This window comes from Sarcophilus harrisii, chromosome 4, assembly GCF_902635505.1.
Source record: "Sarcophilus harrisii chromosome 4, mSarHar1.11, whole genome shotgun sequence".
Lineage (NCBI taxonomy): Eukaryota > Metazoa > Chordata > Mammalia > Dasyuromorphia > Dasyuridae > Sarcophilus > Sarcophilus harrisii.
In genome coordinates, this window is record NC_045429.1 from 388,821,860 (window position 1) to 388,966,038 (window position 144,179).

Genomic DNA, 144,179 nt, shown 5'->3' on the forward strand with positions numbered 1-144,179 from the left:
CTACACTTTGAGAACTAGCAGTTGCAGAACAGTTACCTAGGCAATGAGAGTCAAAAATTTACCCTCATTAAAAGGTCACACACAGTTTCCTCTCCCCAAAGTGTCATCCCTCAGAGACTACCATTTATTTACAATATATATATCTTGTATGAGGGGTTAACAGCATATAATCTCTTCCACTGGAATATTTGCTTTTTGAAGGCAGAGATCATATTTTTGCCTTTCTTAGTATCCCCAGCATTTAACAGTCCTTAGTAAACATAATAAATATTTGTTGACTGAAAAAAATATAAGAAAAGTATTAAGCACTTTCCCTATGAAGATAACAAACTAAGTAGGAAAATACTGGGGACAGAAAAAAAGTCCTTACATTAATCCTGAACAAATTCAAAATCCTTACAAATAGTAAATCACATATTTCTGAAATTTTAAGTCTAAACAAATCTGATCTGGGTGATTACCAATTTTCATTTAAAAAAAAAAAAAAAGATAAAATATAAGATTTATAGTCTGAAATTCCCAAGGAATGCCAGAATTTCTATAACAAAAAAAAAAAAAAAAATGATTATGTGATAAAAAAAGTAATGGAATGATACTTATATCTAATTCTTAATTTTAACCCCTAAATTGAGTTTCAAATAAAAGTGACCTAACATTTTAAAATTATGAAAATAAAGCAAAAAACTCAATTAAAATAATCATCGAACCCCCAAGCTCAATGCTTTTTTGACAACACTTTTTTTTTTTCAGAGGGGAAGGGGAGGAGGCAATCAGGTTAAGTGACTTGCAATGGGTCACACAGCTTGTAACTGTCTGAGGCCACATTTGAATACAGGTCCTCAACTCCAATTCTGGTGCTCCATTCATTGCATTACCTAGTTGACCCCAAAATATGTTTTTTTAAATGAGCTAAGATTAAGATAAATGACCCTGACCAAGTCTTTTAGCTCTATAAACCTATTTCTTCTTTTTAAATTCAAATGAGATAACTTCTAGCTGAAACAAGTCCAGGAGAGCCAATATCAATATTAGCTAACATTTATATAACTTATTAAGTGCCAGGCATTGGCTAAGTGCTTTAAAAATGTTATTTCATTTGATTCTCACAACTACCCTGGGAGGTAGGCACCATAGATCTTATTTTTCAGATGAGGAAACTGAGGCAAACAGAAGTTACCTGACTTGCTCAGGATTGCATAGCTAGTAAGTGTCTGAGGCTGTATTTAAAATTAGGTCTTCTGGCTTCAGATCTGTTACCCTATCTATGTTCTCTTATTTGTGTGGTAGATCAGAAAATTCCTAGGTGGTCTGCTATATTAACTAGGAGAGAGAAAACAGGTAGGGTAGGAAATTTAGAATCCGTGTTGGTATCATTGCATTTGGTGACAATTAACACTGAAAGAATGTTAATTCTACCTAAACTAGACCAAATTTCCATCATACACAAGGTCTGTTAAGTTACAAGAAAACTCAGAAACTTTCAATTCAAAATGTGTTGAGCTGTTCTAGTTCAACCATAAAGAAAAAAAAAGAATTCATTTCACCCATTAGGAAAGAGGAAACAAAAATACAAAGCTGAAAGCCTGGCACTACACATTTGCTATTCAGACTTGCACATGGCTATAATAACAGAGTAGCTGCATAATGGTGTTAGATTACACCACAACTGCTTGGCTGTTTTTAAATTTTACCAGTGGTAAAGTCCATAGCCTCTAAAAACAAAACAAACCCTGCCATAATTACTCATCCTAATGATAGAAATTCCCTAGTGTCTTTAATGCAAGGGAATCTATTAGGAAGAAAATAAGTCACTCTAGAAAGAAAGAAGAAAATGCGCTAGGTCCTACCACACTGAGACAAATACTTAAGTTGTTTCCAGGGAACTCAGTTATGGAGGACAGCCCCCCTTTCTCCATAAAGACAGATTGGTTAGATAGAAAAGAGGATAAAACGAAGTAACATTTGGCTCATCTAGACATTACATTTCTGAATTGTCTAATCTTTCCCAAGAAAGTTTGGCATAGAGGAGTAGTTTCTTTAAATGTTCTAAATATTAACACAGGGATTTCCCTGTGGTTAGGGGACAATTTTTGGGATTCTGCCTGGAGAACTCAGAACTCAAAAGCTTTTTGTTTGCATGTCATCTTTAGGGCTATAATGATGGCTTCTCAGAGTTCTACCAGCTGCCTAAATCTAGATAGAAGTGGTGATGATTAGTAGAGCCTAAGAATTTCTCAATCACCTCTGGCCACATAGAAGCAGCAAAGAGGTGGGTGTGCAGGGAGAAAAGTGACATGTGGAGCCAATGGCCTGAGGGTTCAAATCACAGTTGTGTGACCTTGGGCAAGTCAACTTTGTGCAACTCTGCCTCACTCAAATCCAATTCATGCAGTAATCAAGATAGCCTTAAACCTCTTCAAGTCACTTACTTTTGAGCCTCAATTTCCTTATCTGTAAAAGGAGGAAACTGGGCTCCATGATCAATAGTACTTTAAGAAAGGAAAATGCTGGCTTGTCAAAATTGTTCAGGAAGACTGTACAGTCTTGCCAAAATGTTCCTCCAGTGAAAGTACTCTCTTGCAAAGGCTTTTTCTATCTTACTCATAGATAGATTCTCATAGAGAAAAAGCTGAAGACTCAGCAACTGCATAAACCAAAATGGAAAGATAGAAATTTATTCCTCAATGACCTTGGTAAAGTGAACTCTTCTCATCAATACAATTGGAGATTTAAAAAAAATGAGTAGCTAAGATTATATCCTGCCCAAATTAGGTATATTAGGAGTTATCAATGAAGTGAATTCTTCTCATCAATACAATTGGAGATTTTAAAAAAATAAGTAGCTAAGATTATATTCCTGCCCAAATTAGGTAAATTAGGAGTTATTATTCTAAAATCTCTTTTTAACAAATGAGAAAAATACTCACCAATGGAAGATTCTTTCCAGGTATATTGGGAAAGTCATGATGTTCATTATGATAACCTACATTGAAAGTTATTAAATTAAGAGGTCCATAATAAGAAAAAGTTTCATGTCCTTTTAAAAACATGTAATGTTCAGCTATGAAATGTCCAGAAATTGGGTGTAAACCTAGGCCAAGTACTGATCCTGCAAATACATACACAAGAGATTTGATTCCAAAAAAATAGTAAATAAAAACGTCAAAACTCAGCTGAATTGTCAGATTGATAATTTCCAAGTAGGTAATTGGCTTGGGGTTGATACACATTGGTCGAAAAGCATAAATGAGTGGCTGAAGAATAACCCATATAAACTTTCTGAAACGGGTACAGAAAAACCAGCCCTCAAAATTGGTGGGAATATCCACATCGATACCTTCTCCTCCTAGGTAGCGATGATGATCCATGTGGTACCTCTTGAAGGAAACAGAATATGGAATGCCAAAAGGAAGATTTGCAAATATTCCAAAATACCGGTTCCAAAGAGCTTTGCCATTGCCAAATGCAAGATTGTGAGAGATTTCATGAATAGCCAAAGTCATTGAATGACTAATGCAGCTGCCAAAGGCGTAAGACCAGAACAAAACCCATTTCCAGTCCAAGTCTTTTACTAAGTAAAATGCAACCAACTGTGCAATAACCATCAAAATCACAATCCATATCAAGTTGTAATCTGGTTTCATCAAAGATTTTATTTCTGGATACTTGGCTGTGAAGAGAAGAAAAAAATAGGAATAAGAAAATAAATACTAAAACACAGTTAAGCAAACTAAATGAGCTTAGTTCTAAACTAAATGAACTTTTACACCTGAATTTTCATATTACATATAATTCTGACTTTTGTCAGAAACAAACTTTAGCCTCAATGTAGTATACACAGCCCAGCCTGGTGTCAGGAAATCTCTGTTCTATAATACTAATCACAGAGATAAATAAAATAATGCTTGATATTTACATAGTGCTTTATTATACTTCAACACTCTGGATTTTGATCCTGATAGAATTTACATAGTGTTTAAGGTTTGCCATATGCCTACAAATATCATTTGATCTTCACAACACTGGGAGATAAGTGCTATTATAATCTCCATTTTACCAGACAGCAAACTGAAGAAGGCAGGGTAAGTAACCTGCCCAGAGTCACACAGATCTCAAATATCTGCCTTTTATAAGCATAGTTGTAATGAGTTACAGAGGAGGAAACTGGGGTAGTGGCTGTTGGAGATGGGATTTGAACCTAGGTTTCTCTGATTCAGTGTTCTTTTCACTACATGGAATTCACTATTAAATGGTGGTACAATTTAAAGCAAATCAAATTTTCTCAATCTTAGCTTCCTTACCTATAAAATGAATGGAATCGGAATAGTTGTTTTTTATTTTTAAAAATAACTACAACTCTAAAATTCTGATTTTAAAATTGTGATTATTTATTATTTCAAGATGACACTCTAATTTGATCTGATTCTTATCTTCTGTATTTAACATATCAGTAGTGAATTTTGAAATGAAAATAGTTAAAATAAAATTAAAAAATCTTGTATTTCAAGATAGGTATACTACTACTAAAAGGCAACTTCTGTAGATGAGAAGAGAATTGCAAAATCTATGACAAACTCTGTACTACTACTCAAATTTCACTTTCCAGTCCCACACCATGGACCCCATCATCCCTAATTGTTATCTCCTCTGATTCTACTCATGTATGATCCACACTTTTCCCAAGTCACCAAAATGTACAAAAGAGAGTACATCTAATCACTAACAGAAAAACATCCACATTCATCTGGATCTAGCTGTATGATGGGACATGGAGCCAGAGTAAGTTCAACACCTGTAACATTCTACCTATTACCCAGGACAAGTTCTTTCAACTTGGGAGTGAAGGGATGGCTTTAATGACCTCCAAGGTCCCTTCTAAATTCTAAATTATGATCTTATTTTTTTCTATGTACAGAAGCATACTTCTACACAAAGAAAACTGCTTCAAGGTTGAAACCAGTGGATGTCCTGGTCATCTTGGGATGTCAATAGGGTTTTCTCAAGAGATTGGACCTTTTTGACAAAACAAGTTTTTTTAAAAGTGTTCTAGATAATCCAGACGGAAAAACTAGCTTCTCTCCACACCCCCACTCCCCACCCCCGAACAGGGAAGGTGATTGTAGTGGAACATTAAAAATATTATTTGGATATAATGGAGAGGTAAAGACTAGAGGCCAGGAAATCAAAAGGCAAATAACACAATAGTCAAAAAGATAATAGATTACTAGATCTGTATCCCAAAAAGATCATAAAAAAGGGAAAAGTATCCACATGTGCAAAAATGTTTGTAGCAGCCCTTTTTGCAGTGTCAAGGAAATGGAAACTGAGTGGATGCCCATCAGTTGGAGAATGGCTGAATAAGTTATGGTACATGAATGTTATGGAATATTATTGTTCTATAAAAACGATCAGGAGGATGATTTCAAAGAGGCCTTATAGAGACTTACATGAACTGATGCTAAGTGAAGTGAATAGAACCAAAAGAACATTATATACAGCAACAACAAGATTATGTGGTGATCAACTCTGATGGACTTGGTTCTTTTCAACAGTGCAGTGAATGACACCAATTCCAATGGATTTGTGATCAAGAGAGCCATCTCTATCCAGAAAGAAGACTGTGAGGAATGAATGTGGATCACAATATAGTATTTGCACCTTTTTTGTTGTTGCTGTTGTTTGCTTGCTTTTTTTTTTCTTTCTCATTTTCCCCTTTTTAATTTGATTTTTCTTGTGCAACATGATAAATGGGAAATATGTATAGAAGAATTGCACATGTTTAACATGTATTGGATGCTGTTTAGAGGAGAGGGTGGGGAAAGGGAGTAAGAAAAACTTGGAAAATAGTTTTGCAAGGATAAATGTTGAAAACTATCTTTGCGTGTATTTTGAAAATAAAAAGCCATTTGTTTAATCATAGATTTAGTGTTCAAAGGTCTACCTTAGAAAATATCCAGTTTAACACCATAATTTGAAGTTGAAGAAACTGAGATTTGGAGGGAAGCTTAAAGTTATACAGAAAACACCTGGAAGAACTCGGGCAAGAAGTGATGAGACTTGACCCAGGGTGGTTTTGGTAGGAGTAGAGAGGGAATCTTGAACCTTTAGAGAGATTTAACTGAGGGGAACACTTGGCAACTGCTTAATGGTAATGCAGTTAAGGGGAGGGAAGAGATGACTCTTTAACCATAATCCCCAAAAGAGAAAACAAGAATGGCAGATGATGGGAAGGAAAGGAGTATGAAGAGTTCTGTTTTATACATATTAAGTGACAAAGAAAACAACAATTTAGATTTTGCAGCTTTATTGTATTATCTTATTTTGATTGTTCACTTTTGCTAACATTAAATTTATACAATTAAAAATTATATTATGTCTTATCTTTTTAGCTACACATTTCAGATTCTTTGAAGGTAAAAACCATGCCTTATTCATCTTAATTTGACAAACACATGTCTTTGCACGTGTTCTCTAAGTGTTATAACTATTAAACAGGTAGCTAATTCCTACTATTTGGAAAATCCTTTTTGTAAAAAAGATGTCAATTCTTAATCATATATGTCCATAATTACAAAGCTTTTGATGACTATCTCTTCTATAACAGCATCTAAATAGATACTTAACCTACTACATTTATTTACTTGAACAAGGTGATATAAAAACAAAAGATATCATTAAAATGTTTTAAAAACCATGCAGAATACATTCTAAATGAAGGTTTAACATCTCCAAACTGTATTTAATGAAGAATAAACTTCAACCTCAACACTTATAACCCTAAGTAGGATTCTTAGTGAATCTAAGACACTTAAGGTTGGATATGCTATATGCCCTTCCATAAAGACTGAATGGAAATAGCATGACAAATATAAAAATACATTAAAAATAATTGTACACGTATAACCTATATTGTATTGCTTGCTGTCTTGGGGAGGAAAAGGAAAGGAAAGGAAGAAGAAAAAGAAGTTGGAACTAAAAATCTTACAAAAATGAAACATAGAAGCCTATCTGTTCATATAATTGGAAAAATAAATTACTATTAAAATTTTGTTTTTAATTGAAGGGAAAGGCCAAGGGAGAAAAAAAAAAACTATTGTCAGAAACAAAAATTGTCCATTTCAATTTCTCATCCATTAATTATTTTAATACATTTAACTTAAAAAAAAAAAAAAAAAAAACCATGGACAAAAAATGCTCTCTACATCATAATGGCTACCCTAGCCAAACAACACATACAGAGCAATTTGGAATTGGAAGGAACTGCAGAGGCCACTGTGTCCAGCCCCACCATTTTTATAGAGCATGAAACTGAGGAGCAGAGAAATGAAATGATTTTCCCAAGATGGCATCACAAGAGAGTGGCAAAGCTGGAATTTGAATAGAGGTCCTTTAATGACTCCAAACACAGCTAATGTCCCAATTAAGTCATGCTGCGTTTTATTCTACTCTTGAGAATCAAGTAAGACATAGCGAAGAGCACTCTTAATCATAGAGAAACTGGCTTTTATGCAATTATCTAGCACATAGTAAGTGCTAAATAAATACTTGATGACTTATTTAATCCTTCCTTGCCTAGGAAGCCTCTTCCTACCCCCTTAATTCCAGTGCTTTCCCTCTTTTATTTATTTATTTATGCTGAGCTGAGTTTGCTTTGCCTAATTGTTAGCTGTTCTTCCCCGTTAGATCGTAAACTCCTAAAGGGCAGCGATTGTCTTATGTCTTTTTTTATGCCTAGCACCGGGACATAATTAACGTTTATTGGCTGAGTGATTGATTCCCTCTCTGGGGTTCCAGTTTCTTTCCTATGTAGAGTTAAGACTCGGGCTCGGTGGAGTCCACATCACCTATCCCTGACATGCAGTAATGGAGTGGGAGAGCCCACTGAGTTATTTGGAAAGTTCCACACCAAGACGGGTGTCTCCACGTTACTCCGTCAGTGAATGAGAGGAAGACAACCCAAATTCAGGTTCTAGCACGTCTGCGCGATATAGATAAAGGCAGAAGGTAGCAAAAGCCGCGGCCCTCCCCGCAGCCCGCCCCGCTCGGATGACTAATAGGTCTCGGGCAGCGGGATCGCCCCGGCGCCCCGCTCCAGAGTCCGGCTCCATCGCCGCGTCCCACCGCCTCCACCCGGGCCCCGTCAGTCGCGTCTGGGGCAGCGCGGAAAAGGGATGTGGGGGTGGGGGAAGCAGCAGCCGGGCGGAGGGGGAAGGGAGGGGACGGGATGAAGCGGAGCCCCCGCCCCTCGCCCTGACTGCTCCGAGCGAAGCCCGAGGGGCCCGCGGTGGCCAGGCCCCGGAAGCCGCCTCTTCCCTCCCCTCCCCGGGCAGGCAGAATGGGGACGGCCGGGGAGTGGGGAAGGCCCTGCCCGGGGCCCGCTAACGGGCCCCACACCGGAGAGAAGCACTCGGTCCCTGCCCCCACTCCGGGTCCGAGGGCGGAGGCGTCCCGGTCCAAAAAACGCCGAGGAGGAAGGGCACATAACGGGCGCAGGGCTACCGGTCTGCTCACCCAGGATCTCCTTGCGGCGATCTGTGTGCGGCTGGTCCGTGTAGACCCATTCGAAGTCCTGCCGCGACACCCGGGCTCCCATCGCGGCGGCGGCGGCGCGCGGCCTCTCCCGAGGGGCTGCTCACTCGCCCGCACGCGTCCTGCGGATGTCAGTCGTCCGCGCGCCGGAGAGGGACGCGGCACCTCCGAGCAGCGGCCGGGCTCGTGTCTGATGGCGGCAGGAGGCGGAGGATAAGGGCCCGGCCAAGGAAGAGGGGGCGAAGGAGGGGCCGCAGTCCGCGCACGCAGCACCGCCCGGCGTCTGGGCCGACTGACGGGCGCTCGGACGCGCCCTGGGAGGAGCGCGCGCCTTGCTCCGCCCCCGCTCGGTTCTTTCACTTTCCTGCCCCGCCCCTCCTCGCCACCACCACCTTCCAGCCCCGACTCGCCCCGCTCAGCCCCCCCCCCGACCCCGCCCTGCCCCTCCCTCACTCCATTTCCCTTGTTCCCACCCCCCCCCGATTCTCCCCTCCATGGCTCCGCCCCCTTACTTACCCGCCCCTCCTCGCCCCCCGCCTCTGCCCTCCATGGCTCCGCCCCCTTACTTCCCCGCCTCTCCTCGCCCCCCGCCTCTGCCCTCCATGGCTCCGCCCCCTTACTTCCCCGCCTCTCCTCGCCCCCCGCCTCCCGAGCGCAGCCCCATTTCTCCCTCCTAGTCCAGCTAAGATGAACCTTTACTCCGGGAGCCGCAACTGCGACCTTTCCCCTTTCTGGCCTGTCGCCTCTGCCCTAGACCGCTTTGATGTCCTTTTTTGGTCATAGCCTCCCGCCTTACCTCATATTTAGCCTTCCAGGATCGCTTTATGAGTATTGCCTCATTTGATTCCCCACCACTATCTTGGGATGTAGGTGCTATTATCCCTATTTTACAGATGAGGAGACCGAGGCAGGCCAAGGCGAATGGGGGAGGGGGTGGAGAGGCCAGATCCAGAGCTTTAACCACCGAACCCCCGAGCGGCCCCGCCCAAGGAGGATCGCTGTTCCTTAAGGGCAGACTCGTCTTTTTTTTTTAGCTCACTCAGCATTTAGTACGAGGGCTTAATCAATGCTTTTTGACTTTATCCGCGCTTGACCCGTAGTAAACATTTAAACGCTTGCTGATGATAATCCCGGACTTGTCCTCTTCACACACACACACCCCCCCCCCCCCCCCCCCCCCCCCCCCCCCCCCCCCCCCCCCCCCCCCCCCCCCCCTCCTCCTCTTCCTCAAGCCCATTTTCATTTTGAGTCATTTTGCGTCAGCCCCAAAGATGAGCCCGCCTTCCTTTTCCAGACGCGCTCCCCTGGGAGCCTTCCCGCAGGAAAGGGGGAAGGGCACCTGGGCCCTCCGCACACACACCGCTCAGCCCTCAGCACCTGGGGAGCCCAGCCGGAGATAGGCTGAAGAAGGAATGGAAAGCATGAATGGTTCGGGGCATTTTGATAACTGGCTACTGTATCTAAAGAATTATCCACACACACCCCGCCGTGGTTTCCTTACAAGAACTTTCCTGAGCCACCCGGGCTATTTACCAATAAAATAGAATAAAAACGGGAGCCGCTAGGTGGCGCGGTGGGGAGAGCTCCAGCCCTGAAGTCGGGAGGACACGAGTTCAAATCTGCCCTCAGACACTTAATCCTTCCTAGCTGCGTGACCCCGGCAAGTCTCTTAATCCCAATTGCTTTAGCAAAAAAAAAAAAAAAAAAACTCACGAGGAAGGCAGGTTGGTTGCTGACGTCACTATGCTAGAGCCAATTACACCGTGTCCCAATTATGGTTCATCAGACCAACAGGAGCCCGCAAGGCTCTGCTATAGATCAGACTATAGATGCCACGAGCATTCGCAGTGGCTTCTCTAACTCTGAGCCAATTCAGTTCTGCTTCTCAAGTGAGGCACCTTCTCTGATGAGGGCACTTCATACTGTCCGTCATACAACTGATCCTAAACTTCTTGGTGAGAGTATCCTTGTATTGCTGTTTTCTGCCCACCTGGCAAGGGCTTGCCCTGGGTGAATCCTCCATAAAGTATTACTATTATTATTATTATTATTTTTGGCAAACTCAGACTGGATCAACTCGGGAAAAAAAATAGAGAATTAAGACATTTCAGGAAACTGAGGCAAAAAAGAAACTCTGATATTCTGGGGAAACCAGCCCATTTTGTGTTCTTTTTTCTATTTCCAGTTCCCCTGAGTTATAAAGATTGACTTTTTTAATTTCCTTTTTTATTTCTTTTCACTCTCTCTCCATCACTCCCTTCCTCTCTCCCTTTTTTCCCTCCCTCCTTTCTTTCTTTCCTCCTTCCCTCCTTTCTTCCCTCCTTCCTTTCCTCCCTCATTCCTTCTTTCCCTCCTTCCCTTCCCGCTTTCCTTTCTTCCCTCCTTCCTTCTTCCCTTCCCTCCTACTTTCCCCCCTTCCTTCCTCTCTTCCCTCCTTCTCTACTTCCTTCTTTCCTTCCTTTCTTCCATCTCTTTTTTCCTTTTTTCCTGCCTTCTTTCCATCCCTCCTTCCTTTTTTCCTTTTCTTTTCTCTTGAGAAAGGCTTCCTCACAGACTTCTAAAAGTAAACATGTTATTTATTCTTTGAGTTATGAGATTGTTACAGAAGTCTATAAACATTTTAATGACAGTGCTAGAGAGATGACTGCATTGTATTAAATTTAGACTTTTAAAGGTACCTAATGCAGCTAGGTGGTGAAGAGGATAAAGAGTGCTGTCCCTGGAGTCAAAAAGGCCTATCTTCCAGAATTCAAATTGGGTCTTAGATGCTAAATAGCTGTGGGAGCCTGGACCAGTCGATTAAACCTGTTTGTCTTAGTTTCCACATCTATAAAAATGAACTGGAGAAGGAAACGAGAAACCATTGCAGTGTCTTTGCTAAGAAAACTACAAATGGAGTCCTGAAGAGGGAGACAACTGAAAAAAACTGAATAAAATGACTCAATGTTACCAGATTGCTCTCTCTATTCCTTTATTTGCATTGTCCAGTAATTTGATCTGAGGTAATCATACTGGTTATTCTAGAAAAACCTCAATCAATTTGGTGACAAATCCTTGGAACATTTCCTAAGGATATTTGAGGATTATTTATTATATTGAAGTATTGGAATTGTTCTATGTAAGAGGCAAGGGCAAGATTATTGACATCAAGATATTGTTTTCATTTGGCATTGGGGCAAGGCCTGGACTTGGAATTTCATTAATGTAAGACATTCCTAAATGAGGAATTACTTGTTACTAATAAATGCAAGTCAGCACTGCCTTAATAACTCATTCTTATAGGAATTCTTAACTTGGAGCTGGTGAACTTGTTTTTAAAAAGTATTTTGATAACTAGATTTCAACATAATTGGTTTCTTTTTTATAATCCTGTGTATTTATTTTATGTGTTTAAAAAAATTAATTCTGAAAAGTTTCTTTGGTTTCAACAGACTGCTAAAGGGTTTCCTCTTTCCTCCCTCCCTTCTCTCTTTCTGGTTTTTTTTTTTTTGTCTCCCTCAGTGTCTGTCTTTTTCTCTGTCTCTATGTCTCTGTCTCTGTCTATCTCCTCCTCTATATGTCTTTGTCTCTGTCTGTCTCTGGTTCTCTGTGTCTCTTTCTCTGTCTTTGTCTTTCTCTGCCCTTGACTATCTCTGTCTTTCTCTGTATCTCTCTCTGTTTCTCTGGTTGTCTCTGGCTCTTTCTCTGTCTCTCTATCTCTGAATTTCTCTGTCTCTATCTGTCTCTGTCTGTATCTCTGTGTGTGTCTCTTTCTCTGTCTCTGTCTCCATCTCTCTCTCTGTTTCAGTCTGTCTCTCTGTCTCTGTCCCCTTGTCTCTGTTTGTTGCCTAGAGCATTGAAGGGTTAGATGACTTGCTGAGGGTCATACAGTCAATATGTAACGGAGGCAGGATTTGAATCTGGTTTTCCTTTCTTTTAATCTTGCTCTCTATGCAATATTTGTTGTTATTCAAATGTCATTTTTCAGTCTTGTCTGATTCTTCCTCGGACCCTATTTGGGGTTTTCTTGGCAGAGGTATTGAAGTGATCTGCCATTTCCTTCCTCCAGCTGAGGAAACTGAGGCAGGCAGACTTAAGTGACTTGCCCTGGCTCACGCAGCTTTTAGCATCCAAACCCCAGATTTGAACTCAACAAATGGAGTCTTTCTGACTCCAGGCCCAGGTGCATGATGGCACTCCCTAACAGCCTTATGGGCTGTACAACAGTGCCTCCCCCACTTCCCCAGCCTTTTTTTTGTAAAGGTTGTCTCATAGTACTTTTCATAGCAATCTCAGGATTTAAACAGGAAGAGCTCTTGGAGGCCATCTAACCCCTTTTGTTTATAGATGAAAAAATTGAGGTGCAGCGAAGCTAAGCTAGCTCAGCTGAGGGCATGCAAGTGCAGAATGCACAGCACAACCCAGCAGTGGGTCCACCTATTCTTTGGACTCCAAATCCAGGATTTAGTTTAGTTTTTTTTTTTTTTTTTTTTATTCCAGATTTCAATTTACACAATAGGAACCTCATAAAATTTTCTTTGGCATTATTGTTATTATTATCCTAAAATGTTATTGTAGAAAAAGCCCAGGATTTAGAGTCAGAGGATTTATCTGTTGTCTTGCACAGCTCAATGTCACACAAATCATTCTATGTTCCTTGGGAATTGTTTTCCTCGTAAAATAATCGTTTTGTTTTGTTTTTTGATGGTGAACCCTGTCTTAAAACTCTGGTCCTGGGGTCAAGAAGACTCATCTTTTTAGTTTAACTCTTCCCTCAAATATTCAATAGCTATGTAAGCAAGTCACTTAACCTTGTTTGCCTCAGTTTACTCATCTGTAAAATGAGCTGGGGAAGGAAATGGCAAATACCTTCAGTATCTTTGCCAAGAAGATCCCATATGGGGTCCAAAGAATCAGAACTGATGGAAATGATCAAACCACAAAAGGCTTACCCAAAAAAAGTGTTGTATTTACATTATCTTATTGTATCCTCCCCATGCCCTTGTGAATTAGCTACTACCAGTTCTCATTTTACAGATGAAGAATCTGATGGTTATAAAACTTGTAAGTAGTTCTGTAAGCCTAGATTCAAAGCTATGTCATCTTTAACTCAAGAGATCACTTCTGACTCAAAGTCCCATGCTCTTTTATCTTCAGGTCTGAATTCTCTACCACCCCCCTTTCCCAATCACCTTCCTCCTCCATGTTCTCCCAGCTTACAACCCTGTCACTCAAATTAAGTGGGTGCATCTGTAATAAATCATTTCTAAATGAACTTTAATTACACAAACACAAATCTTTGTTATTGTCTAGTCAATTAGTCTTGCCTAACTCTTCATGATTACATTTGGGACTTTCTTGGCAAAGATCCTGGAGTGATTTGACATTTCCTTCTCTAGCTCATTTTACAGATGAGGAAACAGAGGTAAACTGAGTGAAGTGACTTGCCCAGGGTCACACAGCTATCAAGTGAATAGGTTATTTATTTCCAAATAGTAAATAGCATAGAAAGGAAATGGTAACTCTTTGGACAATCAAAATAATCACCCATACACCCATCATTGTTTCATTACAAGATAATATTTGGAATTTATTCAAGCTATGCAATTGTGGGTCACTAAAAGTTGCCCCAAAAGAAACATTTTTTCTCTTTGATTTTCCTATCGAATAGATTTCAAATGACTCTCTAGTCACAAAGGTAGCTAATCATAAAAATGAAGAATATTAATGATCTTTTTTTTTTCATGAGAAATCCTTCACAGAACAAATGGAATTTGCATCATATATTTCCCGCTTATACCTGGAATCTTTCCAATTACCAGGGAAAGGGAATTTTAAAGCCCTAATTCACTCTATGAAGTCATTGTTCTGTGCTAATTAAACAACCTGAAGTATTCCCATGAGACTATGAACCAGTTTCATTTTTATAATATTGTTTGTTTTTTTATGCTCCTGAGGATAGAGACTATTCCATCCATACTGTATAAAATTTGATAAAGGCATCTAGATAGAACATTTTCTCTAATAATGATTAAGTGATGATGGATGATAGACCAGATTGCTTTGAAATATTTCTTTTTCTCTTATAAAGAGTTAATTCTCTCCTCTTCCCTATAAATTACTCACATTAAATATAAGAAGAATAAGAATGAATAATTAGCATTTTTGTGGTGCTTCAAGGTTTGCAGAATTTTATAGGTATTAGCTTGTTTAATCCTCACTATAGCCCTAGAAAGAAGCTGTTTTTATTGTCTGTATTTTACATATGAAAAAAGTTGAGAGGCTCAGTGATTTGCCAAGTGCCATCTAGCTAGGAAGTATCTGAGGCAGAACTGAACTGCAATTTTCCTGCTGCCAAGTCCTTCTCTATCCATTGAGCTCCCTAGCTGCTTAACTAAGCTTCAGTTTTTGTATGTCTCTGTTTATATACATGTGTGTATATATATACATATATATGCATAAATAACATATTATACATTCAACTATATACATACTTGTTAAGCTTCAACAATCACCATATCTTACTGCTTTTCCAGTTGTGTGATTCGGGCCTCAGTGAGAAATGACAAGGTGGATCTAAGTAACCACTGAGTTCCCTTCCTACTCTGAATCTACAATCCTAGCAGATATCTGTGACTCTGATGCTTTATGGATATTGAGGATCTAAACAACAGTTGGGTATTTTTTTTTTTTCAGTTGCATCCAATTCTTTACAACTCCATTTGGGGTTTTCTTTTTTGTTTTTTTTTTTGTTTTTGTTTTTGTTTTTATCTGTTTATTATCCTCCGTCCATTTTCATTCTTTTTTATTTGGGGTTTTCTTAGCAAAGATGATGCCGTTTCCCTCTTCAGATCATTTTACAGATGAGGAACTGAGGCAAACAGGATCACACAGCTAGTAAGTGTCTGGGGCCAGATTTAAACTCAGAAAGATGAATCTTCCAGGATCTAAGCCAGTGCTTTATTCGTTGCATTACTTAGGACATAAACAGAGAATCCAAGATCATAGATTTAACCCTGGAAGGAAAATTAAGAGTCTCCCAAAAGTGAAATTACACAGGAAGCAAGTACCAGAGCTAGAATTTGAACCCAGGTCTACATTATAATTTAGATTATATTATTAAGAAATATTTACTAAATTTCTAGAATAGGAAGTGGTGAGCAACAAGAGTGGGTACATGCCAGATTCACTTTTTTTATTAACAGACTTTCTAGACTGGTAATTAGGGGAATCTCAGAAACAATAGCATCCCTAGATTTTTACATAACATTTGACAAATTCCTCAGTTTTGGACAAATTCTCCATATTCATATGTGCAACATAAAGAAATGTGGGCTAGGCAACAGTGAAAGATTGAATCAGAATTATTTAAATGCTTTGACCCAAAGAGTAGACGTTAGTGTTTCATTTTTAACTTGAAAAAATTATCTATTGGGGTGCTATTCTGGGGGGTTCAGTTTGTACTTGGCTCTGGCTGGTTTAACATTTTTTATCAATGACTTGGATTGATGGTGCATTTATTAAATTGGCAGGAAATAGAAAATTAGGATGAATAACACATTGAATGAAAGAATCAAGATTCAAAAAGTAACCTATGTAACTGGGATGATTGAATAAGATGAAATATAACAGGCACAGTGGTGGAGAGCCAGGCCTGGACTCAGGAAGACTGGAGCTCAAATGTGGTCTCAAGTAGTTTCTAGTTGTATGACTGTGGAAAACTCACCCTCCTCTGCCTCAGTTTCCTCATCTGTAAAATGAGCTGGAGGAGGAAATAACCAAACCATTCTGGTATCTTTGTCAAGAAAACCCCAAAGGGATCATAAAGAGATGAATGTGACTGAAAAAAACAACTCAAAACCAGATTTTACAGGAGGATTAAAACAAATCAGTTTCACAAATATAAGACAAGGGAGGTATGGCTAGATGGCAATTCACAGGAAAAAGACTCGTGGACTTTATGAGCTCAATGTGATTCAGCATTGTGACATGACAGCCCAGATTAATTTATAATTAGGCTGTATTATATATTTACATTGTTCCTAGGAACAAGAAGGTGATAATCTTATTATCCTACACCTTTGTTACAACATTTCTAGAGTATTATTTTCAATTCTGGGCACTATTTTTGGAAGGACGGTTATAAACCGGGCAGTGTTCTACAAAAATGTTTCCCAGCTAGTGAAGGGCTTCAAATGATAGAATCATCAGAGAAGAGCCTCAGAAATCATCTGATCTAAACTCCCTCAAGTCATACCAGAACTAGTTGAGGGAAATGGAAAAGACTCATGTGGTCCTTTTAATCTCTGGCTTCCAAACTCACCATTCAAATGAAACTATCCAAAGTTAAGGATCCCCTAATTAGTGAATCTAATGGCCTTTACTCAGTCCTCATCCTTCTTGATTTCTCTGTAGCCTTTGTCCTTGTAAGTCACTTTTCTTCTTGGGACTTTCTTCTCTCCAGGTTTTCCTCCTTCCTATCTGACCAATATCTGAGACAATTCTGTCTCCTTTACAGTATCTTTATCTAGATTATTCCCCCTAATCTTTGGGGTTCTCTGAAGCTCTCTGCATCTCTACTATTTTAGTTATTGATCTCATCAGTTTTTACGATTTCTGTAGAGATAAAGTTCATAATTCACCATCTCTGAGGAGATGGATCATCTTTTGACCCATCTGCTAACCCCCAGTCGCACGTCCCTAATTCCCTATTAGAAATCTCCAACAAGATGGCTTATAGGAGTTTGAATTATTCATCTCCAAAGCAGAACTCATTATCCTTCTCCACAAACTCTCTTCCTAACTTTTCTATTACTGGTAGGATACCACTAGCCTCCCAGATGCCCAAATTTGAGACCTGGAGGCTATCCTAGACACCTCAGGCTCACCCTTTGTATCAAAGTAATTGTCAATCCTGTCATTTCTATCTTTGTAATATTTTTCCTTATATGTCCCTTTCTGTCCTTTGACATTGCCAGTATTCTCAGGTGTAGGTTTTACTCACCTCCTCTTGCCTAGATCATCGCCATAGCCTATTGATTATTTTCAAGAGGGAAAAGGACGCACTGCAAAAATGTTTGTAGCAGCCCTTTTTGTGGTAGCAAGGAATTGGAAAATAAGTAGATGCCCATCAATTGAGGGATGGCTGAAAGTAATGGAATATTATTGTTCTATTAAAAAAATGATGACAGGTTGATTTTTAGAAAAGCCTGGAAAGGTTTACACGAACTGATGCTGAGGGAAGCAAGCAGAATTAGGAAAACATTGTACACAGCAACAAAACTGTGCCAATCACTATGATAGATCTGGGGTTCTTTTCAGCAATTTAGTGATCCAAGGCAAACCCAATAAACTTTGGATGGAAAATGCCACCCGCATCCAGAGGGAGATCTATGGAGACTGAATATGGATCAATGCACATTATTTTCACCTTTTTTTTCTTTCTCATGGTTTTTTACTTTTGCTCTGATTTTTCTCTCCCAACCTGACTCATGGGAATATGTAAAAAATGAATGTACTTGAATAACCTAAAATAAAAATTTTTTAAAGGGTTAAAAAAAAATAAATATAAAGACTCAAAAGAAAAAAAAAGAAAAGAAAAACAAAGTCCATCTCTCATACCTGTCTCTTCCTCCTCATCTTTCTCTCCTGGTTTCCTTACCTTCCTTCAAGTCCCAACTAAAGGCCTACCTTCTTTTTTTTTTTTTTTTTTTTTTTATTTAATAGCCTTTTATTTACAGGATATATACATGGGTAACTTTACAGCATTAACAATTGCCAAACCTCTTGTTCCAATTTTTCACCTCTTACCTTCCCACCCCCTCCCCTAGATGGCAGGATGACCAGTAGATGTTAAATATATTAAAATATAAATTAGATACACAATAAGTATACATGACCAAAACGTTATTTTGCTGTACAAAAAGAATCAGACTCTGAAATATAAAGGTCTACCTTCTGCAAGAAGCCATTTCTGATCCTTTGAAAAAAATCTGTCATTTTTTCAGTTATCAAAAATCTACTCTTTTCTTCTCTATCCCACCTTAATTGAGAATGAAAGAAAAATTAAACCCTTGTTACAAACATATACAGTTAAGAAAACAGACATCCATATTGATAATGTTTAAAGCCCATAAACCCCAGGGTATCTGCCTCGGCCCATGAGGCAGAGTGTGTGGACCCTGGAAGAAAAGAGATAAGGGCAAGAGAGAGGGGAACGTGCAAAATGGAGGTAAGTCAAATCATTCTGATCAAGCCTCATTTTAATGGGTGCAATAGTACAGATATATATAGCAGTAGGAAAGAAGGCAGGGTTATACAAACACAGTACAGGGTGGGGGTCCTAGACAAAGGGTTGGTATCCCGGCCAAGGATGAGCTGCTCAGATGTTTCTGGTGGCAGGAAGCTCTATGATGTGATTAGGGGATGCCTAGATATCTGCCTATTCAAAGTTAGGATGTGATTAGGAGATTCCTATTCAGGAAGTCTTTGGTATAATGTGATTAGGAGATTCAACCTATTCAAGGTTGGCCTTATGTGGCTGTAGATTAGTGCTGGCTCCCCACAGGTATCTTGCCAAAAGATACATTCCTTTGGGCAGAGCACCTGCAGGTAAAGATATACCTCATGTGAACAGAGGAAGATGAAGGAGAAATGAAATCAAAGGAGAAAAGAGAAAGGGAAAGGGAAAAGTCATTGTTCTAGGCCCAAGTGACTCAGAGTTAATGTAAATAGCAATTATTTCTGTTTTAGCCAGAAATCCTAAGGGTTTTCCCCTACCAGATTGACCTTTTTTTTTTTTTTTTTTGACTAGGTAAAAGAGGCCATTCTTTGCTTTATTTCTTATCTAAGCTTTAATCACTGAATGGGTGTTATAACAGTCAAACTGAGACCTGGGAAACACCTTAACTTGAAAAAGCCAAAGTCCAGTTTTCCAGTTTTCCAGTTCTGTATCTGACCACTGGACCCAGATGGTTCTGGAGGGGAAAGTGAGGCTGGTGATCTTGCACAACCATCCCTCTCTTAAATCCAGTTCATTTGCAAGTCATGACATCACCTTCTGGACATCCTGGTCCTCTTCCAGAATGAATGACAAACAATAAATTTCCACACCATTATTTGAGATGATTTTCTCCAATCTTAGCTTTCCCTCCTTCCCCACTTATCAATGTATCTTATATCAATGTAACTTTTTCTTTCTAATTTTTCTTTCAAGATCAACACATAACAAAAACTCTTAGGCATTCTTGCTGATTAGATATGATCTCTTATGATGATGGTGATGAGGTCCTAGGTAGGTTAGGTGGGGTTAGTGGAGAAAGCCTGAAGTAATAATAAGATTATAATACAACTGGAGGAGAGCAGAGAAGGGCCCTGATGAGATTAGCTCAGTCTTACAGTCCTACTTCAGCTGGAAGTCTTGGAAAATCTCACCTTACTGTACCCAATCAGAAAACCAAGTTATAATGTCAAACTCTGGAGGCTAAATTTCCACTATAAATCTGCCCAAGGCTTTTCTCATCTTTGCTGAGTCCCTTTTTGGTTTAGCCCACCATGGTGTTCTGCCATGGCTTCTGCAATCTGGTGCCTTTCTTCTTATTCCCTCCATCCATGGTTCCTGGTATCTTTCTCCTTATTATAGCTTTTTTTAGGGTGGATTTAGCCTGCTAGTCACGGGCATATTCCCACCTTATGACATATCCCCTTTTTCCTGGTTAGTTGTGAATTCTACTAGATAACTTTTTTTTTTCTCCTTGTTAATTGTTAAAATACCTTTCCTTGCTAACTATGTGCTCTCCCAAATCTATTCCAAATTTTCATTTCTAGTGTCTATTTTACTTCATTTTGTCTGTGGCATCTTCTCATAAAGTACCTTTTGGTAGAGAGAATGTTGTGAATTCTTCACATGTGCCTTGCACATCGGGCCTTGTATTTCGAATTAGAAACTGCTATCCTGAGCTCATCAATAGGGCTCAGAAGGCACATAAGAATCATCTCTCCATATTAAAATGTAAGCAATTTTTCCTTATTTAGTCCTTTATCATTCTTCATTCATGTTTACTTTTTTTTTGTTTCTTTTAATAAGTTGTGTTTGAATTTCATAGTTCTTATATAGCTACAGCCATTTATTTCATCAAGAATACTTAGAAATTCTTTATTATGGTTAAGTTCCTCTTGGCTAGAATTCTATATTCTTTGATTTCTGGAATATCATTTGCCAAATTCTTCATTCCTTTATTTTGGTGGCTACTAAGTTGCATGTGATTCTGACTGTACTTCCTCAATACTTGAATTTTTTTTTTTTCTGGATATTTACAGTATATATACTGTATATATCTGAAAACTCTGGATTTTGGCTATAGTGTTCCTAAGAGTTTTCATTTGGGGTTTTCTTTCAGGGGTTAACTAGTGGATAAGAATCCACTAAAAGATCTGGATGGTTTTCTTTGAAGATTTCTTGAAAATAAAATCTAGGGTTTTTGTTTTGTTTTTTTGGTCATGACTTTTAAATTGTTCAATGATTTTTTACATCCCCTCCCCCCATCTATTTTTCATGTGATTTGTTTTTACTCTAAGATATCTTACATACATTTTTGTTAGAATCCTTACAAAGTGTCAACCTTTGGGTTCACACCTTTAAGAGATCATATATAAGAAGCTCTTAGAGATTCAGTCAGGCAGTCAGTTAAAGAGATTGACAATTGTACAGCAAAATAACGTTTTGGTCAGGTATACTTATTGTGTATCTAATTTATATTTTAATATATTTAACATCTACTGGTCATCCTGCCATCTAGGGGAGGGGGTGGGGGGGGGGAAGAGGTGAAAAATTGGAACAAGAGGTTTGGCAATTGTTAATGCTGTAAAGTTACCCATGTATATATCCTGTAAATAAAAGGCTATTAAATTAAAAAAAAAATAAAGAGATTGACAAGCTAGAGACTGCAGTTGGGCAGAACTGGGGATTTGGGAGAGGAGAACCAAGATTCAGAGAGAGCTGGAGGCTGAAGCTGGCAGACAAGCTGCAAGAGCTCTTGGAACCAAAGAAGGAGATAGGCTTCTAAGAAAACTAACTAGGCTATTTTGGAAGAGACAATAAAAGACTGTACTTTAATCCCTAGCTGCATTTGAGGTGATTATTACTCTGAACCAAAACTAAGGCCAACTCCAGAAAACCTCCCCAAGAAACCTGCTCCCAGAGAACCATCATATATTTTAGAAAAGAAGAACACTCCATTTTGGTGCCCAACGTGGGCCAAATACACATAATTTAATATAACTGGCTTTAGGAAATTATATAAGTGTTAGAATAAGGAAAATATATAGGGAATGATAATTCTATGTAATGGTTCATAGTCATCTCCCAGAGTTCTTTCGCTGGGCGTAGCTGGTTCAATTATTACTGCTCTATTGGAACTGATTTGGTTCATCTCATTGCTGGAGATGGCCAGGTCCATCAGAATTGATCATCATATAGTATTGTTGTTGAAGTATATATGAATGATCTCCTGGTCCTGCTCATTTCATTCAGCATCAGTTCATGTAAATCTCTTCAAGCCTCTCTAAAATCATCTTGCTGGTCATTTCTTACAGAACAATAATATTCCATAACATTCATATATGATAATGTATTCAGCCATTCTCCAATTAATGGGCATCCACTCAGTTTCCAGTTTCTAGCCACTACAAAGAGGGCTGCCACAAACATTCGTGCACATACAGGTCCCTTTCCCTTCTTTATGATCTCTTTGGGATATAAGCCCAGTAGTAACACTGCTGGATCAAAAGGTATGCACAGTTTGATAACTTTTTGAGCATAATTCCAAACTACTCTCCAGAATGGCTGGATGTATTCACAGTTCCACCAACAATGTATCAGTGTCCTTGTTTTCCCACATCCCCTCCAACATTCTGCATTATCTTTCCCCGTCATTCTAGTCAGTCTGACAGGTGTGTAGTGGTATCTTAGAGTTGTCTTAATTTGCATTTCTCTGACTAATAATGACTTGGAGCATCTTTTCATATGGCTAGAAATAGTTTCAATTTCTTCATCTGAGAATTGTCTGTTCATATTCTTTGACCATTTATCAATTGGAGAATGGCTTGATTTTTTATAAATTAGAGTTAGTTCTCTATATATTTTGGAAATGAGGCCTTTATCAGAACCTTTGACTGTAAAAATGTTTTCCCAGTTTATTGCTTCCCTTCTAATCTTGTCTGCATTAGTTTTGTTTGTACAAAAACTTTTCAATTTGATATAATCAAAATTTTCTATTTTGTGATCTATAATGATCTCTAGTTCTTCTTTGGTCATAAATTCCTTCCTCTTCCACAGGTCTGAGAGGTAAACTATCCTATGTTCCTCTAATTTATTTATAATCTCATTCTTTATGCCTAGGTCATGAACCCATTTTGACCTTATCTTGGTGTATGGTATTAAGTATGGTGGGTCAATGCCTAGTTTCTGCCATATTAATTTCCAATTCTCCCAGCAGTTTTTGTCAAACAGTGAATTCTTATCCCAAAAGCTGGGTCTTCTAGTTTATCAAACACTAGATTGTTAAAGTTATTGGCTGTTTTGTCCTTTGAAACTAACCTAGATGAACCAGTCTATTTCTTAGCCAATATCAAATGATTTTGGTAACCACTGCTTTATAATATAATTTTAGTTCTTATACAGCTAGGGCACCTTCATTTGATTTTTTTTTTCATTAATTTTCTTGAAATTTTGACCTTTTGTTCTTCCACACGAATTTTGTTGTTTCTTGGCGGTTTGATTGGTATAGCACTGAATAAGTAGACCAATTTAGGTAGAATTGTCATTTTTATTCTATTAGTTGGCCTACCCATGAACATTTGATATTCTTCCAGTTTTTTAGATCTAACTTTATTTGAGTGAAAAATGTTTTGTAATTGTGTTCATGTAGTTCCTGACTTTATTTTAGCATGTAGGCTTCCAAATATTTTATATTATTTACAGTTATTTTAAAAGGAATGTCTCTTTCAATCTCTTGCTGCTGGACTTTGTTGGTAACATATAAAAATGCTGATGATTTAAGCGAGTTTATTTTAAATCCTGCAACTTTGCTCAAATAGTTAATAGTTTCGGGTAGTAGTTAGTTGTTTCTAGTAGTAGTAGAGAATCCTAATTCTCTAGGATTTTCTAAGTATATCATCATATCATCTGCAAAAAATGATAATTCTGTTTCCTTGTAACCAACTTTAATTTCTTCAATTTCTTTTTCATCTTTTATTGCTAAAGTTAACATTTCTAATACAATATTGAATAGTAATGATAATAATGGGCAACCTGATTTCACTTCTGATTTTATTGGGAATATTTCTAGCTTATCCCTATTACATGTAATGCTTGCTGATAGTTTTAGATAAATGCTACTGATCATTTTAAGGAGAACTCCATTTATTCTCATGCTCTCTAAGTGCTTTTAATAGGAAGGGGTGGTGAATTTTGTTAAATATTTTTTCTGCATCTATTGGTATAATCATATGATTTCTATTAGTTTGGTTATTGATATGATTAATTATGCTGATAGTTTTCCTGATATTGAACCAGTCCTGCATTCTTGCTATAAATTGCACTTGGTTGCCTCGACCTGGGAGGCAGAGTATATGGACCTTGGAAGAAGAGATAAAAGCAAGAGAGAGGGGACAGCGAAGAATGGAGGCAAGACAAAACAATCTGATCAAGCCTCATTTTAATGAGTGCAATAGTACAGGTATATATAGCAATAGAAATGGAAGCAGGGTTATGCAACCTCAGTACAGGGTGGGGGTCCTAGACAAAGGATTGGTTTCCTGCCCAAGGATGAGCTGATCAGGTGTCTTTGGTTATGTAGGAAGCTCCAGGAGTGATTAGGAGATACCTAGATATCTGCCTATTCAAGGTTAAGGCAGTCTTTGGAATGTGGCCTTATCACCTGTATGGCCTTATCACCTGTAGATTAGTGCCAGCTCCCCACACTTGGTTATAATGTATTATCCTGGTAATAAGTTGCTGTAGTCTCTTTGCTAATATTTTATTTAAAATTTTTGCATCAGTATTCATTAGGGAAATTAATCTATAATTTTCTTTCTCTGTTATGGCCCTTCCTGGTTTAGGTATCAGCACTATATCTGTGTCACAAAGGAAATTTGATAGGACTCCTTCCCCTATTTTTCCAAATAATTTGTATAGTATTGGAATGAATTGTTATTTAAATGTTTGGTAAAATTTACTTGTAAATCCATATGGCTTTGGAGATTTTTTCTTAAGGAGTTCATTAATAGCTTGTTCAACTTCTTTTTCTAAAAGGGTACTATTTAAGTAATTTATTTCCTCCTCTTAATCTGGGCAATCTATATTTTTGTAAATATTCATCCATTTCATTTACATTATCAGATTTATTGGAATACACTTGGGCAAAAGAATTCCTAATTATTTCTTTAATTTCCTCTTCATTGATAAATTTACCCTTATCATTTTTGATAATGGTAATTTGATTTTCTTCCTTTTTCTAATCAAATTAACTGAACGTTTATCTATTTTGTTGGTTTTTTCATAAAAATTACTTTCTTTAGTTTTCTTACTTTCAGTTTTACTAATATCTCCTTTTATTTTCAGAATTTCAAATTTGGTATTTAGTTGATGAGATTTTATTTATTTTTTCTTTCTAGCTTTTTTAGTTGCATGCCCAATTCATTGATCTTCTCTTACTCTATTTTATTAATGTAAGTATCTAAAGATATAAAATTTCCCCTAAGAACTACTTTAACTATATCCCATAAATTTTGATATGTTGTCTCATTATTGTCATTCTCTTGAAATTATTGTTTCTGTGATATGTTGTTTCACCCACTCATTCTTGAGGATTAGATTATTTAGTTTCCAATTAATTTTTGATGTATTTTTCCAGCCCTTTATTACATGTAATTTTTATAGCATCATGATCTAAAAAAGAAGCATTTATTATTTCTACCTTTTTGCATTTGAATGTGAGGTTTTTATGCCCTAATACATAGTCAATTTTTGTGTAGTTTCCATGTACTGTTGAAAAAAACTATATATTTCTCTGTCCCCATTCAGTTTTCTCAAAAGGGCTATCATACCTAACTTTTCTAAAATTCTGTTTACCTCCTTAATTTTTTTTTTATTTTTTATTTTGTGGTTTGTCTAGTTCTGATAGAGGGAAGTTGAGATTCTTCATTTATAGTTTCACTGTGTATTTCTTCCTTCTAGGAATTTGTATGTTATACCACTTGGTGCACAAATGTTTAGAATTGATATTATTTCATTATAGTACTCTTTAGTAAGATGTAATTTCATTTCTTATCTCTTTTAATTAGATTTATTTTTGCTTTTGCTTGACCTGAGATCAGGATTGCTACTCCTACTTTTTTTTACTTCAGCTGAAGCATGATAGAGTCTGCTCCAGCCTTTTACCTTTACTCTGTACAACTCTGCTTCAAACGTGTTTCTTGTAAATAGTCATGCTATTAGTCATTCAATGATCCCAAACTGTTTGGTGCTACCAAAATGTTATAGGATTCTGGCTTTTAATACCCTCTACTATCTGTTTCCATTTTATGGGAGAATTCATCCCATTCACATTCACAGTTAAAATGACTAACTTTGTATTTCCTACCATCTTATTTTTCCAAGGTTATACTTTTCTCTCTCCTTTCCAGTTGGAAATTTCTGATGATTCAGACTTGTAGAACTTCAAGAAGGTGGCACTTGATCTGAATCTTGACAGAAGAAATCAATCCTAAGAGTTGATGAGGAGTGAGTCCATTCCAGGATTGAAGGATAGTCTCTACAAAAGTATGGCAATGGAGATAAAATAGTATGTATGAAAAGCAGCAAGATCAATTTGGTTGGACCCTAGGGTTAGTGATTGGAGATACAGTATAATAGGCCTGGAATGGTTAACTATATTCAGGTTGTCAAAGATTTTAAATGTCAAGCAGAAGAATTTGTTTGATCCTAGAAAAAACAGGGAAATGGCCACTGGAACTTATTGAGTAGGGGCTGTGATGGTCAGATCAATTGAAAGTTTTTAAGTTTTTAAAAAAACTCACTTAGAAAGATTTACCCCAGGCAGCAGAACTGGTAGCAATGAATAGAAGCAGCAAAGAAGTAGACATTTCTAAAAAGAACAGCTTCCTAACCAGTAGTGTAGAGTTTTCCCAAAGTAGAATGGGCTTCCATGTTAGGTTGTGGATTTTCATTCACTAGATCTTCAGCAAAGATTGAATAATCACTATAGAATCTTTTATAGACAAAATTCTAGTAAAGGTATAAATTACATTAGGTGATCTCTGAGGTCCCTTCCTTCTCTTGATTTCTCAATTCCGATTTGGTTCAGTGTCTAAGTGGTGCTTTTTTTTTTTTTTTTTTTTTTAATCAAGTTGGAAGCAGGGGATAAGAAAGAATTGTGAATGAGAATAAGAAATGTGGGCCCTCATTCTAGCTTTACCCTTAATAGCTGCGTAATCTTGAGTAAATCATTGAATCTATCTTCTTTTTATTTCTAAAGTAACTTCAACTTCTATGAATATAAGAAAGCTCTTGAAATGTTTAATCCAAAGTAGACTATTATAAAAGTAGAAAGTGTCCAAGTTTAGATGTCCATATAACATATTTAGGACTTCTTAAAATGTTTGCTATTATTATTTTCACAGTTACACTTAATGTGACAAAAGTTAGGTCATAATCATTAGAAATAACCGATAATATTTACCATGATCAAAAGGGGGAAATAGATTTTTAAGTTTATTGAACCTCCAAAAAATTTTAAAATGTCAAAAAAGTGAACAGAAAAGTTGAGAAATTAAGAAATCAGGGATCTCTGGCCATTTAGCGGTTTCTCATAAAATTATTAAATTTAAGTTACATCACTCTGTTTGTACCTCTTTAACTTCATAACTACTACTTATTTCATCCCCCTCCCCCCCCCTTAACATTTCTTATTCTTTGAGGAAATGCTTCACCAAAAATATAAAGAATTCATACAATACAGGTAAAAAGTTTTGTTTGTTTTCCCCTATTCTAAAGGATCATCAGTAATGTATTGATCTAAAATATTGGAGCCTAATTTATCACAGTAATTTTTTTGAAAACACAAAATTCCCAATTTTTGAAGAAAGGGTACGTTAAGATGTTTGGTTTCCTAATTAATTCATAGGAATACTCTCTTTCCACTTTGTACATGGGGAAGTAGAATATGTTGTGAGCCTCCTGAAATCCAAGATATAAAGCAGTTGCCATTCCATTTCCATCCTTCTTTTGGGGAGGTGACTAGAATAAAGCAATGGTGCTGGACATTCTTACTCAGAAATGCACACCTCAGTAAGTTGCTGCTAGAGCACTTCTTTCCTTTTCTTTTTTTTCTTAGTCCTAAGTAACCCATCATTAAGGTGAAAATCCCAAGAAATATATTTGGAGGTGGGTACTACAGTTCACAAAACTAATTTCTTGGTTTCATGTTAAGTGCATATGTCTTGTTATTTTTAGCACCAGAGGCCTCGACAGCTTTTCTTCTGAATCAGGAATTAATCTAAGGAATTTGAATATATTGTCATGGTTTACTGCTACTCATCTTTCAAATGTTCATTCTCCACTTCTGTTTCTTTTACATCCTTTTTCCCCTCCCTCCCCCACCATTTTAAAAGTCTGTGACCATTAGGTATATCTGAATGGTCCATTATCTCCATTTTCTTTTGTGTACAAAATAAAAATACAACTATAACTGGTAATAACATATTTATTGAAGTACCCTGATGTATGACTGGAAGGTGTTTCTCACTTTTCCAATGCTTGCATTAGGTCATCAACATTTAAAATGCAGAAACTAAACCTCTAGTTCATTGTGACATAGGTAAACAGAAATGGTACCACATTAAAAATATTATACTCTTATGACCAGTAATGTCCTTTGGTATGACTCTGAATAAGGACCACATATTCTATAAGGTCAAAGAACCTAAAGAACACACCAATATTTATAATCTCTCACATGTCCTTTCTGATTAAGACTGGTAAGTTTAGATTTAATATTTGCCATATATTAGGAACTCAATACAAACTTTTGGGACATATGTATTTTTACATATTTTAGGGGGTTTAAGAAGCCAATTTTCAAGAGACTAGTATGGATGATGAGCTCAGCCCAGAATTGAGTAGGGAAAAAGACTCAGCTGGATCACATTTGAGAAATCATGCATACTTTCAATGATCCCAAACTGTTTGGTGTTACCAAAATCCGTATTTTTAACATTAATGTTTTCTACTGATGCTATATAGCTGCAGATCATGAAACAAATGAAAAAAAAAATTCTAAGAAAACCAAAAGGGTAATGGATACAGAATAAGTATACGTAGGTTGCAGCATATTGTCAACAATGACTTGCCCATGAGAAATATAAAAAACATCAGTGACAACATGTACAAAGTGGGCTAGTCATGTAGCATGATGGAAGGACAAGTGGATAGCCTGAGCACTACACCGATTACAAACTATTTAAAAAAAAACAAACACGAAGAAGGCCTCCAGTGCATATATGGATGGATCTTCTGTAAAAAGAGGACTTCTGTAAAGACATTGACAGGAATTGCACAGGCTGAAGGCATGGAGGGATTGCTTTCTGCATAGGTGGAGGCAATATCAACATTGATCAGTCAAAAGAACCTGGCTCCAGCCTGCAACTTTATCACCAATGTACTCATTTTATCAACACTATTGTTAAAAGCCCTCACTACTCAAAACCAAAAACAAGCAGTTACTACGCAGCTTTTATAGGGTAATTTTCATTATTACCCCTTTGATTTCAAAGAAAATGTTGGTGTTTCTTGGTTAAGGAAATTGTACCAAAATGATAAAGACATTTGGCAGAGTTTAAAAAGCTACTTTTTATCATTAGAAGCTAACTCAGATGGCTTCCAAATCCACGGAGTTTCATAGCATGACCAGACTTTTCAGCTTGCTCCCTATACAGAAAGTTGCTTTTCAGGGAACTTTTTATTTTTAACCTCAACTATTATTTATAGCATTGTTTTTTTGTTTTTTTTTTAAAAGGTGCCTGATAATAGGGTACTCAAGAATAGACAGAAGTGGATATAAAGATATTATGTTGTGCACTACATCTTAAGATTTATGTTGTTTTCACTTTTCCTAACATCACAAACTTACATGCTGTTTGAAATAGGGCAATATACAAGTATTCTCAGAAATCACTATAACTATCAAATAAAAACTTAAAAAAGGAAGTCACCTCCAAAAAACTAATTTAATTGGCCAGCATATTGTGCATTTAGTTTCTTTGGAGATTAAAGTGCAGGTTTTGAAATGGCATAAATAATGCAAACAGTATCAATGACTTAAATGATCCATAACCAGATGTAATGCACATTACACAATCTTTTCATGTGCCATTCATAGATATTCATGTGATAATTAAACTGTAACATTCCTTTTAGCTCTCTAGATTAAAGTATTAATTTCCTTCCTTATTTTTACCCATATTGGGAGCCAAATGAACCATTTCCTTTAGAATTTTAATGTTTAGGTCAAAAGTTTCTCTGTTTTGGAGCTAAGTAGTTTAAGACCAGCTTCTGTAGAAATTCAATTCTATAAAAAAGTCAAAACTAAAATCATAATTATAGAAAATGTTGCTTCCAATAGTGGCTATCAAATTTGAATTTCAGGGAATCCTACAGGGTCCTCTTAAAATGTGTGGTTAATAACATGTTCAAATGTCTATTCTGTATTTCTGGAGTCCAAGTACAATAGACAACTTAGGCTTCAAAGTAGGAAAGGATTTTAAAGACCATCTAGAGAGCCGAAATCCTTCACTTTACAAATGAGGAAACTGAGGCTAACAGGTGAAGTGACTTGCCCAAAACAACACAGGTAACAGTTAGGATTTGAAAAAAGGTACTCTGACTAAATCCAGTACTCATTCCTCCAAACCACAATGCCTCTTCCAATCAGGAGCTTGAAAAAATAATGCAGATAAAGATTTCATAACATAAAATTTGTAAACTATTTATAAGGAAACAAATAATATTCACATAGAAAAACACAAACGATGCTAGGGTCGAAAACCCTAAATTCCTTGTGAGTGCCTTTTTTTTGTATTATAGCTCAAAATCCATTTTAGCAGAATGAATTTACTAGTAAGTGTGGTCCATAAAAACAAAGCAATTTCAATGAGAAGCTGGCTCTCCTGGAAAAGGCTCTGAAAAACAGCTGGGATACTGCAGTGCAAACTTATTTATTCTGTCAAGTGATTTCTTAGTATAACATACTTACATCATACTATTTACCATTCAAATTAATGACAATTCAGAACAATAGGATAGTTTTCTTGAAATTACTGTGTATTATCAACTTTTAGTGGATCAAAGTAATTAGTGTCTATCAGAAACTTAAATAAAAATCTCCTATCGCCCAAAGGGGGGGGGGGGGGATATCTCCTATCTTATTTTTTTGTTTCCTAGAATTTTTGCAATTAAAAAATGAGCAATGGTGTCTGCAGTGCCTACCCCTCTCCTTTCTCCCTTAAGTGAAAATCTGTTAACAAATGTAATTCAGAAAGTGCTTAAATTTAGATGTCTAAATCCCAATATATGGAAAAAAAAAATTTAAGTTCCTTTTAAGAGAAGGACCTTTTGTTCAAAACAAGTAGCATCCAACAAAAAAAATTAAAAAGCATACAAGAAGCTGATTTCTTTAGAATTAAAGTATGTCCCATTTGTTCTTGTAAAAAACATTTTTATGTGAGGGAAATATCATGGAAGGGTAATTTGTAAATGGTAAACTGGTTTGATCTGGTTTTAATGTGCTTAAAGTCAGAAATTGCGATTTGCTGATCATCAATTATTTTCTATTATGGTGATTGCTTATTATAAAAACCACCTGTTCACATCCACTAAGGAGAGACCATAATGGTCAAACAGCCTAGACACTTGGGATATTATACAGAAACATAAGAAAAGAAAGTCTGAATGAAGGTGAGTTAAGAAATAAAACGTGAATCATAGTGAAGCCATAAGTGGATAGTGTACCAAACAAACCTTTCCCAGGAGTACAGATTTTTTGTAATTCATTAAGACCTATTAAAGTGTTCCTCTTAATACAAACTAAGACTGTTAAATGCATAATCATCATAATAGATAAATATATATTCTGTTACTTAAAACCAAATCTCCTGAATTCTAGAAAAGCAGTCTTTAGTAAAGGCCACGGTATATTCCAGCAGGCCTCCACCCCAGCTATAACATTATGGATAACTTGATAACAAAAAAGAAAACCAGCTGAGATGAATTCCAACTTGGGACTTTTACCTGTGTTGACAAAGATGTTTCATGGAAATTGTTGGTTTATCTCTTCCCAAAACAAATCATCAGCTTAGCTTATTAAATATCTTTACTTAAAACATACATTGTAAATGGACTTTCCAAGTTAGGTGTTACTGATACAAATTTAAAGACAATTATGAATGGATAGGAAAAATTTTACTTTTGTTGGAACTGAGAAGTATAACTCATTATATTGGACGGATGAAAAAAGATGGTAACCTTGTGCTTTATTAAGCTAAGATTCTTACCCATAGACTTTAATTTAGATATCAAACTTCCACAAGGAAATATTTTTCCATGCTACACCTAAATGTTCTTTAATTTCACTGAAGCCCAAGGCAAGAGTTGCTTAACAGAATTTTTAACAATCAAATGATAGCTATTTAATACACTAAAAAATAAAATAAGGACAGTGATATCTGTATAATGTTTCAAAAATATACAACTGGGAAAAATAATCACTGTACACAACAACTTAGAGGTTGTTAAAGTGACCAATCAGAAGATTGAACAGTGCAAGACATGCTTTTCCAGTTACAAGTTTAAAACAGGAGTGCAAAAAGAAATTAAAGCTTTTGTTTAAAGTTTTAGAATAAGGAAAGCTTAAATATAGTCATTAGTATTAAAAAGCTTCCCTTGGCTATTCTCCCCTCTCCCAATGAAATGCTATAAATGTCTTTTCATCGTATAACCATTTTCTTGAATGGACTTTGCTTCACTGATGAAAAAGTTAGACAGATAAGCAGTGTCCACTACTCGGTCATCACATTTTACCCATGGACTGACACAGTAGTGTAATAAGACAGTACTAGTAACCAGAGATCCTACATATACAGAAAGAGCCTTGAAAGTTGGGTTTCTGCCTTTGCCAGAGTACTTGAACTCTCCAGGGAAAGTATAGTGCAACAGGCTTGAGTACTATTCAACCTCCATATAAATAGAGGTCTTTATAAATAAACTAGTACATTTCCCCATTAAAGGATCAAGCTCACCTCTGCCTGCTGTAATGAGAGCAGATGTTAACTAGGGAACTAAGAATTTAGGAACTTCTTTCTTTACCAATGGGAAAATCTAGAAGTTCAAGGTCAATACCAGTGCAAGTGCTCTTGAGCGAGCTATAAAGGCAGTGCATGCATCTATCCATGCAAATGTAGGACCTGGTTCCAACAGAGAATTGTAACTGTGTATATAATAGCTGGATGAGTCCCTTGCCAGTAGTCTATAAAAATATATAGTCAATACTGTAGAGGTTTCTTCTGCAGTCAATACTGTAGAAGTCCTTTTCAATCACCCATTACTTCAATACCAAAAAGTATTAACTACTTTTCAGACATTCCAGACAAAGGTCACTTGTAACAAAAAGTTGACTTGTTTTTTACACAAGATAGTGTCCATTTAAATAGTAGGTCTTTTCTTTCAAGTGAACAGGACATTTTCTGTATTTAAACTTCATTTCTAGTCTGTCAAGATAGGGTTTATTTAAGATCCTTATTTAATGTGCATATATGCAGAAACACAAATAAATTTACTTTAATACATCATCTGCACAGAAAAAAAGGTTAACTCCTCAAAACATGATAGAGTGGGTCTAGTTATTACAAATCTATTGCAAATTAAAAACATCCTGTGCATCAGTCCACCCAGACAGAAAGGGGGAAAATGTCCCAACAATGAGTAATGTCAAAGTCTAAGTTGTGTTCTGAAGACTGAGCAGCCTAAAGGACACCATGCTGCTAAACCCAAGTATCCATGTGAGCATGAGTGCATAGGCTGTTAAGCCATGCCTTTTTGGAGCTATAACTGAATTCCAAGTTATTTTCTATTTCGAAGGCGTTTAGATTTTCTAAGAGAGTCTATGGCTTCCACTGCCTTTCTCCGTTTCCGAGGAGACTCCTCATTTGGCCCAGACCCTGAGGAATTTCCTACTGCACTTTCCATGACTTCTCGAAGCTTTCGTTCCAGCTCTGCTAAACGAGCATTCTGTTCCCCTATGATTTGGGTTTGCTCTAGAAGTTTCTGGTCCTGATCTTGAAGCTGTTTCTGTTGTTCTTGCACTTTAGTGCGAAGCTCAGAAATTTCACGCCTGAGTACAGTCACACCAGCACCATTTGTTTTTACTTGTTGTTGAAGTTTAGTGACCTCCTGTCTTGAAGGGTTTTGTTTGGAGAAAAGCTGCATTGTTGTTAGAGCTGCAGAAGGTCCTGGGACTGTGGCAAAAGAGAGTTATAAGAGACACGAATTAATTACTTTTTAAAAAGTTAGATTTCATAGTATTAGGTTGTAGAAGAACATTTAATGATATATTTTGTGAAAGTAAAACTTATAAACATCTGCATTACTTAAATAATTGTTAAGACTTTAACTACTTTAACAGAAGAATTAGTAAATAATTATCTGAAAAATAACAATAAAAATAAATTGATTGACTGAAGTGGACACACAGATCTTGTAGGATGTAATGAGAATTATCTCTGAAGACTACAGTCTTCTAAACCAAGTGAAATGCAATGTAATGGACAAGTTATATATGACCACAACATTTTTTGACAACATTTGATAAGGAGGTTTGGGAAGACATTTTAGCACTGGAATTATTGTTATAAAATAGGTGAATACTATGAAACACAAACATCACACTACTTTTTAACGTATAAATCCAATTAAAGTAAAAGGCCATATTTTACACAAACTTTTCACTTATGGAATCAGTGACTCTTAGAGCCAAAAGTTACCTTAGAGATCACCTCACCCATACTGCTCCTCTTACAGATAAGGAAGGAGAGATCAGAGAGATGGAGTAATTTTTATATAAAGACATATAGCTAGTGAGGGAGTTTGAGACCAAAATGTAGCTAAGTCCAGTACTCTTTCTGCTTTTCTACAATGCTGTTTAAGTAGACAACAAAGGGCTGAGAATGCTTTTTGTCATTTTTCTGTATCAGGATAAGGTCATACTCAATTCAGTAAGCATTTATTAAATACCTATTATGTGTCTAGAGCTGGGTATATAAAGTCACAGCCTTCAAAGAACTCTTTACTTTTGTATGGAGAATAAAGTGGGTGAAACTACAGGAATACAAATAATTAGACAAACATTGCCAAGTCTAGAAAGATTCAGTGATATCATAAGCTTCCTCTAGGAGGGGCCCTTGACCCAAGCATGGAAGGAAGATGGGGATTTCTTGGGGTACTAATGTGGAAGGGCAGATATTCCAGATAGGAGACAGCAAGGGACAAGACAGAGAAGAGATGGGACACTACCATAGAGGAAGAGCAAGGAGATCAAGTTGGTGGTAGCCCAGAAGCATTTGAAAGAGGAATGCCATATAAGGTACACTTGGAAAGAAAGGCTGAAGGCAAACTGAGAAGGGTTTTAAAAGTCAAACTAAGACATCTGTATTTGTCTTAATGGCAATAGGAAGCCATGGAAATTTCCTGTCCAGAAGGAATAATATGATTAGATCTATGATTTAGAAATTTCTCTTTGGTTATACCAATCAAACTACCACGAGGTTATTTTGTAGAAGTAGGAAAATAATGAACTTTATCTGGAGGGAAAAAAAGGTAAAGAATCTCAGGAAAAATAGTGAAAAAGGGGAGAAGGGAAGACACTAGCACTAGATTACAAAATATTGTACAAAGCAGTAAACATTGAAATGATTTAGTACTAGTTAAAAAAAGAAGTCAAAGTAGAACAGATTAAGAATACAACATATTGAAACAAAAAAACACGGCAGCATAAACCCAAAAGATCCCAGTTACTGGGGAAGGGCTACTTTTTGACAAAAATTTCTGGAAAATTCCAGAAATTAGATATAGATCTAACATCTGACATTATAAAACAAAATAACTCACAAAAGGGTACATGACTTCGACTTAAACAGAGATGTCATCAAATTAGAGGGGCAAGAAATAAATTTACCTTTCAGATTTTGGATAAGGGAAGAGTTCATGATTAAGCAAACATTAGAGAAGATGAAATCAGCAATTATGATTATATGGAATTTAAAAGTCTTCCTTTTACTTACACTTACACTTACTTTACTTACTTTACTTTACGTACTTTACTTACACTTTACACTTAAAAAAAAAAAAAAAAAGAAAAAATCTAATGTAGTTAAAATTAGACAGGAAAAAGTGGGGGAAAATCCTTTAACAAGTTTCTTTATAAAGGTTTCATATCTAAGATAAAAGGACCTAATTCAAATTTGTAAGACTAAGAGCCATTTTTCAATTTTAGATCAAAGAATATGAAGATGCATTTTTCAAAAGAAGAAACCCAAGCTATCAGCTATTATAGAAAAATGCTACAAGTAACTAAAAATTAGAGAATCTTAAAGCAACTCTGAGCTTTAATATCCATCAGATGGGCAAAACTGATAAAAGTAACTGACAAGTGTTGGAGGAGCTACCAGAAAATAGATGCACAAATAGATTGTTAGTGAACCTGTAAATTGGTTCAGCTATTTAAAAAAAAAACTTGGAACTCTGCCTCAAAATTTATTAAACAGCATACTTTGACACAGTTATATCACTACTATATCCTATATGCCTATATACTATAAGCCTATATACTACAGAGAGGTTAAATAAAGAGGAAAAGGATCTATATGTACAAAAATGCTCATAGAAAGTTTCTTGATAGAAGCCTCAAACTGGAAACTAGAGAGGTGCTCACCTATGGGAAATACAAGAAATGACTAAATGGACAATTTCAGAAGAACTAGGATGACCCCTGTGAGGTCAGAATGAAATGAGCAGAATAGAATAATTATACAACATTATAAATAAAAACAACCTTAAAAGATTTTAGAATTCTGATCCATTCTAAGTATTGAAGATGAAACACACCCCCTCCCTTACTTCCTACCAAAGAGGTAATAGACATAAAATACAATCTAAAATATATTTTTTGGATACAGCCAACGCAGGTTTTTATTTTGTTGGACTATTGAGGGAGTGGTAGGAAAAGATAGTAAATGTTTGCAAAAATAAATGTTTAAAATAAGGAGTTTCACTTTGATAAGTATGCTGAGTATGGACTAGAAAGGAATAGACTAAAGGCTGGGAGAAGAATTAGGTGCCTATTGGATTGTTCCAGGTGAAAAACAAAGAGGATTTTATTTACGGCAGGGGCTATGTGGACAGAAGGGACGGATATGAAATACTAATGAGGAAGAAGAACTGACAAGACTTGACAACTGATTGGATGTGAAAGGTTGGGGGAGGAGGAAGAATTGAGGATGACCTCAAAATTGTGAATTTGTGAATATTGGTGCCCCTCAACCAAAATGTTAAAAATGGGAAAAGAAGAGTTTTGGGGAAAAGACAATGAGTTCTCTTTTGGACATGTTAAGTTTGAGATATTTATGGAACGATTCAGTTGAAAGTGTTCAAAAGACAGTGATGTCAAAGTTGAACTTGGGAGAGAGGCAAAGTTTCTGTAGGGAAATCTGGTAGAGATCTATAGCAGGACTTCTTAAATTTTTCTAGTGACCCCTTTTCACCTAAGAAATTTTTATGGGACCCCAGATGTATAGGTATACTAATGACACATTCACTGATAATTAATCATAATTTCATGACCCTCCTCCCTCACCATTCAGTTACAAGATCCTATATGGGGTCATGAACTACAGTTTAAGAAGCTGGATCTATATCCACATAAGTTGAACTCATGAGAAATCATCAATTGGGTTGATTTGGTGATCTTTTCTAGACAGATGCTTGAGAATGAAACAATTTGTATGTTAATACCACTTACTAGCTTCTAGAGCTATTATTATTATCTTGATTTTCCATATCAGGATTAATTATTTGTGAAACATATTGAGGGTAACATTGCAGCACCAACTTTTTTTCCTTTCCCTTGATGCAATGTATTTCTTTTAGCCTTTTCTCTGAGCCTACTGCTATTCCATCTACTTCCCTTCTCTTCAAAAAAGCTCATCTTTAATAAGTTTATAAAAGTACTGAAATAAAAGTAGCAATAATAAATATTTTTCTCACTATTAAAATTAACTCAACATATCTTTTGGACTTTGATATGTTATAAATGTTAACCAAAAACCAATGCCATGACAGTTTTCTTTCATCATAGAGTCAGTCCTTACTCAGTTTCTAATCTAATAGTCATAGTTAATGCCCAAGAGCTTCTAAATTTATTTGCTTTAGAAGGAATTAATCCATGGATAGTTTCTAGGAAAAATAATGAAATTAAAGAATAGGGTTTTCAGCAGTCAAGTATTTATTAAGTAATTAGTATGGGGTCAGGCACTACTAGTAGGTTCTGGGGATATCATAAATAATACCAATTCTCAAAAAGTTTATATTCTAATGGGAGAGACATTATATAGATAAGTATACATGGATAAATGTAAAGAGAATGAATACAAATATACACGGGCTAATTAAAAAGAATATATAGGGAGGCTGGAAAAATTGACTTTGGTCAGGCTATAAAAGGCTTTAAAGAAAAAATAGAGAAACTGGTATTCTATATTATAGGCGATAGGGAACCACTGAAATTGAATAGGAGAATGATACGGTCAGATCTGTGTGAAAGTAAAATTACTGTAGCAGTTATATAGAGAATGAACTAAAATGGTGAGAAGCCTTTGAGACAATCCAATTAGGAGGATACTGCAATAGTCTAGAAATAAGATAACTAAGGTGATATCTGAGAAAGGGTCTGACATAAAGAGATGTTGTGGATGAAAAATGGCAATAGTTGGTAAGTGAATTAAGAAATGGGGTAAGAAAAGGTGAGGAATTAAGGATACCAATAAAATCACAACTCTCAAAGAGAAGAACCAGGAAATTTAAAAAGGAGTAGTTTGATAGGAAAGAGCATGAGTTCTGTTAGGGACATGTTGAGTCTGAGATGCTTGTGGGACTATCTAATGTCTAATAGCTGGCCCAAGCCAAGGGAAAAAACTAGGGCTGCCTACGTAAGTCTGAATTTTATCCTAAAGGCAATAAAGCAAACTTCACAAGAGTAAATTTGGTCACCAAGAGTAAGAATGTAGTCAGAATATGTGGAAACCCACAGCTGACAATAAGGATAGAATATCCATTGTTAAATGGCACTAAGATTAAAAAAAAAAAAAAAAAAGATAAGGACTGGGAAAAACATCACATTTAGCAACTAAGAGGTCACTAGTGATTTTGAAGAGAGCAGTTTCAGTTAAGTGATGAGTTTAGAAGCTGGACTGCAAAGGACTGAAAAGTAAGAGGAAAAGAAATAAAAGAGTGTGAACATGATTTCCAAGGAATTTGGGTGAGAATAGAGGAGAAATACAGAATGGTAGCATAGGATGGTAGGATATAGTAAAGGTTTTTTTAGATAGGAAAGACCTGGGCATGTTTGAAGGCTATATGGAAGAACCCAATCAAAAGGGAGATGTTTGATATGGTAATCTTCTGGAGAAAAACAAGAGAGGATGAGATCAAAGGAATACATTTTGAGTTGACCTTGGCAAGATGAGAAGCTATCTTAGAGAAAAACTAATGGAAAGGAGAGAGTAGGGGATGACATAAATGGTCTTGAGATGAAGAGAAGGGGAATATCATAAATAGCACATCACTTTTGTTTTAAAGATTATCTCTTCCCACTCCCCTACACATAATTAAAAAAAAAAAGACATAAAAAGGCAGTTCAACAAAATTAGCATATCAACCAAATCTGAGAGTATTTGTAGGGGGTTCCACATACATAATACCTTCACTCCACCCCTAAAGAAAGGAAGGAAGTTCATTTGCTCTTCTCTGGGCCCAAGTTTAGTCATAGTTACATATCATTCATTCTGGTTGGAAAAGACTGTTTTTAAGTAAAATTTTACAGTTAAATATTAGTGGAAAATTTGATATAATATAAATAGTATATACCTGGAGGAGAGCCTATGAGTCGCCCAGACACATCTGATCCTGGTAATTTCTTCTTTAGAATTGGGACAATCTTCTCATCAAAGTATTCCATTGCCATGGAGGAAATATCCCTTAACTCTTGGAGGACTTCATGAGCCCGTTGTGGGGCTCTGGTAGAATTTACATATCTCAGGACTCGATAAATTTCATCAATTACCTAAAATAATGAATTTTCATTAGTTTTCTAGATTTAAAAAAAATTAAATTGAAAGAGAAAATTTCTCTAGAATTCTAATGTGGTTAATGGATTGGCCATTTATCACAATATCACCTGCTAGTATTATCACAAGATTGTGATAAATTTATACTTTTAAGAATTTGTGCTGACTGTAAAAAAAAAAAAAAAAAAAAAAAAAAAAAAAGAAGCAGCAGCTGTGGGTACTCAGAATTAGGAAGTATATATCAAAGAGTCAGAGGATGGCAGATTTAGAGTTGGAAGGAACCTCAGGGCTCATGATCCCTTTTTTAATAGATGAAGAGGCTGTGGACCACAGAGGTTAAGAGATATTCAGTCCCAGAACCAAAATGATTCTTTTATAGCAGGGGTTAGTTCTGAGAAATGGTTTTTAAAAAATAATTTGAGAATTTAAAATAATTGGTCTCTTTTATAATCATATGTATTTTATATTTTGCATTTATTATTTTGAGAAGGGATACTAGGTTTCACTTATATTGCCAAGAGAATCTGACATGGCAGCTTAAAAATCCTGTTTTATAATATTTTACAAAAGCATTTAAAATTAATGAGAAAAACTGAATATGAACAAAAAATTTCAGATAAAGTTCCAAGAAATTTTTCAAGATATATGTTATTCTTTTTTTTTATTAATTCAGTGCCTAAATCAAATTTTATATACATATTAAAACTGGGTAAATTTCATGTAAAAATATTGTCAGCTACTCATGGATCATATGGATAAGGAGTATCAGAGATCATTCAAATGTCCTTGACCTTACAATTGAATAAAAATCTTATTTTTTTGATTTTCAAAATAAACATTACATATTTTTGGAGGTTATGCAAATCAGCAGAGCTTAGAAGAAACTAAGCAAGATTTAGAAAAATTATCAGCCACTGTATGAATATTTATATATGTCTCATGTCTCTGTCCTTCAGGAGAGCAGCTGATGTGGAAAGGAAGAGACTTATAAGATTTATCAGAGTAGATACCTTTTTTTTTTTTTTTTTTTTTTTTTAAATAGACTCCCCACTTGAGACTGAATCCTGGAAGATAGAGACTGCTGGATCTGACCACATTGTGATAGTTCTTATGTTTTTATGTTCTTACCATTCAAGGTAGCACTGACCCTTCCAAAGCAGCAACTGAGAGTAGATTTTGGAAGGAAGATCTGGCTGCTGGGAGGGGTATATGGCAAAGAATTAGGAAGTACAGGGTATTCCAGGTAGAACAAAGGAAAATAAATGACATCTGCTTTTTATTTTTACTTCAAACCTAATGTACATTCAAAGGCTTTAAAGTACCTTAAATTCATAATTGAGATTGGGGAAATAGTTAATCAGAGTACTTTACTTAAATATTCTAAGATATTATATATATATCATATCATAAAATACAAACTTATATTACATATAACTTAATATTTCTTTCAAAAAGCACTTCAGAATATTGTAGTCTATTCCTTAGAGTTCAAGTTAAGGATTTTTAAAATAAGCTAATAATAATTAATTAACAATAATCAGATTTTTCTTGGCATTGGTGGGGGAGACAATGGTCATTTGCCTCCCATAAAAGTAGAGTAGGGGAAAATCATTATTTGTGTTCACTGACTAGATATCCCAGATAGCATGAAATTTAATTTATTAAAGTATTTTACTTGGGGCTATTATTCCTTTACTTTAGCTTTCTTCCTTTTTATAGTTTCCTTTATTCTACTGGAGATCATTTTATGAAATGTTCTATAATGCAAAGTAAGATAGCAGCACAGTTGATTTTATAAGTTGGAATTTAGCATGCAGAATAAGCAAAAAAATAAAAGTTCTATTTTATAACTTTAGTAACTTTATAGTCAAAATAACATTTAAATGTGGGAAAAATTTAAAATACTCCTTTCCTAGCATTTTTCTTAGGAAAAGGAGCCAGAGATTTGGATAACTCTACCTTTCACCTAAAACTTCTAAAATTTCCTCTCCATTCAAGTCTCTGGTATCTCCAGAGAAGTGAGGAACCTAACCTCACCAATATGTAGAGAGTAAATAATGGATTAAAAGCTCATATAGCCTGATCTTTCCTGAATTCACTAAGTTTGCAAATCTTATCCTGCAGATTATTCCTTGGGGTAGAGCCCTTTGGTGGCCAGGGAGAATATAGACTACCTTATACTCTGCATTTTCTGCTTCCCCTCTCCCCCACTTAACACTTCTATCAGGACAACTAGGACACAAAGAATTTATTGTCACCTCATGTAGATTTATCTCTACATGAGCAGGGACCCGGCCCAGAATCCCAAGGATTCTGTACTGGACATCCCAGCAAGCTAGTATCAATTCTAGAGAATAAAGGTAAGGCAGTTAGATGGCCCATTAGATAGAGAACTGGCCCCAAGTCGGGAAGTCATGAGTTCAAATTCGGCCTCAGACACTTCATGACCTTGGGCATATCACTTAACCCCAAATGCCCTGCAAATCCCCTCCCCCAAAAGAATAGAGGTATTATAGTAAGGGGGCAGCAAGGTGGATAGAGTGAAGGACTTGAATTCAAATCTGTCTCATACATTTATTAGCTGTGTGACCCTGGACAAATAATTTAGTTCATTTATAAAATAAACTTGGAAGCAAATTACTCCAGTGTCTTTGCCGAGAAAACCTCAAATGGGGTCACAAAGAGTCAGATATGACTAATCAATTTCACAACCATACAATTATAACAGTAAAAATCGAAAAATGAGAATGACAGGCTCTCAGAATGCTTACTAAGACCCTAAGTTATAAGACCATAAAGCATATCCTCCCCTGGAAGTTGTGATATCTGAAGACCTCAAGATAAAAGTTTCTTGCATATGGGCTTTGAGTGAGCATTCTGTGTTCCTCCTGTGCCGGCCCAATGTCTGACTTGGGGTGCTCCCTCCTCAGCTCCTGCTCCCTTTTCCCTGGCCAAAGTGCTGGCCACTCTTGCTGCTGCCCCATTTCATATCAGAAGTCTCTCTGCACTCCCTTTGGCAGTTCTTGGCTAGGCCAGCTCTTTGGTAGTTAGTTCATATTTGACACTGGAACAAAATTCAACAGTCAATAAAAGGAGATTAATTTAGCCATAGCAGGAGAAAGATAATTTACCTAAGGCTATGTCAGCATTGTGGACACCCAGAGTTGATTCAGCTGAACTAAGCTCTCCTGCCCAAGCTGCCTATCCTACTCATTTGGCTGATCATCAGGAAATGCCAAAACCTCCCTTGGGTCTGTTTTAATACTCTGGAGATCAGGAAGTGATGCCAATAGCCTAAGCTTTAGTCATCTGAGTCAATAAAATATTGACTGGATGGTTTCATCCTTAAAGGGAAGACTAACCCCAAGAAGTAGTAGAGATAGATTACACTATTGCTCTTCTTGCTGACACCTAGTTAAGGTAAGACTGACATTTCTAAACTAGTTAATATCTAGAGGACACATTAAGAGGACTGACTAAATATTTTAAAATATGTCACAGCACAATAATTAAACAAAACCCAATCCTTTTATAATCATATGATCAGAATTATTTAATAATAAACACCTTAAAATACTCCCTTCATGTCCCCTTTTGATTTGTCCTTTTTTAAACTGTATGCATATAAAGTTTTTTGCTTTAAATGGTTGTAGTCACCGAAAAGGCTATTTCAGTTCTGTTTTATTTGTACTTTTTTCATTTCTTAATGTTCTTTGAATTTGTCATTTTAAAACTGCCTAATATTCCTTTATATTGATATGTGACAATTAATTTGTCCACTTCTCATTTGACATACTATTATAAATAAGACAGTTATGATTACTTTGGAACAAGGTAAGTATTTTCTGACTTTTAATTATACCTTTGGGGTCAATGGATCTATAATTAGTTTTATAATCTTATTGATCATGAAAAAGATTAATTTATAGTCCTATCAAAGATGTAAATGGCTACAGGTTTCATACAACTTTCCTAAGACAGTTTCATTACTTTAAATTATTTAAAATTAAACTAAAATTTCCCCCTCTTTGATACATATAACATGATATTTTAAAATTGTTATAATATACATTTATATCATCATTAGAGAAGTTAACATAGTAAGGCTATGGAAGCGGAGTCAAAATAGCAGAGTAGTGTGCCCCCATTAAATTCCTCCAAACAGATCTACAAAATTCACCAGACTGAATCCTGATGGGGAAATCTGAGGGAAAAAAAGTTATGATGAATCATTTTCACAGACCAGAGATTAAAGAAGAAATGGACCCATAGTTTAAAAAAATATTTTTGGCAGCTCTTCACAGATTTTGAAACTGAAGGGATGCTCAGCAACTGGAGAATGGATAAACAAGTTATAGTAGATGATAGGATAGTATTGTGCTGTAAGAAATGATAAAGGGGATAGTTTCAGTGTTTTGGAGTGTCTGTTACCATATATTAGGCATTTAATAAATATTTATTAACTGACTGAAAGAGAAGTCAATGATGCCATGAGATAAGAATATTAAAACAAAGTTAAAAAAAAAAAAAAGAAAATATAAGGTGTCTCATAGGAAAAACAAATGACCAAGAAAGTGAAGGAGAAAAAATGAATGGACTACCTGAAAAAAAAAGAGTTTAAATATTAACTTTTAGGAAATATTAAAAGAAAACTGCTCAGATTTCCCAGGACCAGAAAAACAAAGGGGAAAGAAGAGGAATCCACCACTTCTCTTCCTAAAGAAAGTCTCCTAATGAAAACTCCCAAAAACAAAATAGGCAAAATCCTGAGTTTCTAGCTAACAAATAAAGTGAACAAACAATATGTGAATAAATCAAGTACCGAAGAACTATAATCAGAATTATACATGATTTGGCAGCCACCACTGTAAAAAAGCAGAGAGCCTGGAATGTGATATTCCAAAAGCTAAAGGATTCTAGTCAAGGATAAATTACACTGAAAAACTGAGTATAATATTACAGAGGAAAAAAATGGAGCTTTAATGAAAATAGGACTTTCAAGCATTCCTGATGTAGACATCAGTTATATACTAACTTTGAAGTTCAAACATAGAATCATAAGAGAAAAAGAGGAAACATTAAAGTGGTTAAACGAGAAGGAACAAGTGACTAGTTTAGTAAGGATAAACTGCTGAAATTCTAATATGGGGAGATAAAATATGGGTCTCTTCTGAAACTTATAATGATCACGGGTCACAGAGAGATTCTAATTGGACAAAACATGGGAGTAGTTCTATTATGTCTTGATTATCATAAAACTGGAAAGAGATCTGTCAATAAAAAGTTATTATAATTAAAAAAAATAAATTTGGAAAGAGGAATGAGGAATACATTAGGGGAGGGCAAGGAAAATCATCTCATAATTAATGCATAAGTAGACATCTATACAAACAATAAAGGAAGGAGTAGGGAGAAATGAACCAGTCAAAAAAGGAAATACACACAACACATACACACGTATGTGAGAGATACAGAAATACACTTCCTTATCACCTAGTTCTGGGTCACAGATTTAATGTGGAGAGGTGTGGCTGTAACTGAGTTACTGGGTCCTGAGTACTATGCACAAATTTCTGAAACTTTGTTGTATGTTTAAGTAAAAGAACAGATATATAAAAGAATCCAACTATTTATGAGGAACAATGGTAACAGAGAAGCTCAAGACTAAAACAGAAGATTTTAAAATACCTACAAATAAAGCCTCAAAGAAGAATGCAGACTGGACTTAAGTCCATCAAAAATTCCTAGAAGAATTAAAATGCTAAAGAAAGATATGAAAAAAAAAAAGTTCAACAAACTATGTAAGTAAGATTCATGGTAATCCTAATAAACTTTGGACAGAAAATGCCATCTGCATCCAGAGAGGGAACTATGGAGACCAAATATAAATCAACACATGGTATGTTCACTTTTTTTTTCTTTTTCTTCTGTTTTTTTTTTTCTTTCTCTTGTGATTTTTCCCTTTTATTCTGATTTTTCTTTCCCAACATGATTCATGAATGTGTATTTTAAAAAATTATTGCACATGTATAATCAGAAAAAATATCCAAAAACCCATGTAAAAGTGTTAGAGGAAAAAATGGGAAAAGTAATGAGAATCATCCAAAAAAGTTATGTAAAGAGAATGAACAGTTTGAAAAAATATATGTATCTATACTTTAACATATTTAATATGTATTGGTCCACCTGCCATCTGGGGGAGGGGGTGGAAGGAAGGAGGGGAAAAATTGGAACAGAAGGTTTTGCAAGGCTGAAAAATTACCCATGCATATATCTTGTAAATAAAAAGCTATAATAAAAAAAAAAAAAAAAAGAAAGAAAAAATATATGTATGTAACTTCATTAAAGAAAGTCATTCCTTAAAAATTAGAATTGGCCAAATGGAAGGTAAGGAACCCGTGAGGTATCAGGAAATAACAAAATCAAGTCAAAAGACTGACATGAAAAAAAAGTGTAGACATTGTATTTCACAAAATTGCAAAGGAAAGCGGCCCAGATATTTTAGAACCAGAAAGCAACTCAGAGGTGAAAGAATTCACTTGAAAGAAAGAAAGAATTCAATAATCACGGTCCCACAGTCAGTATCACACAATATTTAGGAGTCACCACTATAAAGAATATAATATTCTAAAAGGCAACAGATCAAGAATTACAAGCAAGAATAAACTGTAAAACAAAACTGAGTATAAATCTAGACAGATAAAAAAATGAGCAATCAGTGACACAGAAGACTTCCAAGAATTTCTGATAAAAAGACCACAGCTGAATGGAAAATGTGACATTCAAAGATAGAACTTAAGAAAAAAATAAAAGGCAAATTTGAATAAAAAGTCAGTTTTCATTATTATATGGGGAGATGATAAATATATTTCCTCAGAACTTTATCATCACCAGGGGTGCAAAGAGACTCCAACTAAATAAAGAGCTTACATGTGATTCTGTTTGGATGATCTTGAAAGAAGAATAAAAGGGTAAGAGAGAAATGCACTGGGAGAGGGGAGAAAGAAGAGGAACATGGAGACAATTATCTCACATAACTGAAATATGCAAAGAAGAGGTTATAGAATGGGCAGGCACAAAAGGGCAAAATGGACAGTACTTGAAGTTTATTTTCATCTGACCTGGTTTAAGAAGTAGAAAATATACATATACACACAGCTGGATACAGAGATTCATCTTACCAAATAGGGTTTAAGAAGGAAAGAGGTTTAGAGAAAGAGAAGGAGATAAAAAGGTATAGATTAAAGAAGACAGTAGTCAGAAAAAAACAGATTCTTAAAGGGGGATAGGGTTACATGTAATTGAATAGGATATAGGGGAAACATAGCAATCATAATTGTGAGCATGGATGAGACGAACTCACCAATAAAATGGAAGAAGATATATCAGCAGGAATTAAAACCAGAATCCAGCAATATACTGTTTACAAGAAATACACTTGAAAAAAGAAACACACAGAATTAAAATAAGGGTCTGGAACAGAATCTATTATTCTGTGGAAATAAAAATGACATGATCTCAAAGCAAAATAAAGTTTTAATTAAAAGAGACAAATAAGAAAATCACATTTTACTAAAAGACACTATAATAAATTAGTATCTATCCATGTATACACCAAATACCATCACGTCTAAATTCTTAAAAGAAAAGTTGAATTACAGAAAGAATTAAAAAGTAAAAACATAATGAGGAACCTCAACCTACCCTTCTTAAACACAGATAAATCTAGCCATAAAAACAAAAACAATAAAGAAGTTAATTAGATAAACAGAATTTTAGAAAATTTAGATATGAGAGACCTCTGGAAAATACTGAATGGGAATTGAAAGAAGTTTACCTCAATCATGCATGGCACCTTCCCAAAAACTTACCATATATTAGGTTATATTTTACAAGCAAATTTAGAAAGGCAGAATTTTAGAAACATCTTTTTTCTGTCCATAATGCAATAAAAATCTTTAATAAGGAGCCCATGAAATAAAGACTAAGGATTAATTGGAAACTAAATAATCTAATTCTAAAGAATGAGTAGGTCAAGGATCACAGAAACAAACAACAGTTTTATTAAAGATAATGACAATAAAACATATCAAAATTTGTGGGATAAAGCCAAAGGAGAACTTAGGAGAAAAGTTGTCTCTGAACACATATCAATAAAAATGAGAAAGAGTAGATCAACAGATTGGTCATACAATTAAAAATTAAAATACAACTAATTAAAAAGTTCTAATTATATATCAAAATAAAAATCCTGAAAATAAAAAGAGAGGTTGACAAAAGGGAAAGTAAAACAGATTAAATAAAACTAGGTGCTAGTTTTCTGGGGGGGGGGGGGGGGAGAACCCCCAGCCCTAATAAACTATTACTTAATTTGATTTTTAAAAAAGAAAAAAACCCATCAAAATCAAAAATGAAAAAAAAGTAAATTCACAATAAAGAGGAAATAAAAAATTTGGAGCTATTTTGCCCAACTATATGTCAATAAAACTGACAATTTTAATGAAATGGATAAATATTTACAAAAATATACAATGTCTATAGACTACCAGAAAACAGAATACTTAAAAAAACACTATTTTAGAAAAAAGAAATTATGTAAGCCATAAATAAACTCCTTAAGAAAGGACCTATGGGCCAGATGGATTTACAAGCAAATTCTACCAAACATTTAAAGAACAATTAATTCCAATATTAAATTAGAATACTACAGTTTGAAGAAATCCTACCAAATTCCTTCTTTGTCACAAATAGGCACTTGACACTTAAACTGGGGAGTTAAAATAGGAAAAAAGTCCAATTTCCCTAATGAATACTGACGCAAATTTTTATCTTATTTTTTAAAATAATAGCTTTTTATTTATAAAATATATGCAAAGATATTTTCAACATTCATCCTTGGAAAACCTTGTGTTCCAAATTTTTCCTCTCTTCCTCCCACTCCCTCTCCTAGATGGTAAGTAATCCAATATATGTTAAACATGTGCAATTCTTCTATATATATATTTCCATAATTATCATGCTGCACAAAAAAAAAAAAAATCAGCTCAAAAAGAAAAAACAAAAACAAAACAAAAAGCAAGCAAACAAAAGGAGAAAATGCTATGTTGTGATCCACATTCAGTTCCCACATTCCTCGCTCTGGGTGTAGATGGCTTTCTTTATCACAAAGTCATTGGAACAGGCCTGAATCATCTCATTCTTGAGAAGAGCCACATCCATCAGAATTGATTATTACACAATCTTCTTGCCATGTACAATATTCTTTTGGTTCTGCTCATTTCACTTAGCATCAGTTGATGTAAGTCTCTCTGAAATCAGCCTGCTCATCATTTCTTATAGAACAATAACATTTCAAAACATTCATATAGTATAATTTGTTCAGTCATTCCCCAACTGATGAGCATCCACTCAGTTTCCAATTCTTTGCCACCACAAAAAAGCTGCTACAAACATTTCTGTACATGTGGGTCCTTTTCCCCCTTTTATGATCTCTTTGGGATATAATTCCAGTAGAGACACTGCTGGATCAAAGGGTATGCAGTTTGATGCCTTTGGGCATAGTTCCAAACTGCTCCCTCAGAATGGTTGGATCAGTTCACAACTTCACCAAAAATGTATTTAATGTCCTAGTTTTCCCATATCCCCTTCAACATTTATCATGATTTTTTTCCTGTTACCTTAGATAATATGTGAGGAGTATAGTGGTACCTCAGAATTATCTGATGCAAAAATTTTAAATAAAATACTAGCAAGGTGATTACAGCTACAGATGACAAAAATCACATACTATGACTGGGTGAATTATGCAAAGAATGCAGGGCTGATTTAATATTAGTTAAATGATAAGTACGATTGATAACATTAACAACAAAAATCATGCCATTATTTCTGTAGATACAGAAAAACTTTTGAAAAAATACAACACCCATTTCTGTTAACACTGGAAAACAAGGATAATTGAAATATCCTTAAAATAATAAGTAATAAATGGATAATATAGAATCTTTACCAATATAAGATAGGGGGTGAAACAAGATGTCATTTTTACCATTACTACTCAATATAATACAAGAAACTAAAAGAAACAAAACTATTACTTTTTGTAGATGACATGATGGTGGTTTTTGAATCCTAGAGAATTAACTAAAGTAAAGTTATATGTATAAAATAAACCCACATAAATAATCAGAATTTCTATATATCACCAACAAAAAAAAGATAAGAGAAAATCCTTTTAAAATAATTATAGGCAGTATAAAGTACTTTGAAGTCTTTCTGCTAGACCCACAGGGAAACAAAATTACAATATGCAATGCAAACAAAAGACATCTAAATAATTGGGAAAATAGTAACTTTCCTATGAGTGGCCTAAGCTAATATAATAAAAATGACAATACTACCTAAATTATTTTACTTATTAGTGCCATACCAATCAAATAACCAAAAAATTATTTTATAGAATTAGAAAAAAATCATAACAAAATTCATATGAAGGAGTATCATCAAGGGAATCAATTTAAAATTACCTATTAGATCTATGAATAGGGGAAGAACTGGGGAGGGGGGAAGAGACAGAGTTTCACAAGAAATGAAAAGGATAATTTTGATAAAAGAAAATTTAAAAGTTTTTGTGTAAGACCAATATAGCTAAAATGAGACAAAAAGTGTGAAACTGGGGGAGGGAGGGAGAAGAATCTTTGCAGTGTTTTTCTGATAAAGGTCTCATTTCTGAAACATAGAAAACTATATCTAATTTACAATAAGAGTCATTTCCCAATTGTCAAAGTATATAAATAAGCAATTTCCAGAGGAAGAAATATAAGCTATTAATAGTCATGCTCTCTGGCAGCTAAGTGGCTCAGTGAATAAGAGCACCAGTCCTGAAGTCAGGAGGACCTGAGTTCAAATATAACCTCAGACACTTAATACTTTCTAGCTGTGTGACCCTGGGCAAGTCACTTAACCCTAATTACCTCAGCAAAAAAAGAAAAAAAAAGAAAAAAGAAAAAAAACCGCTCTCCTTCACTAATATTTAAAGAAATGCAAATTAAAACAATTCTTAAGTATCTATTCATACCTATCAGACTGGCCAAGATCACAAAAAGGTAAAGGACAAATGCTGTAGGGGATATGGGAAAATAAGTGCACTGATGCAGTGTTGATGGAATTGTAATTAAACATTTCAGAAAGCAATTTGGAACTGTGCCCTAAAAGCGATGAAATTGTACTTTTATACTTTGACCCAGTTGATAATCATGATAAAAGTTTTTATTTCAAATACATCAAAGAAAATGGAAAAGGACTCAAATGTCTAAGAATGTTTATGTTAACTCTTAACAAATAATTGGAAACTGAGGGGATCCCCATCAATTAGGGAATGGCTGAACAAGTTATAGTATATGAAGCTAACAGAATAGTACTATGCTGCAAGAAATGATAAATTTCAGAAAAAAACTGAGAGAACTTGTATACATCAAAGCAAAGTTAGTGATCAGAACCAGAACAACTTATAAAGTAACAGCAATGTTGTAAAAAAATTAACTTTGAGAGTTTAGTAATTTATCAACACAATGGTTGACCACAATTCTAAAGAACCCATGATAAAACATGTTATCCACCTCCAGATAGAGAACTAATGGCCTGAAAGTGCATTTTGAAGTTTACTTTTTTCTCACTTTTTTTTTTAAGGGAATGGGAGGAATATAATTAATTTGTAAATGTTCTGAACTATACATATCTGTAATAGGTTTTGGATTTTTCTGCCTTTTCACTGAATGGGGGAGAAGGCAAGAGAATTTGGAAGTGAAAAATTAAAGTCTATATTAAGAAAATCCCCATAATCAACTCTGAAGGACTTGGTACTCTGATCAACACAATGACCAACCACAGTTCTAAAAGACTCACAATTTAACGACCTATCCATCTCCAGAAAGAAAAGTCAAGAGTGAAGACTGATGCATATTTCTTCTATTTCTTGATTTTTTTTTTCTTTTATTTCTTGTCTTACTACTCTCCAGGGTATTCATTTCTTTAATGAGTTTCTATCACCTGTTCTAAGATGTTAGCTTTCCTCGTCATTTTTTACTCCCTAGTTTTCCCATTCTTTCTCCAGGCTCTCCTAATACCAGTGTTGGGTTGTTACGAAACTGAGTGGGTAGGTAGGGTCTGCCTCAGGCTAATTACAATGGGTTGGATAAGGCCCTTTCTTTAAGAGGCTCCAGGGTTCCTCTCTGGTTGAACTCTGCCTGGGGGGTTCTCTCTTCATAAGGGTTCTTTCTGCTTTATTATATGCCATACAGATGCTAGGGATCTGGAGGGATTGGGTGTCAAGGGCTTCTGTTATGCTAGGTCCCAGTTTTAGGCTTCAGGGCCTTGGTCTTTCTCTTACATACAGTTAGCACTGTTGCCACAATAAATCTTAACTAGAATGATCAAGACCATTTCTCTTTGCTAGACCAGGATTGAGTTTAGGGGCTATTGTGACTTGGACCTAGCAGCAGCGGCTGTTCTTTTTAGAGCTGGGCTCAGGTAGCCAGCCACTGATTGGGAATATGTTGAGCTCTAATGCTGTTTGCTTCTGCAGGGAAGAGATGCTGAACCCACAAAGAATGCCTCTAAGGTGCTCTCCAGCAGTCATGGGAGCAAAGAATGCTGGGGCTCCTCTGGAAGGCTCCAGGGGCTGCCTAGGCTTCAGTTGCTATGCCAGGTCCCCTTCTCAAGGTCTCTGTTGTCTTCTTCGTGGATTCCTGGGTTAGCAGGAAAGTCTACTGGTGAGTTTTCCCCATCCTTAGATTAGAGTATATGTAAGCCCTGATCTAGTGTTTTCAGGAGATCAGGAAATCTCTGAATCCTCTTATAATGGTATCTTCCTATAAGCACTCTGCTTACTTGAGAAAAAAGCATTTTCCCACTACATCTCTACTATATTTGTATGGTATAGTTAATTCATTAATCTGTTTAACTCTGCAATCTGCGTTTATCCTTTTGCTTGATTATATTTTGACAATGGTGAGTTAAAAACCAAAATAGATTTTTTTTTAAATTTAAAATTTTTTCGATGAACTACAATCTATGTTCTACCTCTTTTCCCCCCAGGTACCACTGAAAAAAAGAAAAACAAAATTCTTGTTACAAATATGCAGAGTCAGTAGAGCAAAATAAATCTCACCATTTAACAAACATTTATTAAGCATTTACACTGATTCAAGCACTGTGCTGAACCACAGATTTCTAAAGAAAAGTAAAAATATAATCTCGCCCTCATAGAGATCACATTATCATAGAAGGTAACATGGAAACAATTAAGTTCCTATAAGGTATATTTAAATGGGAGGTAATCTCAAAAAGAAACACTAGCAATGTGTATGGGGAAAATTAATTAGTTCTTGACATTGCTAATAATTCTATTCCTATTTTTGGTAAAAGTATAAGGTAATTTACAAATTTGATTTGATATGTAAATTTTAAATAGAAAAATATCCATAATCATTCCTTTTTAGGATATTAAAGACTCCTATTTCTCAATGTAGTTTAATTTGAATTCAATTGTACTGAATAGCATCACTGCTACAACCATAATGTGACTATTAGCATTTCAAATGAAATACCTAAATTTTTTTTTAACAGTGAAACTCAGTCTGTTTTCTTTTAATGTTATATATATTAAATTACATTTGTCTTCTATTTTTTGCTATACTTACCAGAAAGTAACAGCTGTATCTAAACATTACTTTGTTAAATTATGTCATATTCCAATTACTTCAGCTTTTTCTGTTTTTGAAAGAGTGGACAAATCTGGTGATACTGAATGATACCTGATGGTATATAATTAATTTGATTCTTCTTCCTAGCAGCTCTAAGGACTTTTTATTTGTTCAAATCAATTATTAAGTGCTTATTCTTATTCAGTTCTGGGAATACAAAAAAAAAAAAAAGTTAAAAAAAAACTCTGAATGAGTTCATATTCAAATGGGGAGAAAACATGTGAAGAACTATATACATGCAAAATATATACACAGGATAAATTAGAGGTAATCTCAAAGGGAAGGCTTCAGCATTAGGAGGGACCAGGAAAGGACTGTTGTAGGAAGTTGGATTGTAATGGGGACTTGAAGGAAGCCAGGAAAGCCTGGAGGTGAAGACTGGGAGGGAAACACTGTAGACAAGGATAACAGCCTGTGAAAATGAATACAGGTGTGTCTTATGGAAGGAGAGAAAGGAGACCTATATCACTGGACTGTAAAGTGCATGGTGGAAAAAGTATAAGAATACTGGAAAAGTAGGAAGGGACAAGGTTATGAGGACTTCAAGCCAAATAGACATGACACAAGTCAGAGGAAATGACATACAAGAGAAGTTATATGAAAGGAGAATGAACATGACTTGGCAACAGTTTGGATATAAAGGATGAGAGAGAATAAGGAATTCAGAATAATACTTCGTAGTAAGATTGGTTGACTGAAGAATGGTGGTGGTGCCCTAGAGAATAATAAGGAAGTCAAGATATGAGGGAAGTGGGAAGGAAGATTAATTCAGTTTTGGACATGATGAATTAATAATATCTATGGGACATTGGACAATGGTGTGTCTGGGTGAGCTCAATTTTAAATTTCTCCTTGGAGGCCCTCTATGAATTCTTTCTATTTGGAGTGTAATGTACTCTTGATAGTTCTGAAAGATTTTCTTGAATAACAACTCCTTAAATTTATATAATTTCTTTATTATTATATATTTTAGAGAAATAAAGAAAATATATAGAGAACTGACTCAAATTTAAACGAATACAAGACTTTCCCCAACTGATAAATAGTCAAAGGATATGAACAAACAATTTTTAGATGAAGAAATTTCTAGTCATAAATAACTCTGAGGTACCACTATACATCTCTGGGACACTGATATGTTGTTGGTGGAATTGTGAATGCATCCAACCATTCTGGAGAGCAATTTGGAACTATGCTCAAAAAGTTATCAAAGTGTGCATACCCTTTGATCCAGCAGTGTTTCTACTGAGCTTATATCCCAGAGAGATCTTAAAGGAGGGAAAGGGACCCAAATGTGGAAAAATGTTTGTGGCAGCCCTCTTTGTAGTGGCAAGAAACTGGAAACTGAATGAATGCCCATCAGTTGGAGAATGGCTAAGTTAGGGTATATGAATGTGATGCAATATTATTGTTGTGTAAGAAACAATCAACAGGATGATCTCTCCAGAGACCTGGAGAGATTTGCATGAACTGATGCTAAATGAAGTAAGTAGAACCAAGAGAACATTGTACATAGCAACAACAAGATTTTCAATGATCAACTGTGATGGACGTGGTGCTTTTCAACGAGGTGGATTCAGGACAGTTCCAATGGACTTATAATGGAAAAAGCCATTTGCACCCAGAGAGAGGACTGTGGGGACTGAATGTGGACCACAACATAGCATTTTCACTTTTTTTGTTGTTATGTTTGCTTGCTTATTCCCCACCCCCATTTTTTTTTCCTTTTTGTTCTGATTTTTCTTGTGTAGCCTGATGTGAAAATATGTTTATTGGATTACTTACTGTCTAGGGGAAAGGAAAGGTAGAGAGGGAGAAAGAAAAATAAGGAAAATAAAGGTTTTGTAAGGATGAATCTTGAAAATTATTTTTGCATATATTTTGAAAAATAAAAAAGCTGATATATATATATATATAAAAAGAAATACAATGGCCAGATTGAGTTTCTTTTTTGCTGTTAAGACTATACTGATAATTCTAAAATTTGTTCTCTATTGTTCTGCAACTTTATGTATTTTCTCTACTACATGCTTTCTCTGCCAACATGCTTGCATTATCTTCTGGGATTTTTTTTCTGAGGTGATTAGGGTTAAGTGATTTGCCCAGGGTCACATAGCTAGGCAGTATTTAAGTGTCTGGGGCCAGATTTGAACTCAGGTCCTCCTAACTTCAGGGCTGGTGCTCTAACTACTCTGTCACTTAGCTGCCCCATGGGTTTTCTTTTTTACAATTATTCTGTTCTTTGTTGCCTTCCCTAAAGTTTCAATAGTCTTTTAGATTACTTTTCATTTTTATAAATTTTTTTCAATGCATTTGAATGCATTGATATTTTCCTAACTACTAAACTTTTAAAGTTTGGACTTTTAAAAAAAAGAATCTTATTTTAAAATTTTCATACACTGGATGTTTATTATCCAGTTGAGCTTATCTTTTAGGTTTTCTTGCATTGATTTGACTGTTCCTTCAATTATTCATTTTTCCTGGTATTTTTTCTCCTTTCTCCATTAATGCATACCCAAATGCCTGTCCCCATACTTCTCCTTCCCACTTCTACCTTTTTTCATTTCAGGTTTTCTCATTTAAATACACTCCCTCCCCTTACTTTTAGTCTTTTCCATTCATTCTGTTTTATCCATTCTATTGCTTTTGAATTAGACATAGTCAGCTAAAGCTATATTCTACTCAACATCCTACCCAACATTCAAATCCATCTCACCAATTTTTAATGGATATGAGGAAGGACAAATTTACCTCAGTTATTAGATATCTTTGTTATGTGCATACTTTGTGCATTTGCATATAAGCACCTGAGGCCATAGGTTTTACTGTGGAGCACCATAATAAATGATGCAAGTACTGTATTTGGAATCAAAAGTCCTGGTTCCAATAGCTGCCTGGCACCTTAGCATCTATGTGAGTCTGAGCAAATCATACAGGGTCACACAGAAAGTGAATGTCTGAGGGAAATTTGACAAATTGTATTGTCACCTATCCATGGGTTATAAGACAAAAAGGATAAGAGACAATTCATATTTATATAATTCCGAAACCTCACTAACTACTAGTTTCAACTTTTTTCCTTATCAAAACCTTTTGTAAAAATTAATAAGCGACAAAATAAAGATCAATTTCTGATCTCCTTTTTCCTAAAGTCTACTTGACTTTAGATCATATGAATTTGAAATCACAAAGTAATAATGAATAATAATAGCAATAACAACTAACATTTATAGATTGTTCTTATGTGCTAGGCACTGTGTTAAGTGCTTTACAAATATTATCTTATTTGATATAAGTGAAGCAATTAAGGCATACATAAAACACTTTAACTCCTGAGACGTTTTTAAAATATATTAATGAAAGGGACATAGTATGTATATTTCTATATTAAATATTAACTGGACTTAGTTTTGAATGTGTCTCAATAAAGCATTTTCCCCCTCCACAACTCCAGGTTTGGAACTCTACCACATATCTTTTTGAAACAACAATATGAAAAACATCACACAAGTTCCATTGATAGGAACATTAATAAAGTTAGAGATATCAGTAAACCTTTAGTTAATTAAAATATTATATACTTGAATAGTGACTCAAATATGTGTGTTTACATGTCAATATAAACGTGAATGATAGAGGAAATTTCTGATGAAAATGGTAAAATCCTACATTTGGTTAAAACAGTTTTACAAAAACTGGATCCACCATTTGGCAGTTCTTAAGTCTCCCATTATTTTACCTTTCCTGGAATGAAGCAACAGAGATTGGAATCCACATACTTCATGAAAGTCATATTCAACAGGGAGAGCCTTGTTTCTACAGCAGCAAGGATGTCCGCATGACGAGCTAATGAATGATTTCTCCTTTCTGACTCTCTCCTATAATAGAAAAGGCAACCATCAATAGCACTAGAGACTAAAATTTCAAGCAGCCTAAGTTCCTCAATGAAACAACCTTCCTATTACATGCCATATTATTTAAAGAGTAATGGATTAAACGCTGAGGTACCACCTCACACTTCTCAGATTGGCTAAGATGATAAGAAAAGATAATGATAAATGTTGGAGGGGATATGGGAGAACTGGGACACTAATACATTATAGGTGAAATTGTGATTATATTGTGGAAAGCAGTTTGGAACTATGCCCAAAAGACTGTGTACCTTTGATGCAGCAGTCTGGGGTCTGTCATTACAGATCTGTAAACCAAAGAGACCATAGAAGAAGGAGAGGGACCTACATGTGCAAAAATCTTTATATCAGCTCTTTTTGTGGTGGCAAGGAATTGGAAATTGGGTGGATGCCATCATTTGATGAATGGCTGAATAAGTTATGGTATATAAATGTAATGCAATATAATAAATGATAAGCAAGCTGATTTCAGAAAAACCTGGAAAGACTTGCATGAACTGATGCTGAGGAACTAGGAGAACATTGTACATAGTAAGATTATGTGATGATCAATTGTAATAGATTTAGCTCTTCTCAACAATGTGGTGATCCAAAATAATTCCAATAAACTTGGAATGGAAAATGCCATCTGCATCCAGAAGGATAAGCATGGAGACTAAATATGGATCAAAGCATACTACTTTCACTTTTGTTTTATTTGCTTTTTCTTTCTCATGGTTTTTCCCCTTCTATTCTAATTTTTCTTTCACAACATGACAAATGTAGAAATATATTTAAAATTATTGCACATATATAATCTATATCAGATTGCTTTTCTTGGGAAGGGGGAAGTAAGGGAAGGAAGAAGAAAAAATTTGTAACTCAAAATCTTATGACTTTAAAACTTATAATTCACAAAAGTGAATGTTGAAAACTATCTTTACATATAATTTGAAAAATAAATTACTATTGGGTTTAAGCACAAAAATAACCAAGATTGTTGGTTCAAATTATGATTAGGTAATAGCTAATATATTACTGTAAACAAATGGTTAGTGTGGATAGGCAGAGTGGCCTATCAGAAAGAGAGCCTCAGAGTCAGGAAGATTAAATTCAAATACTAACTGGCATATATGGCTGTGTGCCACTGGACAAACTATCAAGTATCTCACTGGCCCAATCATTACACAAACTATAAGCTATAGAACGATTGTGGATCTCTTTTAGTAGAGGGAGTTTCCTCACCAGAATGCTTATACTTGACTATTAAGATCCCTACTAAAAAAATGTTTCACTATATCCAGATGAATGGGACTGACTGGATGAAGTATTTCTCAGTACTGTCACACGATCACTGTTTCCAGAATTGAGACCTTGGGGAGGTCATTTGATCTCTGGAAGAATGAACTTTGAAACGGGGATACAGGAAGTTGCAGGAAGTGACATGACCTCTAGAAGGCAACCAGCATTGGTGACCATTGGTCAAGGATGATTATGTTCTTTTAGTCTATCCAATGAGAAGGATTTTGCTTTTAAACCCTGGACAAGCTAGAAGCTGGCCAGATTCCAGGAGCATATGATGGTAGTTGGGATAGCTTCCACATGGTGTCTGGGCCTCTCCCTGCAGGGATTAAATAAGTGTTTTCTCTTTGTACCTGATGATGTCTCTGATTGGTTAATTGGTAAATTAACTGTCCCACAGTTTATGGAGGCTTGTCCTGGATCTGGCTTCCCAGAGAGATGGCTCGGGTCCCTGATTCAAGGTAGGCGCCAGGTTGGGTTCTCCAACCGACCTTGAGATCAGACTCTCAGCCTCCCTCTCTGTGAAGAATGGGCCTAGGGGAGACAAAGACACTCAGATACAAACAAGTCATACAAGTCTTCGAAGATGAAGCCTGAGTGAGAGAGCCATGCACGCGTGATCCTAGAGGCACTATTTGTTAATGTGTCCTTGAACTATCCTTGTGGGTCCTGGGATCAAGTTTTGGGTGATCCAGATTAAGAGGTGAGAGACAGATTAAGGAGTTCTGCTTATGGCACAGGATAGGGGTTTTCTATAGTTGGCTGTGAAGGTGGGCAACTCCTTCTGACCCTGGAGGACTGGCTGTGCATTTGCTGAAGACCAGGGGGTGAGATTGGATGCTCTAAAAGAGGACAGTCCAACTCAAATCTTCAGAGCAAAAAGAAAAAAAGAAGTGCAATTAGCTATTTCTGTTGTATGTGGGAAAATAGGGAAGTCTCTTCCATGTGATTTTTGTCTGTGTGTGTCTTTGTGCAGAATGTCTTTGTCATGTTTGTTCTGTGAACTAGATTTTGTTAGGAAAAAAGAGAGAGAGAAAAGGGTCTGACTTTTCTGAAGGTTCCAAAACTGGCCAAAGTTGGAGCTTAGGAAAAGTCCATTGGGAATAATCGCCATGTGGGGCCAGAGGGAGAGAAAGAAACTATGCTGTTTAGTGAAATTCATTATTTGAAATATGATAGCAAAAGCAGTTTTATATTATTGGGAATTTAAAGTTGTATTTGATTGGGTTTTAAGTTAAAATACAGTTATTAATACAAAATGTCAGTAGCTTAACTTGGGGGGGAGGTGGTGTTTGTATCTCCCTACTTAGGTAGTATGTTGCTTTCTAGAAGTATTGGGTAATTTGTAAACTGAATTATGCCTTAAAAAATTTGTCAGCTCTGTTGGGTATAAGTTTTTATAAGTTTTATGAAATTTGGTTAAAGTTATTTGAAAATTTTGAAGTTTAAGAAAAAAGTGATTTAAAGATAATGGACAACAAAGATTGATTTGCAAAAGCAATTAATAGTTTAAATAGAGCATCTAGTATTGGTTTGGGAGTGTTTAAAGTATGTCAGAGAAGGTTTGAGCAAGTAGGCCTTGGAAGGAGAGAGAAAGAGATGGGACAGGAAGAGATGGTGTGAGAAGAGGTTCTGGTGTTCCCAGAAATAGGGAACAAAATAGGGGAAAAAATTCACAATAGTGAATTTGCCATTTGCCATGGGAAAGGAGATACTCCATGAGGTTGGGGCCTGTCTTTAGTTTCAAACATTAATTGTTTCTATTGTTTAAAGGAACAACCTACATTTACATGGTATTAATAAATGAATGGTTTATTTTTATTTTTCAAGTCTATAGTTGCTCTAAGAAGTTTGTTGGAATTGTGAGTTTTCTGAAAGCAATTTATTTCTACTAAGATATCCCATCTGTCGTCAGCAAATTATTTAATGTTTAGGTGCATAACAGTCTTTTTGTTAGAGGGATATGATGATTAAAAAAAAAAAACCTAGAGCAGAATTTTAATCTGATCTGATAATTTGATAGGGTTATTTCCAAAAGTTTAATTTTTTTTTTTTTTTTTTAGAATGAAGAGATTAACGTTAAATCTGATAGTTTCTTTTATGTGGAAACAGGATAGACAATATGCAATTTAGAATCTTTCTCTGTATTGGGTATTCTAAAAGCAAAATGATCTGTGTAATGTTGAATCTAAAACCATATACTTAGATAAGAAGGATAAGCTATATAAACTGTGAACTTTCTAGGATGAATTTCTTACTGTGATCCTTGAGAGCTAGATTCATCTGAAGCTCTGATTAATGATAATTGCTGTAGGAGATAAAATCTTTTGGGGTTGCAGCTGATATTTATTTGGAGTTTTAAATTCAGGTATGACTATCTAGATAGCTCATCAAACCAGTGCTCTGCCATCTGAAAGGAATATGCCACAAGCTACTCAGTTTGGGAATGAATGGTCTCAGCTGAAGATAGGATCTTTCTGACTCAATTTCTCAGTGGTGTTCTTTTGAATGAGAATCCACCTGATTATTCCTAAGTCTGGTTTAAGGTGGAATGGTTAGAAATGAGGACAGTTACTTGAAATAAAACTGCCTTAAATAAATCATGTCCCTGATTTTTCCTCTTATAGCAAATGTCTGTAATCAGAACAAGTGGTCAGTGGAAGATATAAAACACAATACAAGTATATAGGTATTTTAATTTGCAGCCCAGCCCTAGAGGACTTTCTGATTGCTGCTATTATATCTTTTACACTATATGTTGATGGAACGCAGGGCTAGGTCCTTGGGGTCTCTGGAACCCTAATCTTAGATGCCTGACTTATTTATCAAAGATCTATATTGTCTTCAAATGTGTCTTTCATGTTTTGCATGATCATGGGGGACTATACGGAAAGAGAATTTTTGACACCCAAACAATTCCCCATTAAGTATGCAGAGAAAATGATAACTGCCAGCTATCCATGGACCTAGAGAGGTTTCTGTTGTTAAATGAAGGGAAATTCACTTGTTGAAGGGAAGCAGGTTTACAAACTACATGCTGCTGATTGTTTGCCCCTAACTATGGCAACTTTAATTCCCTGACTCCAGCATTCCTTCACATAGCTCCCAGGTAAGTAAATTCTAAAAAGGGCCTGCATGTGGCCCTTGCAGGGACTTCAAACTGCTTTGTTTTGTTAATACCTGTATTAATTGGGTAACAACCTTTCTGCCTAAGGCTTTAGGGTTTTTGTGGGAGAGGTCATATTTACTGAAGGGTATATGTTCTACCCATTGCACCTACTCCTTTGAGGAAACAAAAGCAAGAATTTGGGAAAAACATTCTTTGGTATCTATCCTATTTGGATGAGAGACATTTTTGTTAGCCTCATTTCCCCCTCATCTTCTCCCAGGTAGGTTTCCTGGTTACTGTCCTTAGTAACCTCTTTATTAACTCTACTTTTGTTTATTCTTTCTCTTTTACTCATATTTAGTCCTTGCATTTTAATATACTTGTGAGAGTTGCTTCTTCTAGACACTGAGCCATGAAATTCCAACTACTTGGTCATCCTGAAAATCATTGAGACCTGATTCTGACATTCACGACAGATGCTGCTGTTGCTGCTGCTGTGAGCACCCCTGCCTACAACTCACTCATCTCCCCTTTTCGGTCCAGACCCCACTGGGTAGGGCCAGCTATATGCCCCTGGTCAGCCTGAAGCAGCTCCAGAAGATGAGACCTTTGTCCCTTTGTCCCAAATGAGTCTGGGTCTGGACTGCTTGAGATAGGATATATATATATTGGGGTGAGAAATCTTCAAACTGATACAAAAAGGGGGGACTAAATGGGACTGATTGGATGAAGTATTTCTCAGTATTGTCACATGATTCCTGTTTTCAGAACTGGGACCTTTGGGAGGTCATTTGATCTCTGGAGGAATGAACCAGCATTGGTGGCCATTGGTCAAGGATGGTTACGTCCTTTTAGTCTATCCAATGAGAAGACTCGAGTCTTTTGCTTTTAAAGCCTGAACAAGCCAGAAGCTGGCCAGATTCCAAAAGCACATGGTGGGAGTTGCAATGGTGCCCACGTGTGTCTGGACCTCTCCCTGCAGGGATTAAATAAATGCTTTCTCTTTGTACCTAATGATGTCTCTGACTAATTGGGAAGGGGCTCTTGCACCAGACCTGTCCCACACACAGATATCCTAATATGTGCTAGCACTCGTTGCTGAATGATTACACTAATATTCTTAACTTCTCACACATACACTCAGTTGCCAATCTTGTTTCTATCCCTTGAATTTGCTCTGTTCCCTGCACTCACATATCTATCACTTAAGTTTAGATCCCCAGTACCTTCTGCCTGGACTATTGAAATAAATTCCCAATTGGTCTCTGGGTCAGGCTTTTCCTCTCCCCAAGCTATCCTTCCTATAGCCTAAAAACTAAAATTTCACCCTATTATTCTCTTATTCAATAAATTCTAATGACTCTATTATCTCCAGGTCAATTAAAAACTTTGTTATTTAAATGTCCTCATAACAAGTCCCCAATCTACCTTTCCATTCTTACATTCTTAGTGAACATCTTTCTCTCCTTCTCCCTCCTTCCCTCCTTCCTGTGATTTAGATAAACTAGTTTATCACAATTACATGTCTTTGAAAAGGCTATTCCCACCACACACCTCTTGAAATCTCTGGTTTATCTCAAGGCTGTTTTAAGGAATAACTTCTCTAAAAGGCCTTTCCTTGATCTTCAAGCAACAAATGCCTCCCCACAATTCTAAGTCCAATCATTTTGCATCTTTTTTGGTACATACTTACATTGTTTCCCTGGCTAGATTATAAAATTCTTTGAAGAAGGTATTTATACTCTTATTTTTTGTATCCTGAACACCAAAGAACACTGGAAATTCAGTAAATACTTAATAAATGCCAATTGGTCAATTGGAAGAGAATAAAAAATACCTACAACTAAAAAAAAGAATTGTATTGCTTCTTCCACAAATGTCTTCCTTTAATACTTCACACTAGAATGGAAGTGATCCTGAATTCTCAAAATCTGGGCCTAAATCTAGTTTTGAAAATGACCTTGGTACAGACTTCCTGTTGGTCACATGGGCATCAGCCTAGCTAAATTCAAAGAGGCTTATTCCAGCTTGGCCAGAAATGTGATCAAAGGATCAGAGATTTGGAGTTGAAAGGAATTTAGTTGTTATCTAGACTAGAGATAGCATTCTAGACAGGTGATTTCACCCATTATAAGGAGCTTCAAATTCCTAGCATTGCAGGCTGGTGCTTTCTTTGCAACAGATAGTTAGAGAGAGCTACCTAAGATACTGAGAGAACCAGAGTCTTGGACCTCGTATCTTGGCATAAATGTGACCCATCCATCTGAGAACCAACCTTGCTAAATTTGGAGAGGTGCATCACTAGGTTGGTCAAGAGCATGTCTACAAGATCACAGTTTTGGAATTCCTGGCTTCAAGGCCAGATGTCCATCCACTATGTCACTGTCCCATTTTTCATGAGAGAGGTTAAGCAATTTGTGTAATGTCATAAAGAGTAATAAATAGCAGAACCAGAAATTGAACCCGAGTACTCAGCACCCATAATACTCGAACTGGGTCTTCAGCAAACTGACCATCTACAGATGAAAGCAGCTTACAATAAGATTGTGACCACTGGTTAGAATCCTGGATGAACTTCCCTTCCCCTCCCTACCCTGTTGCTCAGTTTGACATGTTTTTAGTGATCTTTTCATTTACATGGTTGTAGTCACTGGTCACTGTGTATATATTCTCTTGATAGTTCTACTCTGTCACCGTGCATACAAATCTTCCTGGGTTTCTCTGAATTCCTTGTCATTTTGTACTGCATAATAATATTCTATTAACATCTTTTCTTAAATGAACATAATTATAAACAAATAATTTCATGAATATAATATTTAATTTGTTTATTAATGTGGAATATATCATCAATCTTACTATTTTCCTGGTTTAACTTTTTCTGAGAACAGTGGATTTTCTAAGTAACCTATTATGTCAATGTATAACAATTTTAGCCCTCTATTTTTTCTTTATACTGTGATCTTGTTAAACTAGTCTGTTGGAATCCTAGTGTTAACAGAACCTGAAACAAGGTACTAAGTACAACTGATAGAAACAATGCTTGTGTTCACACCTTTAGAGAGCTCATATAAGCAAGAAGTATTTAAGTACTCATTGGAATTCACCTGTTTGGGAGATTTCAGGGTTTAGAATGAGATATCTGAATTCACACCTCCCTTAATCCCTCCCTCGGGAGGAGTCAACCTTTGGGAGTTCATATATATAGAGGAAGCTCTTAGAGTTTCAAGAAGTTACTTCAGAACATTCCCAGAGGTTGGAGAGGAGCACTCTGGGAGATTGAGAGCCAGAAGCCTTCTCTCAAAGACAAGACAGATTCACCTTGTTGCTGGCTGGAGGCTGAGAGAAGCAGAGGCAGAAGCAAAGGACAAAGCTGCAAGAGCTCTTATAACCAAGGAGAGAGAGAGGCCTCTTAGAAAACTAATCCGGCTCTATTGGAGACAATAAAAGTTCAGATCTTTATTTCTTATCTCTTTCCTTGGGCCCGGTTAGTTTTCTAAGAGGCAGCTTTGTCCTTTGCTTCTGCCTCTGTTTTCTTCAGCCTCCAGCCAGCAAACCTGATGGAATGAATCTCTCTTGCCTCTGAGAGAGGGCTTGTGGGCTTCTTTCCAGAGTGCTCCTCTCCGACCTCTGGGAATGTTGCGAAGTAACTAACTGGAGTGGCTCACTGAAGCTCTATTTATGCTGGGTGTAAAAGAGAGTGGGATTATGGGTTTCTCCCAGAGTGCTCTCTGGCCCTAAGATCTTCAAGGGAGGTGTGAATTCGGATATCTCATATTAAACCCTGAAATCTCCCAAACATGTGAACTCCAGTGAGTACTTAAATACTTCTTGCTTATATGAGCTCTCTAAAGATGTGAATACAAGCATTGTTTCTCAGTTCCACTTAGTACCTTGTTTCTTCTGGCCCATAATATCTCTTCGTAAGATCAGATTCCAACACTAGTCTATCACTAGCATTTCTAACACTATGTCAAATCAATAAGGTAACTTCTATTTGGACAAAGACACCCTTGTTTTACGCCTGATTTTAGTGGAAATAATCAGTTCAATCAACCATGTTGTCTTTGTTTCAAGTAGATTCCTTTTTGGTGTGTTGAAAGAGTCATTCTATTCTTTTAAAATTATGAAGGAATGGTTGACTTTTTTCAAAATTATTTTTATATCCATGAATATCACAATATTTTTTCTGAGTTTTCTTATTAACATAGTGGAGTTATAGGTATTATGGTATAGTGGAAAGAACCTGAATTTGGAATCAAAAGGCCTGGGTTTGAATCTCAGGTCGGGTCACATATTACCTAACTGTATAGTCTTAAGCATGTCACTTAAAAGATTCATGTCCCAATTTTCTGATTTGTAAAATGAGGGAATTGAATCATTTCTGTGAGTTTATGAGGTTTTCTAAAATTGAAATGGCTTTACATATCTGGAATAAACACTTCTTACACATGATGTATAATTTTTATATATTAGTCTATTAGCTTTTAAAAAATAACAATAGTATATATTTACTATAGAAATTTTCTGAAATTTCTTTTTCAATTTTGTTTTTCCCAGACTTAAAAAAAAAAGGAATTATTTCTTTTGTAAGAAATATTAGGTAGTGGCCTTCTATATTCCTCTATGTTTATAAATAATCTTTTATTGAAAAGACTTAAGTCTTTAAATGTTTGGAAAAAAAAAATTAAATCTGCTACTTTAGACCAAGTACTTTGTATGTAACAGAATTAAGTGATCCTTTCATAAGAGTGAAAGTTCTTTTAGGATATGCACCAAGCCAGAAAAGCTTTGGGTTTATTTCTAGCAACAACCATGCCTAACCTCATTTTGTGAATATATGGGTGACCTAGGAATCAAACTCAGGCCTTGTGATTCCAAACCCAGTGTTCCTTCCACTATACCAGCCTAGCTATAAGAACAGAAAGACTCACAATCACTAGGTAAATTCTTTGGCTATGGCAGCCCATGAAAAAAAATAGAGAAATAAATGGTGCTCAATTCTTAGAGTGGAGAACAGCAGTAAAGAGGGGGTAGAAGATGCTAAGGCAGAACAGTGTGTCAATTGACTATATACATGACTGTTGGTACTTTAAATGTAAGATCTTTGCCTAACAATTAACTTGATAGATCACTAAATTAACTGAACTACATTAATATAACCCTTCTCACAATAAACAAAACCAAGAGATAAAGAAGTTACATCTAATTGGAAGGATGGCTCAGATTCTCCTTGAAGAGGTCCTACATATAATTTTAATAAGTCAATTATGATGCATTTAATTAAGATGCTGACTTTGAGTAGATAAGATTTAAATTTCTGTTTACCACCAATTCATACAGAAATGGGAATGAAGCAAACAATCTCCACAGCAAGAATGCTCAAAGATTATATAAAAATTTTTAGCAGGCATATATTTGCCTTTTCTATCAAGAAAAGAAATATTGTGGTTTGTGGCAGCCCTTTTTGTAGTGGCTAGAAACTGGAAACTGAATAGATGTCCATCAGTTGGAGAATGGCTGAATAAATTGTGGTATATGAAAATTATGGAATATTACTGTTCTGTAAGAAATGACCAACAGGATGATTTCAGAAAGGCCTGGAGAGACTTACACGAACTGATGCTGAGTGAAATGAGCAGGACCAGGAGATCATTATATACTTCAACAACAATACTAGATGATGACCAGTTCTGATGGATCAGGCCATCCTCAGCAACAAGATCAACCAAATCATTTCTAATGGAGCAGTAATGAACTAAACTAGCTATACCCAGAAAAAGAACTCTGGGAGATGACTAAAAACCATTACATTGAATTCCCAATTCCTATATTTATGCCCACCTGCATTTTTGATTTCCTTCACAAGCTAATTGTACAATAATTCAGAGTCTGATTCTTTTTGTACAGCAAAATAATGTTTTGGTCATGTATACTTATTGTGTATCTAAGTTATATTTTAATATATTTAACATCTACTGGTCATCCTGCCATTTAGGGGAGGGGGTGGGAGGGTAAGAGGTGAAAAATTGGAACAAGAGGTTTGGCAATTGTTAATGCTGTAAAGTTACCCATGTATATATCCTGTAAATAAAAGGCTATTAAATAAATTAAAAAAAAAAAAAAAAAAAGAAATATTGTGGTCAGGGTAGTGCTAGTTTAGAGTTCATTGTCAGAACATTATAGAAGAGAATGAAAAATTATTAGTAGTACTGTTTCATAAAATGGCAAGAAGCAGAGTGGGGAAAAAAAGTCTATGAAAAGCATGGAGTGAGTGAGACTCAAGTAGGCCAAATTACCATGAGTATATTTATAGACCAAACCAAAAAGAGGACAACAAATATATTAAAAATAGGACATATGCCACCATTTTTACAACAACCTCTTCTCATGGAACTGTGTTTATATTCAATTATCACAGAGCCTGGTGTTTTAACAATTAAGGAAAAATAGCACTTAAGATGAAGTCAGGAAAAGTAAATCAACCATACCAAATACATACAAAAGAAATTGGTATGGAAGTGACAATTTAGAAAATACTGAGGGACCGATTTTCAAGCTAGCTCTCAAGAGGGAAAGTATCAAATGAATGGGAAGACAATCATGAATGATATTATTATGAACAAAAAAGGGTGATAAAGAAAACACCAGTAACTACCAATTTATATGCCTACTTTTTCCTCCCTGTAAAATCTTTATGAGAGTAAGTTATACACATATCAGAGATATGAATTGGAACGAATCTTGGAGATCATTTAGTTGAACTCATTTTACAGAGGAGGAAACTGAGGTCCACAGACTTTAAGTGACTTACTCAAAGTCACATAAGTAATAAGTAGCAGAGTTAGGACTTGAAATCAGCTCATCTAATTCTGAGGAAATGGGAAAAAACCATTTACATTGTACTGTTTCACCAATGAAGATGATTTTCTATAGGAGAAGGCAACTTTAAAGACCCAATGACTGAGGAATACAGAAAATGTTTAAACATAAAGTATCTTTATTTAGCAGAGCAAAAAGCAACCTTACAGGGCTTTCTCCAACAAACTGTCTACCACAGACATGTTAAGATCATAGGAGACTCCTTGATTGGACAATCTTAGAGATCATTTTGTTCAATGAGTATATAATTGTCAATATCAAGCTAGGATAAAACAAAGAAACATAAGGATATTCTTTACAGAACCCAAAATGAAAAGACTCTCTATGGATGGTAAATTCCTGTAGGCACTTCTAGGGATGTATTTCATAAAATTATGTTAATTTCATGAAGCTCCAGCATACTACTTCCAGGGTTACTAGCCCTACTAGTTCCATGGGATCTACAATCACTCAAAAGAGACAGATCTAACAAAGCCCAGATTAAAAACAAAATGAATGAGGATTGTCTATCACCCAGACTATGCATGGGATTTGCAGCCTACAGAATTAATCCATCAGTACATTAATGTTTTGCAGGTACAGTAAACTGACAATGAGTTGGGCAGGAAGACAAAAGCAGGCTAGACTGTATTTGGGAAACCACAGTACTTTCAACAACACCAAAGTACTCTATGATACAAAAACCCATTTAAACAATTAAAAAAAACCCTATAAACTATTAAAGAAATAATCAAATACAAGAAAATGGTAAATTCTTACTGCTAAATATTAAGACCTTTAGTATTTAATAAGACAGAAATGAATAAAAAGACGGAAAAGTAAAGAAAATATTTTTTCAGCTTTTTGTTTTGTTTTGTTTTTTTGCCCAGGGTCACAAAGCTAGGATGTATTAGGTATCTGAGGTCACATTTGAACTCAGGTCCTCCTGACTTCAGGGCTGGTGCTTTAGCCACCACACCAACTAGCTGTCCCTATTTTTCACCTTTAAAAAACATATATTCCTATAGGTTCTTTATTATTGTAAATCACAGAATAGCAAATTCTCATAAATCTAAGAGCAATGGAGAATACAAGTAGGTTGCAGCACAGTGTCAAGAACTACTTTCATGCAAAAAGATAAAAAGAACATTAAGAAAATTTATGATTGGTAAAGATGGTGGCATGATTGATGATGTTCAAGAAATTTTAATGTCTAGAAGAACTTCAGTTTACTGAATGGCTCTTTTTTGGAGATAATGGGAAAATATTGACAAGAATTGTTCACAAAATGAGGGCAAGGACAATTTGCAATGTATATTAATAGGGGATAGCATATGGATGAGATCAGTTACTGAAAATTTTATTACTAACGTCTTACTTCTTTCTCAGAGATGGGTCTACTTAATCTATCTGTGGTGGTTTTGGTCATTTATAGTCTATAATATATAGTCTGTTTAATTTGTCTAATTTATTAGGATTATGATTGTGAGTTATGCAATGTCGATTTCAGAGAATTAATAATTAAGAATCACCCAAGGAACAATGGAGGCATAGATAATAGCTCTAACTAATTTGCTACTCATTACCAATAAAGAATTGCAAGGGAGAAGCAGCTTAAAGGCATAAAAATCAACTTTTCTTAGTCCTCATTTTTGATAAGTTCCTTTTTCTATGTTTGAGATAGCTAAGTGGCACAGGGGAGACAGCACTGACCCAAAGTACAGAAATTTTAAGTTCCAACCCATCCTCAGATACTTATGACCTTGGTTAAGTCACTTAACACCTGCCTCAGTTTTCTCAAAGGTAACATGAGGGTAATAGTACTTACCTCACAGGGTTGTTGTAAGGTTAACAGAGATAATAGCTGTAAAAGTGCTTCATACAGTGGCTAGCTCACAGCACTATATAAATCCACGCTCCTTTCTGTATCAGTATCCTTGGTTGAAGCATTGTCTATGTACCATTCCCTATGTGTAAGTATATCTCACCTGGATCCAAGGGAATTTGTTCTCTTCTTTCTTCGTGAACCATTTTCTCTTAGCAATATTGACAAATATATACCAATTTATCATTTCTGTAATGGCTTCCAAATATCTTGCTCCCAAACTCCAACCTCGCTAACTAAATGGACATCTTTAAAAGTACATTAAGTGGTATCCTTGTCCCTAGTCTCCAACTGTTCTATCCTCCACACAGCTGCTGAAGTGGCATTTTTAAAGCAAGACTTGACCATGTTACTACTCTGAACAAGAAGCTTCAGTGGTTCCCTTCTCTCTCTAGGATAGAATCTAAGTTTGGTGCTTAAAGTCTTCCACAATCTGGCTCATATTTCATATTGTTCCCCATTACATATTCTGTGTTCAGCCAAATATACTTGTTTGCTCTTCCCTGTACTCACATCTGCGCCTTTGCAAAGGTTTTTTCCTGTGTATGTCACATACTATCTTCTCACTTCTGATTCTCAGAATCCATTGCTTCCTTTAAGGCTAAGCTCCAACTGCTACTTTCTATACTCAGCCATTCCTGATCTTTCCCCTGCCCAGTAGTTTTCCTCCCTATCTTGCTGAATGTACTCTGTATTCATTTTATTTATTCGCACGCATATTTTTTCCTCAGGAGAACACGACTCCTTAAAGGAAGAAAATGATGTGTTTTTAATCACTATCTCTAGTGCTTAGTATAAAGTATTGTACACTGCAAGTACTTAATAAATGCTATATACAGTAAAGGATGTCATCAGAGAGACAAGACTGAAAAAGGAAGAATAAGCAATTACCAATGGATAAGTAAAATTCTCCATTTGTATTCACAAAATATCAAAAGAAAAGGTAGCAAATTTGTAAACCCTTGTAGAATATTTAGAAGAAAATATAGAAAAGACTCTTATGGAACTAGCAGTCATGAATAGGTCTTGATAGATGCTGGTGAAAATTGTGCCAAAGTCTAAGAGATCACAGATCCAAAGAAATTTATTAGAATATATCTGTACTTCAAAATTTCCTAGTGATATTAATCTCTTTTGTGTTTGTCTTCTAATCTTGGTGACTATGTTTTCTTTCTCCTTTTAAAAAATTACTTTTGCCAATGATTTATAAATGTTATTAATTTTTTTGAAAGTTGAGCTCAACTGTATCATTTCAATTTTTTCCTACATTATTTCTGCCTTTTTCTACTTTCCTTTTGGACTGTTTTCTTTTTTGTCATTTATGTATCTGTTAACAATTTTCTTAAAAAATTCAGATAGATGATTTCTTTGTTAGTCTTTTCATTAGATAAGTCATATTTTTACAAAAGAGGAAGAACACTGGTAAGCTGGATGGGCAATGTTCAGAGGAAGGCAATCAAGATGTTTGTAGGACTGAAGTTCATGGCATAGGAGATCAGTTTAAGGAACTGATTGAGATGTTTATCCCAAAGAGTAGATTTATGGAAGAATACAATAGCTGTCTTCAAGTAAATAAAAGGCTATCATGTGAAAAACAGTTTCTGCTAACTAGACAGAAAAAAAAAAAAGAACAATAGGTGGAAGCTCAAAGATGAATATTTAAGTTTGATATGAGCTACCCCAAGAGGTAGTAAATCTTCTGTTACCAGAAGTTGCAAAGTATACCCAACCTATTGATTTAAACCTAATCTATATTTTTATGTTAAAGGTGTTTAGCATAAATACCAAATGGATGAGTTTATTTTTTAGTCTATGACACAACATTTTTAGTGATTTGTCCAGAATCATACAGCTAACAGGTGTTTGAGAATGGATTTGAACTCAAGTCCTCCTAAGGCTGGTGAATTCCACATCACCACCTAGCTGTGCTTATGACACAACTTTTAAAAGATAAATCAGGTCTTTCAAAATTAATATCTGAAATGTAAAAATCAATTTTGTCTTGGTGAATTTTCTCCTTTTATCTATTTTTTTCTCAATGTCAAAGGGGAATATAATTTGACTTTTTTTTTAATTGTAACTATTTTTAATATTAAAGTTAACTAACTTTAACAAAACTCTTGTCATTTAGAATACTCTGGTTGCTTTATAATTCTTTGATGCTTTACTTCTTTTTTTGGTTAAAGATTTTGTTTCGGGGATCACAAAGACCTTTCTCTCTCTCTCTCTCTCTAATATATACATACACACACACACACACATATACACACATTTGCTGTTTCTAAATAGCTATATGATAAAGTGCAAAGTGTGCTAGACTTAGAACCAAGACCTAGGCTCAAATGAGATAATATGTAAAGGGCTTTGCAAACCTTAATAGCTAAATAAATGTTAGCTATTATTGTTTGTCAATTACAAATTTTACTCACAAATATGGATGTTTTAATTCTATTTTTTGCTAATTTAGATTATTTCTATTTCACTTACAAAGACTTATATATGCATCATATCTAGAGATTTTAACTATAGGTAATAACGTTATTAACATATGCTATTATTTTTAATATCACTAAATAGATTTTATATTAGGGAAAATATTAATAAGTAGCTTTTCATTTTGGATTTTTGCTGATTAATTGAGGAGAGTTTTTGAATGTTACTCTTTTATCTTCAAGATCACATGGTTAAATCTGGAGGAAAAATAAACTAAAAACTTGTATGCCTTTAAGCCTTATATAGGATATTTCAATTAGTGGTTTTGATAGGTAATTTTTTTTTCTCAATACTTGAGTTTTCTTTATCCTTATGATACTAAGTTTTAAGAATTATATTCCCAAGCATTTTATATTTTGGACCTTTTCACACTGAAGTCTTATGAATTGTTTCTAATCATAGTACCTTTTCTATTCTTGTCTGATTTGATAAGTTTTCGCCAATTAATTTTTTAGTATCATGTTTTATTCTTTTTCTTGAAAAGGAATTCATGGTGATTTAAAGTCTCATCTTCTTGTTTTGTCTTTCAGGCCTTATTTATTTATCATTTATTTATTTATTATAACTTTTTATTGACAGGGCCCATGCCTGGCTAATTTTTTTTTTTTTTTTACAACATTATCCCTTGCACTCACTTCTGTTCCAACTTTTCCCCTCCCTCCCTTCACCCCCTCCCCCAGATGGCAAGCAAACCTATACAAGTTAAATATGTCACAATGTATCCTAGATACAATATATGTGTGCAGAACCGAACAGTTTTTTTGTTGCACAGGGAAGAATTGAATTCAGAAGGTAAAAATAACCTGGGAAGAAAAATAAAAATGCAAGCAGTTCACATTCATTTCCCAGTGTTCTTTCTTTGGGTGTAGCTGCTTCTGTCCATCCTTGATCAATTGAAACTGAGTTAGATCTCTTTGTCGAAGAAATCCACTTTCAGGTCTTATTTTGGACTGTCCATTAATTATTCTTAATCTGTTACATTCTGGATTTTTCTTCTATTTTATTTTAGTTTTCTACTGGATTTTTGCTTAAATATATTTATTCTGCTTGTTTGTTATTTCTATTCATATTCTTATTTCTTCCAGGTTACCTTCTATATTTTATAATTATTCTTTTATTACTTGCTATGCCTTTGATTGAATTACAAAATACTTTTCACACATGCCCTCCCCTTTTTACCTTCATGTGAATCTTGTAAGGTAAGTATTATAGATGGGTATAATTATATCAACGAACCTATTATTAAATGTATTTCTTCCATTCACATTACCTGTAATGCTTTTACTAATGTTTCAGTCTATATTACGGTAAAAATTTTATCCCTTAACATTTCATCTAATTTCTTCATCTCATCAGTATTTGTAATTTATTATTCAATAAATTTTATTTTTGTCCTTCCTAGAATTTTCCTTTCATTCCATTTTCTCTCTTGCTACCTTTTCTAATTTATGAAAAAAAGTTTTGAATGAGGGAAATGAAAGATTTAAGTTCCTTAAGAATCAATGGTCACTGCTGTAGTACAAAGGGACACCAGGAGGAAAAAGGACCCACATGTTCAATGTTTGTAGCTGCTCTTTTTGTGGTGGCAAGGAACTGGAAAATGATGAGTCCATCATTTGAGGAATATTATTGTTCTATTAAAAATGATGAGGCTGGTTTCAGAAAAGCTTGGAAGCACTTACAGGAACTGATGCAGAATAAAGTGAACAGAATCAGAAGAACATTCTACATAGTAACAAGATTATAAGATGATCAATTATGATACAGACTTGGCTCTTCTCAACAATATATTGATCCAAGACAATTCCAATAGACTTGGGATGGAAAATATCATATGCATCTAGAGAAAAGAGCTATGGAGCTTGAATGTGGATCGAAGCATACTATTTTCACCTTTTTTTGTGTGTGTGTGGTTTTTCCCTTTTCTTCTTATTTTCCTTGCACAACATGACTAATATGGAAATATGTTTAAAATGACTGTACATATATAACCTATTATCAGATTTGTCTGCTATGTTGGGGAGAAGAAAGGGAAGGGAAAAAAAATCTTGGAATTCAAAATTTTACAAAATTGAATGTTGAAAGCTATCTTTACATGTAATTGGAATAAATATCATTGAATTTTAAAAACTTATTAAAAAAAAAGGAAAAAAGAGATATCAAGGTACTATGTTGTCTGTAATCTCTTGATCTTTCCTTTGAAATGGGGAATTATATCAGTTCCTGAAATGAGAGGGTATGATTTTTTTGTTGTTTTTGCTTATTTCTTTTGGTCTCCATTTAAACTCCCTCTTTCTATTTTCTATTGTTTTTTTTCCACTGGTCCCTTCTCTCTTCTTTTAAACTTGACAGTGGTAGTGCAGGCTGTTCTTATTACCATTCATACTGGCTATTAGAAACCAATACATTTCTATCTAATTTTTGTTTTTTCTGCCTCATTAGCTTTAACAACCCCTCATAATGTATTCAAGTAACTGAAACCCATAAGATATCTATGAAAAAACAAATTTATTTGATCTTCCCCCAATCTAATCAGAAGAGTTGTCAACAATTAAGCGACAAACAACATAAATGAAAAAAAAAAAGACATGAACAATCCCAAAATGGATAAACAGCTCTTAAATAAGAAAGTCGTATTTGTATAATTTATAAGGTATTTAAAATAGAAAGGTAAAGAGGTTTGTTCCGTTTTTTTTTTTTCTCGCCTATGAGGACTAAAATACCGTATATGTATGGAAAAATATATACAAACCAACTTTTGGTTGTCTTTTTAATACTTAATAAATTCTTAATGACCAAGGATCAAAGATCCTGACTTATAATATATTATAGCTAATATCTTAGCTATAAAAGATAAAGCTAAATAACCAAAGCTTGTCCTTAATGATGCTGAACTATGATTATCTGTTAAAAATCTATTGAAAAAGAAGGCTACTTAAGAACTCTGATCAACACAATGAACGATCATGTTTCTCTAAGACTCATGATGATCCACTTTATTCAGCACCTACTGAAAGAAAAGTAGGTAATGAATTTAGGGTACAATCTGAGATAGATATTTTTTGGACATGTCCAACATGGGTATTATTTTTGCTTGACTAAGGATATTTGGTATAAGGATTTTTATGTGGGAAGGAGGAAAAAAATTGTCAATTGAAAAAAGATTTAAATTTAATTAAAAAAAGAATAATGTCAAGCAATACCAGAAATTGCTAGTGTAAAACTTTTGGATATCACTCCTTAAACATCTGGATCTTTGCAAAGGCCTAAAAAAAAATAACAAAATCTTTGCTCTACTCTCTACATACCTTGGAAGTTGTGCTTTAACTTGTTTTTGACACAGGTTGTGATATCTTTCCACTTTCAGAAATCCCTGATTCAACATTCTCTGGCAGACTAAGTCCATTCGCTTGCAAACCTATAGGATGGAGAGGGAACAAAGCAAAAATAAATGTTATTAGTTCAAATTTAATACTGGCCAAAAAATCTCTCACATTTTTCTAGTCTCCCTTTTACTACTTATACAAGTTTACTAGTCTGGCTCTTTACCAATATATAAAAGCAAATCATCTGCCATATATTCTTTTCATAATATTCTAAATATACTTCTGGTTTGTTTGTAAGTTACTGCTGAGGTGAAATTAGTTTTCATATTTCAGTTTGACTTACTAACCATTTAAGTCTCTACTAGGTGCTAGATTTAGGGACAAAAATGAAGCAATCCTTATCCTCAAAGAACTTACAATTTCTACTGTAATAACCTGAATGTGTCCAATAGAATTATGGCCTGTGGCACAGATAAAATTTTTGCAAAAGGTATTAGCTTTTTTATACGTGTGGTGACATGATGATACACACAGGTTCTAATCATAAAATCATAAATTTAGAACTGGAAGGGACCTCAGAGTTCATTTGATCCAACTCTGTCATGTTACAGAAGGCACTGAGGGAAATTTCTTGCTCTAGGACCTGGTAGCAGGACTCAAATGCTGGTCTTCTGATCGCCAAGTTTAGTGCTTTTCTCACTTTATTGGTGTCTTCTAACTCTAAATACTATGAACAAAGACTATGCTAAGTCTTATAACCATAGAAAGCACTCAGAAGTTAAAACTACCAATCTTGGATCCAAGGAAGACATAATGAAAATATATCTCCTCCTTTGCATAGATGGGAAACTAGGTAAAGATTGTATGTCAGACATTATATATAATGTTGCACCTGATGGATGTCTTGGTGATTTTTGTGAAACTTTCTTCCCCCCTTCTTTTTTTGTATGTTTGAAAATGTATACTAGGTAAAAAAAAAAAAAAAAAAAAATCAATAAAAATGTTAAAATGAAATTTTATATTAATCATAAGATCTTATTTATCACTTCTCTTAATCACTACTGTTATAATTGTTAGGCATATTATTGTTAGTACTCTTATATTTACAGAGGACTTTTAACAAGCTCTTTCATCCCATTAGATCCCCACAACAAACCTGTAAGTAATTATCATCAACTCCAATTTATACATGAGGAAATTGATAGTCAGAGAATAAACAGTATGCCCGTTGTCATTCAGAAAGGACATAAACTTAGGTCTTCTGATCCCAAGACCTAATGATGAGGTCTAGATATGGGGTACCTAAATGAAATTAGGGTTTAATTGAGGTCTAGTGGAAGGTTCAGGGCAGGGTTCCCCTGCAACTCCCCTGGATTCGGTGCAAGGATATGGAGTTAAATGAGATCTAGTAGTGGCACGTGTCCCCAATAAAAGCATTTATTGGCCCGAAAAGCTAGACTGATAAAAAGAAATTTATTATGGAGTTTGGAAGTAAGGTTAAAGTATAGTTAAGGAAATAGGTGGAGGTAGAGATAAGGGCACCGGACACAGAGTTCCAGTGAACAGAAAGTCCTGACATGCCAGGCTTAAGGTTGGCATGTTTGGGACCTCTGCAAAGAGGGGGTCCCGCCTTGGCCTCTTTTATAATGAGAGATTTAGCTAGAGGGGCCTGTGGGTGTAGCCCCAAGGTTGGCTCAGATCCGGGTGGGGGTGGGACAGGTCTGGATCTTCTATTGAAATTCAAAGGGACCAGGATTTGTGGATCAAAAGGTAATTACATTAACTAGGAAGGGTTGGGAATCAGAAAGAAAGGTATCTTAAAGGGACCACACCCGCATCATTCCCCCCCTCAAGCAGTTGAAACTTAAATTCATTTAAGAAGGAAAAAAAAGACATGGGGCAAAGTTTTTATTGAGGCAAAATTTTCTCCTCATAGGATTTTCCAAGTTCGGGGGTCCCCTCTTCAATTTCCCCAGAACTCAGTGCCTTTCCACATCTAAATCTTGCTAACATTTTCCATGCTTTTCTCCTTTCCTTCAGTCTCTGATGCAGAGGTAGCTTTTCCTCTTAACAAAACCAACCTCTTTACCTGTCCCCTAGATCCCATCCCTTCTTTCTATTTAAAAACAAACAACCCCCTTTTTGTTATTATGGACTTGTTAAATATCAACTAATAGGAACATTTCCTTCCACAAAGAACAGGAAATGAGAGTGTATATAATACTGTGTGGTCCTCTATGTACATCCTGTTTTTCAAAAGTATAAATAAAATTAACTTCTAGGTTCTCCTATCTGTCTGACTCCTACAATACTGTCTGGATTGTGTCCCCCTTCTTTAGCTGTCCTTTGCATACCTTAAAAATGTTTGGTTGACAGTTCTGTCTGAAAATATATGTAATATCTCACATCATTAGTCCATAGAAGCTCAATCAATCAAGATATGAGAAGCAGTATTCTCGAGTCATGAGTGGTTGCTGCATTGATCATAGTTCTTTTCCATTACAATGGTGTAGTCACTGTACAAATTATTTTTCTGCTTCTGCTCACTGTACTGCTCACTACTTTATAAACTGCTACATTTCTAGGAAACTGTTTCTTTTGTTATTTCTAATGGCACATAATATTGTAACATTCATATAATATAATGTGTTCAGACATTAATCTTATTCTTATCTATCATTAATCTTATCTTCTTAGGTTCCAATTTGTTTTTTTTTTTCTTTTACCACAAAAACAGCTGCTACAAATACATATATATAAATGGGATCCTCTTTCTTTGATCTTTTTGGAGCACTGATCTAGTGTTAATTTATTACTAAAGTATTCACAGTTTAGTAACTTTTTCGGTATAGTTCCAATTTGCTTTCAATGACTGGACCAATTCACAGCTTCACTAACAATGTTTATCCTCCAAAAGTTGTTATTTTCTATTTTTGTCATCTTTGTCAATCAGATGAGTTTGAGATGAAAAGTAAGATTTGTTTTCATTTTCATTTCTATTATTAGTGATTTGAAACAACTTTTTCAAAAAATTATTGATAATTTACTTTTTTCTCTTTAGAACTGCCTATTTATATATCTTACTGATCTAATGTCAATAGCTCTTGTATTTTATCAATTCCTTATATATATATATAAGAGCCAGCTAAGCTATTTTCATTTTCCACAAAAGACCTCTGTCAGAAAAATTTGTTGCAAGAAAATTTTCCCAGTTCACTGTTTCTCTTCCTTTTTAAAAATTGATTTTATTCTTAAAATAACAATTTAAAAAAAAAAAAAAGAAAAACAGAAAAGGAATACAAAACAAAATGAAACAAAAGAGAACATTGTCATGTGCCCAGAAGAACATCAGGGAAGATTCAAAATACCTAACAACAAATTACCAGATCAAGAAAGGATATATATTATGTTTCTCTTCTAACTGCATTGTATTTGTGAAAAAATTTGTAAGTAAAATTGTCCATTTTTCTTTTCCATCATTTCTATCTCGTTTGGTCAAGAGGTCTTCCTCTATCCATTGTAGTGAAAGAGATCTCTTTCCTTATTTCTGTCATCCATGTGGAACTTATTAATTTCTGCCAAACTGCTTTCCAGTTTTCTCAATGGTTTTGTCAATCATGAGACTTACCAGAAAAGTTGTAATTCTCAAGTTTACCGAACCGCTACTATGTTTGATTGTTTTTAAATCTCCTCCTGTTGAATCTTCTCTCTCCCCCAGCTACAGAATTCGAATTCATTCATCCTACCTATAAACACACTCAGATCTTCCTCTTTAAAAATCCAAAACAAACCATCTCATTGTTTTGTCCTACATTATCAAATGGGGAGAGGGTGACATAGTCATACCTATACCTTAGGAAAAATTGTTTTGGCAGCTGTGTGGAATGTAGTGCAGAGAACAAGAAGCAAGGAGATTAATTAGAAAGCTGTTGCAAGAATCCGGGGAAAGATGATGATAGCTTGATGTTGGAAATATATGCAGGAAATATAAGAGGTTAAGATTAATAAAATTTGGATATGTGGCAAGAATGAATGAAAAGCTGAAAATGACATGGACACTATAGATTTGGGTAAGAAGAATCCTGTGCTTTGGTCAGAAATACAGACATCTGGAACAAGGAGACAATTTGGGAAGAAAGATAATAACTGTTTTTTAAAAATGCTGAGGTGGAGATGCTTACTGGACATATAGCTCTAACTGTCCAATAGACAGCTGGTGATGAAGGACTGGGGCACAGGAGACTAGGGCTGGAAACAGGTATGGGAATTATCTGCAGAAAAATAATTGAACTTGTGGGAACTGATGAGATCACTGAGAGACAACATATATATACAGAGAAAGGGCCCAGATTCTTGGAGGACATTCTCAATTAGTGTGACTAATAGTTAATTATATGGGGATGCAGCAAAGGAAAATGAGAAGGGGCTGTCAGACAAACAAGAAAACCCTAGAGTAGTATCTTGAAAACCAAGAGATGTGAGAGTATTCAGGGTAAGATGGTAGTCAAGACTATCAAATGCTGTAAGATGAAAAAAGAATGGACTGCGAAAAGATTTTAAGATTTAGTATTAAGAGATCATTGGAGGCAGCTAGGTGTTGCAGTGGACAGAGTACCAGTCCTGAAGTCAGGAGGACCCGAGTTCAAATCTGGCCTCAGACACTTAACACTTCCTACCTATATGACCCTGGGCAAGTCACTTAACCCCAAATGCCTGGGCGGGGAGGGGAGAGGAAGAGAGATCTTTAGTTACTTTGGATAGAATAATTGAATGACAAGATCCAAAGCCTGACCCCAAAGGATTTAAAAGAGAGGAGAGGAAATGGAGTTATTAAGTATAGACTCCCCCCCCCCCCCCCCCCCCCCAAAGCATTTTGCTGAAAAAGGGAAGAGACAGAGGACGGCTAGCAAGGGGATAAGCTCTAGTTCAGGGAGAAGTTTTAAAGTTCAGGGAGAAATGAATATATTTGCAGGCAATAGGGGAAGAAACCAGTAGTTAGGGAGAGACTCCCAATCAGAGACAATGGGGGCAATCTCTTGGAGAAGATGAGAGAGGATAGAACTAAGGATTTATGTTGAGGCACTGGCCTTGGCAAGAAGTCACTTCTTCATCAAAGAATGGAGGGAAAGAGGAGGCAGTGGAGGATGTTGTTAGTGGTTCGACTATTCTCCTTGAAGGTGAGGTCCTTAGGGAATGGTCTGAGGTAATACTCAGGAAAGATGAAGAACAGGGCTGAGCACAGTAAGACAGATGGACTGATAAAAGATGAGCATATAAAGGAACTTGGGAATTCTTGCATATGGATCTTCTTTGGGTGATGGCAGTGCTCCAAAGTATAGCCATTCCTTTGTGTGGTCGAGATGGAATAGACAAAGTACAAAGGAGTTTTGTAGACTAAAAAACTAGGATGTTTTGGTATTTAAAGGAACATAGCATGTTTATGGAAATCCCCTAAGAAGAAGGCAGGAATTGTGGGTAGAAAGGGAGACTAAAGTTGTCACTAAACTCATTAACAAAAAAAGGGAGAATGTCTTGGGATACCAGAAGATAAAAACCATCAGCCTTCAGGATCTGCATTATGACAAATTCGGATAGTTTGAACCTCTAAGGAACATAAGTTGCCGAGTGACACAAAGAAAATCTGGAAATAGCAATAAAGAGCAAGGAGTCTTTTTACTTCCCCAGTGGAACCCCTGAGTTGACAGGGTAGAAAATAAAATACAACCACTACTAGAAAGGACAGCCAGGGATGCAATGTCTTCCTAAGAGAGCCTGTCTCAGTAAGTGCCAGAAAATGGAAGGACAAAGAGAGAAAGAGTTTTAAAATGAAAGGAAACTTTTCATAATGGAAGGGCTACAGAAGGGATAGTAGGAAGGAGCAGGTAAATTTAGGGCAGGACACTGGAAGTGGGGACAGCAATGAAGTGAGCAATTTGAGATTGGACAGCTGGAGTTGGGGTGTGTATGTGTACACACACACATTCATGCAAAAATAATTGTTCTTTTTCAGTCATATCTTTGGCCTCATTGGAATAGGGGGTGAGAGAATGCCACCTACTGGGAAATGAGTCCAGGAAGAATATCAGTGGCTAGAGAGCCTTGTGACAAGTGGTGCTGCTGTGTCCTTTGGGTTTGGGCAAGTCAAAGCACAGAAGGCATGAGCTATGATGGTATGCAGGCAAGCATGTGGAAGCTGAGGCAGGTGAATTCTCAGGAAGCCCACCTAAGGCAAGCAAGAAAATGTTAGAAAATTTTGCAAGAATAGCAAAGCACTAAAAAATGGTTATATTCAGGAAGCTTGCCAGGAGATCGGAAATGCTTCATTCTTGGACCACCCCCCCACCCCCCACCCCCCGTGTCTCCCAATCCCTCTGTCTGCAGGAATTGAGCCTCAATTCCTCCTGAAGGAGTTGTTGCCTGGGCTACCCGCAAAGCCACAGCTAGGAGGCAGCATGTCTAGAAGGTGTTATATCTTAGAGTCTATATCTCTTCAAGCAAAAAGGAGGTAACTTCCTCAAAGGAAGCATAAGTTTTAGTATGCTGGGAGCTTAGAGAGGGAGCAAGAGGTGATGAGTTTATGAGCTTCCAGTCTATCATTAGTCCAGTCTTTGATTGACTACTAAATCTTGTTCTTTTTTTTCTTCTCTAAGTAGCCTCTAAATGTAGAAATACCTTCATTCTCATGTAAGTAATCTCTCTGAATCATTTGCTTTCCACCTTTCTTTTTGACAAAGCTGAATAAATTAATCATTTAAAAAAGACTTTTTAAAATTTCTAAACTCATTTTTAAAACTGTGGTAGCTTTCTTTGAATCATTCTTAAGTTCTGAAGGAATCTTCTAAATAAGGCAGAGGTAGTCTAATTGTAAACACCATGGTCTGAACAAATCCCATGGATTATTGTCCTATCTAGAATTACTTAGAAGGGGTAGGGATTGGAGGAAAGGGGAAAAAAACAGAAGAGGGGAAACAGATTCCCCTTGAAAAACTGTTCGATAGGGTCTGCTAGGTGGCGCAATGGATAGAACACCAGCCCTGAAGACAGGAAAATCTGAGTTCAAATCCGATCTCAGACACTTAACAGAGCATACCTGTGTGACCCTGGGTAAGTCACTTAACCCTAATTGCCTCAGCAAAAAAAACCCCAAGAAAACTGTTTGATGGTACAACTGAGAATTCATTGGATAATATGACATAAGCTTATGTGTTCTTTGCATTTTACTGGATAATATGAAGAATTTCTAATATATTCCTTGTACTTCATTGGATAATATGACATAAATTTATGTTACTTGACTACTTTCTCAGATACAGAGGAAGTCTATGTCTATAAACAATGAATCATATACCAATGAAATTTGTTTCTACACAAATCAAAAAAAAATTATAATAATTTGGATGTCTGAAACCTAAAGAATAAATGTAGAGCTACACCAAGCTAACAATCTGAAGTCAACTTCAATCAATTTCTCTTGTTTGTATCCTTATTCAATCCACCATCTCCTAATTCTTTCATGAAGCATTTCAGAGAGGGCTATTTCTAACATGTCTACAACCATACCATCTTAGTCCAGGTAATGATAACATCTTATTCCTTGACTGCATTTATTCCAGGTGGTGACATTACCTCATATCCAGTTTACAATAGCTCCTAGGATGCTCTCACTTTGCCCTTAATCTCTCCCTCTAAATAATAGGAAAACAAATTTTTCTTTATATTCTTTCCTCCTGTTCAAGAATTTAGTGACTCACCTTTGTAAGATCTCCAAATAATTCCCACCTAGTCAAGCTCATTCTATGTTGTTTCTATTTTTCCCAGATTAGAAAAAGAATGTTTTGTTATTGAAAAGAGAAATATGTACTTCTTTAACCTAAGTGTTGTTAACACTGGCATGGAAAATACTAGAAAAAAGTATAGAATTATACTCACTATCTGTGGTTGAATACCATGCAAAGCACCGAGTAGACAAAGAAAGGTAAGAAAAAATTCCTGCCCTCAAGGAGCTCATAATCTAATGAGAGCCTACATGCAAACATATGTACAAGATAGATACAGAATAACTTGGGAGCAATCTCAGAGGGAAGGTGCTCGCATTAAAAGAGAGACTAAGAAAGTGTTCTTGAAGAAAGTGGTTTTTTAGCTGAGACTTAAAAGTGAAAAAAGTCACTTTCCTTCTGTGTCTTAGTTTCCTTATCTGTTAAAACAAGGAAATCAGATTATTTGTGCAGTATACCAAGGCCCTTTGCTTTTCCCAAGTTCATGTGTTCCTATATCTCGCTTAAATTGTCCCCATCATTTCTGAATATGCCTTTTCTATCTAGATTGCATGAGCCTACCCTTAAAAATTTGAGTAAAACCTCACTTCCTACACATCCTATTTTCCATAATAAGCCCCAACTGATTTTTTTCCCAGTACTTGCATATTCATTTTGTTCTTTTGCATTTGTTGACATGATACTTTGTGAACATACTATTTACATGCATTGTATCTATTTGATATATAATACATGCAAAAAAGACTAGATAAAGAAATGCTATTCATTAATATTGTAAATAAGCATCACATGGAGAATGATTTCTGTATGTATATGTTTTTGCATACAAATAGCGCTATTAATAAGACCCTTCACTAAAGTTCTACCCAGATACTTTATTGTGAAATACAGGTGGCCCTAGATTTTAAAAAAAGCAAAAACACTGCTAGATCTTACCATGTTAGAAATGCTTCAAGTTTAGACTATTTGTCGACCTGCATTGATTATGGTCAAAGCCAATTTCTCTGTGTTTTTCTTTTTCTTTCTTTTGGCAAGGAAATTGGAGTTAAGTGACTTGATCAGGGTCACAAAGCTATTTGAGCTAATCTGAAGCAGGATTAGAATCCAGGGTCAGTGCTATACTCACTGTACCATCTAGCTGCCCCAACCAATTTCTATAAATGTTCAGATACTAACTCAAACACACAAGTAAGAAGTGAGAAATCTGAACTTCAAAATTGGTCAAATTCTTCTATTACATGAATATACTTGAATAATATCTTTACTTCAAATTAAAGTTCTTAAAGACCAAACCTAAAAAGTAGGCTTGGTCTTATGCTTATTCAACTTCAAAGAAAATAATTTTTATGATAGCAAAGTCAACTCTCACATCTGTACCAGTATCTAACATGGTAGCAATTCATAAGGAATGTACATACATACACAAGTTGAATATAATTATCTATAGCATTTGAAACCCGCTATTCCATATATTCTCTAATTGGATTTTAGGTCACCAATAGTGTAAAATAAGATGGAAATTAAGTTTAAAGCTGTCTACAGCTGTCTATATTTTTCAAAGTCAAATATAAATTATCTTTATATTCCCCAATACTTTGTTCTTGGCTGTTCATTCCTACAGAAACAAAAACAAAAAAGACTACACTAAAACAAATATAGATTTAGAAAAAATTCTCTATAGTACATTTCTAAGAATTAAACTTTCTATGTTTGCTATATTTTTAAATAGGTCAAAGACTGGTACATTTGGATCCAGGATTACAGATTCATAACTAGTTTCCATCTTTTCAACAGCCAAAGGCCTCAGCCAATTGTTTCAAAAGTGGATGACCAATTACTTGTCAGGGATTCTGCTCACCACGTTGTTTCCAAGGTAACTTTTAACTAAGAGATTCTGTGTAGCTCTCATAGGCCTGCTCAGTCCCCCATCCCAAGAGAACAGATAAGAATACTTAACAGCACAAAATCCATTGGCTGTTTTAGAAAAGCAATTCAAAGTACATACCCTACTGATAGTCATTTGAAAAAAATTTGTGTGTAAGACAAATAACATTAAATGCATTGAGAATTGCATTTATAAATATATATATATATGACAATAATAAAAATATTTGTATAGCCAAGTTTTCCAAGGATTGGGTGCAGTTAATGAAGCAATATCCATTACAGTTTAACATCAACAAACATTACTATGTACAGAATACTGAGCTAGGGAAGGTACAAAGTTCAACTAAAGCAGTAATAGTCTTCATGGAATTTATTATATTACTTCCTAGAGTTCAAAAGATTCACAAGCAATTATAATACAAATTTTCTCTCAAGTGAGACCATGTGCCTGGCATAGTGTAGGTGCACATGGCAGCAAAATAGCTAGCACACAAAAGATGCTTCATAAATACTTGTTTCCCCATTCCTTACAAAAAGATACATTCAAATAATGGGAGAAGTGTGCTATTTACTATTTGAGATTCAAAGGGAGGAAGAACTGTTACTGATGGGAATAGGGAGAGAGAAAATAACTTTAAAACTGGTTAAAGGAAGGTTCCAATTTCAAGTAGAAGCAGCAGAGATTTTTGGGGCAAAATAACAGCTTGGATAGTAAAGGACATATATGGAGAACAGAGAGTACTCCAGGCTGGCATACTTGGAATAGTATGAGATAAGTTTCAAAAAGTATCATGGGAGGCTTTGAATGATAATTTATATACCTTGTAACTTAGTTAGTATGTAGCAAAGAGCCAACAGATAGTTTTCAGCAGAGGAGAGTGATGTGTTCAGATATGTCCATAAAGAAAATTAATCAGGCAGTTGGAGTCGTTAGAAGATAGAACACAACTAGGAAGCTTACAATTATTGTTGAAGTGTTAGGTAACGAGGGACAATATTTGAAATTGGCATTGGCAATACAGATGAGGTCTTTAAAGATGTAGAGAGAAAAATCAATAGGACTTGATAATGACTGGAGGGCCATCTGAGGGAAGAGGGTAAAATCAATAATTATAATAAAGTTTCAAACAAGATCAACTAGTTGGCTGGTGGTATCATTGAAACAAAGAGTCAAGTTTTTGGAGAAACATGTTTAGCTTTGGACATCAGGGACTTCTGAGTTACTAATGACACATCCACATGATAATTTCTCATAGAGTCTGAGACATAGGTATAAAGTTTAGATGGAATTAATCAGGGCTAGAGAGACTTGGAAAGCAATCAAAGTGAATAGGAAATATAGATAAAAGTGACCGAGTACAAAACTTTGGGAAATACCAAGATTAAAGGGACAGAAAAGAAGAGCTAGGGGAGACAGAACAGTTATAGAGATTGTAGGAGAACTAGGAAGACTATAACAACCGAAAATCTCAGAGAAAAAGAAAATATCTGAAGAAATAGTTGGTCAATATAGTAAAAACCTGCAGATAATACAAAGGGATAAGGAATTAAAAGGGAGAGAAAAAATGCTTTTGGATTTGGCAATGAGCAGGTAACTGCTGACATTTAAGAGAATGGATTCAGTACAACAGGGATGATGGAGGAGCAATAAAGTATCCAAGATAGATAGGTTTTCCCAAGAAGCTTAGTATTGAAAGGAAGAAAGATGGGATGGTATTTTGATAGGTCATTGGAGTTAAAGAAAAACTTTCTTAAAATTAAAAAATCATAATCATGTTACAGGCAGATGAGAAACCAAAAAGGGAGAAATTGAACATATGTGAAAAAGCATGATTACTAAAGTAAGGTTTCAGAGAAAACAAGCACACAAATGGGGGATTACCAAAAAAAAAAAAAAAATCCCAATATAACTAAAGAGTCTTGACAAATTTTTGGAATTCATTTTTTAAACAGCTAAATCTCAATGATTCATGATATGGAGAAACAAAAAAAGTCTGTCAACTTGCTAAAGTATACAAATAATACAAAAACCTCATTTTAGCAATTTCAACCTCTTCTATCAAATGTTCTATAGGACATGGACATGAATGAAAATTTAAATCTGGCCTGTTATCTATGTCTGACTACTATCTAATTAGGACGCTAACTATAATAAAATTTCCAAAAGGTGGTAAAAGAACAAAGGGGCTATAATAATTCATAAGAGACTATATTGGCTGTGACACTAACAGAACAATAATGATAAGGATCCTATTCAAAACAGGCAAAATATTGTATAGTTTAAATAGTTAGTTGGACTTAATACTGCTCAAAAAACAAAATACCAAGGCCCTAGTTTACAATATAAGGAAGCTTAGGTATCAACATATATAATGATTTCTTTTTTTTTTTTTTGCAAACTAAGCTTATTAGATAATGTTACTTTAGGTGAAAAGGCAAATAAAGCTTCCCAACAAGGTCTATTTTTCTGCCAATATCCACAAAAAGAAAGATAATAATCAAGACAGTGCTGACATCTACTGGCAAAAGAGAAAAACCTCCTTTGAAAATGATACAGGATCATAGACTATACTAGAGGCTCCACAATAAAGGCCTATACCTAAAGATTCACTTCAACTTGCCTACAAAAAATAAATCAAGCAATGTAGTACTATATCGTGTTTTATATATAAGCTTAAAAAAAGTGACTGTGAAGATGTGGTGGGAAAATACTTTTGCAGATAGATGAGGAAAACTGGATGGGGAATTTTAAGAGACAAGGCGAGAGGTTACGAAGAGGGACTCCTTCCATGAGATCATGTCTGACTAAACTTGCTAATTAAGAAAACACAAGTCTCTAGGTTTTACATCAGACTGCTTCCTTCTAGAAGTTTTAATATTAACCTCAAGACAAACTGTTTTCCCCCTCTAAAGAAATGATGTCCTAAAATCTTTCTAAACTTATTCCTACTCTTCATCCCTCCCAATTTATTTTTAAATCGACAGCAATAAAAATTTCCAAAGCCACTGGCCCAAAGCAATATTATGCCAATTTTCAGAAATCACAAAGGTACGTGATCTCAGGCAAGAATTCCTATTTTGGGTAAAAAAATTTAATGAATATTTAAACATCATAAATTTATAGCTAAATTTACTTGAACAACAGGGCCAGACTTTTTAAAATTTTACTCTTTGTGTGAAGAATGTTGTATCATGCAGAGATGGGCACAGATTGATAATCGTGCTGACCATTTCAGCTTAGGATTTCTTCTACGACTTTAAGAGCTTTCCTCGTCCAACTGGTGTGACGTCCATATGGACAAAATTCGAAGAGATTTCTACATGGCCATACACAACTTCATCTATTCTGCCTCTGCAAAAGAGAAAGCACTATGCACACTCAAGTGTGATGTCTTTGTCCTCCCGAAAACAGCCTGCAGGTTTCGCTTCTTACTCGTGATGAGGTTTTTTAAAACCACACATCAAAATGCCCACCTTCTCTAATGCTCTGCTTAGCCCGTTCAAAGAGAAAATCACCGAAAAGAAGCAAAACAGGAGCGAAGGGAATCGCTGCCAAGCCCCCAGTGACAGGTTCTAGTTATGAAGCTCTCGGACGAGCCGGACACAGTCCCGGTTGCGGAGGTTGCAGAGAGGAGGTGGAAGTAAAGGACGCTAAGTTAGACGGGAAGGCAAGTTGGCCGGGGGTGATGCGGACGCCCCCAAGCCTCTTTTCCGGGGAGGCCCGGAGGGCCGCGGGGAAACAGTCCGGCTGCCCCGGGTCATGTCTCGAGGCCCGGCCGGGCCGGCGGGCAAAGGCGCGGGTGTTTTAGCCCAGCCTGCCCGGGGACGGGGAGCGAGTGGGGAACAATACCTCCCACTCTGGCGAGAAGCCGGCCCGTCCCGACTTGCGACGGGAGGATGGACCGGAGGCCACGACCCCAGGACGAGCGGGGCGGCCCTGCGCGATGCTCCGGGGAAGGGGGGAAAGGGGAGGCCGTGTCCGGGGCACGGGGACCGGACGGAGCGGGCCGCCCCGGGGGAGGGGGCGCCGGGCACGCCCCTCCCTCCCCGCCCTCGGTGGTTGGACACGGGGCCGGGGGTGTGTGGGGGGTTGGAGTCCCTCCCCCGCTGCCCGGCAGGCGGGGGGAGGGGGACCTCACCAGGCGGAGCTGGCTGATCTCGTCGTAGGACATGAAGCTGAGGATGTTCTCGATGGCCACGATGGGCAACGCCACCAGCGTGTTGTTATGAGGCAGCTGGTCCAAGGCCAGAGACGGGGAGGCCGGCGACTGGGGTCCCAGCAGCGGCGGCTGCGGCGGGGGCAGCGGCGACAGCCTCTGGGACGCCCCCGCGGCCAGAGAAGAGCCGCCGCCGCAGCTGCCACCGCCTCCTTCCTCCGCCATCCACTCCTCCGTCACCGCCGCCATCTTGGGGGGAGGGTTTGATGCCTTCCCCCTGCTGCAAGGGGAAAAGGGACGCTTCCTGTACGTCACTTCCTCCTCCTCCTCCTCCTCCACCGAGGGTGGGGGCGCACTGCGGGGAGAGAGAAGAGCCGAGAACGGGGTGGGGGAGGCGGGAGGCGGGAGGCGGGAGGCGTGTCCCTCGGTAGTGAAGTCACTTAGGGCTTCTGGATGAAGCCCGAGGCACTTCCTTCATTCGGCCGCGGACGGCCGCCCTGAGGCGCGGAGCGATCGCGCCTCGCTCTCCCAGCTCGGGAGGCGTCCGCGTCAGCGTTTGACTCTAGATCCTCTGCCTCCAGCTTTGGTTCGATACAGAGCAATCATTAAGCGCCTGCTGTGTGCCAGCAGGCACTGCGCTAAGCCAAAGAAAGCCGAAGCCGTGGGCTGCCCTCCAGGAGCTTAGCGTCTAAGGGGACGAGAGCACTGGCGGGCCGAAGGGCACAGAGCAAGACAAACGGGGAATGATTAATAGCTAAAACGCGCTGGAGCGAAGGACAGCTGCGAGACTCCCCGTAGAAGGTGGGACTTACAGGAAGCCGAGGAGATCGGAGTCAGAGAAGGGAGAGAGAGCGGACCCGCCCCCCGCCGGGGGGCCAGACAACTAAGGCCGCTTTTTGTTGTGTTTGACAGAGAAAGAACGGGCTGGCGTTAGAGCCGGAGGGTCTGGGTTCAAGTTCTGACATCTCCTGGCCGTCTGTCCATGGGCAAGTCTCACTTCTCTCACAGTAGCCCAGGCCGTTCTCCAACTATCGCCCGAGGGAGAGACGGGGGCGGAAGCAGGATTGTTCTCCTATTTGCACCATCTCTTTACCCCCCAGTCCCAGTACTGACTCAAACTTCGGTCCAGAGAATCCTGGGGGTCTCTGAAACCCTTTCAGAAGGGCTTCACATTCAAAATTAATGTTTCTCTCTGATATGGTAGATATCCATAAATACAACATACGAATATCTATACAATGTTTATAAACATAAATACAATTTTTATTTTTATCATGGTAAATATCTATAAATATAATTTGTATTTTTATCATGGTAAATATCTATAAATATAATTTGTATTTTTATCATGGTAAATATCTATAAATATAATTTGTATTTTTATCATGATAAATATCTATAAATATAATTTTTATTTTTATCATGGTAAATATCTATATAATTTTTATTTTTATCATGGTAAATATAAATATAATTTTAATTTTTATCATGATAAATATCTATAAATATAATTTTTATTGTTATGATAAATATCTATAAATATATAAATATATTTTTTATTTTTATCATGGTAAATATCTATAAATATATACATAAATATAATTTTTATTTTTATCATGGTAAACATCTATAAATATATCTATAAATATAATTTTTATTTTTATCATGGTAAATATCTATAAATATATCTATAAATATAATTTTTATTTTGAAGATGATAAATACCCATAAATATAATATAAATATCTACAAATATAATATTTATAAATACATATAATTTCATTTTTAATATGGTAAATGTCCATAAATATAATCTACAAAAATCTTTAATAGTACAAAGGGATACTGCGAGTAAAAGCTTGAGAATCACCGTCCTAGTTGGATTGTGTTTTGAGAAGTTGTATCAAAGAATATATAATTTTTTTCAAAAACATTTTTTAGCTCCAAGCCCCCAGAGATATGTTCTGGCAAAACACCTCTTCATTAAATATCTCTCTTCTCTATCCTTTCCACTTAGCTACTTGCTCAATTGCCTTCTCACAGTAAGTATACTCAGAATAGCCTATCTCTGTGGATAAATGTTTATAAAGACAAAATAAATTCTTAAAGAGAGGCAAAAAGACGTTGCCTCTACAAGAGGGAAAAGCTTCAAGATCCCATGAGGGAGCCCAAGTTGGGAAATGAGAGTCAGAATAACCACTTTGGGGTCTGTGATGGTGGGAGGAGGTTATTGCAGTGATATATTTATCTCTCTCTCTCTCTCTCTCTTTTTTTTAACTTTCCTTTTTTTTTTTTTTTTTTTTTTTTTTTTTTTTTTTTTAATTATAGTAACTTTTTATTGACAGAACCCATGCCAGGATAATTTTTTTACAACATTATCCCTTGCACTCACTTCTGTTCCAATTTTTCCTTCCCACCCTCCACTCCCTCCCCTAGATGGCAAGCAGTCCTATATATGTTGGATATGTTGTAGTATATCCTAGATACAATGTATATGTGCAGATCCAAACAGTTTTCTTGTTGCACAGGGAGAATTAGATTCAGAAGGTAAAAATAACCCAGAAAGAAAAACAAAAATGCAAACAGTTTACATTCATTTCCCAGTGTTTTTTCTTTGGATGTAGCTGCTTCTGTCCATCATTGATCAATTGAAACTGAATTAGGTCTCTTTGTCAAAGAAATCCACTTCCATCAGAATACATCTTCATACAGTATCATTGTTGACATATATAATGATCTCTTGGTTCTGCTCATTTCACTTAGCATCAGTTCATGTAATTCACTCCAAGCCTCTCTGTATTCATCCTGCTGGTCCATAACATTCATATACCACAATTTACCCAACCATTCTCCAACTGATGGGCATCCATTCATTTTCCAGTTTCTAGCCACTACAAACAGGGCTGCCACAAACATTTTGGCACATACTGGTCCCTTTCCCTTCTTTGGTATCTCCTTGGGTATAAGCCCAGTAGTAGCACTGCTGGATCAAAGGGGATGCACAGTTTGATAACTTTTTGGGCATAATTCCAGATTGCTCTCCAGAATGGTTGGATTCGTTCCCAACTCCACCAACAGTGTATCAGTGTCCCAGTTTTCCCGCATCCCCTCCAACAATCATCATTTTTTCCTGTCATCTTAGCCAATCTGACAGGTGTATAATGGTATCTCAGAGTTGTCTTAATTTGCATTTCTCTGATTAATAATGATTTGGAACACTTTCATATGAGTGGTAATAATTTCAATTTCATCATCTGAAAATTGTCTGTTCATATCCTTTGACCATTTGTGACATATTTATCTCAACACTGTTCGTGACTATTTGATTTGTACAGCTTTTCTCCCAAAGTCTTAAACCCACTCCTTGTGAAAGCTGCCTTACCTATGTTTCTGCTTTTCCGGCTTTTTGGGGCCTTCTCTCCTGATAGCTCCATACAGATGTATGTATCAAGCATCTCATCAGGAAATAGGTTGCTGAAGTCTTCTGTTTCAAAGCACAGGAACTGATTTACTCTTGAACTGGATCATTTCTTAAATCACTTGGGAAAGTGTCTAATCATTTCTTCACTGACATTCACCTCCCTGAAGTCATGATTTCTCTTCAAGAATAAAGGACAAACAACAACTCTCTCTGCACTTCACTGCAGGAAATTGAGTAAATTCCCTAATAAAATGATGTCCTGAAGTGGCCATCTAGTTAAAGTTAGTTTAATATTTCATTATTAGCTCCTTTTTGTGTTGTTAGGTCTTAGACTTTTAAATACTAACTCCGACTTATTAAATATTTGTTGTCCCCAGCAAATAATTTGGGATATATTTGTATATAGTGCTAGATCCCGGATAGCTGTAGTGATTGAAGATCTAAATGACATATAGGACATTTCACATGTACATGTCATAGTAGTAGATACATGGTAGATATATTCATATCTTTAAGCAAATAACATATAATAAGTAAAACAAAGCAATGTAATAACATCAGTAGGTCTATATAATAAGATAGACATAAATAACAGTACATATAATCAAATATGCAGGCAACGAAATTATGCATGAATAACAGGCAAATTACTTGAGGTGTGTAAATACTCAGTAATTACCATGTTCATCAGTGAACATTCAATTACTTATGTGCAAGACATATCTTTTATTGTTAAACATTATTGTTATCTGGTTTCAATTCTCTCTATACTGATGCTTCAGAATTTGTCCAGCCTTAACTACTTTTTTGATTTTCAGAGTCATATCTTCAATTGCCTATTAGATAGTCTCAACAGGTTCAAAACTGAACTCATTATCTTAAGCACACTCCTCACTTCCCAACTTCTTTTTTTCCTTTACGGATGTCACTATTTTCCTAGTTATCCAGGCTCCCATCCTTGATGTCATCCTGGTTCCTCACTCTCTCATCTCCAATAAGCTGTTTTGACTTAATAACATTTCTTGCGTACTTCTTATACTACAACTGCTTTGGTGAGGATCCTCATCACCTCATGCCTAGATTATTGCAGTAACTTGCTAGTTGCCCTTTAGACACCTTCTGATTACTTGAGTATTTACTGGCCATCCCTCGGTCCTGGAATTCTTTTCATTTTTGTCTCCCAGCTTCCCTGACTTAGTTCAAGTCTCAGCTAAAAGCCATATGCTGCAAGAACCCTTCCTTAGTCTTCTCTTCCCAGGGCCCTCCCCCTGAGACTATCCCCAATTTATCTTGAATCTTGTTTGCACATAGTTGTTTTCATGTTATACCCCCTATTAAGGTGAGCTCCTTGAGCATGGACACTTTTTGTTTTGCTCTGTGCCTATTTGTATCATTAGTGCTTTTATAGTGTAATACCACAATCTCCTTGAATTGTCCTACCTCAGTCATTCTGCCCCAAACCTCAGGCTATCAAACCACCTTTCCCTCTTGATCATCAGAATAATTGATAAGGATAAAAGATCTTATATTTTAGAATATCAAATGCTGCTCCCCATCCCAATCTATTAGAATATCAGATACATTTCCTCATCAAAATATCGGATAATTTAATCTCAGGTGCTTCCCCATCATGTCATCCTCACCTGCTCCTCATTATGTCAATGTTTCTGACTCCCTATAAAGAATCTCTATACCCCACATTCGACACTGGATACTTGGAGATGAGAGTCCAATCCAGTCAATTGATTTACTCTCTAATAAATTAAATATAACTCTCTAACCTCTATCTCGCCTCAGTTTCTCTGGCATTACAATAGGTAGCTTTGAAAACAATGAAAAATAAGATATACATATGTGTGTGTGTGTAGATGTGTGTGTGTTATATACATGTAATAAAAAGCAAACAGTCTGAAATGGTAATTTTTTGGTTTTATATTGGATCCTTTATGTTCTGCTGTGTATGTAGACATTTTTTAAATTAGGTATTTGTTTAAAATGTTTAAAAAAAAAAAGACTGTACAAGACATGCCATGTGTTCACTGAGATTATTGTTCTCATCTCATTATCTCTAAAATGTACAGTGCTTGGGCTGTGAGCCCTCTTTAGGGTGATAAAGTGTAATTCTGGATTCCTTGGTGCTAGCCAATGCTATTTATTGTCTCTTAGTATACTGTTGAGGACTAGGCCTAAGTACTAAACCTGGAAAGCCTGTAAGGGCTTAAAGGGGACTGTTCCATGAAGGGGCAGGTCAGTTCTCCTAAAGCCCCCAATCTGTGAATCATAACACCGCTGAAGGAATTGCAAATCAGCCTTTACTGAAGGGGAAGGCAGACTTTGCTTGTAAATTGTGAATGAAATAAATCAGAGGGAAGAGGAGAGAGGTCAGAGAACACAACTGCCTCTCAGTCTCTTTGTATCATTATCATTCTCTCATATGAAGGGATCTATTCTGCTGGTCAGAATTAGATCCCCTGCAGCCATTAGCAGGTGGCTTCCTGTAACAGTATACTTTTAAAGTCTTAGTCTTGGACAAGATGAATTCTGGAACTCCATGTAATCCTTTTTCTGAGCTACTTAACAACTAAGAAAGCTCTCTGGTTCCTGATTGAATATGGTTGGGCACTCCTTATTGACCTGTTAATCTTCAAAATACAGCTGATATATTTTTTATTATTATATCTTTTTATTTACAAGATATATTCATGGATAATTTTTCAGCATTGACCCTTGCAAAACCTTCAATTCCAACTTTTCCCCTCCCTCCACCCACCCCCTCCCCCAGATGGCAGGTAGACCAATACACGTTAAATATGTTAAAGTATATATTAAATACAATATATGTATACATATCCATTCAGTTATTTTGCTGCACAAGAAAAAATGGACTTATAAATAAGGTAAAATTAACCTGAGAAGGAAATCAAAAATACAAGCAGACAAAAACAGAGGGATTGGTTCACACTCATTTCCCAGAGTTCTTTTGCTGGGTGTAACTGGTTCTCTTCAATATTGAACAAATGGAACTGATTTGGTTCATCTCATTGTTGAAGAGAGCCACATCCATCAGAATTGATCATCCTATAGTATTGTTGTTGAAGTATATAATGATCTCCTGGTCCTGTTTATTTCACGTATACAGCTTATATTTTATAAACTACCAAAGATATGTACTATGTATTAGTGTTGTTGAGTCATTTCGGTCATGTTTTACTCTTTTTGACCCCATTTGGGGTTTTCTAAGCAAAGGAGTGGTTTGTCATTTCCTTTTTCAGCTCATTTTACAGATGAGGACACCGAGGCAAACAGGATTAAGTGACTTGCCTGGGGTCACACAGCTAGTAAATTTCTGAAGCTATATTTGAACTCAGGTCTTCCTGACTCCAAGTCTGGTACTCTATCCACTGCACCTCCCCATCTCTCCCCAGCTTTCCTATGTACTGGTACATATACACTGTTACCTACTAATGGCAGAAAGCTGATATAAACATTTCCTAAAGTTTACTAGTGCCTATATCCTCCAAGTACAAGTTGGCAACTCTATTTTTCACAGGAGAACAATTCTCACATTTCTCAGTGGTATCTGAATCCTGGACCAGTAAGTAAATCTGTGCTTTAACAGCTCTAGCAGCCTCTCTTAGCTGTTTGTCTGAAGTCACCATAAAAAGCCTGTATAGCCATAAGGCAAACATCTGCAGCGCAATACCAACTGTCGATTTTGTCAGTGTCACCAGTGATGCTGCAGGATAGTTCTCCATTGGCCATCTTCAACCTCTGCCGTTGTGTCAATAGCAGGCTATTTTCTGAGCACTGGAACATGAATTCTTCAGCAGCACTGTCTTGGTTCTTGCCTTATGTCCCTTTTCCTAGAACCTCTGCATGCCAGTTCCTTTGCATAAGGCTAAATTTAAATTGCACAGGAGGTGCTGATTTGTATCGGTAAAAGAAAGTTTCTAGGCAGGTGGGGGTGGGAGGGCACACTTTTGATAATAGTTTTGTGCCCCTTGCACTTGTCAGAAATGAATGAAAGGTAATAGCTAAATCTTCCTTACCAATGAAGAATAAACTAAACTAATGGTTATCATATATTACTTTTTCTAAAATTGAAACAAATTAGGAACAAAGAATCTATGTACTTTAAGCAAGATTTAAACATAATATTGCCTGTGTGTCCACTGATGGCTTTTTGTATACTTCAGTACCTCAGTAGATTTATCATCAAAAAATGCCTACATGTCACAGAGAAGAGAATTTTTTATCATGAAAGATGTGCATATGTTTAAAATTTGTCTCTTTTTCTTTGTTTTAGTCTTTGGACTAGGAGACTGTAGATTGCAAAGTCACTGGTTTTTAGATTAATATTCTTTGAGGTCAGGCAAAATTTCCTGTCAATTATTAATTAGCTTTATTGTTATTGACTTTAATATTTTTAATTAACTTTATTCCTACTGAGCTTGTCTACAGAGGTTTAATAAATAATAATGATGATACTCAGATATGTATGGAGTTTTAATTATTTTGCTAAGCGTTTTCAATCATTTTGGTTTTTTGCCTTCTATTATGAAACAAAGTTTGCAAAGCAAAAAAGCATTTAAACATAACTGTGTCCTCTGAGAAGAGAGTATAATATAGTCTGCTTATAGAGTGTTCATTTTGGAGTTCTGCAGCAGTGTCAGAAAAATACAGTATTTGAAGATCACAAAAGAAATAAGCAAAAAGCCATAAAAATAGTGAGGGGGGACTAGAACACTGAAGTGCTAATGGGAGAAAAGAGCATGTGAAAAATGGGCAGAGAAGATCAATTTGAGATAATCAAGGTGAAAGAGGATCAAGACATAAAGGAGCTTGTTAAAATTGCATTCAGAAATTTGGCATTCTTTTTTCATTGACTAGGGACACTTAGTTGGTACAGTGCAGTAGTCCGGAATTCAAATCCAGCCTCAAGCACTTATTAGCTATGTGATCTTGGGCAAGACACTGTTTGCCTCAGTTTCCTCATCTGTAAAATGAGCTAGAAAAAGAAATGACAAACTACTAAATATCTTTGCTAAGAATACCCCAAATGGGGTCATGAACAGTGGTATATGACTGAAACAATTAAGTAATAACTTCACTGATTGAACAAATTGTCAACTCTTTTAGACTTGAACTATTACAAAAATCCTTAGTAAGCCTTCTACCTTGAGTATTTGTTTTTATGTACATTTTATTGATGGTATGCTGACATATGTTTAATCCATTAATCCATTGTGCTCTTCTCCATTGCCCTTTAAATCATTTATAATTTTGATTCTTTAAAGGTTATGTTTTTTCATAATATAGCCACATAATATGATTGGGAGAAATTTTTGTTTGCTTAGATGTGATTTCCTCAATGTGGAAGCTGCCTCACCAATGTAGGTCTACAACTGCTCTATAATTTATGATCTTAAGAGAATTGCCTGGAAGGTCTTAGAAGTGAAATGCTTTTTCTTAGGTCACACAGTCTGAACAAAAGGCAGAATTGGAATCCAGGTCTTTTTGGCTTGAAGATTAACCCTCTATCCATATAATTATATCTCATACATATAGCATGTTACGATTTCCAAAGAATCTAAACATATAATTTTGTAATGTTCTTCTCTAAAATATACTGTTCTCTGTGAGTAGTTTTCTTGGGGGGCTTCTGAAGGCAGCCTTCATTTCAGTTCCGATCAATAATCACCTCAAATGCAGTCAGGAGTTAAAATCCAAATCCTTTATTGTCTCCTTCGAAATAGCCTGTTTTCTTAGAGGCCTATCTCTCTCCTTGGTTCCAAGAGCTCCTGTTGCTTGTCCTTTGCCTCTGCCAACTTCATCCTTTAGCTTTCTCTGACTCCAAAGCCTCTAGCCAGCAGAAAGGTAGAAGTTGGAATGAATCTGTCTCCTCCTCTGAGAGCTTCTAGTGGGCTTCTGTGTCTGGCTCTGAGAGCTTCTTGCTTACATGCTGTACACTGAGTATATATATATATATATATATATATATATATATATATAAAATCAATCATTATATCACTAGGAAACCATTATTTGTTGTAGGATTAAATCAATGCTAAACTAGATTTAACCATTGTCTCCTCAATTCCATTTAGTACCTTGTTTCAAGTTCTGGCCCATAACATCTCCTTGTAGGATCAGATCAATTCTACTGTCTTAGTACCTTGTAAGAATCATAACATAATTTGATCATCCTGTGAGGGAGATATTATTATCCATATATTTTCCCCATAAGGAAACAGAAGCTCCTAATATTAAAGAAAGTTACCAGGAACAAACAGCTAGTGTCTAAGGAAGAATTTGAATTCAGGTCTTCCTGACTACACATTCAGCATTCTCTTCACTAAATCTTATTGTGTCTTTCCATAAGGAGAATATCTGTGTTTTTAAAAATGGCCTTTGTATCAAGGTTTAAACTTGCTTCATATGAATGCATTACATCATTTTCCAAAAACAACCCAGTCCTCTCTTTTCTTTTTATTGGTTACTTCTGGGTTTAACTCATTGCCCATTTGCAGTACCCCTTCAAGGGAGGCACTAAGGGGTCTAGAGGTAGAAGTCCTGGGACCATATTCTACCTCTTATGCTATTTACTGCCTTTTTGATCTTAGGCACATCATAACCTCCTCAAATTTGGATATTTTGGTCTGGAAAAAGCTTCTGAGGTCTATTCTAGCTCTAGCTCTATGTTCCTAACTGGACCTCAGTTTCCCCATCTATAATATGAGAGGATTGGACTATTGAATACAATAGGCCCATGTTATCTCCAAATCTGTTATCCTATTTTAGGCACTTACTAGCTATATATATATATATATATATATATATATATATATATATATATGACCCTGGGTAAGGTCACTTAACCGTGTTGCCTCAGTTTCCTTAGCCATAAAATGAGCTGGAGAAGGAAATGGCAAACCACTTCAGTGTCTCTGCCAAGAAAATCCTAAATGGGGTCACAAAGAGTCATATGTAACTGAAAAAACTCAGCAACAGGTAAATTTCCATAAATAGAATTATACTTTGAGTTCTCTGTAGAGAATCTCTTAGAGAATACTTTTTTTTTAATAGGGTGAACAAATCACAACTTTATTTCTTTATTTTGTCAATTCAGATTTGTATATCTGTAACGAGTTTGTTTTTTAAAAAAATTGAGTGGAAACTTCCCTGAATGAGTGCTCTGTCTTATTCTTAACTCTTCAGAAAGCAACATTTTCCATTGGTTAGAATCTAGGCTGCTCTAAATTTTAAACAACAATTTGAATAACTTTTCTTCAGCTATTCTGTCTTTGTGTTGTAGGTTTTCTAGAATCTGAGTTTTTTATTTCTCAAAGGGATCAGAACGTAATTATTTTTTCCCAATTAGAGTGTTCCAAAAGTCACTTTTTTTGGATAGTTGAAGCCAATGCTTATTTTTGAAATGGTTGAGAAAACAAAATTTGCAGTTTTAGCAGCTTTGCATTCTAGACAATATTTATCTCTATCTCTTGGCTTCCTTCAAGTCAAAGTCAAAATCCCACCTTCTTCAAGAAGCCTTTTAAATTTTGTCTTAATGTTAGTGCTTCCCAATGAGATGATTTTCAAACTATCCTGTTTGTATCTTGTTTATTCAAAGATTTGTGCATGTTGTCTTCTAGAATATGAACTCCCTGAAGGCAGAGAATATTTTGTCTTTTTTTGGTAACATGACAGATGGTAAGTATTTAATAGTTGCTTGTTAACTATGTAAGTCTTCCATCTCTCTGCCAAAAGGAAGAAAATATGTTTCTTCCTTTGTCTTCTGGAATCAAGACTGGTGATCATAATCAGTCCATCTGACTGCCTTTCTGTGTTTTCATTTACAATATTATAGTCCTTGTATGTGTTATTCTATAATTTTGCTTACTTTGCAGAGTAAAGTTCATACAGGTGTTTTCCATGCTTCTCTAACATCTTTATTTTCATTTTTTTTTATTGTGGCACAATAATATACATTATGTCAATGTGCCACAATGTGTTCAAGTCTCCCAATCAATAGTTACTCACTTTCTTGTTAGCACAAAAGATAATATTATAAATATAGGGATAGGCATGTTAGAAAGTAGAGTGTGCCCAAGTTTGGGGACTTGGGAGAACTTTTTATATGCTAGTTCTTGTTATATCTTTCCAGTAAATATCTTTGTGTAAAAACAAATTGATGTTAATTGGTTAAATTGATAGTAGAATGACAATCAAAATGGCATCAGTAATATAAAAGCTGATACTGAAAAGCTCTCTGGAATGTGGATCAATAGTATTTTTAAAATTGTACTGTCCCTTAAGGGTGCTATTAGGATCCTGAAAGATAACTGACCTCTAGATCTCTTTCCTAATACAATATGGCTTGGGAATGTAATTCTAGTATCTTGCTATATTTGTATGTCAAGTATCCAATCTGTAGTAGTTGCTTAATAAATGCTTGTTGAATAAACTAGTGTCATGTAAAAAATGCACAACATATACAAAGTCATCTTTTTATTCTCCATATACCTCAAATGATGAGAAGCAATATAGTAGAATAGATAGACCAGGCAAATCTGGATTCAAATATGGCCCTGATATATGCAGTGTGACCCTAGAGAAGACCATTCTCTTAGCTCTATGCTCTGGGCAACTCTCTAAGGTTATAAGTTACAGGTGCAGAACTACACTGGTAGGAGTTTCCCAATATCAATGAAATATCAGGTCTAGTTCTTATCCTTATATTTGAAAGTATATTTTCTCTATTATGTTGAAAAGGTTATGTAATCTAACAAGATTTTAAAAACAATTGAAATGAGAAAAAAGAAGCAAAATGGTTTCTGGATCACTTCAGTTAGAAAAATAGGAAAATGACATAGTTTAAACCATAGAAACTAATGATACCTATGTTGCTTAAGATATTCTGAAAAGGAGAATAGCATTTTGCTTCACCTTATTCCACAGTAAATACTTGGCCTAATATAGACTCCAAACATTTAACAATCCCAGAACAAAGCAATTATTGGGGATTTTGTTTCATGCCCCTTGGCTTCCCAAATTTATTTTAAAACTTCTTCCATCATCACAATATAATGACTTCATTTACAAATAAATCATTAGTATTCTAATAAGCCAGCCAGTGATTCTTCATTAGTGACACAGATAATTTTCCTAGTTTTGCCTCTGAATTTGGTGTTCAAGGATTTAGATTTCATTTAGAAGGCAGATTGAAAAGTAATATGTTTCAAAATAAGAAAACACTAGCTTGATCAAATAGTTGGAACATAATGTTTTCTAATATCCTAATTTTTAAGTAGTGGAATAGGAGAAAGATCTGTGCACTTTAAGAAGCAATTAGAGTAGACTGTAATTTATTTCTGATCCAAACCAATAAACATTTATCATGTGCTTACTATGTGCAAGGCATTGTATTAGATACTAGGGGAAAACAGTCCTTATCTTATATGAGTTTGTTCTACATGCAAGAAGTTACTTAAGAGATACCAATGAGGATATGAATGTTTGAAAATTTTCTAGATAAGTAGAAAGAATTGGGAAAGTAACACAAGAATAGTTCAAATGTTGCATTGGCATCCCTGAAGTAGAAAAAAGAGCTAGAACAGTTCTGCAGTGGGAATAATATAAATAGGAACATGGAAAAAAATACCTAATGAAATAATAACAATTGACTACCATGTTAAAGTGATCACAAATACTCTGAAGAATTGAAGTCTTGGAGTATTAAAGAATAAGTGATGGGAGAATGTAGGTCAGAGACCCGTGGAACAAATTTAATCTAAATAATGAGGGAAGTAGCACTTGAGTTAATTTAATTAGGTAAATCTAGACATCAAACTATTACAGCAATTAAGTAAATCTAGATATCAAACTATTACAGCAATTAGGTAAATTTAGACATCAAACTATTACAGCAAGATAGTGATAATACTAATAAACATAATATTACATTTCATCTTGAATTCAAGTGTCAACAAATATTTACTATTAGAAACAGAGCATTGAATTTAACCCCAAATTCATACATTTTCACAAATGCTATAATTATTAATGATCGGTTTGTAGGAAATAGTAAGAAGAAAGAGAAGAGAATGAAAGATATGAAAAAAAACAGAGCAAAGTTCTTAACCTAAGATCTGTGACCTTGGTTTTTAAAAATATTTTGATATTTTTATTTTGATACAAGTTATCTTTGTACTCCTATCTATTTTATACATTGAAAAACATTATTCTGACAAGGGATTCATAGGCTTCATGTATTGTCAAAAGGCCATTAAAAAAAGGCCAAGTATCTTTGTTTAAGGTGGGAGGAAGATCCTGAAATTTGAGTTATGAGAAATGAGGGAGGAAAAGAAATTATATTAGTGGCCATAGGCCTCTGGTAATAATTATTTATATGAAACACATGTGAAAACAAGATAATGGATTTTGTCTTTAAGCACCAGCAGTGCATTAGGGAGAGCTGCTCTTACCTAGGAAGTTTGCACATTTCCTGCTAGGCAGGAGTAATAAATGCTATCTTCCCTATGATTACCTGAGAGTCAGGAAGCTTCTATTTCATCCTTTCCTGCAGGGTTATTTTCGAATTTGCAGAACTGTCCAATTAACATTAGCTCTGAGCACCTACTGGGAAAACCTCACCTTCTTGTGAATTTGTTGTAGTTGAATGAACAACGATGTATCCATTTAATGCTTGACTCACTAGACAAAGAAACAGAAAATCTGAAGAAGTTTGGATCCAGGGAATCACAATTCAAGGAATGTACTTAGAACCCAGGTAGAATTGGTATGTCAGCCCAGCCTAGAACATGAAACTTGATCTTGGCTGCCTTGTCACCCAAAGGAACTCTGATCTCTTCTGGCTGCATTCACCCCATCATGGAGCAGGGAGAGTGGACTCAGTTCCTTAACAAGCCTGCTCCTGTCACAATATCTCCTCAGACCTTGAATTCATTAGCTCTGACTCATGCCTCAGTTTCTCAACTGCAAAATGGGAATAAAGACAGCACCTACCTTGTAAGGTTGTTGCAAGAATCAAATGAGATGATATTTGTAAAAAGTGCTTAGAACATGCCTGGTACATAGTAGATATATAAATGTCTATTATCTAACCATTATATAATGCTTATTATGTGCCAGTCATAGTATTAAATAACTTATAATTATTTGCATTATATTTTTTCTTTAATCATAGAACATGATGTAGAAGGGGATTTTATAATTTTTTTTGGGGGGGGAGATGCAAGGCAATTATGGTTAAGTGACTTGTCCAGGTTGACACAGCTAATAAGTATTAAATGTCTGAGATTGGATTTGAACTCAGATCCTTGTGACTTCAAGGCTGGTGTTTTTTCATTACACTATCTAGCTGCCCTACAAAGGGATTTTTAGACTTGAAGTCCAGACTTTAAGTTAACATGTGAATCTCCTCTTTGTCAATTAAAAGTGATCTGTTTAAATATGTTCAATAATTTGGAACTTACTGCCGTCCAAGGCCATCCATTTCATTTTTAGAAAACCGTTAGAAAGTTCTTTATAGTGAGAAAAAATTTACACCCCAGTTTTCATACTTTAACCTTAATTGTGTCATTTTTAGTTACAAAAAATATCAAATCTGTTGCTGCATAAATTTGGACAATTCATTTAACTTCTCTGAGCTTCAGGTGGATTTCTTTCTAGTTGAATAAATGGAATTATGGACTAGGCATTAATTAGTCAATGACATTTTGCAGTGAGGTCTCTACTGTAGTTTCTCTTAGAGATCTGTTCTTTGATCTGTACTATTGAATAATTTCTCTATTTCTATAAAGTCATAAATAGCATGGTTACTGAGTTTTTGAGCAATAAAACTGGAAGGAATAGCTAGCATATTAAATTAGAGACAGGATCCAAACAAGGTCTCAACAAGGTAGAGTGATAGACAGAGCCAAATAAATTGGCATGTATTAGGGGTATCCAATCCCTTATTTTACAGGTTTAAAAAAAAGAAACAAAGTAAGGTGGGAGAAGTATGCCAGAACAATGCTTTTTTGGGAAAAGATGTGGAAGTTTCAGCAAATTATAATCTAAATATAAATTAATAGTGCGACATAATAAAAAAAATTAGATCATGAGAATCACTGGGAGAATTTCAGAATTAAATGATGTATTTTATATCAGAGGATGTTTTTGGATTGCTGAAATTATTGAACAGGATGGGTAGAATGAGAATGACATGATCAGATCTGACCTTTAGGAAAATCACCTTGGTAACTATGTGCTGGATGAATTAATGTGGAGAGAGGTCAATTCAGAGTGTCCAATTAGAAGGCTACTATAATAGTTCAAGCAAGAGGTGATGAAGACCTGAACTAGGTGGTAGGTCTGTGATTGGAGAGATATTTATGGAGGTAGAATAGATAGGATCTGGCAATGATTGGATGGATCTCTGAGTTGAGAGTGAGGAGTCCAGGATTAACAATTGTGAACCTGGTTATGAATCTAGATGACCAAAAGACTGGTGGTGACCTCAAAAGTAATAGTTCACAAAAGGTGTGGCTGGAGGTGTGGTAAAATGATGAGTTCTATTTTAGACTTTCTGGGCTTAAGAATATAAGACATATGGTTCAAAATGTCCAACAGATAGTTGGTTATGTGACACTGAACTCTGGATATATAAATCTGAGAATTGCCTACATATAGATGATCATTGGAACAATGATAATGACCAAATAAGAGAAGAGAGAGAGAAAAAAAGGAAGAGAGCCTAAGCCAAACCTTTGAAGGAGCATTTACAATTCATGGTTGAGACACCAATGAAGATCCAGCAAAGGAGACTGAAAAAAGAGCAGTTTGATAGGTGCAAGGGAGCCAAGAGAGGACAGTCATAAAAAACCATAGAGGAAAATATCCAGGAATCTTTGTGATTAATTATGTGATTTCTACTGGTTTCCTTGTTGATATTGATCAATTATGCTGATTATTTTTCTAACATTGAACTAATCCTACAGCCTGATATAAATTTCACTTGATCATTAGTGTATCATCCTTGTGATAGATATATTGCTATAATCTCTTTGCTAGTATTTTATTTAAATTTTTTCATCAATATTCATTCAGACAAAGAAATCAAAGCTATTTGTAACCATGAAAAAATGCTCTAAATAATTGTTAATCAGAGAAATATGCATTAAAGTAACTCAAAGGTACTATCTTACACCTATCAGATTGGCTAATATGACCAAAAAGGAAAATGTTGGATGTGGCAAAACAGGGACACTAATGTATTGTTGGTGGAGTTGTGAACTGATCTAATTATCCTGGAGAGTAGTTTGGAACTATGTCTAAAGGGCTATAAAACTGTGCATACCTTTTGATCCAGCAATACTACTGCTGAGCCTGTACCCTAAAAGTATCCAAAAAAAGGGAAACAGGGCTTACTTTTACCAAAATATTTATGGCAGCTCTTTTTCTGGTGCCTAAGAATTGGAAATCAAAGGGATGCCATTAATTGGGAAATGGCTAGATAAGCTGTGTTATATGATTATTATAGAGTATTATTGTGCTATAAGAAATGACAAACAGAATGATTTCAGAAAAGCCTGGAAAGACTTACATGAACTGATGGATCGTGAAGTAAATAGACCCAGGAGAACATTGTACACAATAATAACAATACTGTGCAATGATCAACTATAATTTACTTACCTATTCTCAGGATTGCAATGATCCAAGACAATTTCAAAGCACTAATAATGAAGCATATTATTCACCTTCAGAGAAAAAACACATATTGATTGAATACAGACCAAAACATGTTGTTTTCACTTTTTCTTTAATTTTTTTCTTTTGTTTGCATCTCGTACAAAATAACTAATGTAAAAATGTTTTGCATAATTGCACGTGTATAACCTATATCTTATTGCTTACTATCTGAGGGAGGGTGGAGGGAAGGAAAAGAAGAAGAGATAGAATTTGCAACTTCAAACTTTAAAAATGTTAAAAATTTGAAAAAAAATCACAATATCTGTAGTCTTCAAGACATATACAATCTATTAGTGTGTGATCCAAATTAATAGAATATAAAGTAATACAATTGGTTATATAAAATTCAAGTTTTGTCCAGAAGTACAAACTGTCACTTTAGATCTTTTTCAGATGTCTTAGACCAGTTGATACAAAGTCTTTAGCATTCTACAACTATAGGAGGAATATCATTCCCTTTACCTTTGAAATTCATATTAGTTTGTGTTGGGACAATGTAAAAATCTTCAATAAAATTCATTCCCATATTAATGACTGCTATAGCTTTGATCATATCTGCTATTGCCAAATTAGGAATGCTTTCAAATTATATCATAACTTCCAGAATAATTTTGTGTTTCTTCAATTGTTGCTCGGAAATATATCCTCGAGATGCCGAAACAATGATATCACCTGCAGAACACAACTGTGAGCTTTATACAATAGGCACTCCAACATTTTTAGATTTCCTAAATACAAATATGTTGCTCTCCAAATTGGGAATTCCCGTGAGTATAATGATTTCCCATGCACACCCTATTGGGAAGCAGGTAACATGAAATACTAGTCTGACAATATGTGCTCAGGGTGTTCTGGTAAGTATTTAACCACTAGCTCTACAAAAAAATGCATCACACTTTTACATTTAATTACATTATTAATATTTTCCCCATCACTTTAAGTCTATAAATCAGCAAAACAATAAATCAATTCCTGATTTGTAGCCTTTACTGATTTCTGAGATGTAAATCCCCACACTGAAAATTTAACAACTTTCAATCGAAAAAATTTAGTAAATGCTTCCCATGTGCCAGGGACTATGCTAAGCTTTATGCTTACCAAACTGTTAAGATCTAGCTCTGATATACCCTTACAGGGATGCTCCCCTTTTTAATAATATGAAAGCCATCAGCATGCTTAATTGTGATGATAGATCTTTCCTTTTCCTGGATCAGAAAAATTTCAGTAAGGCCAAAATGAGATCAAATGCAATTGAGAAATGCTTAAGACAATAAATAAAAATACAGTGAAATATGTTAATTTGTGGTTTTCTTAGTCAAAATGTGGTGTCCTTTCTATTTGACTTTGATATCACTGATCTAGCCAGAATGGGAAAATGACTTGCCTTTAGCCAAAGTTTGTCTAAGTCTTTTGATTCCATATTAGGTTGCTATTGTCTACATCTTATTCAAATGAATGACTTAAAGAAAGAACTAATCACAGTCAGGATCACACTTAGATGGGGCTAATGTGCTCAATTGTTACAGTTTGCCTGCCTTCTTGCCTGAGATATGACAAATTTCTTGCCAGGAATTACTTTTATTTATAGCCACCAAGAGGTAAAGCAGATGCTGACATTAACAGTGGCAACAGTTTTGTGCAAGGTGGAAGAACCAAGCAACTAAGAGGGAAATGAAAGCAGCCTTACATGACAGGAAAACTGATCTTAAACTCAGGATTAATCAGTGCTCAGGGGGCAACTTGGTGAGGTAAAACCTCTGAGCTGTTGATGTCCTCAGACCATTTCATTTATAGTTGTTGAGTTATTTCTGTCATATTCAATTCTCTGTGACCCCATTTGGGGTTTTCTTGGCAAAGATACTAGAGTGGTTTTCTATTTCTTTCTCCAGCTCATTTTACAGATGAGGAAACTGAAACAAACTGGTTTAAGTGACTTACTTGGAGTCAAACAGCTAGTTAGCCCAGTGTTATGTCCACTGTGCTACTTACCTGCTCATATCATTAAGATTCAAGGTACTTTCTCCACTGAAGGGGGATATTTTTGTGTTGCTCTCTGCTGGTATCTCCATTGAACTATTCTCTGTTGCGGGTTTTCTGTTGAGTTGCTCTCTGTTGCCATCTGCAGGTGTTCAGTCATTTCCCTGAGAAAATCAGATTTACTTAAAAAAAAAAAAAAAACCCAAAACAAACCTACAACACAGGATTATTTCAGTTCTTTGTGATTCAAATTCAGGCTGCAGTTGGCCAAAGAAACCATAAAGTACAATGCTTGGCTCATAGTAGGCAATTAATAAATGCTTATTGATTGACTAATTAGGCAATTGACTGTCAGTCAATATTCTTATTTTGAACTCTATGTCCCATAGGCATCTCATATTGAACATATTCAAAACAGTACTCAGTATTTCCTACTCTGAATCCCACCCCTACATTTTCCTATTGCTGTAAGACTCACTTTCAAGCAAGACAGCTCTGAAAGCTATTGATTGAATTATATATGTAATTGAGTTCCATCCCCACCATGTGTTCAGCGTGTTTGGCCTGCTGCCATCTGGTGATCCTGTTGCCAGAAATGCATGATGAAGTAAGATGGAAGGGTCTTGCTTCCCAATTTGGAACTTTACTTATTTCTAATAGTGTTTCTAGTATGTAATCAGATAGAGAAGAGATAGACTGATGCTTGGCCACTAAGCTGGAACTTGGACACATTCCAAACAGTATTTGCTCTGTTTGGGTGAGGAGGAAAGGACTGCTATAAATCTTTTGCAAAAGTCTTATGGCTCACCTATACCAAGATAAGGTCGAAATAGGTTCATGATTTAGACATAAAGAGTGATATTATAAGCAAATTAGAAAAACATAGGATAGTCTACCTCTTAGAAATGTGGAGAAGGAAGGAATTTGTGGCCAAAAAAAGAACTAGAGAACATAATGGAATACAAAATGGATAATTTGGATTTTATTAAAAGTTTTTGTACAATAAAAACAATGCAGACAAGATTAGAAGTGAAACAGTGAAGTGGAAAAAATACATCCAAAGATTCTGATAAAGACCTCATTTCTTCTAAAACATATAGAGAACTGACTCAAATTTATAAGAATATAAGCTATTCTCCAATTGATAAATGGTCAAAGGAAATACAAACAATTTTCAGATGAAGAAATTAAAACCATTTCTAGACATGTGAAAAAGTGTTCTAAATGACTAATCATCAGAGAAATGAAAATTAAGACAACTCTTAGGTAACACTACATACCTCTTAGATTGGCTAAGATGACAAGAAAAGGTAATGATGAATGTTGGAGGGGATGTGGGAAAACTGGGATACTGATACATTGTTGGTGGAGTTGTGAACTGATCTAACCATTTTGGAGAGCAATATGGAACTATGCCCAAATTATGCCCTTTGATCAAGCACTGTCTTTACTGGGCCTGTATCCCAAAGAGATCATAAAAAAGGGAAAAGGGCCCACATGTACAAAAAATGTTTGCGGCACCTTTTTTGTAGTGGCAAGAAACTAGAAACTGAGAGGATGCCCATCAGTTGGAGAATGGCTGAATAAGTTATGGTATATGAATGTTGTGGAAAATTATTGTTCTATAAGAAATGATCAGCAGGATGATTTCAGAGAGGCCTGGAGAGACTTACATGAACTGATGCTAAGTGAAGTGAGTAGAACCAAGAGAACACTGTACACAACAATAAGATTTTCAATGATCAACTGTGATGGACGTGGCTCCTTTCCACAGCAAAGTGATTCAGGCTAGTTCAATGGTCTTATGACAAAGAGAGCCATGTGTACCCAGAGAGAGAACTATGGGCTTTGAGTGTGGATCACAACATAGTATTTTCACCTTTTTTGTTGTTGTTTTCTTGCATTTTATTTTCTTTCTCATTTTTTCCTTTTTGATCTGATTTTTCTTGTCCACCATGATAATTGTGAAAATACGTGTAGGAGAATTGCACATGTTTAAGTTATATTGGATTGCTTGTGGTGTAGGGGAGGGGTGGAGGAAGAGAGGGAGAAAAAATTTTGGAACACAAGGCTTTTTGCAAGGGTGAATTTTGAAAACTATCTATGCATATGTTTTGAAAATAAGAAGCTTTAAAAATTTCTCTCATTACCCAGAAAAAATAAATCTTATGCATTTATTTCCCCACTTAAGCTGCTACTTTGTGGCTTATGAATACATGGTTCTGATATTCTTTCTGCTTCTGATTTATCTATTCTTCTTGTATTTAGGTGGAGTGTTGCAGACAGTTATAATTATGTGTGATTTGAAGGGGTGAACTGATGATTTAACAGAAGTCTGGGAGACTTGAATTTATGGAAGAATTTGCAGTCAATCACAAGGAAAGAAGTGACAAGTAACCTGTTTGACTTCATACATAGTAAAGATAGACAAGAGGGAGTGACAAGTGATTCATTTATTAACTATGTCACATTTGGAAGTAAACTTGATTGGGGCAAATGCTTTTTAGAAACTGCATTAAATTTGAACCCTTTCTTCCCAGGGTTTGAGGTCTTAGCGGGGAAAATGGTCTTCAGGTATTGGTAGGGAAATGTTTTAAATACTGTACTCTTGCTATATTTTTCCAGTCAATGTTTCTTTGTAAGAACTAATTGATTTTAATTGGCTAGGTGAAACTGGGACACTAATCATTAGGGGATTAATATTGGGGAAACACTCAGGAATGCCCCCATACAAAGCTGAGAGCCATATAGAACAATCACTTCAACTCTGAAAAGGAACCTTTACACCCACATCTGAAGAGAGACAGAGAGAGAGAGAGAGAGAGAAGAGAGAAAGAGAGAGACAGAGAGAGAGAGAGAGAGACAGAGAGAGAGAGACAGAGAGAGAGAAGAGAGAAAGAGAGAGACACAGAGAGAGACAGAGAGAGAGAGAGAGAGAAAGTGAGCGCACGCTTTCCTGAGGAACTCAGTCCTTCTGTGAGCATGAGATTGGTCTGAAAATCCTCAAAGTGAATATTTTTGCACATGTAGGTCCCTTTCCTTTCTTTAAGATCTCTTTGGGATATAAACCCAGTAGAAACATTTCTGAAGCAAAGGATATAGACAGTTTGATAACTTTTTGAACATGGCTCTAAATTGCTCTCCAGAATGGCTAGATTTATTAAGAACTTCACCAACATGTATCAGTGTCCTAGTTTTCCCACATCCCCTCCAACATTCATCATTATTTTTTCCTGTCATTTTAGCCAATCTGAGAGGTTTATAGTGGTGTCTCAAAGTTGTCTTAATTTGCATTTCTTTGATCAATAGTGACTTAGATAAGGCTTGGGTTTTGTTCTGTTTCATTAGCCCTTTTGAGTTCAAAACAAAGATACTGGAGTCCCTGGATTCAGGAACATGTGTCATGTTGACCTTAGCACTAGAATTCCAGTTCAGATGTTGCTGCTAGCCCAATAGGGAAGCCCTGAGAAGCCAGGGTACCAGGACTAATGCCCCCAAAGAATTTGGACTTGAAGCTTTGTGGGACCCCACAATCTATAAAAGCTGAATTAAGTCATGGTTCTAATCCCCCATCTCTCTCCAAATGCTGAGTTGGTATATGTGGGGATTATGTATCCCCCCTTTTGTATATTTTCTCTTGCTAGGCCTTTAAATTAAGTGTTCCTTTGTAAAAGCCAATCTGATTATTAAGTAGTTAAATGGAACTAAGTACAGGATACTGCTAACACAATCATTGAGGGATTGAGTCAAAAACAGACTAGATACCCACCCCCAAACATCCTTACTGTTACCTGAGAACCCTGGGAGAGGAATGAAATGTAACATACCTGATATTCAGGCTCTTGGGGATCAGGGTAGTCACTATAACATATAATTTTAAAAAAAGCAGTCTGTAAATAATAAATACTAGCAGTTTCATGTACAATCCTCTTTCTGTTTTATTATTATGTATATAGAATTGCCCATTAGGTGTTTAGGAAGTTTAGAATAAAAATTAAAATTTAAAGTTAACTTTTTCAAAGCAGGGATTATTTACATTTATCTTTGTAACACTAGCACAGTGCCTAGATTTAAGTTATAGTCAGAAAATACCTTTTAATTTTGATCATACTATTGCTAACCAGTCTGGTTCTCAAAAGTCATCTAGGAACAACACTTCTCTGTTATTTACTGGCTGTATGATTTGCCTTGAGGAAATTGTTTAATTTCTGAATCTCAGTTTCCTCATCTACAAAATGTAAAGTAGCAATAATAATTATATAGTGATGTTAGGAAATGTTTTGTAAAATGTACAGTGTTATGTAGATGTGAGTTACTATCACACATCAATATTTTCAGTGATTTTTGTGGTTAGAAATAACACCAGCAACTTTATCTTTGAACAAAGAAGATAATGTCCAATATTGATGCTGAAGGGTGCAAAAATAATCTTAGGAATGTTAATATTTTAAATACTTTTATTTGCTCTTTCATTTCAAGTCTTTGAAATCATAGAGTAAGAATTGCTAACATTCTTGGAGTTTGCCAACTATCCTGAAAATAGTGACCTTTGAGAATTTGGTTCATTATTCTGAGCTTTAGTTTTTTTTTATTCTGTAAAGAGAAGCTAAGAATCCTTCTCACTTAATTACCTTCCAAAATTTTGCTGAAGATGAAAGGAAGAAGACGCAAATTTCAGGAGAAAGGGTCTATAAAGTCCAAGTATTATATTTTCACAAAAATAAAATTTTGTTGAGGATTAATACAAGTAAGTGATCTAAGGAAAAAAAACTAAAATAACCGCCTCTCCTCCCCCCCCCCCCCCCAAACTACCTAATCTTGTGAAGTAGTCATTTGTTTTTAGTATTATACAATCTCAGTTGCTTATCAAGTTTCTACCATTCTTGGGTTAAGACTCAACTTTAAACTCTGGCAATAAATGGGTTTTATCATAAAGTCTGGCAGATTCTCATACTGCACTGATATGCCTAGAGATATCACCTTTATCTTTGTAGCTACAGAAGAAATAGTCCAAATATCTGTAGACACTTACATAGTCCATCATACTATTTATTCTTGCTTGCAAAATATTTGTTTTAGAATCCATTCTTTGAGTGCCATTGCTATGACACATAGAGTCTTTCTTGATGTTTATTTCAGTATACCAGACTACTTCTACCTTCCTTGGCTCCAATCATTAGAATGTCTGAAGAGGAGAAAAGATTCAAGCCAAACTTAAAGGACTTGTGAAAGATAATTTCTTTTCTTCTTTAACCATAGACCTTTGATGAACTACTCCCTCTACCTTTTTCGCTTAATAGTATTTTATTTTTCCAATTACATATCAAGATAGTTTCCTACATTCATTTTTGTAAGATTTTGAGTTCAATCTTTGTCCTTCCCTCCTTAACTTTCCTTCTCCCTAAGACAGAAATCAATCTGATATAGGTTATATGTATAAGATGAACTAATTTTTATTCTTAATTCACTGAGATCACAGGAGCACCACTATTCTGGACATTTAAAAAATATACTTGCACTAATCTTTCTGATATCTGTCAATTGCTAGCCTTCTGCTTTTATTTAATGTATTCCTCTCCAAGAACTATAAAAGCTGAGAATTATCTTGAATGTTCCCTGAAATGTAAACAAAATCTTATCTAGTGTTGACTTGATTTCTGACTTCCTGAAATTGGGTTCTTATGATGTCTTGGGATAATAGATTTAAAGCTGGTTGGACACTGGACTTGAATCAGGAGGGTTTGGATTCAAATGTTGCTTAGACACTTATTAGGTGTCTCTACCCTTTTTAGGTTTCTGTTTCTTTATCTGCAAAATGGCATTAGATTGTACTTAGGTTTCTTTCAGTTCTGTTTTGTGATTCTTCTTTTCCTCTCAATAGTATTTTATTTTTCCAAATGCACATAAAATTAGTTTCCAACATTCATTTTTGTAAGACTTTGTGTTCCATAATTTTTTCCCCTCTCTCTCTTATCTCCTCCCACCCTAAGACAGCAAGCAATCCTAAAGAGGTTAAATACATGCAATTCTTTTAAACATATTTCCATATGTGTTATGTTGTGCAAGAAAAAGCAGACCAAAAGGGAGGAGGCATGAGGAAGAAAAAGCAAACCCCCCCCCCCCAAAAAAAAGGTGAAAATGACCCACATTCAGTCTCCATAGTTCTCTCTCTGGATGCAGTTGGCTCTTTCCACCACAAGCTTATTGGAATTGTCTTGAATCATCATATTGTTGAGGATCTGCTTTATTATTCTTTGAATCCCAGAAATCATATTTTCAGATAAAGAAACAGAGCTCCAGGGAGGAAAAATTTCCTAGGTGGTAAACAGAAGAGAGGTGATTTGAATCCATGTTTTCCTGACTTACAACATTTTTCTTGCTACACTAGCCTTGTTAATCAGCTGCTCTATACTCTTCATTCTAATTTGCAACTATATGTTGCTAGGCCTTTACTTGAAGCCTTTGTGGCTTGCCAAGGACAACCAGAGCTCGCATTCCACAAGCATGACTTGTGGCAACGATGGCAAAAACAAATACCAGTGCAGATGTTCTGTATCGCTCTGCTTTTATCTTCTTGCTATAAGCCGCCCCATCCTATTCTTCAGCTACCACCTTCTTCCCTGATAGATCACTGCCTTGCCTTCCTGATTTTAGGAACAGTTTCTCATTAATATTGGGAGGCCATTTTTCCATAGACCTAGATCCAACATTTAAAATAGGTTGAGAAATTTACATTTGGTGAGCATGAAAGGTTTGGGTTCTCTTTGTGATTTCTTTATCTCAAGCTTTTCTCATCCATGCTCCATTGGGGAACTAGAGAACCCTCGGTGGACCAGGAGCAGGAGAATCAAGTAGCCTTCCAATTATAGATTTAATAATAGGAATAATAAGAAGGAGACTCAAGGCAGTTCAAATGAGAGTTAAGGGGCCTGCACTTAGGGATGTAGGTAGGCAAACAACAAAGAGAGAAGGAGAGAATAAGCATTTATGGAGCACCTATGACACTGCTAAGTACTTTCCAAATACTACCTCCTTGGATCTTCACTACAACCCTGGAAGGTAAGAAGTACTAATATTATCCTAATTTCATGTTTGCGGCAAGTGAGGCAAACAAAGCTTAAATGACACATCCAGAGTCACATGGTTAATGCGAGCAGCTAAATTTGAACTCAGGTTTTTCTGACTCCAGGCCCAGTGCTCTACAGGGTATTGGCTCAATGGAGCAAGTAGTTCACAGTTTAAGGACATCACCAGAAGATACTTCTGCAGGTGTGGGGAGCCTTTTTTCTGCCAAGGCCCATTTGGATATTTTTATTTTATATTTATATATTCACAGGCCATACAAAATTATCTATTTATAGAACTCAAGCAGTGGGAAATTTAGTTTTCAATCATTATTACCTGCTGCCATATAAGCTCTGAGAGGGAGGTTCTCTACCCTACTCTATAGAGAAGCAATTAGCAACATTTATTCATTCACTCAACAAGCATTATTTGGCTATTGCCCTAGAAAAACCTACATTCTTTTGGAGGAGAGATGGAAATACAGATTAGTAAATATAAAATGTAAATACAGAGTAATTTCAGTTCTTTTGGGGTGGGGGAGAAGGATGCTAGCAGCTGAAAGAAGCAGAATGGTCTCGTGTAGGAGGTAGTATGTGAAGTGAAACTGGGGCTTCTGAAAAGTGGAAATGAAGGAAGATATTCCCAACACAGGGAACAGCTTGGGCAAAGGCACAGAGATGTATGATGGAATGTCATGTGCAGAGAAGATTTTAGCTTCAGGAGACGATAGTGTCAAGTGAAGGAACTCTAAGGATGAGGAAGATTTATGCCTGTTTTCAAGCTTCAGAGGGCTTGGCAAATAGAGAAAGAATGAAAATTAGGCAAGTGAATTGCAGGAAAAGAATTGCCAGGGGAGGTAGGAGGAGACAGGAGGCATATAAATGGATTGGCTCTGGTAAGGAGCAGAGTCACTTTATCAGAGATTGGGGTCAAGGAGGATGGAGTATGATGTCATGGATTCTGATATGTAGAACATGGAAGAAGAGGGAGTTCTCCATGAATATTTTCTATTTTCTCAGTAAAACAAAATAAAAGCCTTTGCTGAGAGGGCCAAGCAAGGTAGGGTGAAAAGAAATCTTGAAAAAGGAAGTGGTTCACAATACTCAATATGTCAACTAGGGAGAGTAAAAGGATTATCTTCCTTGAAGTAAGAGCCCAAGTAATACTGGGTAATATGAATCTAACAGGACCTAGTCAGTTTGGTTATGTGACTTGTTCCTTGTTGAAGAGATGGTAGCAATAATCCAGAATTGAGGTTTGGCAAGCCATTGCGGTAGTCAATAATAGGAGACAGGATAAGGGATTTGAGAGGACAAGACAGAGTGTGGTTGAACTGGTTAATTATAGTGATGCTTTCTATCACATCTGTGATGATTTTGCTATTACAGTGCATTCTACTTGAAATAAATTATTTTTGTTTTGACACAATATGAAATTATATGATAAATTATGACTGGTCTAAGGGGAAGGGGAGAGTCAATGAATAAAAGTCCAAATATTATTGTTTGTAAGTATGGATTTCCAAACTAGGCACATTTCTGGGATGCTTTAATAGTAAAAATGTCAATATTTCTTAAGTTCCCTTATAGATTTAATAAACTGCTTCCTCAAATATCAATAGACAATTTCATAGAATTAAATAAAAATTACAAAATTAATATGGGAAATTTGACAGCCAAGATTATTTTTAAAAATAATGAAAAAAGAACAAATAAAGCAAAAGAGACTATTTGGGTCAAATCCAATAAGACAGGATCCAATAGGAATGAATATAAATTATTTTACTTAGGAACAAAAAAAAAATCAAATTCACAAGTAAAAGATGTGGGACACTTGGATAAGCAGCAGTTCTGGAAAAGATCATGGGTTTTTACTGAACTGAAAGTTTACCATAAGTCAGCAATATGATATAGCAATTAAAAGATTAATGTGATCTTGAACTATGCAGGGAACAAAGGCAGAGCTTTCAGGAATAAAGAGATGGTGTCCATGTCAGACCTCATCTGGATTATTGAGTTCAGTTTTGAGTGCTATTATTTAATTTTTTAAATAAAGCTTCTCATTTTAAAAACATATACATGGATAATTTGACAACATTGACACTTGCATAGCCTTGTGTTTCAGATTTTCCCCTCCTTATCCCCACTCTTCCCCTAGAAGGCAAGCAATTCAATATGTGTTAAACATGTTAAGATATGTTAAATGCAATATGTATAAACATTTTTACAATTCTTTTGCTGCACAAGAGAAATTGGATCAAAAAAAGAAAGTAAATGAGTAAGAATACAAAATGATGCTATTATTTAAAAAAGACACTGATTGGGCAGTGTCCAAAGGACAATTGATTCATGACATATGAGGTTTGATTTAGGCATGTTTAATCTGGAAAAGAGAAGATTGATGGGAGAGTTTTAAGAGCTGTCACATGGAAAAGGGATTGGACGTGTTCTTTTTGACCCTAAAAAGACTCTTAATTTTAGGAAAAATTTCCTAATGTTCTCTAAAAGTAGAATAAGTTGCCTTATTGTAAGTCATTCTTTTTGGAGATTTTCAGGGAGAAGCCACTTTTTAGGGGGTAACTTTTGGTTTCAACTAAATAACCAATGAGATCCCTTTAACTCAAATTCTGTGATCATAAGCATGTAGTTGTGTTGGGTATGTATGTTTCTTATACCCCTTTCATGCATGATTTCTAGAATATGCCTTCTTTACACGCGTCTTATACAGTAATAACCTGTGGGTAATTTCTATGAGCATAAAAATTCTTGTAACTTCTTTTGCTATGCTGTTTAATTAAATATCTTTTGCTTTGAACTAACAAGTTCTTTAGTTGGTTGATAAAAAAGAAACACATCTATAGGGATATAAGCTGTGGGTTTATGGGGATGCTGAGCCACAATGTAACTTGAACTTCAAGGTAGCCTCCAGGGATCCATATGTGATGTCCTGGGTGGTACAGTTTAATTTTTTTGCATCTATTCTATTCAATTATACATTGTTGCTGCTAAAATATCACCCAATGCATTCTCACATGTAGAATTTTTTGTTGTTGTTAAGAGTTTGTACTTGCAATTTCTTTGGGATATAGGTCAAGGTCAAAAATAATTATACCTATTTTGTGAATTCAGAAATAAGCAGAAAAAAAAATAGAAACAACCTGTCTGAACATTAGGAAATCTTCAATACCTCTAATATATCTAGCATTTTTTTCTCCTTGTTTTTTCTGTAGAGGTGAGAGCAGAAGATTATTGACCATTTAGAGAGAGCAGAAGTGGAAAGAAAAGGATATGATTCACTGAGTACTGTCTCTCCAGTGACTTAATATCTATTTCTTCACAGACAAGATTAGTGGCCAAGAAGCAAAATGCTCTGTAACCTATGACCAATTTTCTGGAATCATCCCATCAGCAACCAGATTACTATTAAAGTAAATCAGACAATGATGAAAAGAAACTGAATCATGGAGTATAAACCTTCTTCTTTATGAACCTTTTCATTTTCTCTTTTTAGACTCATCTTATTTTTAGAAAGCATAATTTTTCCTCTTGATCTGAGCAAATGAGAGTTTTGGCAAAACTTGAACATTACTATTTCCTTCTAATATCGTTTTTGATTACTGTGGATTCTAGGGAGAAAAGAATAGAATCATAAAAATAAAGGGGTAGAAAGGGTTTTTAGACACTATATTATTTCCTTTTCCACCTTAATTTTTAAGCATTTAAGGTATTTTCATATTCTTAAAGATGCCCATTTAGGAAGTTCTGGGGTCTGGGGAACTCCAGGGTTCTTAAGGTCTTTTCAAAAGTCCATGAGATTAAAACTAATTTAAAAAATATTAAAATGTTTTAATTTCTAACACAGTAAATATCAATAAATAAAAACTCTTTAGGGGAATTCTTAATAAATTTTGAAAGTATAATTGTGAGACTAAAATGCCATTTTATGGCATTTTATAAAATTATTTTTTAACAAAGTTTGGTCATTCATTCAAAAACATATCAAACAAGATTTTAATTAATTCATTCTTTCTCTCTGCCCTGAGGCCCTTACCCCTCTGACTCATTACCAATAACTTCTCAAATGCCAAATCTAATGGTCTTTTCTTAGTCCTGCTGTATTTTTATTCCTCTTTAGCCTTTGATACTATTGGTCTCTCTCTCTCTCTCTCTCTCTCTCTTTCTCTCTCTCTCTCTTTTTTAATGTTCTCATCTTTCTAAATTCTTGTGATTTTATTCTCCAGCAGTTTTTCTCCTCTCTGTCTGGCTACTCCTCATGTCTGCTTTGCTGGATTTTCAAGTCATATCCACCAACCATGATTATCCCCCAACAATTTGTCTTTGGACTCTTTTGTCTATACAATTTCACTTGGTAATCTCAACAATTTAAAATCATTTCTATATTGATTATTCCCAAATCCAATTGTAATCTCTCTCCTTGACTCAAGTTCCATACCATCAATTAATTTTTAGATAATAAACATATTATTGGATATTCTAAAAACATTTTAGGCTCAGCGTGACCAAAACAAAAATCATTATCTTTACCCCCCAAATTCTTCCTTTACCCAAATTTTTTTTTCTATTTAAGGCACCATTATTTTCTAAGTCACCCATGACCAAAACCTTAGTGTAATCCTCGACTCCTCATTTGCCCTCACTCCACATGTACAATCTGTTGACAAATGTTGTCATTTTAATTTTTGCAATGCCTCTTATATATGTCTTCTTCCCACTCCCACAACCACCACCCTAGTTCAGGTTCTCAGTGCCCCTTATCTGGTATATTGCAATAATCTTCTGTCTGGTTCCCTTGCCTCAAGTTTCTTTTCACTCGGGTTCATATTGCACTAGATGGCCAAGGTGATTTTTAGTACAGAATCCACACAACTCAATAAACTCCACTGGCTCCTTATTGCTTCAAGGATTAAATATAAGGTCCTCTGCTATTTAAAGTCTTTAGAACTCAGCTCCTTCTTGTTCTTTCAGTATCTTTATACTTTACTTCTTCATATAATTTACAATTCAGTTTCACCTCTTACATACTGTATCTTGAATATGACACTTTGCACAAACTATTCTCCAGGCTTGAAATACTCTGCCCCTTACTTCCACTTCTTAGTTTCCCTGACTTTCTTCAAAACTCAGCTTGAATCTACCCTGTGTGGTGAGCCTTTTTCCAGTCCTCAGCTGGTAGTACCTTCTCCTTTGAGATTCTTCCATTGAGTCTGTATATATGTCTAATATGTAATATTATGTTTAATGTCTAATAATGTCTAATAGTTATTTATATTAAACCCCCCCCCCAATTTTTTTATGTTTTTTGATGAGTTCTTACATGGCAGCTACTATTTTTGCTTTCATTCATTCATTTAATTATGTATTTATCCTTGTGTTTAGCCAATTGCCTGGTATATTTGTTACTGTTGGTGTTCAGTCATTTCATTTGTGTCCAACTCCTCATGATCTTATTTTGAGGTTTTCTTGGAAAAGATACTGGATTGGTTTGCCATTTCCTTCTCCCAGTTCATTTTAAGAAGAGGAATTGAGGTAATCAGGTTTAACTCACTTACCCAGGGTCACAGAGCTAGTAAGTACTTGAGGCAGATTTAAATTCAGATCTTACTGACTTCAGATGTGGGGCTTTATCCACTGTACTACATAGCTACTAATAATTACATTTAAATTGGTCTATTTTGATGCATAAAGCATTATGGCATCTTTTTTAGTTCCTCCTTCTAAGTCCCTATCAGTATTTTTGCCATTCATTTTCATTTGTTCTCACAACAATTTATCTTTGATCCTTATAACAACTTTTTAAGGGAAGTAGTATGTGTAATGGGGATTGATATATGCAAATAGCATGTCTGTATCTTCACATATGGAAGACATTATGGAGCTTGCTTCTGGAAGAGTTGTAACTGTGTAATAGCAGGTCATTGCAGAGACCTTGGAGCACCTTGGTACATAGACATTTATAACTGGATTTGGTCTGCTAATCATTGATGGATAACAATTCCTTTGATTGGCTACATTTGCAGAATTAGAACTGGGGAAGTCTTCTAAAAGACCTTGTTAACCACTGGCTTATTTTTCTCAGCTGTCTGCTCTTGATAGATCTCTTTGATTCTGCTGTGGTGTCTGGGAAGAAACAGTGCTATAAGGGGAGAGGTCTTGGACCTTATATGTGGATTTGGGAATAATCAATATAGAAGCCAATATGTGGCCCTGTGGAAATGACTTTTGCCTTTATGTCATGTTCTTTTTCATTTTTAAAAGGTGAGGAAATGATAGACTCTGGTTCTGTGAGTTTTGAAAGATCAGGAGATTAAATCTCTGATGTTCAAATTTTGCAGCAAATTCACTATAGATATCCCAAGGACCAAGGAGTGTCTTTTAGGATCTAGTCCATTGGTAACTGAGATAAGAATCCAGCAGGGATGCTACTATTGTATATGAGCTTTGTGGGACCCATGCTATGTAGAAATTGGTCTAAGTCTAAGCCTACTTGCCCTAGAGATCAAGATGATATATGGAATTGTGAGTAATCTAAGATGTTGGGAGAAAATGCTTATACTTTCATTCTTGCTAATATCATGTATCTATATGTCATATATACTTATTTTGTGTATTATATAATCTAAACACATGTATGTATGTCCTTTTGTAAAAGCTAGTTGACATTAAATGGAACTGGAGTGTTACTGACATTTAAAGTTTTTTTGGGGGAAATAGCCATTGGGAGATCAACCTGATGTCATTAGAGAATGAATACTTACTAATCCCTCAGGATGCTGCTAAAACTGAGGGGAAGAAGGATCAGCTTGTCTTTGTTTTTTGTTTGTTTGTTTTTGTTTTTTTTAACATTTTTAATTTTTTTCATAATTATAACTTTTTATTGACAGAATCCATGCCTGGGTGATTTTTTACAACATTATTCCTTGCACTCACTTCTGTTCCAACTTTTCCCCTCCCTCTCTCCACCCCCTCCCCCAGATGGCAAGCAGTCCTATACATGTTAAATATATCACAATATATCCTAGATACAATATATGTGTGCAGAACCAATCAGTTCTCTTGTTGCACAGGAAGAATTGGATTCAGAAGGTAAAAATAACCCGTGAAGAAAAATAAAAATTCAGCCTGTCTTTGAGAGAGGAAGTCACTTACTACATATGGAAGAGAAAATAGTGGTACAAAAGGTTATGACAAATGACAGGGCTAAGATTGAAGTTTAGGTCTATGGGCCCTCAGTTCTGTGTTTCTTCCACTAGAACACTGCCTTTATAATTTCTACCTCACTATATCTTTTCTTGAACATTTATTAATACACATTCTTTACATTTTTTGAATATCTTTTGCTTTTACATTGTCTGAATTTTCCCTTGTATCCTCTGCTTCTACCCCTCCCCAAGAGCCATTTCATATAACAAATATTTTTAGAAGAAAAAAGAAAAGGAGGAAATGGGTGGATGGGAATTTGGGTGAAAAGCATTGGTACGTAAAAAATTGATGATATATATTATTCTCCATGCCTAGGGACATACAAAGGAAAGCAGAGGAGTATCATGTAAATATTTTATCTGAGGCCACACTTGTTCTTTGTGACAGTGACTTTTGGCAGTTGGGGGGTAATTATTCTTTCCATTAGTTATCATTTGTATATGTTGTTTTCTTTGCTGTACTTCCTTCATTTTTCATCAGTTCATGAATGTCTTTTTGTGTTTCTCTCCAGTTATCATATTTATTATTTCTCATTTTATGAAAAACATATACTATATAGAGAGAGCCAATTTGCTTAGGCATTCCCTAATTGATGGGCATCTAATTTATTTCCATATCTTTGCTCCTAGAAAAAAGTACTGCTATAAATGTTTTAGTGTATATTGGACCATTCTTTTTTTCCTTATAAGTGACCTCCTTGGGGACACACGCATATTTGCAGACAAATAGAAAGCAGTTCGGGAAGAGAGTTGGATAATTGTGCTATCCTCAGTGAGAACATCCCTCCAGTCTGCATTCTTCTAAAATGGAAACTTGGCTGCAGAGAGGCAATATAGAAAACTGGCTTTGTAATCAGTAGGATTTGGTTTCAAGTCTCCCTATTGTTGTATGTTGATCATGTGACTGTGGACAAGTCAGTAAACCTTAGTGTCCCCAGAAACTACGATCATCATTTCTTCCACCCCCCCCACTCCCCTCTCTTAATAATATTTTATTTTTTCTAATGGCATGTTAAGGATAGTTTTCATTGTTCATTTTTGTAAGACTTTTGAGTTCCAATTTTTTTCCTCCCTCCTTCCCTCCCTCCTGCACCTCTCCTCTCCTCAAGATAGCAAGCAATATGAAATAAGTTATACATGTACAGTCATTTAAAAAAAAATATTTCTGTATTAGTCATATTGTGAAAGAAAAATCAAGACCCCAAGTTTCAAAGAAGTTTCTTTATTGGCTAATGGAATTTCCCATGGGTATTCTCTCTACCAAAGAAGAAATTATAAATTTATCAAATATCTGTCTCTCTATTCATCTATCAATCTTCTATCTAAACATACTTTAAAAAAATTGGATGTGACTTTTCCATCCTAGTTTGACATGATATATCATTTAGAACAAAATTGCTTGTTTTAGGCAGCCTTCTTTGTGAGGTTAATAATTCTTGTTTTTAAAAAATAAGGTTGGGGGAGGTGGAAAAGGAAAAAAACAAGAACAAAGCCATCCTTGAGAACAACTAAACATCAGTAATAGCTTTCTGGGCCGACTGCAGCTAGTTTTGCAACAGATATACGGTTTGATGAGGTTAAACATTTACAACCACATTTTCATTCTCTTTTACTTTCCATTTCCCTTAAATATCATGTCAGGAAGATGACATTTTGATATTTTCTGGCTCTCCTATTGTTTAGACTTCAACAATTTTCTCTGCACAAAAGATGAGTCATTGCTTTTTGTGCTTGATTTCTGAAGAGACTGTAACAATAATTGCCTCACATTATTTTTTCAAACCCTGAGTTAATGTGCTTTTGCTTGTCCAGTCCTGATTTATTCCCTGAGCATTAGCAGATTGAAAAAAAAAAAATGAGGTGCATAAAAGTTCCCCTTTTCTTTGTGTCTCTCTAGTTTGCATAGTACATTACCATAGTTCATAACATGAGATAATAATTATACTTCACAGTCTCTCTGCCCATTGTTCAAAGGCCTGCCTGTCATATTTCATCAAATAACAGGATTAAAGGCTTTTTTTCTCTGGGCTCATAGCCTGGGACAATGAGCTCCCTAAATCCCCAGTAAATACTTTTAGATTATGGTTTCTGTCCTTTTCATTCTAAATTTTTCCCCTATGTGTACCCACAGAAGATCTTAGAGGCCATCTGGCCCAGTTCCCTCATTTTATAGATGAGGAAACTGAGACCTAGAAAGGTTAATGATGATTTGCCCAAGATCATACAATTAGTAAATATGTAACAACTAATATTTATGTAGTGCTTAAAGCTTTACAAATCACTTCACATGTTAACTCATTTGATTCTTACAATAACCTAAGAAGTAAATGCTATTATCCTCATTTTACAGATAAGGAAACTAAGTCATGGAGTCATATTGTAGTGTTCTGTGCAAAAATGCAAACAGGACAGAATATAATGCTAGCTAACATTTACATAGCACTTCCAGACACTGTGCTGAGTACTTTATAATTGTTTTCTCATTGGATCCTTATAAGAATCCTGGGAGGATTACTATTTCTCCACAAAAAAAAAAAATGGACTAAATTTTTAAAATTAACTTGGGCATAGATGGTTAGTTATTACTATGCTAACAAACATCCAGACACATGAGCATAAAATCTGTAAACACATTTAATTGGAATAGGAATGGAAATGTAAAATAATATAACAATTTAAAAAATCCATTTCTCAAATAAGAGCTCTTCCACTCCCCTTAGCATAAAATGAACAGGGAGTTCTGCAGCCTAGGGCATTCCTACAGAGAATCCAGATGCCTAGCTCACAAATCCAAATGTAAACAATTATCTATCTGCTCTTTCTTACTCTCAGCCACCCACAGTTCACATCTCTCAGTTGTTATCTTACCTTCAGCTGCATTTCTATATAACCTCCATAAAGCATAGACTGACCAGTTTTCTCAGCTCTGTTGGTTCTCATTCTTCTTATAGATCAGCCAGAAATCTGGACAATATTACTGTTCCAATACTGGTAGAATTCATGACTCTGGGACCTTCAGGGCTCAGCTGCTACATCTGCTTTCCCTTGTCTCTTCTTCATGTTGACAGTCCTAGGTCCCGTGCACAAAGGCTCATAGGGATTTGAAATATTAGCCAATCTGTCATCTGGCCCTTATACTTATTACATGGTACCAGTGGAGTAATAGGTTTGCTTTTGTCTGACTCTTATTTTTAAAAATTGTGCTTGTTTTCTTTGCCAACAAGAATGTACAAAAGAAATGACAACAAAAATGGTTAATGGAGTTAATGTCTAATATAAGAAAGGTGATAGTAAGAGAGCCCTAGATACCTTTGATGGATTCAGTCTTCCCAAATGAAATATATTGGCAGATAATCAGTGTTGAAATGTAATGATGCTTTGTGCACAATCCGATCACCTGAGATGGAGACATCCATATTGGGAAATGGGAGAAATTTACTTCTAATACTGGAAATTCTGTATTCTTCTACTATGTGGTAAGTGCATCTGTTTTCCATTGGTCAAGTAGCTGGTATAGGCTATACAACTGTTGTCCCTTCTTCATTGTTGGGATAGGGGTACGATTCCCCACCTTGATCTAGAAAATCTGTGTAAAATTTTTTGGCTCTCCATACTAGAGAAGTCTGATTTTTTTCTTTTTCTTTTATGGGGTCGTTACAATATTTCACTGTAAAATTTGGGTTAAGTATTTAGTCATAGGTTAAGTGATCATCAGTGTTAAGCAAAAATACTATGTGGAAAAGAATTTTTAAAAATTGAAACAAATTTGAGGGGAATAATTCTGAGCATATTGCATTGTATGTCATCAGTTGGCTTTTGTGTTCTTTTCTTAAACTTTAATGTTTTACTTATTTTAACTTTAAAAAGAAATTATATATACTTAAAGTATTAAAAGGTAAAATGATATTTAATTTTAATAGAATTAATTTTAATTAAATTTTAATTTTAATAAAATTAAAAGATAAAAAGATAAAAATTGAAATTAAATACTATATATATTTCATGCATTTCTGAGTTTCTAAATTTCTAAACTTCTCCTGGCCTTCTCATGTTGTCTGCAGGTTCCACAAAACTCCCCCTAAATTCCCATTTAATTTCTTATGCTGACCTGCAATATATTGAAACTGTGATGGGGAAAGTTACAATATGAAAGGGATAGTTATAATTTTAGTTATCCTTAAAATGACTAGACTGAACTTGAAACTCGATGGGATTGGGCTATATAGGAATTGAAAACTATGAGACAAATCCTTTTCTCCTCTGCAGAGACTGACAGGGTTTATGGGGGATTATGCCCTCAAATGCTAAATTAGTGTTTAGATGCTTGTTCTTGCTATGACTTTGAAGTAAATGTTATTTTGTAAAATCTAATCTTACTGTTGAATGATTAAATGAAGAGAAGAGTTGAATGATGAGGTCAGAAGTCAGAATTCATAGTTAAGAAGAGAATGAGAGGAAAGGAAGTAGAGGTACATTATAGATGAAATAGTCTACTTATGTTTAGCCACAAAAGGGAGGAAAGATATGGGATATTCCCATATACTGGATAAGCTGAGTCTAGGAAAAATAAGTACAATATTTGTGGGCAATAGGGAAGCAGCCAATAGACAGGGTGAGACTGAAGATAAGTGAGAGACTGGGAAAGATTGAATGGGATAGAATAAAATCACTTATACATGTAGAGGGATTTATCTAGGTAAAGAGAAGGGTCACTTCTTGTAAGACAGAGATCAATAATGGGAGATGAGGAGGGAGAAAAGGGAGCACTCAGAAAATAGTCTAAATTTTTAAAATAAAAGAGAAGACAATATTCTTAGCTGAGAAGGTGGAGAGAGGGAAGCCATGGAAAGTTTGGAGAGGGATGAAAAAGTTTGGAAGAGCTAATGTAGTGAGTAAAATAGTAAGTTGATTAGAGAGGTATAAAAGGATGACTTTTATTTGTAGTGAAGGCCCATTTGAAGTCATGTAGCATAAATTTGCAGTGAATTCAGTCAGATTTTGTAATTTTCTCTACCTTCATTTAGCAACATCTGCCTAAGAAGTAAAGGCAGCAATTGGTGAGGATGATCTAAGGCTGTGGCTTGACAAGGAAAGATGAGTAATATGATAAGGGGACTAAGGACTTGAGTAGAGAACAGTATAGATTTGAACTTGACCATCATTGGGTCAAGACAGAGAAGAAAGGAGGGTATTGTTAATGTAGCGGTGACAGGCTTGGGAAATAACTAAGGGGTCAAGAGAGCAAAAGTCATAATGTGAATGAGAAACAGGATTTGGAGTTGCAAGGCAGAAGAAGAGATAGAATAAGAAAATTTCAGAGTCCATGAAGATAGAAGTGATGTTTTTGTAGATGATGGCAAGATCAAGAATTTGACCATTTTTGTGTGTTGGTTATGTTGTAGATCGTTTGTTCAGATATGACTTGAATTACATTAGGGATGGAAAACTTTTTTTCTGCTATGGGCCATTTGGACATTTTTATTATCAGTTGGGGGTCATACACAATTAACAACTCATAGAACTAATCATTACCTGTGGTTATCTTAGCAAATGATTTTGCAGGCCTTACATGACCCATGGGCTGGATGTTCTCCACTCCTGGACCAGGTGATCAGTAACGTCCCTTTCAACTGTTTCTGGGTTTTCTATTCTGTTCTGTTAAATTATTAATTTTTTTCATCCCAGTAACAGAGTGGTTTTTTGGGTGGTTTTTTTTTTGTTTTGTTTTTATTTTAGTTATTGCTTTATAGTACTTTTTGAAATCTGGGAACACTCACTTCCTTCACTTGTTTATTTTTTTACATTAAAAAAATTACTGTTTGTCTATTTTCCCATGTTAATTTTGTTGAGACTATGTGATAACATAGAGGAATATTATATTTTTCCATTGTATTTTATTAACTCAACAAATTAGTTTAGGAAGAATTGGCATTTTTACTGTTGAATAGGTTCCAAACTACTTTAACTCTTTGGTGTGGAGTTCAATAATACTTACAAGAATGCTTTAACCCCTCCCCTACCCACTGAATCTTTTCTGTTCAATCTACCACAGTTTTTCCCATGATTCATATTCTGACAGGAACAATTCACTTAATGTAGGAAGCACTGTGATATAAAGCATCAAATGGCAAGAGAAATAAAATAAACAAGTCTAATTTCATTGTCCCAAACAACTTTCTCCCATGCTTTTGACTCCTAGCTCCCAATCTTGGACTTTGGATCTCTAAGCTGAATAGCTACTCTCAGTTGAACAGCCACTCTCAATCCCAGGCTAGGGGATATGAGGTCAGACTTTCCACATATGATTATTAAGGTCCTATGTGGTGATTCCTTGACCACCATTGTCTCTTGCTACTAGATAAGTGAGCTCTCCTACAGTCCTTCAGTCATAATGTCCCACATAAAGAGAGAACTTTCCAAGCTCATGTTAGACTGATCATTCACAATATACCTTGACCTTAATATTGTGATGTCATTGATCTTTTTTGAGTAATAACAAACAATAACAACAGTGCACATTAAGGGGGAGCTCTTATGGGCTTCATCAAGTGGCCAGTTCTAATATCAGTAGATCCTGGTTTGCCATCATTCTTCCTACTCTGTGTTTTGCCTTGGAGCTTCTCATACTTCTCATGTAGCATGTCAGACAAGTTTGCACCAGCCCAGTTGACTAGTCTTGTAACATATAGGCACTGAAACTGTGCCCCAAAAATCTACTAATGGCAGTTGCATAAAAACATAGCTCAGGATTATTAGCTATTCAGATGTACTCCTTACACTATAATTGCTCCAAGTAGGAGTTCTCTTCATTAGTTCAGCTCTTATTTGTGTAATGGAGAGCTTACACATTCCCACATGCCCTAAGATGTCATGTGGAAGATACTATAAAACAGATTCTGAGAGACTAAAGGTCTAGCACATGCATTGGCCTTCCATATATGGAAGATCCATTTATCATTGGCCCTATAGTCAGAACTGACAGCATCTTCAAAGAACCCAAGTTAGTTCCTGCCATGGCTTTGGGCTACTTTTAGAATTGAGGGAAAGGGGTGACTTCTTCACTAACAATATATTAATAAACATTATTATGTGCTTATTATGTACCAGGCATTGTGCTAAGCACTAGGGTTACAGATGCAGAATACAAATATATAATGTTGTAGCAATGCAAGGATTAAATGAGTTAATATTTACAAAGCAGTTAACAGTATCTGGCACATAGTAGGTACTTAACAAATACTTGTTTCCTTCCTTCTTTTTCCAGATCTCAGAATTGGAAGGAATCTAAAGATCATTAAGTCTGACCTATACTTGAACAAGAATATTTTTTATAACACACCCAACATGTGATCATCCAGCCTTTCCATTCAGTGGGAGTCTGCTACATCCTGAGGCAGCTTATTCTACTTCTGGAAAGTTCTAATTGCTAGGAAATGTTTCTTTCTATTAGACTTTATTCTGTCTCTTTAACGTCTGCCTTCTTAAATCTGCCCTTGAGGATCAAGAAGAGCAAGTCTAATCCCTCTTTCACATGGCAGATATTCAAATATTTTAACACAGCCATTATACCACACCCTACTTCACTCTCCAATTCTTTACTTTCCCAAGTTGAATACTGCTTTAACTAATTATATTATGGCATAATCCAAAGGCCTTTAAAGGCATTAGAGAAACATAGATTTGAAATCAAGAGGGACCTTAGCAATCATCTAGTTTGCCTCTTTATCTTACAGATGAGAAAACTGAACTATAGTAAGGTTATTTTCTCATACAGAAATAATAAATGGCAGACACATGTCTGTGTACTATGTTGTCTTTCATCTTCTTGATTACCAATCTTTGGACACTTTCTGTAATGGGCCAAAACTTTGGAGAAATGTACTTGAAACAAGGATTCTTACAACAAGGTCTTAACTCTGGAATTGATAAGATAATGGTTATCTCATTCAGCATGGTGATTAATAGTTCTCTAGTTCAGTATGATTGATTTAATCTTACATGGTTCCCTAGTGATATAATGATTGGCTTATACTCAGTATGATGAATTGATTTAATTGTAATAGAGTATATAAACTGGGGACAAACTCAACCAAAGAAAGAAGACTTGATCAGCCTTATAGTGGTTCTCCTGCCTTCACCACTTCTCTACTAAAGACCAAGGACTTGGGCTGGTCCTGAGATCCTCCGGAGGACACTATTTTATTGTCTAGTCTGGACACTATTTTAATTCACCCCGATGTGGGGGCTCTAGAAAGCAGGACATTACATGTGGATGTGCAGACTGCTGACTGAATAGGAGCAGAGATTGACTGAGATACTTTAGCATAGACTGGGAGACCGAAGGAGACAATAAAAACTTTGGACTTTATCCTTGACTATTCTCATGGTGATTATTCTGCTGAGACCAAGGCTGGTTTGAAGGCCCTCCAGAAAGCTAACCAGAACATTACAACTTTCTACTTAATCAATGTTTTGCTTTGTTTTGTTTTTTGTTTATAAAATGTAAGCCTCAGAATTGAGTTCTAGATATGATCTGGTCAGGGAAGATCATAGTGCTTCTCTAGTCCTGGATGCAGCTAAAATCACAGATTTTTTTTTTTTTTTTTAATTTTAGCTTTTATGTCATGTTGATTGTTGACTTTATATTAAACACATAGTCCTTTAAAAAAAGTCTCAACTCTTTTCTAGACCAACTGCTGCCCACTTAAGCCTCCCACATCTTAAAAAAAAAGCTAAATGTAGAACTTTATGCTTATTTTACTATTTTCAACCAATTTGTGACCTGACTGATGTGATTGCCCTCTTCATCATGCAGTCACACCCATGACATCCAGAACACCTCTTGCCTTCATCCTCTCTTAAAGCATCCACAGCATACTCTAATTAGTGTGCTGGGGCCCTTTCTTAGCTAAGTTTCCTGTGGTGTATGCAGCCACCCATCAATTATCTCTTGTTCTTAACATGTGACCAACCCATTTTCTTTTCAAGACATGATGATTCTGATGACATCCTTTAAGTCACTTCTCTTGCATAATTCTGGTTGATAATATGTTATAACCTCCTCTGGCCCAATACATGCTCTTTGGGTGACCCTCAACTTTAATTCTTTGGAGACTATGCTATTCCATGACTCAATCATCCAGCATCACTGGAAGAACACTTGTTTAAAAGGGCCTTTGTTTCAAGGAGAAGTTGGAGTACTAATGAGTGCTACGCAGTATCCCAAAGGGAATCCAGTCCATTTTCCTTCCCATAGTTGTTAATGTTAATAATGATACTAACAAAAGTAATAATAGCTAACATTCACATAGACTTTTAATGCTTGCTAAGCATTTTGTAACTATTATCTCATTTGAGCCTTACTGGAATCATTGAGATTCTTTATTATTGTTTTTTTTAATTCACAACAGCCCTATGAGTTAGGTACTATTATCTCATTATGTAGATGAAAAAAAACAAAAAACAAAACTGAGGCACAGAATAGATAAGTGACTTGCCCTGGATCACACAGATAATAAGTGTCTGAAGCCAGATTTGAAGTCAGGTTTTTCTGACTTCAAGTTTATTAGTCTATCTACTGCATCACCTCTAATGCAATTTGATCTCAATTATACATGTGGAATTATGTAAAACACATTTCCATATTAGCCATGTTGCAAAAAAAGGAAATAGAAAATAAAATTTAAAAATTATACTTCAATCTGTACCTAACCTCTGTCAGTTCTCTCTGGAGGTGCATAGTAGTTTTCATCATGAGTCCTTCGGAATTGTCTTAAATTGTGGAATTAATCAAAAAACCTAAGTACTTCACAATTCATTATTGTTACAATACTGCTGTTATTGTGTACAATGTTCTCCTGGTTCTACTCATTTCACTTTGCATTAGTTCATATAAGACTAACCAGGTTTTTCTGGAATTATCCTACTCCTCATTTCTTATAACACAATAGTATTCCATCACAACCATTTGCCATATTCCTCAATTGATGAACAATCCCCAAAATTTTCAATTTTTTTGTCACCATAGAAACAGCTGCTATCTTTGTACATATAGGGCCTTATTCTTTGACCTTTTGGGGTTACAGATATAGTAGTGGTATTGCTGGGTTAAAGGATATATTCAGTTTTATTAAGGCTAAACTCTTTCAAGAAACTATGGATCTCATTGAGGTTCTATTGCTCGGAGGGGTAGTGCATTAAGCACATTGTCATCTATAAATTAGAACACATAGAAGATTTACAGGTAATTCCTCTTATCTTTGAATTGTTCACTTGGTCTCCATAGGAGGCAAAGCTGTTTGAAGAGTTTCTTTCTATACTATGACTCACTTGATAATAGTATTTAGGGGGCCATTGTAGCAAATTACCTTTACTATATCTGTTGCAGTATTCTTTATAATTTTCATGATATGTATAGGAGACCCTTTGTTGGATGAGAGAATGTTGACCTATAGATTTAAATGCCTTTTAAAATACTCAATATGCAATCAGCACAGTATGACCTTGAGTTCTCTGTAACTTTCAGTCAATTGTGTAGCTGTTCAGCAGGTTGTGGCCTGCTGCAGAAATCATTTGTGAAAACCTGTCTCTTCTTCATACCTTTAGCAAGAATGCCTATTAGTAGGCATAAGTATGCATACTAATGCATGATGCATAAGTAGATTATAATTATAAAAATCTTTGTGGAGTTTGGAATTAGGAATATGGTTCTCAATACTGATCTTAACACCTTCAAAACTGGGTTGTTCTCAGATGCTTTCTCCCATTTTTTTTTTAGACCTATTTCTACTTCTTCACACAGCATCTTGGGGGTACTGCTAACATTTAAATATGAATTACACTGTTATTGATGGAGAAAAACATGACAGAATTTTTCCATTTTTTGCTGTTTATTGTTCCCCTTCCAGTTTTATCTTTAAATACCCTTTGGATGACTATGCTTAATTGGATCTCTTGCCAAATTTTTTTTTAAGCTCATTTTCCCTGGTACTGCTATATTTTGTTTTATGAGGTGCTCAAATTCTTCTACCATCCTTCTTCATAAAATTTTACAAATGAAATTATATTTATCTGGTATTATCCAGTCTACTTTATCTTTATTGAATTTTACTTTATTCATCCCTTTAAAATTCCATTTTATTAGATTCAGTCTAGCAATCTATTCTTCCAGATTCCCTCCCCTCCTATTTTTCAATCTTTCATGCCCTGTGTTAGCTGTTCTTAATAGCTTTATGTCATGTGCAAATTTTATAAGCATATCAGTATGTCTTCATCCAGGTCATTGAAAAACAATTTCACAAGACCCTGAACAAATTCCTAGTGAATTCTAGGCAACTGTTTCCAAGTTGCCCTCAAACTACTAAAAATTATACTTTGGATATAACCATTCAACCAATTTTGAAGCAAAAAAGAATAGTTAACTATTCTCTCTCTCACTTCTCTCCATCTTCTCCATAAAAATAACATGAGAGATCTTGTCAATTATTTAATTAATAAGAGAAATGTAAAATTAAGATTCTGAGGTTTCACTTCACACCTAACAAATTAGTAAAGATGATTTTTTTTTTTTTAAATGGAGGGTCGTATGGGAGTATGGGAAGACAAGCACAACTGGTGGTAGGAATATGAGTTGGTATAAAATCTTGGAAAACAATTTGGAATTATGTGAGAAAAATCACTAAACAGTTCATATTCTTAGACTCAATAAATCCACTTTTTGGCTTATAAGACATGTAGGTGGCATACTGGATCAAGTACCCAACCCAGAATCAGGAACCTCTAAGTTCAAATCTGTCTCAGCCACTTATTAATTGTGTGATCCTGGGCAAGTCACTTAAGCTTTTCATATGTAAAGTGGGGATAATAATAATAATGGCACTTATCTTCTGACTAGTTTTCCATACATTTCATACTGCTTGTCTTTATACACTGGTTAGTCAGACTACTCTCTGCTATTGGAATTCAAATTTCCCATCTCCTTTCTTTTGCATAAGCCATACCTCATGCTTGGTATTATGCTAAGGTCATGACTAAGTAGGGATAATTAAGGAAAGTTGGCTTTTGAGGTCAGCTTTAATGGATGGGTAGGAATTCATTGAATAAAAAGGAGGTGACCAAGTATTCTAGGCCTAGGGAATAGAATGGGAAAAACCTGTTAATCTGGTATCACCTCATCTGATTAGTTAAAATTACAAAAATGGAAAATGAAAAATATTAAAAGAGTATGGAAAAAACAGGTACCTTATTATTCTACTGTTGATGGAACTGTGCATTTGTCTAATCATACTAGAATGCATTTTGGAATTATGTCCAAAAAAATTACTAAATTGTATATGTCCTTTGACTTGATAATCTCTCCACTAGGACCCATAAGTGCAAAAAGACTTGTAACAATAGCAAAGAATCAGAAACTGATGTAATGCCAAACATGCTATCCCTAGATAGACAAATAATAGATTCAAGAATTCAGATTGAAGCATAATTCCTTTTCTCTTTTTCTTTTTGACATGGCTAATAAAGGAATTTGTTTGCATGATTAATAAATTATTATTAAAAGATTTTTCTTTTATTTTTTTTGACAGGAATAATATGGGAATTTGTTCTGCATGATTACTAATTACTATAAAAAATTTTTTTCTTTTCTTTTGACATGGCTAATGCAGAAATTTTGATTTGCATGATTATACATATTTATAATGAATTTTGTTTTAATTACCTTCCCAAGCAAGATTTGGGGGAGGGAGAAAAGGGAGAGATAATTTAAAACTGACAATAAAATAAAATTGAATCCCAACAAAAAAGAAAAAGCGCATTGATAGGAAAATGCATGGTTTGTATGAAGGGGACAGTGGAACAATCAGAGAACAGTTTCATTTGGCTACATTATAGAGAGGTTGAGAGGAATTGTATGAAAAAAGGCTGGAGAACTAATGTGGTGCCTGCTAGTGAGGAATTTTGAATAACATAGTAAGAAGTTTGAATTTTATTGATAGGCAATGGAGGGTTGTTGAATAATGAGAAGTAGAGAAATAGAATCATTTACATCCAAAAGGAAAGTAAATTTGGTAGTGATGAGAAGGATGAGTTGGAGTAGTGAGAAGATGGAGACAAGAAGACCTATAGATCATAGATTTGATTCAAAAGGGGCCTTTGTGATCATCTTAGGACCCTGAGAGAGAAAGTTACTTGTCTAAAGCCACACAAGGATAAAGTGACAGGGCAAAGGTAGAATTTGAATCAGAATTCTCCAAAGCTTTCATTCATTCGGTCTATTTCAATAGCTCAACGGAGTAGTAACAAGGGCCTCTACTGGGGTGATAGAAAGATAGTAAAGAGGACAGATAGGTGAGATATTATGGCAGAAAAATTGAAAATACTTAGTAATTGATTGGATATAAGTTTAGGGAGAAGAAACTAAAATATAATTTGTTGTTCAGTTGTATCCCTCTCTTCATGACTCCATTTGGAGTTTTCTTAGCAGAGATAATAAAGTGGTTTGCCATTTCCTACTCTTTTTACAGATGAGGAAATGGAGGCAACTAGGGTTAAGTGATTTTCCCAGGGTCATACAACTATTAAGTGCCTAAGGCCAGATTTAAACTCAGGAAAAATACCCCAAATTTCTGTTCTAGCATTCTATTCACCGCACCATGTAGCAGCCCAAAATAATACCTACATTTTAAACATGAGAGATATGGCAAATGGAAAAAACACTGATAGAAATAAGAATAGTTTTAAATGGAAAAACAATTACTTCAGTTTGAGACATGTTAATTTAAAAGTGTTATGGGGAAAATCACATCTATTAATAAGATAGGTTTTGTTTTATTTTCATTTGAGAACAAAGTGGGTTCTTGTGTTGTGGTTAAATTTAAACCTATTTAAAGTTTTGCTTGTTTGTATTTTTTTTTTTTTTTTTTTTTTCCATTCAAGGAGGCTGGAGGATGGTGGATAGAATACTGGGATTGTTTTTTTTTTTTTTTTAATTTTCAATAATATTTTATTCTTTGAAAGACATGTAAAGATAGTTTTCAATATTCATTTCTGTAATACTTTGTGTTGCAATTTTTTCTCCTTCGCTCTTTTACCTCCCACTTTCCAAGACAGCAAGCAATATAATATAGGTTAAATATGTGCAATTCTTTTAAACATATTTCTATATTTGTCATGTTGTGCAAGGAAAATTGGACCAAAAAGGGAAAAAATGAAAAAGAAAATAATGTGAAAATACTATGCTTCAATCCACCTTCAGTTTCTATAGTTCTCTCTCTGTATGCAGATGACATTTTCCATCCCAAATCTATTAAGATTGAATTCTGGGATTGTTTGTAAAGATCCAAGTTTGAATGTATCCTAGACCTTTCTTAGATATAAGACCATATGTAAATCAATTAATTGCTCTGTGTCTCAATTTCTCCAGCTGTAAAATAAGGGGCTTGGCTTGATAGGTCGTTAAGTTCCTTTCCATTCTAAATTTAGGATGTTTTGGTCTCTCCAATCTCAAACACAAAAGTACTGGGCTATATATCTTTATTGGCCACAAGGTGGCCTTGACTCCACAGAAGTTAACTGATTACACAATTGTGGGTCTTTGTAATTCTATAGCAAGGTTTTTGCTATCTCTTTACCCTGCCTTTCACCTCTCCACACCTTTCTAAATACTGACCCATTATTACATCCAACTGGTTTTGGTTCCCTTGTTAGAAAGTTTGCTAAATGGATGAGTTGGAGCTTGTGGTGATGTTTTTTTAACCAGAAGAAAAATTCTTTCCATGCTTTTCTTCACTGAATTTGCTTTTCCATTTCACTGCCTCCAAACAATAACTGTACACATCACCATTGTTGCAGAAGGGTTCATTTTGAATACAAAATGAGTGTTAACTAATTTGCAAAGTACTTCATAAACTCAGTAACCTTCTGAAGAAGGTGAAGATTCCCAGTTTTATAGACACAAACAGCATCACACAGCAAAGTCAGAAAAAGAAAAAGTAAGCAAAGTCACAAAAGAGCAATCAGGATTTATTAATCCATGATGTCTCATTACTGGCATATTTTTTCTATTTACAAAATAAACTCACCTCATGCTGATTTTAAGTTAGGACAGACTTGTATGACCCATGAATTGATTGTATGGGGTTGCTTAAAGTTCACCTGGAGAAAGTAGAGGTCCTTCTTTTTGTTCTGAAATCCAGGGGATTCTGTTTACTTCAATAAATTTTTTTTTTCAAATGTTTACTGTAACAGATGTTGTGCTAGACTTTGAGATTATGATGGATTATTGATATCATCTCACTATGCCTTACATAGTCCTCTTGAATGAATAAAAAATATTTAATAAATGCCTCCTACATGCTAGGCACTATATTAGGTCTTAGGATTTCACGTACAAAAGTGAAACAGTCCTTGCCTTCAAAATTATTATATTTTATTTGGGATTTTAAAGATTCTCAGCAGTCACGGGGTAATAAGAAGAGATGGACTGGACTAGTTGCCCCCATGGTCCCTTCTAACTGAGATTCTGTGAGACTAAACTGATATCTACTTTGTCATTCATTATTACAAGTCATTCCTGAAAAGTTCAGTGGAGAATGGTATATTACCAGGAGAAGGTATATTACAGGAGAAGGAGGAAGTGTGTGTGTGTGTGTGTGTGTATGAATATATTTGTGTATCTATATGTTGATATATACAAAACTCTGAGGTTTGGGTAGAAAGGGATAGAGACCCAATGGTAGGTAATTGGAGGTTTTTTCCATGCATAACCAGTAACATACACAGTATTATTTTTACCATATTTTAAAAGCATACTGATAGCTTTAGGCATTTGTTGAGAAATATGAGAAAAGTTTCAACTTCACTGAAAAGTTTCTAAATTGTGTAGGCTGCTTATCTATGTCAGTAAATTAGTTTTTACAACATGAAATGCTTCTCTGATTTTGCACTGAAGGGAACAAGAGAGAATACAAGATTTTTTTAAAAAGCATCTTACTATATGCAAGTATAGTGCCAAGAACCTTACAACCATTATCTCACAACCCAACATGTGAGTCAGGTTCTATTATTACCCCCATTGTATAGTTAAAGAAACTGAGAAAAGTGACTAGCTCACAAAGATAATAAGTGGCTGAGAATTCAGGTCCTTGGTATCAATGAGGAATGTAGGATAAAAACAGAGAACAGGCTATTGTATGAAAACATACCCACTGTATTCCTTTAATTTCCATTGCCTATACCAATTTTTCCCATTTTCAGAATAATACTATGAATAATTATATGATAAATGTGTAACCATTGGGTCAAAAGACTTTTCCTGATTGGTAGAGAGTGATTGCTCAATGTTGCATGTCTGTGTGAAGACTGTGTTGGTGAAAGTTTGAAAAAAAGAAAGATCCTGGTTTTGTTTCCAGCTTTGAAAGAGTAGACACCTGGCTTCAGAATTTTTCAAGTGCCTGAAAGGAGAAAAAGACTATAAAGGTCTTATAGAGGAGCCAGAAACTTTAATTATGTCCCTCTTTCCAGGTGACACTAGAGACTTTAGAATTTCCCCTTCAGTAAGATCTGAATCTCTTCCTCTATTCATTGAGCTGAATTATTTCGCTACTAATGAGACAATTCATTTACTTTTCCTGGCATATATTCTCATATGTATATTTTCTCATAGTGTGTGTGCTATTTGGATAGATTTATTTTCTATTTGCTATGTGTGTTTGTTTTAGAATTGACATCCAGTGGGATGAGTCAAGGCTTGGATATATAGCTAGGGGTACTCTTTTTCCTGTATTTTTCAATACAGCTTGAAGTGAAAATTTTATTTCCTTTAGACAGACAATATTTAAGGAAGCAGATAGATATAATTCTATCCCATTACCCCCTCTCTCTGAAGAGAATAGAGTGGTTAGCCTCAGGCCTCAACCTCTTATTTTCCCTCCTGAAGGAACAATTGTTCCTGAGAGAAGAGTGAGATTAAAGTATTGAATCGCTTATTCTTGGCTTCTTGCAAGCCACATCTCAAGTCGTGTGGACACATAACCTACAAGGTCAAAATATAGTATTCCTGCATCCCTATAAATGCATAAAATAAAATAAATTGGACAGTTATGGTGGTACACACCTGACTTCAGTCCCTGTTGATAGGGAGGCTAGTAAAATGATTGGGTTTGATAATTCTAGATTAATCAGTTGTCTGTACTAAATCTGCCATCCTTATGATGAGCTCTCCATGGTGGAGGGCCACTGTAAAGGGCTGAAACTCTGAGTAGGTATACTGGAATCAGACAACTAAGCACTCAAGGCTAATTACTTATTAGACAATACTCTATTAACATATACTTGGAAAATGGCTTTCCCACTGGCTCAATGTTTTGGTGTATACAGATAATTGTAGGAGGGATTGGGGGTGGAGTAAAATAAGCCAGAGTCACTTTTGTGGTGGATGAGGAGAGAAGAGGTAGTGGAGAGCTTGTGTCCATTCCCTTCACTTCTATCCCTAAAGACCAACAATAAAGACCAAGAACTTTTGCTTATCCTGACTCTGAATGATTCTAAGGCATCCAGGGTGCTAACTCAAGTCTTCATATTTGGTGCCCAACATGTGAACCAAAGACCCTAATTTCACTAAAGAAGTCCCTGGTGACCAGGAAATAGGATGAGTATTTTAATAAACAAACAGAGAACTTACTTTGTTAAGGGCTAACCGAGTAACCTTTTCTAGCTGAAATGGGGCAGATCTTAGCAAAAGATTATCCCCTATCCCCAGCTCCACCCCCACCCCACCCCCACCCTGAGGGGGCACTATAGAAAGCATATTCAAATTGATCAAGGGACAAGGCTAACATGTAACTTGGGAGCAGATCGCTAGACTCTTGGGTATATTAGAACGCATGTCCCCTTGGTTCTTAAAGGAAGAAGATATAGGGGCAGATAATTGGAAACTAGTAGGAGATCAACTATGTTAATACTACAATGATAAAGATCCTGATTCAATTTCCAAGGAAACATTCTATATGCATAACATAATACAATTGGCCTTAAAGAATCCTGCAAGTTATAAAAAAAAGAAAAGTTTTAAGAACAGCCAGATGGGGAAGTGAGGAAAAAGAGGAAAACAAAGGACAGATTAATGGCAATATCACCAGAGGGCATGAGAACTTAAGTGATGTTGAAGAGTATGGTGATTCTTGCTCTCACAAGGCAGCTTCAACCCTGCCTAAACTGGAGCAGGTTCTTGACACGCCCCCATCAACTCCACCTTCTGAGATGGAGGAGGAGTAGTGGGAGGGGCAGTGATATCACCAGCACCTCCCCCCCCGCCCCCCCAGCAATCATCCCCTCCTATGATTAGATTACAAGCCACAGAAGAAAGGCAGGATATAACTGATTTGAGAATAAAAATGTATCCTGTGATTCAAGAGGTTAACTCTTCAGGTCAAGAAAGTAGAAGATACATTCCTTTTGATCTAGAAATCTTCAAAGACCTGAAAAAGGCTTGTACTCTTTATGGGGCTATATCATCTTATATTAAGATGTTGTTACAGAATTTGGCTTATGAAGTCTTAACCCTTAGGGACTGAAAATCTATAGCAAGGACATGCTTAGAACCTGGACAAAACTTGTTGTGGCTTTCTGAATATACTGAGCTCTGTAGGATACAAGCCCAACAAAATAGTCAAAATGGAGTTAATATTCCAGTCACCTATGACCAACTAACAGATGTAGGTTCTTATGCAGACATTTTAGTACAGATCAATTACCCCATAGCAGCATATGAGCAAATTGCTGCTGCTATCAAAGCATGGGGTTTTCTCCTCGGTAAACATGACAAGGGTGAAGCCTTCACAAAAATAGCACAAGGGCCAAATGAACCCTTTGCTGATTTTGTGGGAAGTTTGCAGACAGCTGTCATATGAACTATTGGTGAAAATGCAGTAAAAGACATTATGATAAGGCAACTTGCTAAGAAAAATGCTAATGAGGTTTGTAGAAGAATTATACTAGGACTATACAAGGATGTTCCTTTAGAGGAGATCATAAGACATGCCAAAGTGGTCACAAATACCTTTTATAAAAAAGCCAGGCTATGATGCAGACTCCCCAAGATCCGAACATGGGAAGATAGGGTCCCTTTTGGCAAGGGACTTCCAAAGAGACTCATCAATGCTTTCAATGTGGTAAAGTAGGGCATCTGAAAGCTCAATGTTGGCATAGAGATAGAGTGAGAAAACAGGGTGGGAGAACAAGACCCAAAACCCCATGTCCAAAATGCAATCGAAGCTTCCACTGGGCATCAGAATGTAGACTAATTCAGGGAAATGAGATGAGGGGCCCAGCCCCAGGGCCCAAGGCAAAAAATACATGAGGCATGATGACAGCTGATGCTACACCCAAAGAGCCTTTAGAAGTTCAATACCCAGATATGACCAATCAGGCAGGAAGCAATCTGATGAGAGAAAGGGATTTACACAATCAATCAGCCAGGAAGCACCCTGATGGGAGAAAGGGATTACAATTGGGGAGAATAGAGTTGTATGCAGCTGGGACAACTGAGATAATCATTGGAGAGGTGAATCTGTTCCTCTCCAGTCTATAAATCCCTTGCCTCCAGGCATAGTAGGCTTGACCATTTCACCTCTTGAGAGTACTTACAAATCAGTGTTCATTCATACACAGATGTGGGTAACTGGGGAATGTGTAGATAATATCTCAGTCACTAATACAAGCAGACAATGTATGACTTATCAACTTGGAGAAGTAGTAGCATCAGGTTTACTGATACAGACTCCTAATAAGCAATTTGGTGATAGTCACCCACATTCTGACTCCAAGGAACAAAATCCAGGAATATGCCGGACAGCAGCTGTGACAGATGACCAACCAATGCTCATTATTTATATAAATGGCATACCATTAGAAGGATTGGTAGACACAGGTGCAGATTGTACAGTCATTAGAGGTGCCAAGTGGCTCAGTCATTGGCCAAAGATCAAGGCAGACACCTATATTTCTGACATAGGAGGATCAATAGCAGCTGAAGTTAGTGTTACCTCTTTGAGATGGATATTTGAAGGTGAAACAGGAGTTTTTACTCCTGTTATAGTTGAAAAAATCCCCATCAATCTGTGGGGAAGAGACATTTTATAACAATTAGGATTAAAAATGAGCACTTCGTTTTTTTAGGCAGGGCTGCTGTTGAAGGCCTGCCAACACTTTCACCTGTTCCTATCCAATGGAGAACTGATACACCAGTATGGATAGAACAGTGGCCCTTAGCAAAGATAAAATTCAGGCCTTATTAGATATAGTACAGGAGCACCTTGACCAAGGACACTTATAACCTTCTCTAAG

The 144,179-nt window shown here is 35.7% G+C and overlaps 2 protein-coding genes across 4 annotated transcripts in view; both read right to left on the reverse strand.

Moving 5' to 3' along the window:
• The window catches only part of DEGS1 (delta 4-desaturase, sphingolipid 1), a 10,434-nt gene extending 1,589 nt beyond the window's left edge, over positions 1 to 8,845 (reverse strand). The window contains exons 1-2 of the mRNA XM_031967060.1: positions 8,512 to 8,845; positions 2,928 to 3,670 (exon numbers count right to left, since the gene is read on the reverse strand). Coding sequence (XP_031822920.1) covers positions 2,928 to 3,670; positions 8,512 to 8,593 — 825 coding nt within the window. The 5' untranslated portion in view covers positions 8,594 to 8,845. The remainder of the gene's footprint in view (positions 1 to 2,927; positions 3,671 to 8,511) is intronic.
• Positions 8,846 to 28,255: 19,410 nt separating this feature from the next.
• On the reverse strand, positions 28,256 to 90,701 carry FBXO28 (F-box protein 28). Of its 3 annotated transcripts, none has more exons than XM_031967061.1 (5): positions 90,385 to 90,697; positions 76,566 to 76,675; positions 57,457 to 57,595; positions 39,755 to 39,950; positions 28,256 to 34,074 (listed from the first exon to the last, which is right to left on the reverse strand). In XM_031967061.1, the coding sequence occupies exons 1-5, from the start codon at positions 90,649 to 90,651 to the stop codon at positions 33,680 to 33,682; spliced, it is 1,107 nt and encodes a 368-aa protein (XP_031822921.1). In that variant the 5' UTR covers positions 90,652 to 90,697; the 3' UTR covers positions 28,256 to 33,679. The 3 variants fall into 3 exon arrangements, with proteins under 3 accessions (XP_031822921.1, XP_031822923.1, XP_031822922.1); XM_031967062.1 differs by lacking the exon at positions 28,256 to 34,074 and adding an exon at positions 47,318 to 47,391 and having other exon boundaries at positions 39,897 to 39,950; positions 90,385 to 90,701; XM_031967063.1 differs by lacking the exon at positions 39,755 to 39,950 and having other exon boundaries at positions 33,932 to 34,074; positions 90,385 to 90,700.
• Between the last annotated feature and the right edge of the window lie 53,478 nt (positions 90,702 to 144,179).

Coding starts and splice junctions, on each gene's coding strand:
- FBXO28 (XM_031967061.1), bottom strand. CDS start 90,651: ATGGCGGCGGTGACGGAGGAGTGGATGGCGGAGGAAGGAGGCGGTGGC. Junction 57,596..76,565: donor GTTAAAGCACAACTTCCAAG/GTATGTAGAGAG, acceptor TTTCTATTATAG/GAGAGAGTCAGAAAGGAGAA. Junction 39,951..57,456: donor GTTGCTTCATTCCAGGAAAG/GTAAAATAATGG, acceptor TCATTATTTTAG/GTAATTGATGAAATTTATCG.